At 36.1% G+C, this 144,179-nt stretch overlaps 1 non-coding gene across 1 annotated transcript; it reads right to left on the minus strand.

The window, feature by feature from the left end:
• Positions 1-118,199: 118,199 nt before the first annotated feature.
• Positions 118,200-118,414, minus strand: LOC136377721 (small nucleolar RNA U3). Its single transcript, XR_010746379.1, has one exon. It is a non-coding gene; the product is annotated as a small nucleolar RNA U3 (small nucleolar RNA).
• Positions 118,415-144,179: the final 25,765 nt, after the last annotated feature.

Below are 144,179 nucleotides of genomic sequence, written 5' to 3' on the forward strand. Positions count from 1 at the left end.
CTCCAGGTCCATCCATGCTGTCACAAATGGTAAGATTTCCTTCTTTTTATTTATTTATTTATTGATTGTTGTTTTTTGTTGTTGTTTGTTTGATTTTTTAGTGAGAGAGGAAGGGAGAGAAAAGCAGGAACATCAATCTGTTCCTTTGTGTGCTCTGACCAGTGTGCTTTGAAACAACACTCTAATCAACAGAGCAATCTGGCCAGGGCTCAATTTCCTTATTTTTTTATGGTTTTGTTGTATTTCACTGTGGAAATATACTACAGGGTTTTTTGTTTGTTTGTTTGTTTTTGTTTTTATATTCATCTACTGATGGATGTTTCTAGATCTTAGCTATTGTAGATAATACTGCAGTGAACATAAGGTGCCTATATTCTTTTGCATCATTTTTTAGGATTCCTCAGATATATTCCCAGAAGTCGAATCACTGGGTCATAAGGCAGCTTCATTTTAATTATTTTTTTTTTTTTCACAAAGACAGAGAGAGGGAGTCAGAGAGAGGGATAGATAGTAACAGACAGACAGGAATGGAGAGAGATGAGAAGCATCAATCATCAGTTTTTCGTTGTGACACCTTAGTTGTTCATTGATTGCTTTCTCATATGTGCCTTGACCACAGGCCTTCAGTAGACTGAGTAACCCCTTGCTCAAGCCAGCGAGCTTGGATCCAAGATGGTGAGCTTTGCTCAAACCAGATGAGCACGTGCTCAAGCTGTAGACCTCGGGGTCTCGAATTTGGGTCCTCAGCATCCCAGTTCACGCTCTATCCACTGTGCCACTGCCTGGTCAGGCCATTTTAAATTTTTTGAAGTAAATCCATATTGCTTTCCACAGTGTCTGTACCAATCTTCATTCCCACCAACAGTGCAGTAGGATTCCCTTTTCTTCACATCCTCACCAACACTTGTTTGTTGATTTACTGATGCTAGCCATTTTGACACATGTGAGGTGATATCTCATTGTGGTTTTTTTTTTTTTTTTTTTTTTTTAATATTTTATTTATTGATTTTTTAGAGAGAGAGGAGTGAGAGAGAGAGACAGAGAGAGAGAGAAGGGGGAGGAGCAGGAAGCATCAACTCCCATATGTGCCTTGACCAGGCAAGCCCAAGGTTTCGAACCGGCGACCTCAGTGTTCCAGGTCGACGCTTTATCTCACTGCGCCACCACAGGTCAGGCTCTCATTGTGGTTTTAATTTGCATTTCTCTGATGATTAATGACATTGAGCACCTTTTCATATGTCGATTGGCCATCTGTATGTCCTCTTTGAAGAAGTATTCATTCAGTTCCTTTGCCTACTTTTAATTGGATTTTTGATGTTGAATTTTGTAAGTTCTTCATAATTTCTGGAATTAATCTCTTATCAGGTGTATTATTGGAGAAAATGTTCTTCCATTCAGTGGGTTCCTTTTCATTTTATTGATGGTTTCTTTTGCTGCACAAAGATTTTTGTTTGATGTAGTCCCATTTGTTTATTTTTTCATTTTTACGCTTGCCTTGGGACCATGATGGTGAACCTTTTTATGAAAACCGCCTACTTTTGCAGTGTTGGTCAACCTGGTTTCTCCCGCCCACTAGTGGGTGCTCTAGCTTTTATGGTGGACCAATCATGCACCATCTGGTTGCCATCACAGCCTTAGGAGATACATAAGAAAAAATATTGCTACGAGAAGTGGTTGAGATTTTACTGCCTATGTTTTTTTCTAAATTATTATAGTTTCAAGTCTAACATTTAAGCTTTTGATCCATTTCAGTTTATTCTTGTGTAGGTGTAAGAAGGTGTTCTAGTTTATTTTCTTCTTTTGCATGTATCTGTCCAATTTTCGAATGCCATTTATTGAATAGAGTATCTTTATCCTATTATATGTTCTTGCCTCTTTTGTGAAATATTAATTGACCATAAAAGCATAGATTTATTTCTTGAACCTATATTCTGTTCCATTGATCTATATGTCTGTTTTAGTGGCTTGTAGTATAGTTTGATAGTAGGTAGCATGATTATTCCTACTTTGTTCTTCTTTCTCAAGATTGCTGTGGCTATTTGGGGCGGGCCTTTTGTGGTTCCATATAATTTTTTTAAATATTTATTCTAGCTCTATGAATTACACCATTGGTATCTTGATAGGAATGGTGTTGGTGTAGAATTTATAGAATGCTTTGGAAAGTATGGATATTTTTAAAATGTTGATTCTTTTAACAATGAACATGGTATATGCTTCCATTTGTTTGTATCTTCTTCAATTTCTTTCTTCAGCATCATAATATTCTGAATAAAGGCCTTTTACATCCTTGGTTAAATTTATTTGAGGTGTTTTTTTTTTTGATGCCCTTGTAAATGAGATTGTTATCTTAGTTTCTCTTTCTGATAGTTTATTATTGGTGTATAAAAATGCAACTGATTTTTGAATTTTTATTTTGTATATGGCTACTTTACTTAATTCATTTATCAGTTCTAGTAGTTTTTGTTGGAATCTTTAGGATTCTATATATATAGTATCATCATCTGCAAATAAAGACAGTTTTACTGCTTCAATTTTATTAGTTTTAATCTGTCTATTCTGATTTTCTGATTCTTCCTTATTCAGTTTTGGAGGACTGCATGTTTCTAGGAATTTATTCATTTCATCCAGATTGTCCAATTTTTTGACATATAGTTATTCATAATATTTTCTTACAATCCTTTTTATTTCTTTGGTGTTGTTACTTATCACATTTCATTTCTGATTTTATTTGTTTGTATTTTCTCTCTCTTTTTGATGAATCTGGTTAAAGGTTTGTATTTAAATCTTAGAATATTGTCAACTATATTTAAAAATTATTTTATTGTTTTATTCTGGAATTTTTGAATAACTGATTACTCATATTTCATGGTAAAAAGTCAAAAGACCAAGCTGGCTTTTAGTAATTTAGGAAGTCTCCATTATTGCTTCAGTAAGCTGTTGAACATTTCTTAGTGCTCTGTTTAAAGGTAAAATAATTTTATTCATTGTATTAACTTATCTGAAATTCCATGTAAAAAAAGCTAACATGAAAAGGATAAAGTTGGTTCTGGCCGGTTGGCTCAGTGGTAGAGCATCGGCCTGGCATGCGGGGGTCCTGGGTTCGATTCCTGGCCAGGGCACACAGGAGAAGCGCCCATCTGCTTCTCCACCCCCACCCCCTCTCCTTCCTCTCTGTCTCTCTCTTCCCTTCCTGCAGCCGAGGCTCCATTGGAGCAAAGATGGCCCGGGCGCTGGGGATGGCTCCTTGGCCTCTGCCCCAGGTGCTAGAGTGGCTCTGGTCGTGGCAGACCATAGCCCCCTGGTGGGCAGAGCGTCGCCCCTGGTGGGCGTGCTGGGTGGATCCCGGTCGGGCGCATGCGGGAGTCTGTCTGACTGTCTCTCCCTGTTTCCAGCTTCAGAAAAATACAAAAAAAAAAAAAAAAAGAAGAAAGAAAGAAAAGGATAAAGTTATGAGTAGTTTTCAATGTCCTGCTTACCACTGTGCCATTATTTTCTTACCATCCTTCAGACACAACCTTGTGCTATTGTTTTAGGTTGTGGCTTGGCAGTACATTGATTATGCATGTTGCAAACATAATAAAACCGAGCACTTAGAGAACAATATAGCATAACTGCCTAATGCATCTCTGTCAGAGTAGTCCCTCTATCTGCTATTTGGAGTTGGGTTAATTTAACCCTATACATGAAAACATAAGAATAGTTGTCTGTTAAGTTAAAAAATGTTTTTAATTTGTAATAACCAGAAACAGTTACCAATAGCATTATCATTCAGCAAAAAAATTTTGGTCTTATTTTAAGGAGGAAATTGGACTTATTGGGAATAATTTATCTCAACCACCCTTTGATTCTCTGAACAGTTGCTTGTCTTCTTTTATGCTCTTAGCCTCTTTCTCACTCATGGTTCCTTTCCCTAAGTCTAAAATCTTTCCCAATCCTCTTGCACTAAAACTATTTTATTTCATTATATTGCTTCTGGAAGAGTCTATTTTTTCTTTCTCTTGCATGCACATTACTGAACAATTGGTTTCATCTCAGATATCCTATATTCCAACCCCCTACAAACTAGCTTCTGTCCCTATCACTCTGCAGAGACTATTCTTGCTGAGGTCACTAGTGATCAAACCCAATGAACAGTTCAGTCTTTATCTTACCAGATGGTTGTATTTTTGTATTTTTTTCAGTGAATATTAATGATCATTTTATTTCTTAAGCTTTTCTATTTCCTTATTTTCCATGAAGGTATACTCATTTGGTGCTTCTTACTCCTCTTCTCCTTTTACTCTTTTCTCTCACTTGGCTCTTATATAACTGTCATTAAGCATTATATCTTACCTTGTAAGATTTCATCCGTGATTATTATTTTAAATATACCCAGCCTATATGTGAATGATTTTCAAATCTCCCCAGCTCAGACTTTAATCTGCACTTCAGACTATAAATTTCCAGTGACAAATATCTAAATGATGTCCAAAATGAAACATTACTTCTTATGCTAAATGATCTCATATTCAATATTTTCTGCTTAATTTGCCTGGATTAACTTCTATTCTACCATATAAGCTAGAAGCATAATTCTTAACCCCTTTCATTTTCTTTTTCTCTCCACACTTGAATCCTCTAAGATCTGCATTTCATCAAACATAGATGTAGCTTTTATATCTTATCATTTCTGAAATCAAGATACATTACAGCAAGCAGTAATCAATGTATTGTTATAGTTTCACTAGCAGAGATTTTATTCCCTCTTAGTGGTACAGAAAAAAATTTTATGTCCTATGGTCCAGTACATGGTACCTTTTATTAGTCAGTACTTCAGAAATCTATCTCAATATTTCCACTTCACCCCTGCTCTTGTAATTCAAGAGTCTTCCAGCCTTGAACTGATTCTCTCCCCAAGATCTTTTCTTTTATGCTCCCTCCCTCTGAAAGCTTACATACCCACCCACACACACACACTCATATCTCATGCTTTAAGAGTCAGCATTTAGGAAAAGAGATACCTTATCTCTGTAAGTAGGATTAGATGCCCCATAATAACGCTGTGTATATCAGTATTGTGCTTACCACATGTGCCATAAATTTATTAATCTGGCTGTTTTTCTCAGTAGTATTTTTTTTTAGAGCAGAGCATATATTAAGTTGTACCCTGGCACCAAATATGGGGCCTGGGGTGTGCAAAAATTTTTGTAACTCTTTAATAAATAATCATTGGATGAGATATATCACTGGACAACTGATAGTTAAAACATTGTGGAAAGGAGTGATTACTCATGAATAGCATCTAGAGGGAAAGGAAAAGAAAGTTGAAGACAGAATTCTGGAAAACACCAAAATTAAGGTTGTACAGATGAAAACGTTTCTATAAAGATATTGAAAAAGAGAGATCAGATATTTCCAACTTCTATTGAACAGTGGTGACAATGAAGCTCATGTCCTTTCCTAGATCATGGCTGGCCTTCCATTCCAAACTTCCATTTACCTTCCCTGATGAGGTGATATTTGAATTGGGATATTAAGGATGTTAATTAGACTCAGAACAAAGGAAAGAATATTTCACGAGAACAATCAGGCATGTGCAAAATTCCTGTAGTAGGATGGATCGTAAAAAATGACCAGCATGTGGCTGAAGTGGAAAGGTGTAGATAGAGAGTAAGTTTAGAGCCAGACATGGACTTGTGAAGATTGTAATGGAGTTTTCCTTTTAACCCTGGGACAATGAAAAGCCAGAGAAAGGTTTTAAAACTTGAGCACAGAAGGTGATATTATGTGATATGTATGTTCTAAAGGTCATTCTGTCTTGATTGGAGGGGAACTACAATGGACACAGGAGAACAGTAATGTTTCTTGTACAAGTTAGGGAAATCAATAAGGTACAAATAGATAAAAGAATATGGATTCATAGCTGAGCTGGCTGGAGATAGATCCAGGTTCCAGCATTTCAGTGACATTGTGAGGATTAAATGAGAGAACTTATAAAAAGTTTGACAAAACTTAATTCTTTTTACCTTTCCAAAACTAGGTTCTCATTTAAACATTTGTCAAAGAATTCTATTATGCACAAAGCAAGCATATTCACTTTCAAATTCTAAAGTGTACTTGAAGCTTATATTTAAGATTTATGTTCTTATTATATTATTCTAAATAGCTATATTTTTTAGCTCCTAGTTTTACTTTTTACTCTTGACTTCTTGTTATTTATTTAATCTGAAAAGTAAATTCTGGTTTTACAAAAAAAAAAAAACCCCAAAAACCCAAAATGCAAAACTCATTATATAGACTTAATAAGTAGGTTGAGGTAAGTAGAGAAGATTACACTTTGGGCCAACCACCATCAACTCTAACCCCTTAAACAATGCCTTCTTTTATGCACTGCACTTCATAGGGTATCAGAGTAGAACTGTGTAATGACAGCCCTAATAGCTACCAGTCATAAAGAAACAACAGAAGAACAAATGTTGAGACTTGAAAGTTGGAAGGATCAATAACTAGATAGCATTTGTTATATGAGAGCGGAAATTAGATCTTCAAAGAAATACTGCCGAAAGCAAAATAAATTAGGTAATTTAGTATGTTCAAAAAAACAACCTATTTTAAGTTTTGAATCCCAACACACTATATATTTCTGTCACTGCTCATCTAGTTTAAAGGATTTATCCAGTCCAACTTTTGTTTATCCTCTGGCTATTTTCCAGTTCAGTCTACCCGATCTGGATTAATTTTTAAAAAAATACCCTCTTTGGGGGTGTGTGTGTGCGAGTTTCATCTTCTGTGGGTAAGTTTCTTAAAGTCAGATGTTATCTTTTTGTTTCTAGCATCTGGAAAATCATGTTAATCATGGTGAATACTTAAAAATATTGTTGGTCAGGTAAACATGTGAATTAATGTAGAGACTCTATGCTAAAAAAGACTACCTCCTCAAAGAGCTCCTTATTGTCTATGGTCATCTTTCCCTATTAAATGTTTCTTTTATGACACTTATCACTGTCTACCTTTTTATTTTTCATACATTCATTTGTTGTCTGTCTCCTTCATTAGAACATATGCTGCATAAAAGTGGGGCATTTGTTTTCCTTCCTTCTATATCCTCAGAGCCTGGCACAGAATAGGGGCTCGGATATATTTGATAAGTGAATATCAATATTTTTTAGTATTTCTTCTGTGTTCCCTTTTTATACATATCAGTACTTAATAAGATGAAAGTTTTATGCTGGGAAATTGTTATTCTCTAATTGTTGGGATATGTTAGTCAGGGCTTTCCCAGAAAAACAGAACCAAGAGTTAAATATACATATATATGAGAGAAGGAGAGAGATTTATTTTCAAGAATTGACTTATGCAGTTGTGGGGGTTGGAAAGTCTGAAATTGGCGGGGCAGACCAGCAAGCTAAAAATCCCAATGAGGGTTGATGTTGGAAGGTGGTCTGAAGGCATAATCCCTTCCTTTTCAAGAGACTTTAGCTTTTTACAGCAACATGTAGATTGATATTTGACCAAAAACTGGTTATCATGACCTAGCCAAGTTGACATGTAAAATTAACATGAGGGAAGAATATATATATTCATATTCTTTTTTTTACTCAAACATTAAATCTTGCTCTCTCATGGATTGTCAACATCAGTGAATTTTATCTGCCTATATGTTGCTTGCTCAGTTGTTGCCAGCAGAGGGCACCATTAGGCACTGGTTTTGAGGGTCTTAGATCTATGCTTGATCTAGTCTCAATATAGTCTGCAGCCTCCCAGCCTCCATACTACCTGGGAGCTTTGTAGAAGTGCAGAATCTCAGCCACCATCTTAGATCTATTGAATTAGAATCTTCATGTTAGCAGATAGCCAGGAGATTCCCACGAACATTAAGCAGCATCAATGTTCTTCCCAGGGAGTTTAGGGCAAAGACTCTTCCTGTTCCATACTCTCCAGTTTTTAGATCTCCTTTTCTATACTTTTGATTTGCATATGAGCGGTCATATAACTTTCTGAGGGTAGAAAAGAGGCCAATGTGGGCTTTTTCAGCTTTTTGCTATTTAGAAAGGCCACTGACACCTAATTAAAGTCTGTTAGAAGCTCTATAAAATATGAACCTAGCCTTTGCATTAATATAAGCCTATGAAGAAAAACACACATGGTAGAAGGTGGACTGTACATCTATTAGGAGACAAGAGTTCTCGACGTGAGTACAATATTTTCTATCCATGTGACTGTGAAAAATATTTTATACTTGGCTGTAGTTTCTTATCTATTTATTGAGAAGTTTGAATTAGTTCACCATCTTTGAGCTGATTTCAATCTCTAATATCAAGTGAGATAGATACATATATGAAAGTACTCAAATCTGTGAAAGAATATGATGAGAAGTAAGGTGATACTGAAGAGTACTATTTAATATAGCATTAGAGTGTTTTCATGAAATAGGTAGATCACCAAATTCTGAAATTTCATTTTTGAAGATTATGAAAAATTCAGCCTTTTAATCTATATGAATGAATTAATGAGGCTTTTTGGGGAGGTTACAGAAGGGAGAAAGAATGTCCACATTCTGAATCAGATGGGAGAAGAACAGGGATTTTTGGAGGGAATAGGGTGGCCCAGACAGTAGATGTATGGACCATTCTATTGGAATTGGCCCTAAAATTGGCCCAGGGTTGACTGGTTTGGAATAAGTCAAGACAGATGATTCTGCTGTAAGATGAGTCTTTAGGGTCTCAGATTTAACGAGATCCAAATTCTTGTACAGTCATATGCTTTATTGAGATCTAAAACACTAGGATCTTGGGTGCCATTATTCTACTTAAATTTAAGAAAGAAAGTTTCTAGAAGAAATGGACTAAAGATTTTGTCAGGCATTGAAGCTGCATTATTCATACATACACCCAGGCACCTTGACTCTAGAGAGGGACTTTTTACTTTCTCTCATCAATCACACACTCAATTAGTAAGTCCTCTACTCTAAAACTTACCTGGACACTCATGTTTTTCCATCTGTAGGGAAACCATTGATGACTGGCCAGGTGGCCATCATCTCTTACCTGAAAGACAGCAATAACCTCCAAATAGCCTCCATGTTCACTCCTGTGCTCTGCAGTCCACTTCCACATAGCAGTCAGCCAGGTCTCACTACAGTTCAATCTTACCACGTTCCTCCATTTTTTCAAATTTTCCATTACACCTGGAATTATACCTAACTTCTAAGTGTAATGGAAATTATAACTAAACTTCTTTTTACGGCAAATCCTCTCTCAACCAACAATTCCTTTAATTTCTTAACCATTCAACATCTTTTAGACATATTGATCTCTTTTATTTCCCATATACCAGGTCTTCTCTGCCCAAGAGTCTTCCTAAATGTGAGCATCTGCCCCAGATTTTCTCTGCCATTCTCTACATGGCAGGCTGCTTTTCATCCTTCAGTTTCAGAGAAGCTACCCGATAGCGTCTAGGCCTCATCATGATAGAATACACACACAGTAGACACATAGGAGATGTTTTATATAAAGAATCATTAACTGTGATTTAAAAAAATGACTATAATATATGAATAAGAAAACTCTACATGACCTCCAAGGGCTGAAGAAAAGTACTTAAAGAAGAAAACACTAGGAAGTGGTTCAGAACTCACCAGAGGATGTATGGCTTGGCTACCAGATGGCAGAGTCATTTGCTAAGGTAACTAGGCCAGAGATGTTGTGGATTTGCTAGGTGAACAAAAGGCGAGCCTTTGGAATGTAGGAGGGGAGAAGATGATCAGCAATGGGGGCTGAACATGCAAGAGAAGTTTGGCAGCTAGCAATGACTGAAAGCCATGAGGAGTTGGGGAACACATGATTGCAAAGTGTTGCACTCAGATGTGTGTAAAGTACTTAATAGGTAAAGAGACCTTTATGACATTCAGCTTCCTGTAGATATGCTCCAGAGAGCTGAGAAAGGCTATTGCTCACCAACACTGAAAAGTCACAGGGAGACAACTTTCTGGGCCCTTAACTGGGTCAACCTCCGGGGAATTCTCCCAGCATGGCTGGCCGTACTTTCAACATCAACCATCTCTCTGCTGACCCCTCTTCCTTAATTAGAGGAAACCACTTCTTTCTGCTCTCTCCCTAGCACACTCTACTGAGAAGGCTTAAACATCATGCTCACTATTAAGGACTAATCTTAAAGAAATTCTGTTGTCTAGCACAGAATATCTTTTGAAGGGTTTATTCAGAGCCAAGAGACAGTACATTGATAACCACACACCACCTTTGTGCCCCAAACTCAAGTGGCTCTGCAAGTCCAGCACACTATTCTCTAATTCCTCTGTTTCTTCAGTAGCACTTATTAATTTTCTCTGTGATTTTATCTGGTTACTTTAATTTTTCTGATTCTCTAATCAGAGGGTGAGCAAAATAAACAGGTACAATATGTGTCCTGTTCATTGTATTTCTAAAATCAAGGAAAGTGCTTAAAACAATGTTTAAAAAAATGGTGAATGAGTTTTCATAATAAACCTTGAAGAGGAGACCTCCTTAGACTAGAACTAAGTTGCATCCAACTCCAAGTATGATAGGAAGATAGGAATGGCAGAAGAGATGAGGAGACTGAGTTGGATCTTACAGGCCTGTTTCATTTTACTGTTTCTTGCATTTTTTTAAGAATAGAGAAAAGGAAGGTATAATTATAGTACTCATACATTTGGACACATTTAGTGCCTCAATGCAGTGCTGATATTTCCATTCAGATATTACACAGATCTTCATTCAGTTTTGGATCTAACCCGTTGGTTTTGAGTTATGGAAACCACATATTGCTACCTGAAGGTGGAATTTGCGCTAAAGATCTGCACTATACTCTGCAATTCATCTCCATTTACCAAGAGTTATTATACCACAGGAAACAATGTGCACCAAAGCCTGAAAATAACCTATTACTAAAGAACATTTAAGCCTATCATCCATCATATCTCATAAACAGTGAAATAATCATTCGATTCCAAATTTTCTCAATGTCCTCCCCTCTATTTATTTGGTTATCTCTGAAGTATAATTCCTGAAATCTTCCTTTGATACAGTCATTTTAGTCATGAACCCTGAAAATCACCAATGTTTTTACATCATGTATTTTCATATACTGAGGTAGCTATCTCCTCAAGGAAGCTGTTTACAAAATCCAGGAATGCATGGAAACTAACAGAGAAAGACTGTTAGAGTATTCACTCAACTAGTTGGATTCTTTGTGTTAAACATCTGTAATGACTTTTGTAAAGTTGTTTTTCCTCCCCAATTAGAATAAGCATTATGGTCGAGGAGAATGGGCATGGTAGGAGGAACTTGATATATTGGGTAAGGGAAAGCCTTTCTCAGTGACCTCTAAGTTTAGACCTAAAATTTGAAGAGTCATCTAAAAACAACAGAAGAGGGATGAGTGTTTCAGGCAGAAGGAAGAGCATACCTGAAGACACTGAGGGAAGAAGGAGTCAGCGTTTTCTGAGAGCTGAAGGGAGATGGGAACAGCAGTGGACATAGTGGAGGGAGGGGCGAGGACTAGCAGAAGTGACGCCAGGCAGCAGCAGACCGGGTACCACTTAAGAAGCCGTGTTAAGAACTTCGGATTTTATTTCAGCTACTCTGTAAGGCACTAGATGAGGGAGGCAGGGTGTGGCACAATCCTATTTACTTTTTAAGAACCTCACTAGATTTATTCATTGTTGTATGCAGATATAAATATATAAACTTGTTCTGATATTTTATAATTTAATTAAATAATAATTTACTAGATATAAAATTCTCATAATTAAAATATCTTTTTTCACTTTTAGTGAAGATTATCTTTTAGATAAAAAAGCAATACATGTAAAAATTTGGAAAAAGAAAATATTCACACCCTCAATACATGAGATAAAATCATCTTTGCTATCATTATAGCATCTATACTTCTAGTCTGTTTCTATGTATTTCTTGTTTTTTTGTTTGTTTGTTTGTTTGTTTTGTTTTGTTTTTGTATTTTTCTGAAGTGAGAAGTAAGAAGGCAGAGAGACAGGCTCCCACATGCGTCTGACTGGGATCCACCTGGCATTCCCTCTAGGGGGCAATACTCTGCCCATCTAGGCTGTTGCTCTGTTGCAACCAGAGCCATTCTAGCGCCTGAGGTGGAGGCCATGGAGTCATCCTAGGTGCCCGGGTCAACTTTGCTCCAGTGGAACCTTGGCTGTAGAAGAGGAAGAGAAAGAGAGAGAGAGAGAGAGAGAGAGAGAGAGGAAGGAGAGGGGGAAGGGTGGAGAAGCAGATGGGCACTTTTTCTGTGTGCCCTGGAGGGGAATCAAACCCAGGACTTCCACACGCCGGGCCAATGCTCTACCACTGAGCCAACCGGCCAAGGCCTCTTATTTTTTTTATAAAAAAGAACATTTTAACATAGCAAATTTCCTGTATTTAGAAAAAAATCTTTTCATCTGTAACAGTGTTATATTTGTTATTTATTATATGGGTGATTATGCTTTACTGTAAATATTACCTTATTATTGGACATTGTTTCTTTTATAATTATTTTTATTTCAAACATGTAATAAGTATATTATTTGTACATATGTATATTTCACTATATTTTTAATAATTTTATTAGCTTATTTCCTAGAAGTGAAGTTACTGGATCAAAGATGACAGATTTTTTTTTATTCTTGTGTTTGAGCATGCCTATCATACTATCTCACTGCAAGAGTAGAACATTAGATCTATTTTAATTATTTATAGTTAAATATTTTGTGTTTCTTTATTACTTGAGGATTGAACATTTTATGTTTCTCAGGTATTTCTACTCCCTCTTTTCTAAATTACTTACTCATGTCCTTTAACCATTTCAGTATAGATGCTTAATGTTTCATTTGCCAACTTGCAAGATTATTATAAATATTTTAAAGTTTTTTGGCTTGTTTATTTTGTTATAAAATTTTGTAATCTTCAGATACCTATTTTATACTTGATTGAAATCAAATCTGAAGAGTTTTCTTTATGATAATATCTATTGCTTTTAAGTTTATTAAGTTTTCTTTCATCTAAAGATTTAATAAATATTCATTTCTATTTTCTTAGAGTTTTTCCTAACTAGACAATTTATTTAAACTTAATCCAAGAGTACTGTGTAATGAAAAGATCAGAATGAAATTTTCCAAATAATATTTCATTCAGCAGATACATGACTATCTACCCTGTGAAGACAATCTTCTCGGCACTAAATGGAACAGTGGTGAGCTACATGAAATACTTGTCTTTGTGGTTCTTACACTCTGTGGGGATGAAATTTGTTCATTAAATAATCTAACTCTCCTTAGTGATTTTTATATTACTTTCATCATAAATGTTTTTCATATATTAGGATTTGTTTCTAGAACATTTGTTTATATTCCTGTTGCATCTATATTTTTTGCTAATAGTCCATTTTTGTGAATTGCTGTTTCATACATATTAATATGAAGTAAACCAAGTTTCCATCATTATTATTCTTTTACAAAAATATTTTATTTAGCCAGTATATTTTCTAAAAAAAATTTATGCATTTTTTCAGTTTTAAAACATTCCATTGGAGTTTTTTTATTCTTTCTTTTTTTTTTTTAATTTTATTTATTTATTTATTCATTTTAGAAAGGACAGAGAGAGGGAGAGAGAGAGAGGAGAGAGAGACAGAGAGAGAAGGGGGGGAGGAGCAGGAAGCATCAACTCCCATATGTGCCTTGACCAGGCAAGCCCAGGGTTTCAAACCGGCGACCTCAGCATTTCCAGGTCGACGCTTTATCCACTGCGCCACCACAGGTCAGACTCCATTGGAGTTTTGATTAACATTTAATGTACTTAATAAATTTATTTGGAAACATGATTATAAGTATAATATTTATGTTGAATAATATGCCATGAATATGCCATTCTTTTTCATGTTTAAAATCTGTATTTCTCACTCAAACTGTGCTGATTTTTTAGCTAGATTTGAGACTCTATTGTTAAAATTTAAAAATATTCTGCTATAATTTTAAGATTTCTTATTTTTTTTCTTGTTGTAAGTAGATTTTCCCCCACTATATCTTTTAACTTACTAAACTTGCTTCCCCAGAAATATTCTTATTGTTGTATATTTACTATATGACTATTAATTTTACTACTTCCATAATTCTACTGTCTTATTATTTCTCAAAGCTTCACAGATATACATTAAAACTATGTAAATTACCTTCTTTTACAGTTAAAACTTTGCTTGATGCATTTTTTGAGATTTGGAATATTTTAAACATTATTAAACCATAAAGCTTATAATAAGAAAATATTTTATTTATTTAGAAAAAGACATTTTCTTCCAAATCTGATATAAATGAACAGGAAAAAATATTTCTTTGAAATCTCTAAACTACAAACAGCACATAGTCAATAGCATACAGATCATCAAATAATGAGTGAAATCTGAAGTAATACTTAGAGTTAATTAAGATAATGTTTTAAACAACTTGTAGCAATTTCATGTACAATTATGCTCATTTAAAACACAAGTTCAAACTCCTCAAATAGCATACATTAAATATATATAGTTTTTGTATATCAATTATACCACAACAAGGCTATTAAAAAGGAAATAAAAATAACCAAAAGAAACTAGACTTTTTTCTCCATTATATCATCTAAAAAAACCCTTAACTGTGATGAAATAATCTTTGTATTTCCACAGGGTATAATAGTTACTAGATTCTTATCACTTCATCAGTTTATGGAATCATAAAACTAGAAATCTTTCAATAATAATAATAATAGTACCAACACAACAATGGATGAGTACACATGTTTGAAGGAACATAATCTGAAGTTTTTTTCTCAGTTCTGAGGACTAAAATTGCCTACATATAAAAATATGAAAAACATTCTGTTCTTATAATACCTGACTGTGTGATGTATGGAAAACAGAAGTATTCACTCTTTTCAGCCACAAAACTTTTTTGCTTCACTCACCAGCCATATCTGATGAAACCATCCATCTTTTGATTATTCCATTTTTCCTGGAATTATGGCTCTTTGCTGAGCCAGAAGAGTTAATGATTACTATTGGTTAGCATAAGTCCTCTGCAAGGACATCCATGTGAAGGCGGAGGAGCAAGATCTCCAAAAGCCAAAGAGGTAATGGAAGAACAAGACCTGAAGGACAGAGCCTCAGATAATACATAATAGTGATGGATTAAGGTCAGGGGTCAATGAAAAAGATAAACGAGTAGCAAGAAGAATAAAAATCAAGAAAATATATTCTCATAACTTGAGAGAGATTGTCAAGAATAAGAGTGTAATCAACAGAGTCAAGTTGATGGTCTTGGATGATATGCTTACCATATCCCTGGTGGGATATGCTAAGAAAAATGATGACTTTTGTGTTAAATTTTATGTTATATTTCAGGTTATATTTATATATTCAGGTTATATTTCATGTTCCCTTACATAAAATATTTAAGTTGGCTTGCAATATTGGAAGAAATTAATGTGGGAGGAAGGAAGTTGAGTGCTGTTTCAAAGGAAAGAGATTTTTTATCCAAATGTGTATATATATCCAGAGTAAAAAATAGGTTGGAAACAGAACTAAACAAGTTCTACTAGTGGGCTATAATTTTAATTTCAAACTTCCCAAAATGTTCCACAAAGAAAGGGAAGTGTTTTGCAGACTTCAAATAAACGACATATGAACATTTACATCTCTATTTCTTCACTTATTAGAATAAGAAAGCACTTTTAAAAGAAAAAGAAAGGCAGTCATTACTTTTTTTCTCAGATAGAGTAACTCACTGTTGTATAGTATTCGAGTTCTGAGATTTCTCTATTGTTCCTGTAGTTTAATACCTCTACATTTTCCCAGGACAGGAAGTGTATTTTCCTCAATGTTTTGTGTCTTACCAAGACCTACTGCTGTTTTTCAGTGAATATATAATAATAGTCATAACAACCATTATTCTGGCATCCTAAATGAGGCTGATATATGATGATGGAAAAAGACAAAGAAAAAAATACAGTCAAAGCACTTATAGTAACTTTGTTTATGATGTCAGAAACCTGTGCTGCCTTATTTTTTTTCACAATGTCTTTTAAAGGTTTAATTATTTTCATCTACAATCTGGAAAAAGTGCCTGAAGCACTGAGGAGCAAAATAATTTTCTCGTAGTTGAATGAAAAATTAGGTAAAAATAAATATTCAGTTATTAGATCCTGAAAACATATTAATTTCATGCTTTATTAGCTTACTTACACATACATATGAGAGAACTTTCTGTCACATAAAAAGAAAATAAAATCAAGACTAAACAAAATAAATATTTTTGTCTTTAAAGATCTATCAATTTTAATTTAGGATACTTAAATAAATTGTTTTACTATATCTGTTAACCAGTATAAAAATGGTAAGTAAAGAAAAATTTAGTAGCTGAAGAATTGAAACAAGGATACAATAATCCTGGGATGATTCCAATACCTTTTGTTTATCCATGGATTGATGATCTGCTTTGTGATTCATGATTAATTTTGAATCTTAGAGCAGTATTGCTCCACAGCTTGGTTAGCTCTGAGGCCCTTTCCTCCTACCACCCAGCTGGTGTGTGCTTAGGGAAGGAAAACTTTTTTAAAATATAAATCCAAGCAAAACACAATTAGGAAAGCAAATGTGCTGAAAAATAATAATATCATGATTTACAAAGCCAAATATGAAAGATTTGAATGTCACTTACTAATGTGAAGTATCCACCTATTATTCCTATGTAATGCTTAGATAACTGATTTGGGCCAGTCATATCACAAGAGACTTTTAATCTATAAGAGAGTTCCCCTTCTTTGGGTTTGGTCCGAATAATTGAACTACAATGTTTTACTACATTAGAGCAGTAATAGCAAGCCTGATTCCTTTCCAATGGCTTGCAGTTTCTCTCAGAAGAAAAAGAACTATCTACCATGAAGAACCATGGTCACACCTTAAAAACACATTTCTCTTCCAACCTGAAAATATCCAAAGCTAAAAAGCACCCATGCCTACGTCTGAAAAGCAGCAGAGCTCTTAACCAAATCACAGTCTCTCTCCCCCACATATGCACATACACCCCTTCCTCCTCTACCCCCCCCCCGACTCCTCAGAACTTCTGGCACCTGAAAGATTTCACTATAGACTTTGCAGCTTGAGTAGGTTAGCTAGCACAGACAAATACTATCATTTATTTAAATAAATTAAATTTCATCATATTTATGGACATTGTACCCATTTACAAATGACAGAAAGCTTTTAGCAGAGTTGTATCCAAATGATTTACTTCCTTAAAAATTAATGACTTGTTCATACAGGTATATGAATAAAGTATAAGTTTCCATAATGTTTTCATTATGTAAGATGACCAATATTTAAAATGCTTTTTAAAAATTAAGAAAACAAAACAAGGTCATTGCTAAAAATTAAATCTGAATGTTATTGTAATTTGATCACTAAATTCACTACATTATTTTTCTAAATAAATTGACTCGGATGAAAATACTTAAAACATCCATTGATAATTGTAGAATATACTTTAGTAACCACTTTTTATGTTACAGTCTTTCTTTTACAAACAAGGTTTGCAGTACCACTTAGTGATCATATTTAAGTTAATGTTTATTAGCATATTAGCATTAGCTGTTACAAATAGAGCTTCATTAAATGACTTTCATAATGTAAGGAATTTGAATTAAATCTTGTATTGTACTTCTTTATATATTTTCTTTTTTCTTTTGTAATAATATGTCTAAGATGAGCATAATTTATTTTCAATAAATAAATGTTCTTCTTCAGAATAATTATTCTCATATTGATCTGTTGAACTAGCTTCATTTTTACCAAAAATAAGTTGTTAAATGTTGGTCAGAATGTAGCATTTTCTGAGGTTTTGTAATTACCACCTCTACCAATATAGTGTAGCTCTTTGCTGACCTAACATAAATATACTTAACTATAAGTTATGAACTTTTAAGGGACTTTTTCAGCACTAAACATTCCTCAAATTATTTCAAATATCTTTTCTTGATTTTATAGATGCACTTTTTTCTTGTTTTATCTCAATCTTCAATTTTGCTGGTTGCTCAAGGGAACTACTGGTAATATTTTTAAAAATTCAAAATAAAAAATATATAATACAACTTTATCAATGTTATGGAGGTATCCCATTCTGTTCCAGTTGTAATTATCTAACAGAAAGTATATCTTAATAGTGCTTTGCTAAATTTCATGCCATCTTTAACAGTGTTGAAGCACAGAATGTGTGAAAGAGAAACAACCCAAGAAATCATTAATTTTAACCACATCTTATTTATAGCTGTGTTGATCAAGGCCCAGAGAAGTGAAGAGATATGCATAACGTCACACAGCTAGTTAGTATCAGATGGAATACTATTTTTATGTAAATTAAAAAATATTTCCTATATTTGTTAATCACTTTAAAGTTATTTGTATATATACACATAATATCAATGTATTTTAACTCTGTCAATTAAAAATGACTCTTATCTCCATGCAGTGCTGTAGTGCTGTAGTATCTTGGCTTTGGCACTAGAGCCTTAAGAGGAAATTAATGGAGAAACAAGTGGTCGGAATAAAGCCTCAAGTTTAGTTAATAGTTATAAATATATACCAATGTTCATTTCTTGTTTTTGGCAGCTGTACCATGTGTAATGTAAGATGATAAAACTAAAGGTGTTAAAAACAAGATACAATCCCCAAGTCAACTTGATTTAAGAACAATTTAAGCTTTCCCAAAATGGAATGTTAAATCAGTCAACCAGGAATCACCTGATCAGCACTAGCTAGTTCATTTGCCTGATAAATCCTTGTCATTCCATAAAGAAAGGAAACTGTTCAATAAACAACCTACTTTACCACTGTTGGGCAGCTGTATCAGGCTTGCCCGCTGGTTTACTGGCGTAAAGCCCTTTGCCTGATTGGTCCATGAGTGTGTGGCTGTGTCACATGTGTGTGGCCTGTGTAAGGCTATGGGTGCTTGTGCTCAGGGGGATTGCGGATGCACAGATTGGCTGCCCACCACTGTGAGGGGCCATTTTTGCTGGGGGTTTTTTTGTTGTTTTTTTTTTGCCTGAGAGGCGGTTTCCCCTGCCTGTGTGCTTGTCCACCATTGTAAGACTTTGTTAAACAGTGATGGCCCAACGCTTTCTGGCTCTACAGTTTCTCTACTATCTGCCAAATCCAATGTGGACTTGCCTGACCTTGACCACCAGCATTACAACTGGCGTAGTGGGCAGGATTTGGAGCAGGTTGGTATGGAGCTGCCAACACCCTTGAAAGGTGGAGTAGAGGAGTGACTTTTTCCTGTGGTTCTCCTGTTGGGGACTGTTGGCTTGGTTATTTTTTACAATCCTGAGAGAAGAAACCAAGAGCTCTGTGTGTGAGGATGCACAAGGTTGAAAGCTCCAGGATAAACTGCAGACCTAACAGCAACAACAGTGTGAACTGGAGCAAGCATTGGAGAAGGAGGTTGACCAGGTTCAAGAGTTGCATTGTGAGATGCAGGCTAAGCACCAACGGTGCCTGGAACTGGAGTGTTTTTTGGATGAGGAGTTACAGGTTTGTGAGTAGCCATTTTCCCTGGAAGCTGAACAGTGACAGTGATGGCTGTTGAAGAAGCAACTGTGGGTTCAGGAGCTCAAGTCTCAGCTTCAGGCCAAAAGCTGGCAGCCACAGGAGCTGAAGCAGGTGTGGAAGATGGAGCTGCATTCCTGCCGGTGGAGTGGCTCTGAATCAGTGGGAGCAGGCATTTCCAACTCTTCTGAGGGGGAAATTCGAGTTGCAACTGCCATCCTCAGACTCAGAGACCAACTAGTGGTCACCGAGAAGGTAAAGGCCCAGCAGCCAAGAGTCCCTCAGGGGCAGGCACAGCCTCCTCCACGGGTAGTGAGAATTCTGTGGTCCAGCCCTACACATGGCAGAGTTGATGGAGTTGGGGATGCAATTCAGGCAGAAACCCACCAAGCTTCTGGCAGCCTAGTTGCTGCAGTTGCAGGATATAGGGGTGGATGGCATTATGCTCTCTGAAACAGAGATGGACCATAAGGCTGTGAAGGCTGCTTCCCATGCTGCCCCCCTGACTAACAGGAGAAATGGGCCTATAAAGTTTACCAGAGCACAGATGCAGGTAGATTGTATTACAGCCAGGGAAGATAGGGAGAAATTAGATGGCAAGCCTAATAAAGACTTGTTAGAGCTTTGGTAGCAGCTTGAATTAGAACAGAGCTTCCAGTTACTGAAAAAGTGAGGGAATCAGGTGGCCCTGGCATCTGCCAGAAAAATGGCTGGTGTTCAGGTTGCAGGATCCCCAAGACCTGTTGTCTCAGTTTAACTAGGGGGAAGGGCAAGACATTCATCCAACAGAGATGGGTGGAGGCCAGAGACTTTATATGAAATTGGCAATTCACTGGTCCCTTTCTAATGTGCAGTAGGTATTGGCATTGCTTATAATGGAGTTCTTACCTTAGTGATTTGCACAGACAGCTGGGATATCTATCATGGACTGCTTCTCAACCAGATGCAGAGATGCACCAAGGACACTTTTTTTTCTTTCAGTGGACATGGCGCTGGACTGTACAGGCACCTCTCCTAGGATAGGTGGCCATTTTGGCACCTTGAGGTGGAAAGTTGGAGGTGGGCCTTCAGATAACTCCCTGGGCAGAGTGCTCAGCGAGACATTGTGAAGGGCTCCTTTGTAATTTTCATTTTTTGTATATATGTTATGCACCTATTGTGGAGCAAGCAACCCTAAAGGTGTGGAATGTGGGGCAGCTGTGTTAGGCTTGCTTGCTGGTTTACTGGCTGCAGCACTTTGCCTGATTGGTATGTGAGTTCGTGGCTGTGCCGTGTGTGTGTGTGGCCTGTGTAAGGCTATGGGTGCTTGCGCTCAGGAGGGTGATTATGGATTGCAGGTTGTCTGCCCACCACCGTGAGGGGCCATTTTGCTGTTTCTTTGCCTGAGATGTGGTTTTCCCCTGCCTATGTGCTTGTCTGCCGTTGTAAGACTTTGTTCAACAGGGATGGCCCAACTCTTTTTTGCTCTGCAATTTCTCTACCATCTGCCCAAATCCAATGTGGACCTGCCTGGCCTCGGCCACCGGCATGACAACCACCTAGTATAACTTCCTTATTTTTACTCCCTGATGCCTGTAAAAGTCTTTCAATTGGATGCTGCTCAACTCAAATTGATTTTTTTCTCAAAAAGACTTTTAAAAATTTTAATATACATCAGTTTATCTTTTAATAGAGAAAAACTACTTGGAACAACAACAACAAAAATGATCAAAACTCACCTAGCTTTAACTACCTGTGCCCAGTGAAATTTTCTCCTTGCCTAATTTCACATTCATCCTATGGCTGTTTACTCAACACCTGGACAGACCCCTTTGAGGGATTTTAGAACAAGGTGTTCATTCCCTCTAGCTACCAGGATGTGTGCATGTGGTGGGTGCAAAGGCCTTTGTACTTGATCGTGTTCACAAATCATCGGAAGAGGACTATTTTAGGGAGGAGGCATATTTTGGGCAGGCAGTGGTCTTTACTCAGGTGTAATTCCTAGGGAGGGACTCACCTATGAGCTCTCAACAGAGAACACCTCATGTCTAGAGAAGTGAACATGTTGGTCCTAAAAGAGGATCTGAGTATTATGCCACAGCAGCGACTGAATTGGAGTTAACACAATAATTGGTTACAGAGTGAAAGTGAAATTAGGCAAGAAAGAAGCTTTTCAGGGTACAGGGAGTTAAAACCAGATGAATTTGGCTCATATTTGTCTAGTTCCAGGTATTTTTTTTTCTTAAGTGAGAAGCAGAGAGGCAAAGAGACAGACTCCCGCATGCACCCAACTGGGATCCACCCAGCAAGCCCACTAGGGGGCAATGCTCTGCCCATCTGGAGCCCTTGCTCTGTTGCAACCACAGCCATTTTAGCACTTGAGGCAAGGCCATGGTGCCATCCTCAGGGCCTGGGCCAACTTGCTCCAGTGGAGCCATGGCTGTGGGAGAGGAGGAGAAAAGAGCGAGAGAGAAAAGGCGTGGGAGGTAGAGAAGCAGATAAGCGCTTCTCCTGTGTGCCCTGACCGGAAATCAAACCCAGGACATCCACACGCTGGGAAGATGTTCTACCACTGAGCCAACTGGCCAGGGCCTCCAGGTGTTTTTTTCTCTTTAATTTTTCTTGTTTGTGCCTGTAATTACCTATAATTTCATAAAATCTATTCTAAGATGTCAGCTATTTGAATTGAAGAGAAAATTTAGAATAATTAGAAAAATATACTCCTTTGGAACTTTAAGACATGTAATCTTATTTTGTTTTGTTTTGATTTTTTACTTTTTAAATTTATATCATCTGTATATTGCATTTTGAATTTAATACCCAGTCAAGGGATGTGATTTTAGATAAGTATCTACAGAATGTCCTCTGAGTTTGCTCATCCAAGGGTAGAGTAGATCCTCATCCCTCCCTTATCTTCCACATTTGTCCAAGTGAAGTCATCATTTTCATTAGACACAGTTAATTTATATAGTGGTTAGAAAAAGCAATCCCCCAATCTCAGTGGCTTAACATATTAAATTTTACATGTTCAATATGGGATAGCAAGGGTACATAGAAGGCCTTGTCATCTTGTAATGTCCCGATCTGGAACAAACAAAATCCTAGGTCACTGTAAGAAGAAGTAGAGAATAGAGGAGGCATATCTATTCTTAAAACTGTAGACCCAGACGTGCCATTTCTGTCAACAGCCACAGTCTAAAACTTATCTCATGGTTCCAACTTAACTGTAAAGGAGTCTGGGAAATGTAGAGGAATAAATGGAGTACTAAAATATTTTGCTCAAACTGACTAATGAACTTTCTGGAATATTATTATACATATTTTTAATGCAGTAAAGAAAGAAAATTCATATGTCAATATCACATATTTTATTACTGACTACAGTCCAATCCATCAGTATAGCTTTTCTGAGAAAAGAATAAGGTCAATATTTGTGCCAAATCTATTTTTATATCAGCTATATTGATTAATAAAACAATGACATGAACATTCAAGAATTTTGAACATTTTTAAGGGCACATAAAAATGCTTTGGTGAGTTGCAAAATCATGGGAAAGACAGAAATTTTGTTTAAAATGTTTTTTAAATTTGTTGTAGAAATTAACCTTATAATTAGTACACAGCATGAGAGAGAAGGCTTTAGTACAAAGGTATGTTTTTCCTTAACATGTCATCCTAGTTTATCTGTTAAAATGTTTTCCTTTCTGAAAATTTACCTCCTTTCCCTTAATGTTAAGCACGTGTGTTTTAGAAATTAGAATTACCATTCATATGTCATAAATACTGGTCAATGGAAGATATATTTATATTGTAGATGTATAAACCTGGACATATTTTGGCTCTGCTGCTTTCCAATACCTGTGTCACCAATTGATCTCTCTGTGGTTCAAGCTCTTCATCTATAAAATGGACACAGAATTATGATTGATCATACCAGGTTTGATGCGAGAACAAAGGGCTATTATCTGTAAAATGTTTAATACAGTGCCTAACTCATAGTAAATGCTGTGTGTTTGCTGTTGTTGTTCGCACTATTGTTCAGCCACTTATAATAAATTAGTTTTATAATCAAGAAAACCATTTTAAAGAAGTCCAATGTAAAACTTGTAATGGTGTCAATATAAAATGTTAAATGTCAAAGCAAGCTTTGCAAAGATTATTTTTTTCTTTTGAAGCCCTACTACCTTACAAATTAGTTGTATTTGAAGAGGGGGTCTTTAAAGATATGATTAAGTTAAAATTAAACCATAATGAGCCCCAATCCAATCTGACTGGTGTTCTTACAAGAAAACAATTTGGACACACGAAGAAAAACAAGGGATGCATGTACACAGAGGACAAATCATAAGAGGGCACAGTGAGGAGACTGCCACCTGCAATCCAGAGAGAGGCCTCGGGAGGTATCAAACCTTGATCGTGGACTTCTAGCATCCAGAACTGAGGAAGTTCTATCCTCTTGTACAATCCACTTAGCCTGTGGTGTTTTGTTAAGGCAGTTCAGTCCTAGTGCACTAATACAACATAGTTTCGGATTCAATAAGGCCAGCTTATTTCCTACATGTCCATTGTTTGGCAGGCAATCCTATATTATGCACTGTGCTTTGTCTCATTTAACATTAGTCCTTGAGTTGGAGAAAATAAAGTGAAAAATTATATAACTTAATGGTTCACTTTAGAAAAAAAGTATTCTCACTCTGAAACTTTGGGATGGTGATAAACAATTACATTTTTTATTTAGACACTAGCACACACTTATTCATAATAATTTTTAATGTTGGAAGAACTGATGTTGAAATTATATTCAAATTATCATTCTTTACCCCATCTATTGTACTCCCCCGAGCTAAGTTTATTAATATCAAAGATTTCTATTCAGTCTATGTAAATTTACTAAAGTCTGTTAAATCTCCTGATTGCTGACATTTTAGAGTTTAATACACTTTTTGTCTCTCTTTTGACAAATCACACACATATCCTCAGGGACTCTTATTACAGAGCTAAGTACATTGTCTGACAAAAGCTGAAGAATTTTAATAGATAAATGACAAATTTTAACAAAGAACTCTACTGAGTTAATTTCTGAAATCGTTTACTGTATGTATAGAAAACTGGCAGAAGTAATTTGATGAAGTGCACGTTTTCTATACATAATAAAAGAGAATTATTACTAGATATATTTGGTAAGATCTATCTATTTGATAGATAACCACAAAATAACCTACCAATACAAATACATCTTCTTACTTTTTTAAAAGGTTATTTTTCTCCTCAACTAAAAAATAATGTTATCAGTTATCAGCATTTAACATTTCCATCATTTAGATCCCTGCCTCAGTGGGGTTAAGAATGACTCCAGAAAGGTCAACTTCAAAGGAGAAAAGGAAGCAATTCTACTGCAAAATCTGTGTCATCTTAGACTTCAAAAACAAAAGCTTTATAATTTCAATAATATAACTTTGGTTAGTTACACTTGTTTGAATACCCAGTTTACATCACGTGAACAGTCTGTGTGGTGTGTGAAATGTAGGTGTGGTGTGTGTGTGTGTGTGTGTGTGTGTGTGTGTGTGTGTGTGTGTGTGTGTAGGAATGTGCTTGATGAAATCATTAGATGATCTGTTCTCTGCAGGTGCTAGGAAAGGTCACACAGAATAATCATCAAAAAGTGAAGTGATTTCCATCTTTACAAACTCCTGATATAAATAGACTAATGAACACAACACAATCCTTATTCCCATGACATCATACACAATCACAGCTAAATGTTTCTATCTGTCACAGCCTGGAGAGTCACTATCAGATTTTGCTGATAAGCATATAACCCAAAATGATATTTCTGTAGTATTAATCAGTGATTATTTTTTTATTTTTAAATTTATTGTGTTGACATGATTTCAAGTGTCCCAGTCACTATAACACCATCTACATACTGTATTATGCCCCCCCACCCCATGCAAAGTCTTTTTCCACCCCATTTCTCCCCCTTTGCACCCTTCCCCAAACCATCCCTCTTTCCTCTGACTATTGCTACATTGTGGTTTGTATATATGTGCTGTTTTGCATGATTTCTGGGCTCTACAGTGGCAGGTCAAAGAGAGTGAGCACAGGTTTAAGTTGAGAGTTTAGTCTGTTCAGAAAATGAGCAGGATGTGTTGGTAACTGAGCAGCAACATTATTGAACATTTGTCGATTGAATAGCACTACATAAATAAGTAAATAAATAACATTTCTTATTGTTCAATAGGAAATTACATGTCATTTTTAAAAGACGTTTGTAAGCATATGGCATTTAATCTTTGTTGATAATTTATGCTCGTGTTCATTTTAAAAATCCATTTTCTTACAGGCTCTAATTTTCTTGCTACATTTACTGCCAGTTAAGCAGCAGCTTTTAGTGTATGAAGACCCCTCTGAAAATTCACCTTCTGAGTTTTCTTACCCAAGACATTTAAGTCAGAATCTGGACCCAATCTGCCACATCATAGCTAGCAGCAAGTGAGGAGGACTCAGAGATCCTGCTGCTATAAACATACTCCTTGAGGAGCAGCCAAAGAGTTTCAAAGTTTGGATTTTTTTTTAAGAAAAAAGAAACACTCCATGGGTAAAGAATGTTTCAGAGTATCTTTGGAAAACTGTATATACGTTTTGGAATGATAAATAATTATTTTAATTAAAAAGGAAAGTATGAAATGGTACAATGTGTAAATTTAGAAAATGTCAGAACAGACAAGATTAGGAGGTAAAGTGTCCTATCTCTTATGATGTATAAGAGCTATGAGCAATAGGGCAGATGCCTGTTTTTAAGAGGTTGTGGAAAAATAAGATGAAAAATTTCAGCAGCTGAGTTACAGTCCACTACACACATGGGCCAAATCTTTGTTTTTGTGTCAATCTCGCTATCCAATAAAATACTAACTTATAGGCAAACAAAAGAAAAAGTGTAATGAAGTATATCATATGTGCCTCTAAATGAATTAAAGCACCAATCATATTTATTACTATTAAAACCAAAATAGACTGGCAATAGTTTTTCTCCTGTATTCTCACTGCCACAGCAGAATTGATCCAACATTTTTGAAGAAACAGCACACTATCCTAACATAATCTATGGTTACATCAGATATGATGGCAATCTTTTAAAAAAAAATTAATGGTAGCTTTCTCAGTTCATGGATTTTCACCTAATATCAAGCTGCATCAGTTTCCCAGGATCAAAGAGCAGTTTTTGGTAGTTTAAACTTTTGATTGATCTGAGCCATGTTTAGCTTTAATCTATCCTTGCACATGACTAGGGAAAGAGATGCTCTATTGGATTTTGTCCTTGCAGCTTTGAGTCTTTCTCTGTGTGCATCCAGAGTGGGAAAAGTTTTCAAATCCAAGCAGGGTTAGGATTTAACCCTTATTTAGATTTTATTGTGACTGACTGAAGGAAGACTTGCAACCTCCACAAAAGAAAAGGTCAAGACGGGAAAATACAGAGGATTTAGGTGGGGTTGTGACTCTTGGCTTGAGCAAACAGAGTTAATGGCTTGGAAAAGGATTTCAGCTTACTCTGGTATGGTACTCAGTGCTGAGTCACAGACCAACCAGAGTTGACAGCTCCTCCAAGGACGGGTTGGGAGTGGGGCAGAAAGGAAGTCGATGCTAAGTAGAGAACAGCAGGAGCTTAATGCAGGGCTGGAAAGGATAGACAGTGTGTTATGAGTTGAGGGAACAGCAGATGGGGTGTGACTGCCAATCTACTGGCTAATTAGGAAAACCTGGTTTGTAAACCTGAGCTCTAAGAGAAAAATCTTTAATGTGTACAATCTGACAGAAAAAACAATTGATTCTTTTTTTATGAACACATTCTGAAATATCCTATGATACCACTTTTATTTATGAACTGTGCTTCCATGACTTAAAATGACAAGAAATGTTATTTTCACTGTGAGAAAAAGCCTTCCAGAAATTTTTCAAAACAAATTAGAATTTTTACTGAAGCATAATACCTCAAATATTATATGGGTAATATTGTTTAATATTATATTATACAAATGTAATTCCCAATCGTATTTTACTTGTGATTGACCTGAAAATAAACCTTGGTTCATTTAAAAAGAGTTTATAAACTAGAATAAATCTAAACAGGAGGTTGTCATTCTGTTACTTCTATTGGGAAGTAATTCACTGAATTGAGTGTTCATATTACCATGATAGGAGTATCTTGTAGATAATTATATTTGAAATATCTAATTATGCCTGACTAGACAGTAGTATAGTGGAAAGAGTATTGACCTGGGGTGCTGAGGACCTAGGTTTGAAACCCTGAGGTTGTTGACTTGAGCATGAGCTCATCATCTTGAACACAGGGTTACCAGCTTGAACAGGGGATCACAGACATGACCCCATGGTCTCTGGATTGAGCTCAAATGTAGCTGGCTTGAATCCAAGGTTGCTGACTTGAGCAAGGGGTCACTGTCTTGGCTGGAGGCCCCTCCCCATCAAGGCACATATGAGAAAGCAATCAATGAGCAACTAAGGTGCCACAATGAAGAATTTATGCTTCTCATCTCTCTCACTTCCTTTCTCTCTCTCTCTCATTAAAAAAAATGTCTAATTGTTGCAACTATTGCCCATTTTGGATCAGAAAAAAATAGCATCATATTAACACCTCTTAAACTAAGTTACATATATATTTTAAAGTTTCCTGCAATGCTGCCAGTTTTGACATCCTCTGCAGAGGTGGCTTGAGGCAGTAAATTTCTAAAAATAATTTATTAAGAAAATTAGGGAATGAAAATATTTTTCTGTTAATGGCAACAAAACCAAAATAACAGCCAAAAAATCAGCATATTTAATAGACAATGATGTTACTTGACCTGTGAAATGGAAAAATTAGTTCTGGGAAGAGATTGCTAATGTCCAGTAACCTTTTCTTTCCTGTAAGGCCAGGGGCCACCGCCGTCATGGCCATGCAGATGCAGGTTCATGTTGGATTCAGGCAGATGGTAAAGAAACAGTGGAGCCGAAGAATGGTGGGCCATTCCTTTATTAAAGTCTCACACTGGCCGGTGGGAAACACACAGGAAAAACACTTCCCTCTTCATTCATTCAGAGCTCACAAAGCTACTGAAACATTATCCAATTACACAATCAGGAGAATCTTCTCTGGTTCCTCCTAGAATCAAAGGCCTCACCAGTCCCACAGCCCCTCACCTCTGGTTCCCCATCTGCCAACAAGGCTTCTTACTCTGCAAAACTGGCTTCTCTCTTTCCCTGCAATCTTGGCTTCTTTCTCCTTCTCCTCCTCTCTCTCCTTTTTTTTATAAAACTTTCCTGGCAAAAAAATCTCTCCTCCAGCACACATTAGCATAACAATGGCCTTTCCTACCTGACCAGGTGGTGGCGCAGTGAATAGAGCATTGGACTGGGATGTGGAGGACCCAGGTTTGAAACTCCAAGGTCACTAGCTATAGCACAGGCTCATCTGGTTTGAGCAAGGCTCATCACCTTGAAACCAAGGTCGCTGGCTTGAGCAAGAGGTCACTTGGTCTGCTGTAGATCCCCAGTCAACGCATATGTAAGAAAGCAATCAATGAACAACTATGAACAACTAAGGTGTCACAACAAAAAATTGATGCTTCTCATCTCTCTCTCTCTTTGTCTGTCTGTCCCTATATGTCCCTCTCTTTGTCTTTCTCTGTCCCACACACAAAAACAACAACAACAAAAAACCCAGTGGCCCTTCCCAAGCAGGAAGGTAATTAACAATTTTATAGATCACATACTTATATTTTTTAACATTAAAAGTGAGCAAACTCAAAAAATACAAACTTTACAAACTCATTTGCCCAACATCTCTCATTTTTAATTGCAATGGAAGGAAATTAAATGAATCAGGAATTTAGAATTTGACAAAATGGCAGACATAACAAGAGCTCAAATTCATAATATAAATATAAAAAATGTTTACATAGAAGGAATCTTAGGTTATTTAAATCAAGCTCTGCATTTTATTAATGAGGAAACTGAGGCTCCAATTAAATGTCTTGCTTTCTTCTTCACTTCCCATTCTCTCCTCAACCTCTGTGGTCTGGCTTTTATTCATACCACTCCACTGAAACAGTCAAGGATATTTTGGATACCTATGATTTGCCAAAGCCAATGATATATTCTAAGTCATTCTTGTACTTGCTGTCTTTGCAGAATGTGACAGAGTTGCCCACTGCCTCATTGACATACTCTCTTCACTTAGCTTGTTACACCACACTGGTTTTTCTCTTTCTTCCTTTCCTGACCACTCTAGATTTTTTGGCAGGCTGTCCGTCTTTTTTTTATGTTAGAGAACCCTGACTTAGCTCTTGGCATTCTCTCTTCTTTCTACAACCAGTCTCTGTACTATCTCTTCTAGCCCCATGACCTTCAATTATATCATCTAAATGTTGATGATTTCTAAATCTTTTCTACCAATACAGACTTCTCTCCTGGGCTCTACTTTTTTATATTTAATTATCTACTCAACATTCTCTTTTTGTTAATACACATCACCAACTTAATCTAAATTAGAACTTTTTCACATTCCCTCCGTCCCACTCCTCCTTCACAACCTGTTGTTCCTTTCTAGTTTCTCCCACTTGAGCACCTCAGTACTATTCATTTATTTGCTCAGACCAGAATCCTTGGAGTCATTTAAAATTGAAACCAGTGACACAGTTCTTATCTATAGAGAAATCTCTAATGTTTCTCTTCACATTCAGGATCAGAGTTAAACCCATTGCTGTGGCTTATGAAACCCTGTAGGATATGGTCCCTGCCTAATTTTCTAGCAAGATTTCTGTTTATTTCCTGCTTAGTTCTCTCTCTAGTAACTGTGACTCTCTTGCTTTAATGCTAGAAACCAGACTTATTTAGACTTAAGGGCCTTTGTATTTGCTATTCTCTTTCCTAAAGATTCTTTTTAAGACCTTTACACGGCTCACTACCTAACTTCTCTACTTGACATTTCTGTTCATATTGTACCTCTTTAGACTGACCTTCACAGATCACCCAGTAGGAAATAGTGTCCACCTTTCACATCACATGTTATCAGTACATATCCCTTTGTTATTCTCCTTTATGCAATTTAATAACATTTATCACTGCTTAAAATATATTGTATATTTACTTTTTTTAGTATTTGTCTTCTAAGTTTCATGAGGGCAAGATCTTCATCTCTTTCTTTAAGTGAGAGGAGGAGAGATAGTGAGATAAACTCCTGTGTGCACCCGACTGGGATCCACCCGGCAACCCCCCCCCCCCCGTCTGAGGCCGGTGCTCAAATCAACAGAGCTATTTTTAGCACCCAGGGTCAATGCCAGCCGAGCCACTGGCTGTGAGAAGGGAAGAGAGAGAGGGAAGCGGGAGAGGGAGAAGGGGAAGAGAAGCAGATGGTTGCCTCTCAGGTACGCCCTGACCAGGAATCGAACTCAGGATGTCTGGCCATCTGGCCAACATTTTATCCACTGAGCAAACTGGCCAGGGTCAAGAGCTCAAGAGCTTCATCTTGCTCAACAGTATATTCACAGCATTACAAGTATTTTGAAAACTATTATTTTCAATAGGTAGGTATAGAATGAATAAATGAATGAATGCAATATAAATATATTGCTTAAATGTTCTACTTGACTCAATTTGGCAAATAGGTTTGGAAGCATAGGTGTTTCCCAAACAGTATGGGGAATTTTTGGTCATTGTATTTATAATCATTGCTCTTTAGGAGATGGCTCATCACTTATGTCAGTATTTTCTTCTCTCTTTTCTTTACATACTTCTCAAACATACATGGTCAGTATAATCCCTGCCTCTCTGCACCAAGCCTCTAATACTATATCTTTAACTATATAGTATATAGGAGACTAGAAAAAAGCTGTTCTTATTTAGCTGTGACTAGTGGTGGCATTATAGGCAAATGGAAGGACTTTAGCTCAGAACTACATGAAAAATATTGTTGGCCTACCTTTAGCATTTTTCTCAAATTCTCTGTGTCAGGCCAAAACAAATATTGCATCTCAGTTTCTGTGAGTTCACCCTCCTTCCTTTCTTTCCAGAATTTCTGATATTTTTGTTGCCACTGCTGCACATTTCTTTTAAAAAGAAACAACTGAAAACAAAATTGAGTTCCCAAACAAAATTCCCTACCATATGTAAAAGAGCATGTCCCTCTTTCAACTGGAGGTGTATTTTGAAATAAGACAGTAACAGCTCAGCAGTCATTTGCCATAGCTTGCTGAGTAAGCTGGGCTCAGGTTAAAAGGGGGTTACAGGCTGCCAGCCAAAACACTGACGGCATTGCTGAATTCAGAGATTCAGAAACTCTATATGTCCCAAGGATTCTGTGTAGATGCCATTAATTACACTCTTTCTGCTCTATCATTGAGAGTATCTCAATTCGGTTCCCTCGGGTGAATCAAAACAGATAGGAATTTTAACCAAGAGTTTGTTAACTTCTGTTTTTTTTTTAAAAAAAATAGCATTATAAAAAGATCATGGAAGAATATTGCCATCAGAAAGAAACAAAATCAGAAATGAACATAATCATGTGTTTTGCATAAAATGTCTCATACATTTGGATGGAAGATGATATACACAGATTGTGTGGTTCATAATTGACCCAATAGTAACTCTTGATGATGTTAGAGCCATAGTTAGCAGGAATAATGACAACAGAATTAAAAGAAATCAAAAGGAAATAACTTCAAAATTATATATTGTATATGTGACCAAGTTACATTTACAATGGTTAATAGTAGGGGCTTAAATTGGTATTTCTTACTTCATTCATTTTTATACAAGATCTTGCAACTGATAAGGAGTACTTAAGGTCTCCATGATTCTAAAGGTATATTTAAATAAGCCTATGTTATTTATAATAATGATACCATTCATGACATGTGTGATTCTGTGAGTAGCAAAGGTCCTTGCTTTTGAAAGCATCACACTTATTTCTTGTTAAACTTTTGATGGCAAGAATTCTTCAGTTTTTTTTCTCCAACAATATACCAATGCAGTAAACTTTGACAGGTTTGAAAGTGAAGTTTCATTTTGTAGGAGCTTTTAAGCTGTCTCCAATATGTAACTTGTAGACATTGCAATCAGCATTTACATTGAAAAAATTCTAATATCCTAAGAAAACATTTTGCCTTTATATTTAAGGAGTATAATTTCTATTTGAAGCAATATTTAGAAGGATAATTGAGAATAAAGTTTGCCTTGTGAATCAACATTAACTTTTGTGATCTTTAAGATATTTTAAAAATATATAAATTTTGAATTTGTTATTATTATAATGGCATCGACAATTTTTTCCCAGAAGGTTAATATCTGTTTATGCTACTTTATTATCTGTTGAATGCTATGATATGAAGTCTCTTTATTGCAGTTTAGCTAAAGAGGTACCATGCCTGTGATGGAGCTGTCAATCAGCATTTAGTCATACAGTATCTATTTCTATCCCTGTTCTTCTTAGCACAGAAGGGCTATTATAGTCTACATTACGGCATAGCTACTTTGGATACAGATATCCTTGAGGGGCAGGATTTATTTTGAAAGAAGATACTCAACATAACGTGACATATCATTTAGACATCCTTAAAAGTACACATGCAGGTATTTCAAAGCAAATATACCAAAGACTAATTTTAAACATTTAATTTAATATTTTATAAATGCATCTCCCTCTTTTCTTACTTCAATAGCATTGCAAAAGATCAAAGGAGGCCAGGTGATTCTTTGTAATAAAAGTGTCTTTAAATCAATCCTTGTGTAAACTTTGTTGCATTATCACCTATAAAGAGTTACTTTTGTAAGATATTATGCATGAAAATATTAGCGAGAGAGAACCATTTAAAGCTAAGGAAATAGATAAATAGTGCTGAAATGCATTTATAAACACCTGAAAAGTGAAACTTTTCCAGATGTCCAATAATATATATTTCTAAGTACACCAGTATATATGGTATATGACTAAAAATTAACAAGACTGATTACAAACCACAAACATAAAAATCAGTCATGCAGCTGTATGCCACACTGGATGCACTTCCAGATGTGATGTTAAAAATGGATTCAACCTTTTAAAGCATGGGCTTTGGATATGCTGTGCATGTGGCACTCATTAGTTAAGCAAATGGATGTTAATCTTTATGACAGCAGATCGCTGTGCTGCATTTCTATGAAGAGCTTATCAGCTGGTCTGACCAGATCATCAAGAGCATCATGGCTCAATTTACAGGAGGATTATTTCCCTTCTCCTGCAATGCCATGGATTTAAAGTGCACAGAAGATTTTTTTAAGACATGGCTGAAGCATTTAAGCTTCCTTATTTCCTATAGCTTTGCAGGAACTAGGTGGTGGCAAAAAGATTTAGATTCAAAAATTTGATTAGGAATGCAGCAAGATTAGGGATCTAATTTCTCATGTTCAGGACTGAGAAATTAACCTTATTTTCCTAAATGATTTGATTTTCATTGAAGCTAAAGATGCTCATGTACGAAAACTTTTAGTCTTTAAAAAGAATAGGCACCTTCAATCCATAGCATATAAATGATATCTTCATTAGACAAATAGTTACAAGGTAAATGTCATGTCATCCATACTTCAGGAAGAACTAGCAGCATCTCCAATGCCCTAACAAACATCACTTCTCTGAGAAAAGTGATCATATCACCATGTTTACCCACATACTCATGTTATTTCCATCAGAGAACTTGTTGCTTTGCTACCTTGAGTTAATTATGAAACATGTGATAGAATACTAGATCTACCCCCATGAAACAGGGAGTCTGACATATTAGACAAAATGTAGGAAGAGGCAATTCAAACTTCTCACATCAGCCTATTATACAGTAACTTGTTTCTTAGGCAATTTTAGGTGGAGACAGCCATTGTGCCAATATTTTCTCTTTGTGATGCGCTTTACTGTCCCCTAGCGGTGGCACGCACCAATAAACTGCATTCATATTCTAATAATAGCAGTTAGAAACTAAAGGTAGTCTCTTCAGACTGAATCATCTCTATTTTTTAGTAAAAGCCTAGAGTATCATGAGCACTTAATTAATGAGTTCATAAAAGCAAGTAAATCACTTATTTCCAGAGTTTAACATGCTTTGGGAATAAGTTTAACTCATTCAATTCAGTACAAAATTATTGAATGTTCTTAAATTTTGTACTATGCTTTTTTTGGTGACCTAGATTAAGAACTTTTCCAAAATGTCTCACACTTTCATGCATAAAGTCACAAGCAATATCTATATCATTAAATATTAATGCAAAATCCTTAATTTCAAAAGTTACAAGGTATTTCTCCTTTAATTAATCACTGAAGACAATTAAATCCAAAATTATAAAAAAAATCATTGAATATTTATGGGTGGGTCATCGATATACATCATAAAAAACAAAAGATTAATATGGTACATTGTTCTCTCTTACAAAATAATAGTAGTATATTGAATGGACTGTGATGCACGTAGAGTGACAGCCAAGGAAGACAGAGGCAGGATTGTGGATCCTGTTGAATAGAAGTAAGGAAAAGTGATTGTAGCAACTCTAGCATAGCTTTTGCTAAAGTACGTTCTACAGAATACATAATTTAATATACATTCTTAAAGGCATTACTATTTAGGGGCTTTCATGTGATTCTTCTCATATATTCTTCACAAACAGACTCTAAGATGTAGAAATATTCAAATATTTTTGACTCACTGTTTTCTTTAATAAGTATCTCTTTTTAAAATTTTATTTAGAAAATTAAATTTAAAAGTTGACATTGATCAATAACAATACATAAGTTTCAGTTAAACATTTCTATGGCATTTGAACTGTTGATTTTGTTGTGTACCCATCACCTGAAGTCAAATTATTTTCTGTCACCATATATTTGTCCCTCTTTACCCCCTTTTTTCTATCCTCTTCCCCATTTGATATGAGTCTTCTATAAAAAAAATCACCTTGAGTGAAGGGATTGAGAAGTACAGATTGGTAGTTACAAAATAGTCATGGGATATAAAATATAGCATAGAAAATATAAACAATAATATTGTAATAACTATGCTAGGTTTCATGTGGGTACTGGAAATATCAGGGGGAACACTTTGTAAAGTATATGATCATCTAACCACTATGTAGTCTACCTGAAAGTAATCCAAAATAATATCAAATGTAAACTGTAATTAAAAATAAAATAAAAAAATACTCACCTTGGGAAGTAAAGTTCTACTGATCTTAATTTAGAGATTCAAGTTTGAAGGCCTAAAAAGGACATTTATATTGGATTACCTTAGAAATATTTGAGATCAAAGTTAGAGTAGTGACGTTGGTGAAAAATAATAAAGATTTCATAGATATTTAAAGTGGTGGAATGAATAGACTTGGGTGAATAATTAGTCAGATATTCATATGGCAGTGTTTAGTAGGCAGAGAGAAATGGAGGGAGGACTCTAAGTAAAACTTGAGAGTCATTCACATAGAAATAAATACATGATGTTGCCAAGCTTGATGAGTTTTGCAGTGAGAATCTGTGTAGGGTGAGAAGAGAAGGAATTCGACCATTAACTTTGGAAGTCTGTCTACCTAAAGAACCAACCAAAGGGAAAAGAGCTTCCCTAGTAAATATAAAAAATAAATAGAGTAAAATGAGCATCCAATGCAGACTTTGGGCAATGAGAATTAATGTTAGGGGAGAGTTTCAAATTTCAGTTTGGTTAGTATAGAATAGGGAAAGACTAAAAAGATATCAGGAATTTAGATGAGTGGGCATTAACATCGTTGGAAGTAGTATCTGGTTGGCAAAGATTCAAGAGGTGAAAGAGAAATAATAAATGCAAGCTATTTTTTTTTCAGAGTAGATAAAAAAATTTCTGAGAAGAATATAGGGTTGAAAAATAAATTTTTATTGTTTTTGTCTCTTTTTGTTTTTATTTCTGTTTTCATTTTGGTGGTAAGACTTTACTGGGTTTATATGTTAAGAAGAAGCCTTTTGAGAGGAAGACATTGGGGTTACAGGAAATGTAGACTAGCTCATGGCAGGAAAAAGCAAGCAGACCACATAGAAGATACCATAAACTTCCATATACTTAGTTAATCAGCTATCATTTTTGAGCATTTACTGGTGTGTGTAAGTACTCTGCTCATGATGTAAAGATACTATTATAAAACAGGACCCACAAAGATCTTATAATAATTAATATGGTGAAACCATACAGACCTAATATATATTTATATAATACTATCAATATTATGTGTCTGGCACTTAGCAGAATGCCAAACTCTATTTTTTGAAACATAGCTTTAAATTAACAGATAAATATAAAATGAAACAGATAAAATAAAAAGTAGTTCTGTAATAGAAAAATATCTGTGAAAGTCCAAGTGCTTTACTTCATAAGAAAGAATCTTGGATTTTGTTAACTTTATAATGTATTATTATTTTGCCAAGAAGTCTGTGTAATTAGACATTTTTATTAGTGTGATCGCATAAAAATTAGAATTTTTAAATCTTCTTAATGGATTGACACTTATAAATTTTTTCTCTTTATAAATACCAATACTATTATCTTAAAGCCTACTTAGTAATAAATATAGTAATATCAGCTGTACTTGTTTTTACAGGATATTTCTTCTCACATCTTTTCTCTTTCAATATTTCTGCAACCTTATATTTAACATGTCTTCTGTAAGAAGCATATATATATATATTTAATTCAGTGTGATAATTGTATTTTAGTTAGAGTATATAGTTCTCTTAAATTTAATATAGCATACTTACTAATATATAGGGTTTGGCAAAAGGGGTACAGTTGTAAGAAGGTGAAACACAGAGTTATTCTTGTATTATAATTTGTTATTGTATTACTTTTCATACAAACAAGTGTAAGCCTACTTTGCCTTACCCCGTATTTGGGTTTAATCTACTATCTGACTGTTTTCCATTTATCCCAGCTGTTCTGGTTTCCATTTTATTTCCTTTTGCTGCCTTCTTCAGAATAATTTTAGTACTTTTTATTATTCAATTTCTCTCATGCTATTACTTGTATTTATTTTCTTCTATTTTTTTAATGTTTATTCTAGAGGTTATAACATTCATTTTGACTCACTAAAGACCAATATAAATTTATCCTTTTACTTTCCAAATAATGCAAGGTCCTTAGAACATTTTAATACCATTTATCCTTTTTCTGCTTTTTGCTCATGCTGTCATGAAACTCTACATATATTTTTATATTTAAAATAATTTTTATTGTAATTTGTATTATAGCATAAAAGCGCTTATGTAGATAATTCCATCACCACAGAACTAAACAGTGAAAGTGATTCCCTGAGAGGAAATTACTATAAATAATTTGGTTTCAGGCCCTGGCCGGTTGGCTCAGTGGTAGAGCGTCGGCCTGGCGTGCAGAAGTTCCGGGTTCGATTCTCGGCCAGGGCACACAGGAGAAGCGCCCATCGGCTTCTCCACCCCTCCCCCTCTCCTTCCTTTCTGTCTCTCTCTTCCCCTCCTGCAGCGAGGCTCCATTGGAGCAAAGATGGCCGGGCGCTGGGGATGGCGCTAGAGTGGCTCTGGTGCAACAGAGCGACGTCCCCTGGTGGGCAGAGTGTCGCCCCCTGGTGGGCGTGCCGGGTGGATCCCTGTCGGGCGCATGTGGGAGTCTGTCTGTCTCTCCCCGCTTCCAGCTTCAGAAAAATACAAAAAAAATTGGTTTCAGTAGATTTTTTTCTCATATTTTAAATGCAGTTTAAAATATAATTTTACAGGGCTTCTCTCACCCACCAAACAATGCATTTGTTCCATTTACCCTGCTTTTAATTGCCTTGTGGAGGGGTCTTAGGAAAATGACTACTATTATCTGTCCACCTTTACATGGAGTTTTTCATTCTGACTACATCTTGTCTGCCCCATTTTCTTCTACAAGTTTTAATTTTGGATTTTAGAAATAAAAAGACATTGCTCTATGCATTTAATGATACTTGCTTGAGCTCTGCTCCGGAGCCACTCCAAGGCCAATGGAAAGCACAACCAGTTTTATTTATATATTCATGTCATTCACAGTTTGGGAGAACTTGCCTCTGTCCTTGATCTCCAGACTTCCAGAATTCAGGATCTACCTTCTTCTTTCTCAGTGCCTGTAAAATATAGGAAGTGGTCATAATGTCTCTTCCATCTTTATTGCCTGGAAAGCCCTTCCAGTTCCATAATTTTTGTATATAAGAATGTATGCATGTTCATATGTATGTTCATGTATGTCCATGTATATATACATATGTCTTTCGGTAGACATCAGCACTCACTTTCTGTTGGGTGTACCTACAAAGTGGAAATGTTAGATAATAGTCTAAGAGCATGTTTAGCTGTAACAGATACTGCCAAATAGATTTAAAAAGTGTTTGAACTTATACTCCCATCAACAATGTGTTAATTAACAATTGATCTACTCTTCCCATTATTTTATATTGCTCATCCTTCCTACTTTAGCTATTCTTATGGGTATATCAGAGCATAACATTGTAGTTTTATTTTTCATTTCTCTGTTTAATAGTGATGTGAAGTATGTTTTTATATGCTTATGGTCTATTTAAATATTTTCATTGTGAGTGCCTGTTCAGGTCTTTTGCCTGTTTTAAAATTGAATTGCTTGATTTTTTTTGTTGGAATCACAAGTATTTTATGAATATGAATCCTATGTTGCACAGTGATTGTACATATATTTTACTAGTTTATGACTTACCTTTTGCTTATTGGTTTATTTTGATGAATTTATGTTATAAATTTTAATTAAATCTAATTTGTCTAAATTTTATTTAATAGTTTTTTATATAATGTATAAGAAATAGTTGCTATGTCAAAGTCATAAATATATTTCCTTTGTTTCCTTCTAGAAGATTTAGACATTTAATTTTCACATTTCTGTGTGATCTATCCACTTTCTTTGTAAATGGTGTACAACAGGGAATAATTCATGCTTTCAATGCAGATTTTTAATTAATTAATCACCATTTATTTGGCAAGACTATATCTCTCTTCAGAATTGTACCAGTGTCTTTGTGCCAATCCCTGCACCAATACTACACTAATTACTGTAAATTTATAACAAGTTGATATCTGGTAGTATGTACCCTCTAGCTTTAACTTTCTTCTTCAAGATTTGTTTTTTTTAGATCATATTAATTTCCACAGAAACACTAGAATCAGTTTTTAGATTTCCACACAAAAACTCTTGTGGCATTTTAATCAATATTTTATGTCACTTTTAGTAATAACTGCCATAATAATAGTGTTTCTTCTAATTGGTAAAAATGACATATTCTTCCATTTAATTGTCTTCTTTAATTTATTTCAATAGTTTTTATACTTTTTTAGTGTTGAGGCCTTATACCTTGTTTTAAATAAATATATTTTAAACCCCGTAAGACATTAGTATTGTTGATTTAGATAGTCATAATTTATTTGGATTTATGCATATTTTTCACCCGTTTTGTTTTATATTTATTCCTGCATACCCTTGCTTCTGTTTCTGAAGTACTTCTTGAGATATTTCTCCTATATGAGCTTGCTCAGTTTAAAAATCTGTGTCTATTTAGCTTTTATTTAGGAGGAATATTTTCTGTCTTTAAGAATCTAAATTATTAGCCCTCTGGGGAAAAAAGTCATTTCACTGTTCTCTGACTTCTATTATGACTACTGAGAATAAGTTATTATTAATTTTTTTAGAGAGAAAGAGAAAGAGAGGGGGACAAACAGGGACAGATAGACAGGAAGGGAGAGAGATGAGAAGCATTAACTTGTAGTTGCAGCATTTTAGTTGTTCATTGATTGCTTTCTCATACATGCTTTGACCTGGGGGCTCCAGCCAAGCCAGGGACCCATTGCTTAAGCGAGCAACCATGGGCTCATGCCAGCTACATTTTGGCTCCAGCCAGTGACCATGGAGTCATGTCTGTGATCCCACACACAAACTGATAATCTCGTGCTCAAGCTGGTGAGATTGTGTTCAAGCTGGTGAACCTGTGCTCAAGCCAGAGACCTTAGGGTTTCAAAACTGTGTCCTCAGTGTTCCAGGTTGATTCTCTATCCACTGTACCACCATCTAGTCAGGCAAGAAAATAAGTTATTAATCTTATCATTACTGCTTTGACTATAATGTCAGAATCTTTGGATGCATTTAAGACATTCTCTTTGATTTTCAGCAGTTAATACTCTAATATATCACAGTGTGCATTTTCTTGTATTTATTTTTCTTTAGGTTCATATATACTCTATTGTGTCATAAGGTCATTAGGAAATTTTGGAAAATTCTCCTCTGTTGACTCTTTTAATATTCCTTTTCCCTATTCTCATTCTTTTTGTGATATTTCACGTACACATGCTGTAGACATTTCATCACATGGCATGTGGTAATTATATTGCTTTCTGTATTTTATATTTTTCACTATTTCTAGGCTTTTTCTGGATATTTCCTCCTAACCTACATTTCTCTTTATTAAAGTTTTTTTTTCCAGAGACAGAGAGAGAGTCAGAGAGAGGGATAGACAGGAACGGAGAGATGAAAAGCATCAATCATTAGTTTTTTGTTGCGCATTGCGACACCTTAGTTGTTCATTGATTGCTTTCTCATAATGTGCCTTAACTGCGGGCCTTCAGCAGACCGAGTAACCCCTTGCTCGAGCCAGTGACCTTGGGTCCAAGCTAGTGAGCTTTTGCTCAAACCAGATGAGCCTGCGCTCAAGCTGGCAACCTCGGGGTCTGGAACCTGGGTTTTCAGCATCCCAGTCCGATGCTCCAAACACTGCGCAACTGCCTGGTCAGGCCATTTCTCTTTATTAATCCACTATTATGTATAGAGGTATTGCTCTGCTTAAGAAATCTTTGCCTAAAACAGGACCCATACATATGCTGTCTACAAGAGACCCACCTCAGAACAAAAGACACACATCGACTAAAAGTGAAGGGATGGAAAAAATATTTTGTGTAAATGGAAATTTAAAAAAAGCTGGGATAGAAATACTTATATCTGACAAAATAGCCTTTAAAACAAAAGATATAGTAAGGGATAAAGAATATCACTACATAATGACAAAGGGAACAATCCAACAGGATATAACCATTATAAATACTTATGTGCTTAATATAGAAGCACCTAAATATATAAAGTAGATTTTGATGGACAGAAAGGGTGAGATCAACAGCAATTCTATGATAGTAGGAGATTTTAATACCCCACTAACATCAATGCATAGATCCTCCAGACAGAAAATAGACAAAGAATCAGCAGCCTTAAAGGACACACTAGATCAACTGGGTTTAACTGATATCTTCAGAACCTTTCACCCAAATCAGCAGAATATACATTCTTTTCAAGTGCTTATGGTACATTCCCTAGGATATACCACATGTTAAGATCCAAAACAAGTCTCAATAAATTTAAGAAGATTGTAATCATATCAAGCATTTTTTCTGATCCCAATGGCATGAAACTAGAAATCAACTACAATAGAAAAACTGGAAAACATTTAAACACTTGAAGGCTAAATAGCATCTTACTAAATAATGAATGGGTTAACAATGAGATCAAGGAAGAAATAAAAAAATTTCCTCAAAACAAATGAAAATAAACATACAGCACTCAAAATTTATGGGAAACACCAGAAACCATCCTGAGAGAGGGAAGTTCATAACATTACAGGTGTACCTTAAGAAGCAAGAAAAGCCCAAATAAACAACCCTGCATTGAAAAGAACTAGAGACAAAAACAACAAATAAAGCCCAGAGGAAGTAGAAAAAAGGAAATAATAAAGGTCAGAGTGGAAATAAATGATATAGAGGCTAAAAAAAATACAAAAGATCAATGAAACCATGACCTGGTTCTTTAAAAAGGTAAACAAGATTGAAGAACCTTTAACCAGAATCATGAAGAAAAAAAAAAGAGAGAGGACTCAAATAAAATTAGAAATGAGAGTGGAGAAGTAATAACTGACACCACAGAAATCTGAAAGATTTTAAGAAAATACTATGAAGATCTATACACCAAAAAACTGGACAACATAGGTGAGTTGGGTAAATTCCTAGAAACATACAATCTTCCAAAACTCAATCTGGAAGAATCAGAAAACCTAAACAGACCAAATACAACAAATAAAATTGAAACAGTTATCAAAAACTCCCAGTAAACAAAAGTCCTGGATTGGATAACTTCACAGGCATATTTTACCATACATTCAAAGAACTAACACTTATCCTTCTCAATCTATTTCAAAAAATTCAAAAGGAGGAAAGACTTCCAAGCTCCCTTTATGAGGCAAGCATTATCCTCATTCCAAAGCCAAGTAAAGACAACACAAAGAAAGAAAACTATAGTCCAATATCCCTGATGAACATAGATACTAAAATCCTCAACAAAATATTAGCAAACTGGATCTTGCAATACATTTAAAAAATTATACATTATGAGCAAGTGGGATTTATTCTAGAAAGACAAGGCTGTTACAATCTATGCAAATCAATCAATGTGATTAATCACATAAGCAAAAGGAAGGATAAAAATCACATCATTAATCAATAGATGCCGAAAAAGCATTTGAAAAAATCCAGCACCCATTTATGATCAAAATCTCAGCAAAGTGGGAATACAGGGAACATATCTCAACATAACAAACTGACAGCCAACATTATACTCAATGGACAAAAATTAAAAGCAATACCCTTAAGATCAGGAACAAGGCAGGGGTGTGCCCTTTCACTACTCTTATTCAACATAGTTCTGGAAATCTTAGCCACAGCAATCAAACAAAAAGAAGAAATAAAAGGAATCCAAATTGGGAAAGAAGAAGTAAAACTATCATTGTTTGCTGATGACATGATACTGTACATAAAAAACACTAAAGTCTCAGTCATGAAACTGCAAGACCTGATGAATTCAGCAAGATGGCAGGACATAAAATTAATATTTAGAAATTAGTGACATTTTTATACACCAAAAATAAACTGTGTGAAAGAGAAATTAAGGAAAAAATCCCCTTTAGTATTGCAACAACAACAAAAAATAAAGTACCTAGGAGTAAATTTAACCAAAGAGACATAAGACTTGTACTCAGAAAATTATAATAAGACATTGAAAAAGGAAATCAAGAATAATACAAACAAGTGGAAGCATATACCATGTTCAAGGATAGGAAGAACAAACATTTTTAAAATGTCTATATTACCCAAAGCAATCTATAAACTCAATGCAATTCCTATTAAAATACCAATGGCATATTTCAAAGATATAGAACAAATATTTTATAAATTTATATAGAACCAAAAAATAACATGAATAGCCTCAGCAATCTTGAAAATGAACAATAAAGTGAGAGGTATCACACTTCTTGATATCAAGTTATACACTAGACTAGACCATAGTAATCAAAACAGCTTTGTGCTGGCATAAGAACAGGCATACTGGTCAATGGAACAGAAGAGAGAACCCAAAAATAAACCCACACCTTTATGGTCAATTGATATTAGACAAAGGAGGTAGGAGCATACAATGGAGTCAAGACAGTCTCTTTAATAAATTGTGTTGGAAAAATTGGACAGTTACATGTAAAAAAATGAAACTAGATCACCAACTTACATCATTCACAAAAATAAGCTCAAAATGGATTAAAAAAACCTAAATGTAAGTCACAAAACCATACATATCTTTCAAGAAAACATAGGCAGTAAACCTCCAATACCTCTCGTAGCTATATTTGTGCCAATTTATCTCTATGGGCAAATGAAATAAAGGACAAAATATACAAATGGGACTATATCAAACTGAAAAATTTTGCACAGTAAAAGACAACATTAACAAAATAAAAAGACAATCCGCACAATGGGAGAACATATTCACCAATATGTCTGATAAGGAGTTAATAACCAAAATTTATAAAGAACTTCTAAAACTCAACACCAGGAAGGTGTTGGGCAAAAGAATCGAATAGACACTTCTCCAAAGAGGACATACAAATAGCCAATAGGCATATCAAAAAATGTTCAATGTCACTAATCATCAGAGAAATACAAATTAAAACCACAATGAGATACCACTTCACACTTATCAGAATGGTGCTCATTAAGAAATCAACAGAATAAGTGCTGGCGAGGTTATGGAGAGAAGAGAAACCTCCTGCATTGCTGGTGGGAATGCAGACTTGTGCAGCCACTGTGGAAGACAGTATGGTGTGTCCTCAAAAATTTAAAAATGGAACTGCCTTTTATATATAATTTCACTAGTCTCTTCACGTTCTCTGATCCCATCCTTTCATTCCCCTTGCCTTTGACAGCTGTCCCTCTGCTCCCTGTGACCCTGCCTCTGCCTCTATTTCGTTCCTCAGTTTATTGTATTCATTAGAATTCACATATAAGGGAGATCATATGTTATTTGTCTTTCTCTGTCTGGCTTATTTCACTTAGCATAATAATCTTCAGGTCCATCTATGCCAACACAAAAGGTAAGATTTCCTTCATTTTTATATAACACATAGATACAGATAACAGGACAGCATATCCCAGAGGGAAGGGGAGAGGGAGTTAGGAGGTGGTAGGTAAAGGGGGTATAATGAAGGACACGGGGGTGGAGGGTGAGGGTATTATATTGAGTGGGACACTTGAATCCATATTAACACCATAAATTTAAATTAATAAAAATTAAAAAAAGAACACCAGGGGATTTCCATAAACTCTACAATAAAGCATTTTTCATCATTGAAAAAAAATGGAACTACATTTTGATCCAGCTATCCTACTTTTAAGAATATATCCTAAGAATATCAAATCACTGATTCAATAAAAGATATGCACTTCCATGTTTATTACAGCATTGTTTGCTATAGCCAAGATCTGGGAAAAACCCATGTGTCTGCCAGTGGGCGAGTGTATTAAAAAGGTGTGGTACACATACACAATGGAATATACTATGTGGCCATGAAAAAAAAGGAAATCTTACCTTTTGCATTGGCATGGAATTAATAAATTAAAATTAATAAAAATTAAAAAAATTAAAAGAAAGAAATCTTTGCCTAACTCTAGCTAATCGTTCACTCTGACATAGGTCGACCCGTTAAAAAAAGGTTTATCTGTTCTAAAGCTCAACTACTGATTTTTGAATTGCATAATGTTCTCAGCTCTGGGATATCCATTTGCTTATTTTACACAGATCAAATGAGTTTTCTGCTGAAAATTTCAAGAATTTTCTGGAATACTATTTATATTTGTTTAAAAACCTGTCTGATAACTCTAATATCTGGATCAGCAGTGGGCCTAATTTTATTGCCTATTTGATTCTCTCAGTTTGGGGAGTTTTGGTTTTTGTCTCCTGCCTGGTATGGGTGACAACTGTCTGTGAAATGTTAGACATTGTGTTTGGAAAACTGTAGAGATAATCGGTGGTTCAGGTTCTGACTGATGTTCTCTTCTCCCAGAGAGTACTCATTTCTAATTTTGGGAGGCAGTTAAGCCAGGGAAGGTTGTCCTAATCCAATTCAATTATTGCCCCCGAAACCTTGTGAGACTGTTTCTTGGTCTAAGACCAGAGGAAGAACCTCAAGTTCCAATTAAAATTCAGCTCATTTGTGGCTTGGTCTCAGTTTTGTGAGAGTTAGTTTATTTTTTATGTTTCTCAACTCTTTATTATAAACCTGCAAAATCCTAACTGGAAAGCTAGAGGTAAGCATCCTTTCTCCTTGGTGGGCTTTAAATTCCAGGGTTTGATTATATCAACCTGCAACAACACCAAAAAGCCCCAAATTAAAAGGATAGAAAGATAAATGTATCTAAGTAGATTAGTTTGTTTTCTGTAAACAGCATATGAAAGAGTTATTTTAAGAAAGTTTTCATCTAAAAGCATGTGATTATGTAGTTGGGATAGGATAAAGAATCATAATTATACAAGAAAAGAGGAAAAATATTCTAATAGAGTAATCAAAAAGAGTTCTGAAGGAGAGTTGATCACTTATATAAACTACAGTAGAAGTTGGACAAGAAAAAAAATGCAATTTATACACTCTTGAAAGCTCTTATTTTTGAAAAATAAAAGAATAATTTTAATATTTGAAAACATTATGTTTTAGGTGTAAATTACTATACAGCATTTAAAATCTTAGGCTTTATCTTTTTCAGTGATTAGTCAAATTTGGCACATTTTCTAATTTTCATTTCTGTTCTGACCTGAACATGAGACTGACATACTAAAGTTAATTGCACTCAGCTTAATTGCTTCTTAATTTTTGACTCATTATTTGAGTTGAATAAGTCAAAATGTTATAAGTGGGCAGAGAGTTCTGATAAGTGAAATTTGAAAGCATGCCTCCTAGCTAGTGTGCTGAAATGCAGAGTCAGAATTGACTGAGGTCAGATTTACTCTACAAATTTTCATATATTTGGAAAGGCACATGATAATTTAGCATCTATTTTTTTGAATCTCGTCTTCACTATTTATCACAGGGAGACAAATGTCATATGTCAGACTGAGTGACATTTGACTAGAGATCAATATGTGTCCACAAACATATAAATGCATATTTGTTTCTAAAGTATATAAATGAGAATTACAAACCATGTACCATGAACGTTTTCAAATATTAAAATTATTCTTTTATTTTTCAAAAATACGAGCTTTCAAGAAAGAGATTACTTTTTCTCATATCTATGTTCATAAGTTAGAAGAAAGCAATGAAACATATTTAAGATTATGTGACTAATAAGTTAATAAGTGAATTTTTATTACAACTGCAAAACAACTAAGGGTAAGTGCATAAGGCAATTCATAATTGTAACTGGTTGGTTGCTGAAGGCATAAGAAGAATCTATTAATTTTCACATCCAGTGGGACTGTATTATCTGATTGAAATCAAATGTTGTTTAGAAACTAGAATAATTATTAAAATCACTTCTGATGAAGAAATCTGTGATACATGGGAAATTATCTATAAATATATACAGAATGATTTAAGATAGTTGACTAGGATCTGGTGGAATGAATTAAAGTATTGGCTCTAATAATTGATGAGACTATATTGTTGCTATTGCTATTTGGTATTCTTATAATTAATACTAATGATACAAACTTACCCAAGTTCTAAGATCTTCCTGCTTTTGTTATGCTTTACCTCATAGGACAGTATTACCTTTCTTTTATGAAATACCAATTTTTAGATTGGTCATGCCTATCACAGGAAGCATTGCTCATATGAGAATATGGTATCCATTCTCTTCAAAGTCTCACCTTTTATTCTACTGGCAATGGACAACACAGTATAGATTCTGTGCAAATGAAAACTAGAAAGTAAATTCTTCCTGATGCTAACAATGCTTCCCTGGGATATAGTAAAAAGGGTCTCAATTCATCTGCTCTCCATGTTCTAACTAGACACAGGAGTCCTTTTTGCCACCTGCAATGGAATTTTATAAAAGCCACTTCACTTTAGGTGTAAGAAGGCTCCTTCCAGGAAGCAAACCAATAACTCTAGTTGGATTGTAGAATTGCCCAAACATCAGGCTCCCTGCTTTTACACAGTACAGAATTGTGTAATGGCACCAGAGGCTCCCTAACGAGCTTACAACTGTATGGAGCAACACAGATGAGGCTAAAAATCACAGAGTTTCTGATTGAAGATGAAGTTGAATAGCCATTTCAATTCTTTTCTCAAGAAAATTATCTATTTAATCTGCATGGATCTTTATGGAAAAAAATCTGTTATTCAAATAATTACTAAGGAGGATAAATGGAATATTTTTAAAAAATTACAAACAGCTGATGCATAGAGAAACTTTTACTTCTCAAGCCCTTCAGGGCTGGAACTCCTTAAAGGAGTATTTCTCAGGCTTTTTCTCAACACTTAACTGGTATTCAAGCAAAGCCATACAGATCCCTTAGAGTCAGCAATCTCAAAAAAAAATCCAGTTTAATAATGGTACTCAAGTGCCCTGGCCAGATAGCTCAGTTGGTTAGAGCAGCGTCCTGAAGCACAGAGGTTGCCAGTTCGATCCCTAGTCAGGGCACATACAGGAACAGATTGATGTTCTTGTCTCTCTCTCTCTCTCTCTCTCTACCTTCTTCTCTCTCTAAAATTAATTTTAAAAACTTTTTAAAAATAGTACTCAAGTAAAGACATATGTATCCCTTATAGTCAGCAATCCCAAAACTCAACACCACTACCAACAAAAAAGTCCAATTTAAAAATGGGCAAAGGACCTGATAGAAATTTCTCCAAAGACACACAGATATCCAATAGACATATAAAAAGATGCCCAACATCACTAATCATCAGTCTGATGCAAATTAAAACCACAATGTGATATCACTTCACACCTGTCAGAATGGCACTCATCAATAAAGCAACAAAAACAAGTGCTGGTGAGGGTGTAGAGCAAAGGAAACCCTTGTGTACTCTTGGGGGGAATGCAGACTGGTACAGCCCTGTGGAAAACAGTATGGAGCGTCCTCAAAAAGTTAAAGATGAAACTGTATTATGACCTAATAATTGCACTTCTAGGAATATATCTAAAGAAACCCAAAATACTAAATCAAAAGAATATATGTGCCCCTATGTTTGTTGCAACATTACTTACAATAGCCAAATTTGGAAGCAGCCCAACTGCCCATCTGTAGATGAGTGCATAACAAAGCCTTACAATACTACTCTATTGTAAAAAGGAAAGAAATCTTACTTTTGTGACAGCATGGATGAACCTGGAGAAAAATGTGCTAAGTGAAATGACCCAGTTAGAGAAATAAAAATACCATATAATTTCTCTCAAATGTGGAATCTAATAAATGAAATAAACTGACAAAATAGAAATGGAATCCTAGATCGAGAATAGACACACAGCTGTCCGAGAAGAGGGTGTTTGCTGGGTTGGTTGAAAAAGGTAAAGAGATTAAGCAAAAACAAACAAACAATTCATAGATACAGACAACAGTATGGCAATTACCAGAGGGAGAGGGAGTGGGGTGGGAGGTTGTTGAAGAAGGTAAAGGGGAGATAAATGGTGATGGAAGGAGACTAGACTTTGTGTGGTGAACACATACAATATACAGATGATGTATTACAGAATTGTATACCGGAAACCTATATAATTTTATGAACCCATATCACCCCAAGAAATTCAATAAAAGAGTGACAATAGAACACCTGAGAAGTCAAAGATTTTTCTCAAATAGGCTTTTCTTCATTTAATTGGATTTAAAGTCAGTTGCATTGTGGAGAATGTCAACACAAATTTTATTTATCTAAAACTCCCTATTTCTTGTCAAGCCCTCTCCACGAAGGACAAGAGCTAAATGATAACCAACATGACTTAAGTCAGCAGCACTGATACCGTCTGAAGATTAAGAATTCAGAATAGTCATATAAGCAAGAAAGCCAGTCACTACTGCATCTTTATTAATAAATAAATAAAGAAAAATGGATAGATCAGATTACAGCAGCACTTTACTACGAGAGCTTTTACAACATATTGCAAAATATCTAATATCCTCACACCTCCCCTTCAATTCTTTCATCTGTAAAGAGACCATTTACCTACCCTTTCTGGGGAATCAAGTGCTTAGTTGCTATCAATTCCTCACTCCTCCTCCCTGCTTGGGTCAGATAGATTACAACACACACACACACACACACACACACACACACACACACGCGCGCGCGCGCACATTTTCACCTTTTGGGTAAAGCAAAAAGTGTAAAAATATTATTGTACACCAGATATACTGGTATATATGAATCACAGTTTGCTTTGGCACATAGGAATGAAATGAATCATAAACTGAAATTTTATATGCAGCTAACATAATCCATACTCCATGCTACTATCTAGCTTTTCATCCTCATTCAGTTTATATCCAATATTTGAAAATTGATACTAACATTTTGGAGAAAAAGGCTGCCTATTATTGACTTCTAGGGACTGTTCCACTTGTAAGACTCTTTTATGTTCTACTGTGAGATAGTTACTTATTTACAATATTGTAGTAATAAAAGGACATGCTGTTTAAGAGTGTATTAAGATATTTGCTTTTATTTGTAGTGTTAGAAAAATAAAATTCTAGTGGAATATCCAGTTGTGAAATTATAAACATAAGCATAACACTACATTTCAATTAGGGTATTGATGATTCTACACATTCACATAACAAACAAAGAGGAAAAGACATTTCTAAAATATTTTAGTAGAAGATACTTCTGTTTCTGAGAACAAAAGATATTTACTAGAAGATACTTCTGTACCTGAGAACAAAAGATAATAAGGTTTCATTAATGGCAATTTGAAAAATAAGATAAAAAAGAAAATGTATAATTTATTACATATTATGTCTCATACTGTAGAAAGAAAGTAATCAATAATCACACCATTGTACTTGAGAAAGAAAAAGAGATTTTGTGGGGGAACTAAGGTGATAAGATGAGATAGATTTTCTTAAGGTGGCATACTTCAACCAGAGTAGCAAACCTGCCTTTTGCCTTGCTGCTCCAATAAACAAAATGACTCTGCTTCTTATGTTTGACATACCTATATCTGTCAGTGTCTTTCTCATTGACATCTGCCATATAAATCAAAAGATCTGATCAACTAAAATTGCTTTATTGACACCTTGTGACTTTAGAGCAATCAGGAGGTAAATATTACAGTTTATGATATTCTTTCCTAATGATTTCAAAATGAAAAGATATTAGAGGTGGCTTTTCATAAGAAAAGTCTTTTTTTTCCCTTGGATCAGATACAGTAAACAAGAATCAAACACATGCAGAAATATGTAATTTAAAATTTTATGTTGCATTTCGTTGAAATGTTAACTGAATAATATTGCTTTGGCACATATGTTATATTCATGTCAATATGCTTCATATGCTAAAAAGGTCTGTGCAAGAGTGCCTAGCCTTCCCTGTTTACAAAAGAACTAAACAGCTGTGTAAGTTGATAGAAGCAGAGAGAAATTTAATTTAAAAAGTTCTAGGACCAGTTCAGATTATTCAGTAACACTTATCTAATAAATCTTGTGGTTTAATATAGAAAATAAAATATGATGCTAATATTCACTATATATTCCATTTGAGAAAGAAGAGCCATTTAGTTGATCCAAATGTCAGAAGACTCTTCCCTTTTTTAAAAAAAAAAAACTTTGTTAAATTTTCTTACCCAGGTTTTTTTTTTACATTCTCCAATAGGTTAAATTAATAATAATAAAAATAATAAAAAATAACAACAATCACTAACTTATAGTGAAAGTTATAAAATGAGTATTAATGTATAGCATTTGACAATAGGAAGACTCTCAAGGCTTTTTATACTGCTATATTCTAGTTCAGATTCTTAAATCAACAAATAGATTCAAGACTGTATGAATAGTCGCATCGGTGAAGAAAACGTCAGCTAGGGATATTATAAGATAACACCCTGGTAACTTTTAATAGAAGTTTAAATAGTTCCAGATCCAATGTTAGCAGTGTAATATCCTAAATTTTTCATTGCCATATTTGCCTAATTTTGACAATAGACTTCTCCTTTCCCTTTCTCTCTCATCTTAAAAAATTAATTCTTTGTCAATTTCTTAGCAAAACAATTCACAGCAGAGAGGACATCTTAGCCCCAACTCATCCAGAAAAGTCTGCAATTTTTCTTCATTAAATAGTCTCCACATGTCTACTGCAGTTCTTGTAACTTATAATAACATCAAATATTTTACTATAAAGCTTTTTTAAAAGTCTTCTGTACTATCAGAAAGAAGACATTTAACAACATTTATTTGTGCTTAGTATTACTGCAAAGATAAAATTGCTTTGTAATCATACTGAATTTTTAGCAATTTATCTCAAATATGTGAATGAAATAAAGTTTATGTAGTATTCTCATTACAAGCAGTTTGTTCTTTTATCCTGAATAGTCAAAAAATATTCAGTAATTACCTTTTTTATAAGTACTCTTGAATATGTAAAATGCATACTGCTATGTGAGGAGTGTCTTTATAAATAAATAAATAAAAAAAACCTATTCAGACATATTGGAGGCAAAAAACAGCAACCCATATCTTTTCATATGAACAGCCTTTTTTTTTATTTTTTATGATCCCATAGGATAGAAATTCCTAGCTGATAAGTCCCTTTTATTTCTTTTTGGTGATCTCAGAAATGGAGTGTTTTAGATTTTTAGTTTTACTTAATACAGGGCCAACCCACTTCAGTCTTTATATCTGTGAGCTTAATAAATAAATCCTTGAGTATAAGTTGTATTACCAAGTTCTAAAATATAATGGCAAGATAATTCTAAATGGGATTTCATTTTATCTTATTAACCATATAGCCCAGAAATTATCCACTTTACTATTAAGTTTGGATTGAGAGAAATAAAAATTGAAAAATTTTATGTGATAGTAATGGGATATAGCCAATCTTCAATTTTGTCATCATCAACAATTGATTAATGAATATATTCGTAACATTATGATATACATGTATGGATAATGATTCTTGTTCTGTTTATGTTTATGAATATTATTCTGAATATGAATCATGTAGTTTCTGTTTCTAAGTTTTAAAATATGAATTGGTAATAATACAGATACATTTTGTTTTTATTTGCAGTTAGGAAAACTGATACAAAATAATTTATCATGTTTAAACACATGAATGAAAATATTGCCTCATATTGTGATTGGGGATTATTCTGAAAATAAAATATGTCAGTGATAGGGGAGAAAGTTTCTTTTTTTTTTAAATAATTTTATTTTTAATGGGGCGACATTAATAAATCAGGATACATATATTCAAAGATAACAACTCCAGGTTATCTTGTCGTTCACTTATGTTGCATACCCATCACCTAAAGTCAGATTGTCCTCTCTCACCTTCTATCTAGTTTTCTTTGTGCCCCTCCCCCTCCCCCTTTCCCTCTCCCTCTCCCCCCTCCCCCCGTAACCACCACACTCTTATCAATGTCTCTTAGTTCACTTTTATGTCCCACCTACATATGAAATAATGCAGTTCCTGGTTTTTTCTGATTTACTTATTTTACTTCGTATAATGTTATCAAGATCCCACCATTTTGCTGTAAATGATCCGATGTCATCATTTCTTATGGCTGAGTAGTATTCCATAGTGTATATGTGCCACATCTTCTTTATCAAGTCATCTATTGACGGGCTTTTTGGTTGTTTCCATGTCCTGGCCACTATGAACAATGCTGCAATGATCATGGGGCTGCATGTGTCTTCACATATCAATGTTTCTGAGTTTTGGGGGTATATACCCAGTAGAGGGATTGCTGGGTCATAAGGTAATTCTATTTTCAGTTTTTTGAGGAACCACCATACTTTCTTCCATAATGGTTGTACTACTTTACATTCCCAGCAACAGTGTATGAGAGTTCCTTTTTCTCCACAGCCTCTCCAACATTTGCTATTACCTGTATTGTTAATAATAGCTAATCTAACAGGTGTGAGGTGGTATCTCATTGCAGTTTGATTTGCAGTTCTCTAATAACTAAAGAAGATGAGCATCTTTTCATATATCTGTTGGCCATTTGTACTTCCTCCTGGGAGAAGTGTCTATTCATGTCCTCTTCCCATTTTTTTATTGGATTGTTTGTTTGTTTGCTGTTGAGTTTTATGAGTTCTTTGTATATTTTGGATATTAGGCCCTTATCTGAGCTGCTGTTTGAAAATATCATTTCCCATTTAGTTGGCTGTCTGTTTATTTTGTTATCAGTTTCTTTTGCTGAGCAAAAACTTCTTAGTCTGATGTAGTCCCATTCATTAACTTTGCCTTCGCTTCTCTTGCCATTGGAGTCAAATTCATAAAATGCTCTTTAGAACCCAGGTCCATGAGTTTAGTACCTATGTCTTCTACTATGCACTTAATTGTTTCAGGTCTTATGTTTAGATCTTTGATCCATTTTGAGTTAATTTTAGTACAGGGGGACAGACTATACTCCAGTTTCATTCTTTTGCATGTGGCTTTCCAGTTTTCCCAGCACCATTTATTGAAGAGGCTTTCTTTTCTCCATTGTGTGTTGTTGGCCCCTTTATCAAAAATTATTTGACTATATATATGTGGTTTTATTTCTGGGTTTTCTATTCTGTTCCATTGGTCTGAGTGTCTATTTTTCTGCCAATACCATGCTGTTTTGATTGTCGTGGTCCTATAATATAGTTTGAAGTCAGGTATTGTAATGCCCCAGCTTCATTCTTTTTCTTTAGGATTGCTTTGGCTATTCAGGGTTTTTTATAGTTCCATATAAATCTGATGATTTTTTGTTCCATTTCTTTAAAAAATGTCATTGGAATTTTGATGGGAATTGCATTAAATTTGTATATTGCTTTGGGTGATATAGCCATCTTGATTATATTTATTCCTAACCAATAACAAGGTATATTCTTCCATCTCATTATATCTTTTTTGATTTTCCTTAACAATGGTTTATAGTTTTCATTATATAAGTCCTTTACATTCTTTGTTATGTTTATTCCTAAGTATTTTATTTTTTTTGTTGCAATCATGAAGGGGATTGTTCTTTTGAGTTCATTCTCAAATGTTTCATTGTTGGCATATAGAAAGGCTATTGACTTCTGTATGTTAATTTTGTATCCTGCGACCTTCCTGTATTGGCTTATTGTTTCTAGTAGTCTTTTTGTGGATTCTTTGGGATTTTCGATGTATAGGATCATATCATTTGCAAAAAGTGATACCTTTACTTCTTCTTTTCTGATATGGATGCCTTTTATTTCTTTGTCTTGTCTGATTGCTCTGGCTAGAACCTCTAGTACCACATTAAATAAGAGTGGAGAGAGTGGACAACCCTGTCTTGTTCCTGATTTACGAGGGAAAGCTTTCAGTTTAGTGCCATTTAATATGATGTTAGCTGATGGTTTATCATATATGGCTTTTATCATGTTGAGATATTTTCCTTCTATACCCATTTTGTTGAGAGTCTTAAACATAAAATTGTGTTGTATTTTATCAAAAGCCTTTTCTGCGTCTATTGATAAGATCATGTGGTTTTTGTTCTTTGTTTTGTTGATATGGTGTATTACGTTAACCGTTTTACGTATGTTGAACCATCCTTGAGATTCTGGGATGAATCCCACTTGATCATGATGTATTATCTTTTTAATATGTTCTTGTATTCGATTTGCTAGTATTTTGTTTAGTATTTTAGCATCTGTGTTCATTAGAGATATTGGTCTGTAGTTTTCTTTTTTTGTGCAGTCCTTGCCTGGTTTTGGTATGAGGGTTATGTTGGCCTCATAAAATGTGTTTGGAAGTATTGCTTCTTCTTCAATTTTTTGGAAGACTTTCAGTAGAGTAGGAACCAAGTCTTCTTTGAATGTTTGATAAAATTCACTGGTATAGCCATCAAGGCCGGGACTTTTATTTTGGGGGAGGTTTTTAATGGTTTTTTCTATTTCTTCTCTACTAATAGGCCTGATTAGGCTTTCTGCTTCTTCTTGACTCAGTTTAGGAAGGTTGTATTGTTCTAGGAATTTATCCATTTCTTCTAGGTTGTTGAATTTAGTGGCATAAAGTTTTTCATAGTATTCTACAATAATTCTTTGTATATCTATGGTGTCCGTGGTGATTTCTCCTCTTTCATTTTGGATTTTGTTTATATGAGTTCTTTCTCTTTTTTCCTTGGTAAGTCTTGCCAAGGGTTTGTCAATTTTGTTGATCTTTTCAAAGAACCAGCTCCTTGTTTTATTAATTTTTTCTATAATTTTTCTGTTCTCTATTTCATTTATTTCTGCTCTGATTTTTTTTCTAATATTTTATTTATTGATTTTTTAAAGAGAGAGGAGTGAGAGAGTGAGACAGAGAGAGAGAGAAGGAAGAGGAGCAGGAGGCATCAACTCCCATATGTGCCTTGATCAGGCAAGCCCAAGGTTTCGAACCGGCGACCTCAGTGTTCCAGGTGGACGCTTTATCCCACTGCGCCACCACAGGTCAGGCTGCTCTGATTTTTATTATCTCCTTTCTTTGGCTGGTTTTGGGTAGTCTTTTTTCTTCTTTTTCTAGTTCATTAAGGTGTGAAGTTAAGTGGTTCCCTTGGGCTCTCTCTTGTTTGTTCATATATGCCTGAAGTGATATGAACTTTCCTCTTATCACTGCTTTTGCTGCATCCCATAGATTCTGATATGCCGTATTGTCATTTTCATTTTGTCTGTATATATCTTTTGATCTCTGCACTTATTTCTTCTTTGACCCATTTATTTTTTAAAAGTATGTTGTTTAGTTTCCACATATTTGTGGGATTTTTTTCCTCTTTTTTGCAGTTGAATTCTAGTTTCAAGGCTTTATGATCAGAAAATATGCTTGGTACAACTTCGATTTTTCTGAATTTGCTGATATTGTGTTTGTGGCCCAACATATGGTCAATTCTTGAGAATGATCCATGTACACTGGAGAAAAATGTATACTCAGTCACTTTGGGATGAAATGTCCTGTAGATGTCTAGCATATCAAGGTGCTCTAGTGTTTTGTTTAAGGCCACTATGTCTTTGTTGATTCTCTGTTTGGATGACTGATCTAGAGCTGTCAGTGGTGTATTGAGGTCTCCAAGTATGATTGTATTTTTTGTCAGTTTTTTTTTTTAAGATCAATAAGTAGCTGTCTTATATATTTTGGTGCTCTTTGGTTTTGTGCATATATATTAAGAATCGTTATGTCTTCTTGATTCAGTGTCCCCTTAGCCATTATGAAATGGCCATTTTTGTCTCTGAGTACTTTTGCTGTCTTGTAGTCAGCATTATCAGATATGAGTATTGCTACACCTGCTTTTCTTGGATGTTATTTGCTTGGAGTATTGTTTTCCAGCCTTTCACTTTGAATTTGTTTTTAGCCTTGTTACTTAGATGAGTTTCCTTTAGGCAGCATACAGTTGGATTTTCTTTTTTAATCCATTCTGCTACTCTGTGCCTTTTTATTGGTGAGTTTAATCCATTTACATTTATTGTAATTATTGACACTTGTGAGTTCCCTATTGCCATTTTATAGATTGCTTTCTGTTAGTTTTGTGTCTTGTTTGATCCTTCTCTTTCGTTTTTCTATCTTTTGTTTTTATTTGGTTGTATTCCATACATCTTTCCTCTGTTGCTATCTTTTTTATCTCATGTGCTTCTGTGGTGGTTTTTTCAATGGTGGTTACCTTTAAGTAATGAAAAGGGTTCCTACCCTGTTCATTGTAGCGCTCTATTTTGTGAGTACTTTTGCACTGCATCATCCTTTGCTACTGTTAATCTCCATCCTCTCCCCACCTTTCTTTTTGTTGCTGTCACAGTTTAAATTTGGTTTTATTGTGTTCTTCTTGGAGCTTTTACTTGTGGCTTTGTTTTTTTTTTTTTGTTCTTTGTATCTGGTTGGAGAACGCCCTTTAGTAATTCCTGGAGTGGGGTTTTTTTGATAATAAATTTCCTCATCTTTTCTGTATCTGAATGTTTTATTTCTCCTTTATATTTGAAGGATAGCTTTGATGGGTATAGTATTCGTGGCTGAAAGTTCCTCTCTTTCAGGACTTTAAATATTGGGGTCCACTCTCTTCTAGCTTGTAGAGTTTCTGCTGAGAAATCTGATGATAATCTAATCGGCCTTCCTTTATATGTTGTATTCTTTTTTTCCCTGGCTGCCTTGAGAATTTTTTCTTTGCCGTCGGTTTGTGCCAATTTCATTATGATATGCCTTGGAGTAGGTTTGTTGTGGTTAAGAAAACTCGAAGTTCTGTTTGCTTCTTGAATTTGAGTCCTTAGTTCTTTCCACAGGCTTGGGAAGTTCTCATCTATTATTTATTTGAGTATGTTCTCCATTCCATTTTCTCTCTCTTCTCCCTCTGATATACCTATTATTCTTATGTTATTCTTTTTGATGGAGTCCGATAATTCTTATAGGGCTATCTCATTTTTTTAAATTTTTGAGTCTCTTTCTTCTTCTCTCTGTTGTGCCTCAAGTTGCTTGTCTTCTATTTCACTAATCCTCTCTTCTATCTGGCCTGTTCTATTAGCTAAGCTTGTTACCTTGTTTTTCAGCTCGTGAATTGAGTTTTTCTTCTCTGTTTGATTTGTTTTTATAGTTTCAATTTCCTTGAAAATATATTCTTTGTGTTCGTTGAGTTCTTTTCTGAGCTCCCTAAATTGCCTTTCTGTGTTTTCTTGTATATCTCGGAGGATTTTTAGGATTTCTATCTTAAATTCTCTGTCATTTAGCTCCAAGGTTTCCAATATATTAAATTTTTTCTCCATAGATTTTTCCTTATCTAGCTGTGTTACCTCCCTTTCTTTTGTATCTATGATATTCGATTTTCTTTTCCTTAATGGCATCTGAGGGTGGTTTTGTTGATAGTATTAATGAGATGTAATAAAGAATAAAAAGTTAAAAGAATAAAAAATCGAAAGGAGTTGTTGTTTTTTTTAAAAAAATTAATAATGAAATAAAGAAAAATAAAATACAAATTAAAAAAAGGAAATGATCCCCCCCCCTCTTTTTTTTTCTCTCCTCTCCTCTCTTTCTTGAGAAAATCTTGTGGTGAACTGTGAATTATATTGTACTAAATAGTACAAACAATGCCTGTAATGGAGGGCCTGAATTGGGGAGAAGTAATAAAGGGGCAAAAAAAAAAAAAAGAAATAAAAGAAAAAAAAAGGACATATGGACCCACAAAATGCAAATAAGAAAAAAAATTGAATCAAGAATAAAATGATTTGCTTTTAGGTGTTGGTTGACTAAGAGTTATGATAGAGGAATAAGAGGGAAACAGGGAAAATGGGGGGACAAATTAAAAAATTACTATTGTATTTAGTGGAACAAGAACTAGATAAAATGGAGAGCCAGGGATGAGAGCACTGCTAATGTGTTAAAAAGGTAAAGTAAAAACCTCCCAAAATGCCACAAACATAAGTTTGAGTCCCAGATAAGATATTGTTTGTTATTGAGGTTTGAATGAGAGGAGACGTAAAGGAGAAAGGAAGAAACTAATATAGAGGGAGAAAAGAAAGAGAGAGAGAGAAAAAAGAGGAAACCGCTAAAAGAAGAAAAAAGAAAAAATAGGAGAGAGAGAGAGAGAGAGAGAGAGAGAGAGAGTTAAGGGTTTTGGAGTACAACCCTCATAGAGAGAAAGGAAGAGGAAAGAAAAGATAATAAGAGATGTAACACTTATGGGTAGTGTAGTTCAAGGAGAGGATAGAGTAAGGCTGGCAGAGAGTTAAATGACCAAATTGGAGGAGGAATAAAAAATATCAAGAATGATGATAAGAGAAACAAATGAACAAATATAATAAAATGGGATAGGTTATAATGTCTGCGGATTATTCTTGATTTTGAGAGGTTATCTTCTTGCTTTTACTTTTCTCTCCCTCTTCCTGGTCGCTGACTCTGTACCCCGGGTTCTGCCCCTTTGGCATGCTCAGGTAGAGGTTTGCAGTTGATAAGTCTCTATGGCGATGTCGTGTATTGTGCTTCAGTCTCGTTGGCAGTCGAGGCTCATTAGCATTTATAGTCTCCGACAGTGAGAGAGTCCGTGTTCCTGGAGCCTTTCTCCTAGTTTTTCCTTCCTCAATTAGTAGTCTGATAATCCAGCTATGGGGTTGCTGCTGCCTCTGCCTGGATAGTAAGAGGCTCAAAGAGCTGGCAACTCCCCACTCTATTCCCACTCAGCGCAGGACTCTGGGTAAGGCTCAGTCAGTCAGAGCTGCTAACATAATCAGGCGGGGCTTCAGCCCACACAAAGACCTCTGGGTCTGCCACTCTGTGGGATAACATGGGCGCACACTGCCGAGGCACTTGGAGGAATCTCTCGCCCACTATCTGCACACACAGACCAGGATATCAGGCCAGCAGTCTCACACTCTGAGTGAAACCCCCACCCGCATGGAAAAGTTCCAGCGTTGGAATTGGCTCTCGCTCCATCCCCGGGCGCGGCTTTTTCAAGGCGCTGGGGGACCCCGAGATTCTGCTTTTTTGCCCACACAAATTCCCCTGACTCTGCCCCTCTGTGGGATAACATGGGCGGGCACTGCCGAGGCACTCGGAGGAATATCTCGCTCACTATCTGCGCATGCAGACCAGGATATCAGGCCAGCCACCTCACCTTCTGAGTGAAACCCCCACCCGCATGGAAAAGTTCCGGCGTTGGAATTGGCTCTCGCTCCGTCCCCGTGAGCAGCTTTCCCAGGGCGCTGGGGCGGCCCAGAGATTCTGCTTTTGGTCCACACAAAGGCCTCTGACTCTGCCCCTCTGTGGGGTAACACGGGCGTCCACTCCTGAGGTGCTGGGAGGAATCTTTCGCTCATTCTCCATGCACACCGACCAGGATATCAGGCCAGCTGCCTCACCCTCTGAGTGAATCCCCCTCCCGCAAGGAAGTGTTCCAGCCTTGGAATTAGTTCTCGCTCCCTCTCCATGCGCTGCTTTCCCAGGGCGCTGAGGCAGCCCGGAGATTCTTCTTTTGGCCCACACAAAGGCCTCTGACTCTGCCTCTCTGTGGGATAACATGGGAGCACACTCTCGGAGCTTTGGAAGGAATCTCTCGCCCACTATCTGCACGTGCTGACCAGGAGATCAGGGAAAATGGCTGCCCCACTTGTCTTTCTTTGTCTGGGTTTGGCGCGAGTGTTAGCTTGTATTGCCCAGGTTGCCACAGGAACAGTTTTTCCTCGGCTTGGATCTCTGTGCCACAGCCTGGTTCGGCCGTTTGTGCCGTGGCCTGGATCTATTCACCCCCTTTGCCCGCCTCAGTTTCTATATTCTCAGTTCCCAGTGAAAGCCGCCCTGTTTAGGTTAGTGAGGAAGTGAGGAAGGCGGAGCATTTCTTACTCCCTATTTCCTTCGGGGTTTGATTATATATTTAGCCAATTTTTCACTTGACCATACCTTCGGGTGTATTGCAAAATATCTGGAGGGTCCAAGGATAGGTTTTTCTGTTTCTGGTTGAAGATCTTGTTGAGTTTTGGGGGAAATTTATCGGTTTCACTTCCTACCGTGCCATTACTCTGACATCATCTCCGGGAGAAAGTTTTAATGGGAAATCATGAGGTGAAAACAGACAACACTCCAATACAACAATGAAAAACCCATTAAGTATGAAGAAATTGTAATATATATGGCACTTGTAGGTATATTAAGATAAAACATCAAGGAGCCAGTAAATTTTTTCATGCTGTCAAAGTATGCAATGGTATATATGAGCTGTTGTACTTCAGTCACTGCATCCTACAAAGCTTAGCATTTTACAAAGTATTTTCCAGTAGAAACAATTCACCTTCATACTAACAGACATACGGATATTAACAGATTAAGTAAAATACCAGTTTCCAGTCTCTGTTACTTTACTATCCTTCTTCTACCTCTTTTTTGACCAGGGCCCTATGATCTGTAGCACCAATAGCCTCCTTTTCTTGTGCTAAGTCAGAGAGAAAGAGAAGAAGTGGGAGAATGAATCAGAACATTCAAGAAGTACTAAAAGGTAACAGGAGTATGTAGTTCTCAGCATTCTTATTTATCAGATTGTCCTCTACTAGCTTTGGGATTTACTATGAGTCTATCTGGGAAAAGAGAACAGGAAAGAAAACTATTAAGAAAGTTTGTACAAGGCCCTGGCCGGTTGGCTCAGTGGTAGAGCGTTGGCCTGGCGTGCAAGATTCCTGGGTTTGATTCCCAGCCAGGGCACACAGGAGAAGCGCCCATCTGCTTCTCCACCCCTCCCCCTCTCCTACCTGTCTCTCTCTTCCCCTCCCACAACCAAGGCTCCATTGGAGCAGGGTTGGCCCGGGCGCTGAGGATGGCTCTGTGGCCTCTGCCTCAGGCACTAGAATGGCTCTGGTTGCAGCAGAGCAACGGCCCAGATGGGCGGAGCATCGCCCCCTGGTGGGCATGCCAGGTGGATCCCAGTCAGGCGCATGCATCAGTCTGTCTGCTTCTCCGTTTCCAACTTCAGAAAAATACAAAAAAAAAAAGAAAGTGTGTACACTTATAATGGTATGCATTAATTTATAGGACAGTCTGGAGCCAATTTTAACATAAAACATTAATACCGATGTCATTTTCTACACTTGAAGTCAAAAGAATCCAGTAATTGATTTAGCAAAAGAAAGCTCTATCAATTTATCTTTTAACCCCATCAAAAAATGTTTTGATATACATTTTGGTTTTCCTAATGCTTAAAGTAGAGTTAACTCTGTTTTGCAATTCTAAATTTAAAAGTAGTAAAGATATTAGATTGGTCAAGCTACATTTATTAATTCTATAATCCTTTATATTTTATAGTAATCCATTCTATATAATTCAAATATAATGGTATATACAACTAAAAATTATTAATGCTTCAGATTTTACCAATTGTATTTTCCTTCTCTCTAAGACAAAACTTTTTATACTTAACTTTCATTTCCTTGTACTTTTATACTACTAGTATTTAGGGATAAAGCATTCAGATATAATTCCCCCATAGGAATTCTAATACCATTTTTAAACATCTGATATGTTTGAGATATGTTTCTTATGTTTTTTTCAACTTATTACATAAAATTTAATCTGTATGCTTATGTTTTTTTTCATTAAATTTATTAGGGTGACACTAATCAACATAATTATACAGGTTTCAGGTGCCCAATTTTTCAATTTCTGTACACATGTTATCTTACATTTTGTTTTTGGAATCCTCATTCTGTGTTTATAAAAGATTAATACTGTATTTTCCCAAAGGACAGAGGATGATAAGAATGATTTACATATTTATGTAAAAATATGTCACTGAAATATATTTACTGTGTGTTACTGTGACCCAGATATAAGAAATATACAGTTCTTATCTTCAAGATGCATATACTTTATAAGGAAAAGAAGAGATATGTAATTCCTTACTATTGAAAATATGGTGTAAAGACTGCACATGGTCATTATCTGGGAATTTGTTAAAAGTATATAGTTGCAAGTCATACCCCAGACCTACTGAAGCAGAACATGAATTTTCAGAAAATTCTCGTGTGATAAGTATGCACATTCAGGTGGGAGAACACCACTTTGATCGAAACCTGAGTAGGTTTACTGTCATAAACCTAGAAGAAACAAAGACATGAAGAATTCTGAAGGTGAGAAGGGGGCATGATAGGATGAAAACATCCTGGTGCCTGCACTTTATTCTCCAAACAGAGGAGAGACCACCAGCCAGGCAACTTTTACTAGCATTAAAATAAATATTTAAGATAAATATTTGATTTTGAATGTTTTTGGTTTATATATCATTTGGAAAAATTCATATTATTGTTGACAGTGTGTCTGTTTGACAGAAATGTGATTATATAAATCCACGTGAAAAAGAAGTTTTACTTTTTCTTTTATCCATCTTATGGTTTGTACAGTAATGAGCACCCATAGTTGCTTCTAAGAACAGCATTGTCAGGTACTGCCATTCTTTAGTGCAATGACAATATAGGAAACTTTTCTGTGTCAATATCTCAACCTGGACTACATCAGTAGGGCCAGGTTACATAAAGATGATCATTTGGAAACTGAGGCAATTAAAATAATCTTCATGTTCTATTCAAAGTTTTAAATAAATATGGAAACTACAATGTTTACAAGCCGTATGTTATGATCAGGTCTAATTTGTGCAAATCGATACCTCAGTCATTCTCCCTCTGCCCCTTCTTGTTGACTCTCCATTCAGGACACTGTGAGCATGTTGACTATGATCAGGAGAGAGTCATACAATCAATTGACTATTCTTTACTTTGCCTTTACATGTTATATTGCTGTTTAAATGTTATCTCTTCCACAGTAGAAATCAAATAAGGAATACTTACTGAAATATTTTTTTCTGAATGTGACTGTATATACATATAAATGACATGCAAGAATCACCTAATAGGGCTGACAAAAACATATGGCATATCAATCTATGACTCCATGGGTAAAACACACACACAAAAGTGAAAACAAGGTCTTTACTTTATATGGTATATGGAGATACTAAATTATTTTAGAATAATTCTTGTTAACACATCAAATTTAATTGTGGTATACCTCAAAAAGGCAAAGGTACTTTGGAATGTAATAGTTATTATCTGGAGCCAAATTAGGAAAATAAAAAATTGTTAAAAGGAAAAGCCCTATTTTTGGAACTTTATTTAGTTATTTTATTAGCAATTATTTGACTTAATAAGGCATAGGCATTTTCAGCATTTGAATTTCTTTTTTATCATATATATATATATATATATATATATATATATATCCATTTTCAGTTCTACCTATAGTTAGAATGTGATTCATTGTCATTGTTTATGTTTTATACACATTCAATTAATGGTTTTTTTCCTAGGTTAAAACAATTCAGGAGGAAATGTTTGGACATAAAAACTGACTTATAAGTTAAAAATGGTAAGTATGATTTTATATATCATATATGACCATCTTACAAAGGACTTGACTTCTCTTCCTAATAAGTTTTAAATGTTTTAAGTATTTGTAAATATCCAGTCTAATTAATTTCTTTCTGAATTGCAACCCTATGATTAGGAATTTTCTGTAGGATTATTTCAAACAGTAACATTTATGATAAATACATAATTAGATTTATTTAGATTATACTATAGCATTCAAAAATTCTCTTCTGCATGTGTCCATTATACATTTGCTAACCTTAACATCTACCTCTTTATATTTAACTAAGAATTGATGGTTAGACTCTCTCCAGAAAAAAATAATCCACTACAATAATTTATAAGGGAGGAAATTTAAATATTTAAATTAATTGCACCAGTGATGGAATAGCTGAGAAAAATCACTGGTAACAGTAGGGATAAAGTAATTTAGAGAGTAACACCATCAAGGTTCCCTAACATCCTTAGGCTGGAGAATCAAGGGAAGAAATCTGGGAAACTGAAGCACAGAACCTGTAAGCCTCTCAGGTTGGAGGATAAACCATGGTGGCCTGGATGGTAGCAGCTAAGTCATAGCAGAGACAAGCTGCCACCAGTGAAGCTGCTTAAGGAGAGAATATTCTAGCTGCCTTCCTCACCCTGCCCTCCACTTCTCATCTTCACCCCCCACTGACTGACCCAAGCCCAAAGATACCTAGCATGGGAGCCAAAAAAGAAAAATCAGCCTTCAGGGATCAGAATGATGAGGAATCAGTCTGCTAGCCAACAGGCCCAGGACCTGAAAAATTATCTTCCAGGGTTTTATAAACAAATGTAAAAAGTGAAGTTTTAAAACAGTAAAGATAGGAATGTGTACATTGCCCTCAAACTTAGCCTAGAGAGGAATCTAGCACCTGCATTTTTCACTCATTAAAGAGAGCAGGGAATTGCAAAAGAAATCATAGCCAGAAGAGAATTATATTAATCAACACAATTTCTGGTGAAAAGAGGAATGGAAATCTCTAAGAAAGCTACTGAAAGAAAGCTACAATCTTCAAACCACTGATTTAAAAACAAAGCCTCAGAGGAAAACTATATGATACTCCAAATTGCTCAGGAAAATCTTTCTTTATGGGAACGTTTTAGGCTATTTAAAACAGAATCTCAGCTGAGTAACTAAACAAAGATGCTAGGATTGGACACAGAAGACAGAAAAATTTGGCTGTTATCCACGTAAGAATGGAAGCCAAAATTATGCTGACTAAAAATGGAGCCAAACAATGTCACAGAGATTTGAAAACCATGTTTTGCCAAGGAAGATGTTAATGTTTTTCAATTTTCAGGTTCAGTAAGGATCATAAATTGTTTGATTCTTAATATACTTTATATATTCTAAATATCTATAAAATTTTGCAATGTTCTACTTTTTAAAAATTTTTTTTATTCTAGAGTTGACAGTTTGGTCTAGACTCCAAGCTTGATTAAATGAGTGGTATGACCCAGTGTTTTGGTTCATTTAGGTATCTTATTGATTTGTAGTGTATGATTTATCAGATAGTAGATATTAACTCATTGGACTAAAGATACTTTAAAATTATTTATAGCTCTTGCTTAAACTAGCACTCGAGTCAGTCATCCCTAGAAGGAGATACACTGGGACTTTACTAGAGGTGAAGGATTCAAGGTATGTTTCCTGCTTTCTTTTCCTTGTGCCCATTAACTGAGATAATGAACAAGAATCATCTTTGTTTAGTGTAATACTGTAGAGCAACTAAACTAAAAAAATATGTGGTGAAATCATTTGCAAGGGTGGTAATTTTTACCCTATTTTCAAAATGTTCAAAAACTCTTGTGCACATGTATATTTAGGCATTTGAGGCTGTTAACGTGTCCTAATATTTTAAATCTCTGCAGTGATTATTATAACATTTGGTAGCCTCAGATAAGAAATGAAGTTTAACTGGAAAAGGACTCTTTCATAAACCTTTTAAAGGTTGCTATTATTTTCTTTGTAAATCTATGGATGATAACTAAAGTAGTCAAGAGTCTTCCAGAAGATAAACCTCATGATTTTAAATGGCACTTGTGTATTTGTAACATTAATTTGTTCTAGGAATAGCTTCTAGAGAGTTTTAAAGGTATATGAAATGGAATAAAATGGCACAAGCCAAAAAGTTGCATGACAACAATCAAGTGAATGGAATTAGAAAAATACTTGTGTGGGTGTGTGTCTGTGGATACTGTGGTTTGTTTTTATTGTTAACAGGATAAAAACAACCCAAGAAGCACCATTAAATGTTCAGGTTATATAAGGAGATGACAGTGATAATAACATATGCCAAAATATTATGTAACTATTATAGAATAATACACACAACTGCAATTATCTAAAAACACCCAGAAAATGAACATTTGCTCCTACTATTTGTTTTTAATGGTTTTAAAATTAGAAAACCTGTAACATTTTTCTAAAATAGACTTTTAAAACTTATTTACCTCTTGCCCAACTCCATATTATTAATGTGACTTTCTTATTATAGTACTTGTCTATAATTAAAGACACTGTGTAGTGATTGGGTCTCCTAAGTTAGGATCTTGGTATCCACTTCAGCCTTAAGTCACCATCTGAACCGTATCTCCTAATCTTTGCTCCTTATCTAACTCTCAAGGGTCTAAACCAGTGGTAGTCAACCTGGTCCCTACTGCCCACTAGTAGGCGTTCCAGCTTGCATGGTGGGCAGTAGCGGAGCAACCAAAGTATAAATAAAAAGATAGATTTATCTATAGTAAGTTGTTTTATAAAGATTTATTCTGCCAAACTTAGCGAAAATCCAACATAAACTACTTGGTAAGTAATTATTATTATATGCTTTAACTTGCTGTAACTCTGCTTTATAAATTTTATAAAATAGAGTTACTTCCCTACTTTATAAATTACCATTACTGTGGAACCAGTGGGCGGTTAGAAAATTTTACTACTAACCAATACAAAAGTGGCGGTAGGTAAAAAAGGTTGACTACCCCTGCTATAAACCATTGATCCAGTCTGATTGTACTGCTTCTGCTTCCAGACCTCAGAATATTGCTGGCAAGGACTGTGGTTCTAGCTTCTTGTGTTACTCTTCTCGTTTCTCATCCTGTTCTTATTTCTTTCAGTTCTCACTTTCTGTCTCTTACAGATTCCTACTAAATTCTGCTTTGGGTCTATTTTGTGAACATACCACCGGCAAGCTTCTGTGCATTTATTTGGTTATTCATTGCTGCCCAACCTGGATGAGCTGCTCTAATTAGTCTCTCATTTTTGCCCTCATCCCCTCAGGCTTCTCAGGGTTTTAATATTTGCCTCATCTCTCTTGTCATCACTTTCTAGTTAGGACATTTTATTCCCATTTTTCTTTTGTCTTTTCTTATCATAGTCCTGAAACAATAAGTTTAAAGTTATGAAAATAACTAAAAAGTCTTCAAAAATAAGCATATTCATTCATTTTCTCTGCCTTGTAAATACAAACACAATTTATCAGGTTGGTAAATAATTAGTTATTAAATGATGCATGGTAATATGTTTACAATGAAAGAATTCTTAAATACTATAGGAGCCCAGAGGAATCTGAAAAGGGGGCAGGAATATGTGATATTCAGCTAGCTGTTGAGGGATTAACAGGAATATGTGGCAAAGATCTTTAGAAGAAAGGGAATGACAAAGGCAGAAGCTTGCAAGGCATAAAAAACTTGATATAGAGAGGAGTATCAAATACCTAGTTGAGAACAGAGTGACAAGCTTAGAAGACAAGTAGAAGACAATACCCTCATCCTGTAGGTTGGGACTTCTTATGGAACCCAGGTGCATGTGAGTCAAAAACCTATCCTTTTAACTGCTCTGCATTATTCTCCCAGAAAGACCTATAAAACTTTATCTATAATAAATCCATAATCTAGATCAGAAGCTTGTTTACTCAAAGACACAGAAGTCTGTACCATCAGATGTTATAATGCAGGCTTTGCAAGCTCAACTATCTACAAAGACCATATAATAACATAAATCAGTAGCTCGTTGAGACTCTGTGATACAGTGGCTTTATGATAACTATGGAACTCTGTGAAGTCTGGACAATGAATGTACCATTTAAATGTGACTACCTCTTCTTAAGTCTACAGCAGGGGTCGGGAACCTATGGCTCGTGAGCCAGATGTGGCTCTTTTGATGGTTGCATCTGGCTCACAGACAAAACTTTAATAAAAATAATAACATTAAAAATATAAAATATTATCATGTATTACAATCCATTCATTTCCTACCGCTCATGTTCATGGTTGCGGGTGGCTGGAGCCAATCACAGCTGTCCTCTGGGACAACACCAAATTTTTATTGTATAATGTATAACATTCATGGGTCGTTGTATGGTTCTCATGGAATTGCATTTTAAAATATGTGGCATTCATTGCTCTCTCAGCCAAAAAGTTTCCCGACCCCTGGTCTACAGAATGATCTCATGAGAAATGCCAACCTCGCATAGCCTGAGAATCCTGGAAATTCAGACGTTAGCTAACAACTAATTTAAACTTTTAAAAGTGGCTTAGTACATTGGGAACCAAAGAAACAGGTAGTCCATATTTGGCTCTCCAGCAATCAGTTTATAACCTCTGTTGGAAGACCAGAAGTCTTTTTTTCTTTCCTTTTTTTTGAGGCCAAAGAGCTTAGTTCATAACTGAAATGTATTAAAAACAGCAGGAAAAAAATGGAATGCTGCTTATAATCTTTCAAATGCCCCAAATTCTGATTGCTGTGAAATTTAGTACTCCCTGTAACTGGCAAGCACCCCTCATGCTCTGATACCTCCTCAAGTCTTCAGCTTCTTGTCAAATCACCTTCTTCTTTGCCTGCTGTAGTCCACCCACAACAATCTTCTAGTTTCTTGGAAATGCTAAGCTCCTCCTCCTCAGATATGTGCGTGTGTTTTTGTCTCCACTTAGAATGTGTCTCTTCCTCTTTTCAGGGATGAATTCTTATCCAACACTTGAATCTCAGATTAAATACCACTTTGTCAAGAATATAACCTCCCCATAAGATGGCATTAGGCCCCTCTTAAACTTCTGCCTCAGCTTACTCTGCCCTTTTATATTTTTAGGACTTCTCAATATTGATATTAAATAACTATTTGAATTTTTAGTTCCACTATTTTATAGCTTCATAAGGGAAAGGCTTGCCATCATCAAGTGCGGCACCTTTCCCACAGTAAGCACTCTTTATTAGTTGAATACACAAATTAGGGATTTGTTGTTTATAGATGCTATTTCATATATACCATTTCTTGTGAGATTTAAATAAGTTGATCCACACAATATGTTTATCACAGTGCTAGGAAAAATAGTAGTTGCTCAATTAAGTGTTAAATATCCTTAAATATATGTTTTCACTTTCATGTTTAGAAACAGAAAAGCAAAAGATACGACAAACCACAAGTTATATTTTCTATTATGGCTCCCCAGATGGATTCCCTCAGATGACTTATATTGAGTTTCCCAAAAAACAGACCCTGATATAGGATTTAAGTGCAAGGTCATAACTTTGGATGTAAACTCAGGAAGCAAGGTAGTAGAGTAGGGAGGTGAGGCAGAGAAGGAAAGAAAGCCAATAAGAGCTTATTACTTACCAAATCACACCTGGGCTCCATCCTGCTGGAGACACTCTTAAAAAAATGCTGTGTGAAACATAATAACTTCAGGGTTGTCCCACCAGTGAGTAAAACAGCTGGTTTATTGCTATATAAACTTCTATCCCTCATTAGTTGGGAGTTGCCATTAAGAAGCACTAAAAGATAATCCTGAGACTGTTTTCTACAAATTGATTTTATACTTTATTTTTTGCCATGGTATCTGAAGGTCTTCTTTTTAAGAATCATATGTGCCTTCTTCATAATAAATGTTTGTTTTTTCTAGCATTATTCTAAATTGTTACAATATTTTTGTAAAAAAGCTTGGTGATCTGTAGCAAACAAATGCATGCCCTCTGACCCATGTCATCTACATCAGGATGCTTTTCCTAAGGCAAAAATGATAAGATGTGCTATTATTTGTCTTATTTTACAGATTAATTTTTGTTGAAATTTAGAAATCACTTAAAATATATAGAAAATAAAATTTAATAGCACTGCCACAATACAAAGATAAATCAGTAAATATATATCTTTTTTGAAATAAAATTATATTACCCTTGGTTAAATTTTTAATATGTTTTTATGATAAAATTCTGCTTATTTTCATAAGGTTCCTTTGTAATAAAAGTGCTATCCTAAAAACATTCTGAAGCATATTTAAACACAGCATATCAATTTTAAAACTATTTTTAACAATCAGTCCCATAATATTATCTAGTGTTAGATACACAATAAATAAATTCTAAAATGGCAATTAACAAAGAAAGGAGTTAATGCCAAACCAAAATATTTATTTTCCAAATAAGTAGCTCAGGTTAACTGTAGATATTTCTGCTACAATGGTGTTAGCACCAAACAGGTGCCATAATATTTCAGTGGCTTTTATTATAATGTATCTGCATGTCCTCCTCCTCTTCTTTCACTATACCCCGTTTTTGTGTCCTCTGCATGTCAAGGTGGTGCCAAGCTAATGTGGCAACTCTTAACATATAGGGTCCATAAACATCCATGCACATCTTACTTCCTATTTTCTACTCTTTACATTTCCAACCTCCACTCCTTTCAACTTTCTGTCTAAAGCTAATTCTTCCATCTTTGCTCTGGTTCCCTTTTCTTTCTGCTTTCTGAGGAACCATAATGTTCTCTGATAAGCATGTGAACTTGCTAATAATTCTCTTCCATCATTAAATAAATAGATAGATAAAGAGGCAAGATTCTCTCTTTGTATCCAAATTTTCTAAATACTGACCCACCGTGTTTCTGTATACAATAAATGTAATGAGGGGCTCCTATTACTGTACTAAAACCACATCTCTCCTTCACTCCTCAGCCTTTTGCAATCTATCTGCTCCAAGGACCTACTCTCAGCAAGGCCACTAGCCACTTATTTCAAAGTTGAGTCACAGTTAACAGCAGTTTTCATCATTTGGCTGCCAGGATAACACAGTTATTTTTGTTTGTTAGCTTGTCTTATTTTGTTTGGTTTTATTTGCTTTATTTAGTTTTGCTTTCTGCATAACCCAACTTCTAAGCTCTCTGTGTTCCCTCTCCATTTCTATAAATATTTTATGGTTTTTTTCTTTAGCCTATCTATTATATCTTGCTAGTCTTTAAAGGTCTAGGCAAGTCCTCTTTAAATATTTTTTAATTAAATGTATTGTAGTTATACTAGTTAATAACATTATAAAAGTTTCAGATGTAAAATTTCATAATACATTTTCTGTATATTTCATTGTGTACTTACCACAAAGTCTAGTAACCTTCTGTCACTTAACTCTTTTTTTTAAACCATTAAGTCTTATAATACACATCTTGCTATGGTTCACAAATTTCAACTCTCTTTTTTTATTTTTTAAATTTTATTTTAATTTATTGGGTTTACATAGATTCTAGTGTCCCCTCAAATACTCCCCCCCCTCGTGTTCCCCACCCCTTACTCTTCTCCCTGCAATGCCCTCCACCCGGTTTTGCTTTTCTGCTCTCATCCCATCCTCTCATCTACTTTCCCTCTGTCCGCTTTCCTTCTGGACCCTTTGATCCTGCCTCTGTCTCTATTCGGTTCCCCAGTTCATATCTTTCTTTTTGCATTTTTCCGAAGCTGGAAACGAGGAGGCAGTCAGACAGACTCCCACATGCGCCCGACCAGGATTCACCTGGCATGCCCACCAGGGGGCGATGCTCTGCCCCTCTGAGGCATCGCTCTGTTGCATCCAGAGTCATCCTAGCGCCTGAGGCAGAGGCCACAGAGCCATCCTCAGCGCGGCTATCTTTGCTCCAATGGAGCCTCAGCTGCGAGAGGGGAAGAGAGAGACAGAGAGGAAGGAGAGGGGGAGGAGTGGAGAAGGAGATGGGTGCTTCTCCTGTGTGCCCTGGCCAGGAATCGAACCTGGGACTCCTGCACGCCAGGCTGATGCTCTACCACTGAGCCAATCGACCAGGGCCCAGTTCAAATTTTTCATTCGATTCCTCAACTGAGTGAAGCCATATGATATTTCTCTATCTCTGCCTGGCTTATTTCACTTAACATAATAGTTTCCAGGTCCATCAATGTTGTCACAAAAAGTAAGATTTCCTTCCTTTTCATGGGCCCATAGTATTCCATTGTGTATATGTACCACTGCTTTTTAATCACTCATCCACTGATGGACACTTAGGCTGTTTCCACATCTTTGCTATTGTAAACAATGCTGCCATAAACATAGGGGTGCATTTCTTCTTTTGAATCATTGATGTGGTGTTCTTAGGATATATTCCTAAAAGTGGGATGGCTGAGTCAAAAGGGAGTTCCAGTTTTAATTTTTTGAGGAATCTCCAAACTGTTTTCCACAGTGGCTGCACAAGTCTGCATTCCCACCAGCAGGGCAGGAAGGTTCCTTTTCTCCACATCCAAGCCAGCACTTATTATGTATTGTTTTGTTAATGAGCACCATTCTCACTGGTATGAGGTGGTATCTCATTGTGGTTTCAATTTGCATTTCTCTAATGATTAGTGATGTTGAACATTTTTTTCATCAGCCTATTGGCTATCTGTATGTTCTCTTTGGAGAACTATTTATTTATTTTGCACTTTTTTGATTGAATTAATTATCTTCCTAGTGTTGTTTTACAAGTTCTTTTTTTTATTATTAATTTTAATGCAGTGACATTAATAAATCAGGGTACATATGTTCAGAGAAAACATCTCCAGGTTATTTTGACATTTAATTATGTTGCATACCCATCACCCAAAGTCAAATTGTCTTCTGTCACCTTCTATTTGGTTTTCTTTGTGCCCCTCCTCTCCCCCACCTACTCCCTCTCCTCCTTTCCCTCCCACCCAACCCCAGTAACCACCACACTCTTGTCCATGTTGCTGAGTCTCATTTTTATGTCCCATCTATGTATGGACTCATATCGCTCTTAGTTTTTTCTGATTTACTTATTTCACTCAAAATAATGTTATCAAGGTCCATCCATGTTGTTGTAAATGATCCGATGTCATCAATTCTTATGGCTGAGTAGTATTCCATAGTATATATATATACCACCTCTTCATTATCTATTCATCTATTGAAGGGCTTCTCGGTTGTTTCCATGTCTTGGCCATTGTGAACAATGCTACAGTGAACATGAGGCTGCATGTGTCTTTATGTACCAGTGTTTTTGAGTTTTGGGGTATATACTCAGTAAAGATATTGCTGGGTCATATGGTAGTTCTATTTTTAATTTTTTGAGGTTCCACCATGCTTTCTTCCATAATGGTTGTACTACTTTACCTTCCCATCAACAGTGGATGAGGGTTCCTTTTTCTCCACAGCCTCTCCAACACTTGTTATTACCTGTCTTGTTGATAATAGCTAATCTAACAGGTGTAAGGTGGTATCTCATTGTAGTTTTGATTTGCATTTCTTTAATAGCTAATGAACATGAGCATCTTTTCATTTATCTGTTGGCAATTTGTATTTCTTCCTGGGAGAAGTGTCTGTTCATGTCCTCTTCCCATTTTTTTTATTGGATTGTTTGTTTGTTTGTTGTTGAGTTTTATGAGTTCTTTGTATATTTTGGATATTAGGCCCTTATCTGAGCTGTTGTTTGAAAATATCATCTCCCGTTTAGTTGATTGTTTGTTTTGTTATCAGTTTCTCTTGCTGTGCAAAAATGCCGTAGTCTGATGTAGTCCCATTCATTTATCTTTGTCTTCACTTCCCTTGCCTTTGGAGTCAAATTCATAAAGTGCTCTTTATGACCAAGGTCCATAAGTTAAGTACCTATGTTTTCTTCTACATACTTTATTTTTTCAGGTCTTATATTTAGGTCTTTGATTCATTTTGCATTAATTTTAGTAAAAGGGGACAAAATGTAGTCAAGTTTCATTCTTTTGCATGTGGCTTTCCAGTTTTCCCAACACCATTTGTTGAAGAGGCTTTCTTTTCTCCATTGTGTGTTGTTGGTCGCCTTATCAAAAATTATTTGACCATATACATGGTTTTATTTCTGGGTTTTCTATTCCATTAGTCTAAGTGTCTACTTTTCTGCCAATACCATGTTGTTTTGATTGTCGTGGCTCTAAAATATAATTTAAAGTCAGGTATTGTAATGTCTCCAGCTTCATTCTTTTTTTTTTTTTTTGGCTCTTTTTTTTTTTTATTAAATTTAATGCAGTGACATTGATAAATCAGGGTACATATGTTGAGAGAAAATATCTCTAGATTATTTTGACATTTGATTGTGCTGTATACCCCTCCCGCAAAGTTAAATTGTCTTCTGTCACCTTCTGTCTGGTTTTCTTTGTGCCCCTCCCCTCCCCTAACCCCTCTCTCCTTCTTCACCCCATCCCCCCTCCCCCAACCCCCCACCCCTGTTGCCATCACATTCTTGTTCATGTCTCTGAGTCTCATTTTTATGTCCCTTCTATGTATGGATTCATCTTAGTTTTTTTTCTGATTTACTTATTTCACTCCGTATAATGTTGTCAAGGTCCATGCATGTTATTGTAAATGATCCGATGTCATCATTTCTTATGGCTGAGTAGTATTCCATAGTATATATGTACCAAAGCTTTTTAATCCACTCGTCCTCTGACGGACACTTGGGCTGTTTCCAGATCTTCACTATTGTGAACAATGCTGCCACAAACATGCGGGTGCATTTCTCCTTTTCGAGCCGTTCTATGGTGTCCTTGGGGTATATTCCAAAAAGTGGTCAAAAGGCAGTTTGATTTTCAGTTTTTTGAGGAATCTCCATACTGTTTTCCAAGGTGGCTGCACCAGTCTGCATTCCCACCAGCAGTGCAGGAGGGTTCCCTTTTCTCCACATCCTCGCCAGCACTTATTCTGTGTTGTTTTGTTGATAAGCGCCATTCTGACTGGTGTAAGGTGATATCTCATTGTGGATTTAATTTGCATTTCTCTAATAATTAGTGATGTTGAGCATTTTTTCGTATGCCTATTGGCCATCTGTATGTCCTCTTTGGAGAAGTGTCTATTCATCTCTTTTGCCCAATTTTGTATTGGGTTGTTTGTCTTCCTGGTGAGTTTTACAAGTTCTTTATAAATTTTGGTTATTAACCCCTTATCAGACGTATTGTCAAATATGTTCTCCCATTGTGTAGTTTGTCTTTTTATTCTGTTCTTGTTGTCTTTAGCTGTGCAAAAGCTTTTTAGTTTGATATAGTCCCATTTGTTTATCCTGTCTTTTATTTCACTTCCCCGTGGAGATAAATCAGCAAATATATTGCTCCGAGAAATGTCCGAGAGCTTACTGCCTATGTTTTCTTCTAAGATGCTTATGGTTTCACGGCCTACATTCAAGTCTTTTATCCATTTTGAGTTTATTTTTGTGAGTGGTGTAAGCTGGTGATCTAGTTTCATTTTTTTGCAGGTAGCTGTCCAATTTTCCCAACACCATTTGTTAAAGAGGCTGTCTTTACTCCATTGTATTTCCTTGCCTCCTTTGTCAAATATCAGTTGTCCATAGAACTGTGGGTTAATTTCTGGGTTCTCTGTTCTGTTCCATTGATCTATATGCCTGTTCTTATGCCAGTACCAGGCTGTTTTGAGTACAACGGCCTTGTAGTATAACTTGATATCAGGAAGTGTGATACCTCCCACTTTATTCTTCTTTTTTAAGATTGCTGAGGCTATTCGTGTTCTCTTTTGGTTCCATATAAATTTTTGGAATATGTGTTCTATATCTTTGAAGTATGTCATTGGTATTTTAATTGGTATTGCATTGAATTTATAGATTGCTTTGGGTAATATAGACATTTTAATGATGTTTATTCTTCCTAACCATGAGCACGGTATATGCTTCCACTTGTTTGTATTTTCCTTGATTTCTTTTATCACTGTTTTGTAATATTCCGAGTACAAGTCTTTAGTCTCCTTGATTAAGTTTACTCCTAGGTACTTCATTTTTTTGGTTGTAATTGTGAAGGGGATTGTTTCCTTAATTTCTCTTTCTGACTGTTCATTGTTGGTGTATAAAAATGCTTCTGATTTCTGAGTATTGATTTTATATCCTGCCACTTTGCTGAATTTATTTATCATGTCCAGTAGTTTTTTGACTGAGACTTTAGGGTTTTCTATATACAATATCATATCATCTGCAAATAATGATAGTTTTACTTCTTCTTTTCCAACTTGAATGCCTTTTATTTCTTCTTCTTGTCTGATTGCTGTGGCTAGGACTTCCAGGACTATGTTAAATAAGAGTGGTGAAAGGGGGCACCCCTGCCTTGTTCCTTATCTTAAGGGTATTGCTTTTAATTTTTTCCCATTGAGTATGATGTTGGCTGTGGGTTTCTCATAGATGGCTTTTATCATGTTGAGGTATGTTCCCTGTATTTCCACTTTGCTGAGAGTTTTGATCATGAATGGGTGCTGGATTTTATCAAATGCTTTTTCTGCATCTATTGAAATTATCATATGGTTTTTCTTCTTCTTTTTGTTTATGTGATGAATCACATTGATTGATTTACGAATATTGTACCATCCTTGCCTCCCCAGAATAAATCCCACTTGATCATGGTGTATGATTTTTTCCATATATTGTTGGATCCGGTTTGCTAATATTTTGTTGAGAATTTTAGCATCTATATTCATCAGAGATATTGGCCTATAATTTTCTTTCTTTGTGTTGTCTTTGCCTGGTATTGGAATCAGAATTATGCTTGCCTCATAAAAGGAGCTTGGAAGTCTTCCTTCTTCTTGAATTTTTTGAAATAGTTTGAGAAGGATAGGAGTTAGTTCTTCTTTGAATATTTGGTAGAATTCCGTTGTGAAGCCATCGGGCGCCGGACTTTTCTTTCTTGGGAGTTTTTTGATAACTGTTTCGATCTCATTTGTTGTCATCGGTCTGTTTAGGTTTTCTGATTCTTCCAGATTGATTTTTGGAAGATTGTATGTTTCAAGGAATTTTTCCATTTCATCTAGGTTGTCTAGTTTTTTGGCATACAGTTCTTCATAGTATTTTCTTACAATATTTTGTATTTCTGTTGTGTCAGTTGTTATTCCTCCTCTCTCATTTCCAATTTTATTTATTTGAGTCCTTTCTCTCTTTTTCTTGGTGAGTCTACTTAAAGGTTCATCAATCTTGTTTACCTTTTCAAAGAACCAGCTCCTAGTTTCATTGATCCTCTGTATTGTTTCTTTAGCCTCTATGTCATTTATTTCGGCTCTGATCTTTATTATTTCTTTCCTTCTACTACATTTGGGCTTTACTTGCTGTTCTTTTTCTAATTCTTTTAGATGCAGGGTTAAGTTGTTTATTTGAGCTTTTTCTAGCTTCTGAAAGTGTGCCTGTAGTGCTATGAACTTCCCTCTCAGCACTGCTTTCGCTGTGTCCCATAAATTTTGAGTTGTTGTATGCTCATTGTCATTTGTTTCCAGGAATTTTTTTTATTTCTTCTTTGATCTCATTCTTAATCCATTCATTATTTAACACCCTTCTATTTAGTATCCATGTGTTTGAGAATTTTTGAGCTTTTCTGTTGTGATTCATTTCTAGTTTCATGCCGTTGTGATCGGAGAAAGTGCTTGATATGATTTCAGTCTTCTTAAATTTGTTGAGAGCACTTTTGTGCCCTCACATGTGGTCTATCCTAGAGAATGTACCATGACACTTGAAAAGAATGTATATTCTGCTGCTTTAGGGTGAAAGGTTCTGAAGATATCTATTAAATCGAGTTGATTTAGTGTTTCCAATAAGTCTGCTGTTTCTTTGTTAATTTTCTTTTTTGAGGACCTATCTAGTGATGTTAGTGGGGTATTGAAATCCCCTACTATTATAGTATTGCTGTTGATCTCGCCCTTAACATCCATCAAAGTCTGCTTTATATATTTGGGTGCTCCTATATTAGGTGCATAGATATTTATAATAGTTATATCTTCCTGTTGGATTACTCCCTTTATCATTATGTAGTGGCCTTCTTTATCTCTTACTATATCCTTTGTTTTAAAGTCCAATTTGTCTAATATAAGTATTGCTACCCCAGCTTTTTTTTCATTTCCGTTTGCATGAAACGTTTTTTTCCATCCTTTTACCTTCAATCTATGTGTGTCTTTTGTTCTAAGGTGTGTCTCTTGTAGACAACATATGTATGGGTCCTGTTTTCTTATCCATGCAGCTACCCTATGTCTTTTGATTGGATCATTTAATCCATTTACATTTAAGGTTATTATTGATATGTAGTTGTTTATTGCCATTTTATTCTTTAAAGGTGTATTCCTTTTTTTTTTTTTTTCTGTATTCTTTTCCCACTTTGATCTGTTTACACCAGGCCCCTTAATATTTCCTGCAGCATTGGTTTGGTTGTAATGAATTCCTTGAGTTGTTTTTTGTCTGGGAAGCTTTTTATTTCTCCTTCGATTTTAAACGATAGCCTTGCTGGATAAAGTAGTCTTGGTTGTAGGTTCTTGTTCTGCATTATTTTGAATATTTCTTGCCATTCCCTTCTGGCCTCAAGTGTTTCTGTTGAGAAGTCAGATGTCATCCTTATGGGGGCTTCTTTGTAGGTGATAATTTTTTTTTCTCTTGCAGCTTTTAATATTTTCTCTTTATCGCTTAGCTTTGGTATTTTAATTATGATGTGTCTTGGTGTAGGTTTCTTTGGGTTTCTCTTTAATGGAGTCCTCTGTGCTTCTTGGATTTGTGAGAGTTTCTCTTGCATTAATTTAGGGAAGTTTTCAGCTATGATATGATTGAACAAAGTCTCTATCCCTTGTTCTTTTTCTTCTTTTTCAGGAACCTCTATGATGCGGATGTTATTTCTCTTCATGTTGTCACAGAGCTCTCTAAGAGTTTCCTCTGACTTTTTGAGTCTTTTTTCTCTTTTCTTCTCTGCTTTCATGCCTTCATTCCAGTTGTCCTCTAACTCGCTGATTCGATCCTCTGCTCTATCTATCCTGTTTTTAATTCCTTCCATTGTAGTCTTTATTTCTGATATTGTATTTGTCGTCTCCAACTGATTCTTTTTTATACTTGCTATTTCTTTATTTAGGTTTTCAAACTGCCCCTCCATTGTTGTTCTAAGATCCCTAAGCATCCTTACAATTATTATTTTGAACTCTGCATCTGGAAGTTTGATTATTTCCATATCACTCAGTTCATCTCTCGAAGGTGTCTCTTGTGGTTTCATTTGGATTGCACTCCTTTGTCTTCTCATCTTCTTTTTTTGTTTGTTTTATTTGTAGAGTTGGTTGAGTCTAGGCTTGGTGTTGTCTGCCTCCAGTTTTCAGTTGTGTTATTTCTAGGTCTTCTTGGGTTGGTATCAGTTATTATTTGTAATCCACTTTCAGATTTGGGCAGCTTTGAAGTCTTGATTTGTTTGTTTTCTTAACAGGTGATAGTCTTGTTAACTGATCTCAGCAGGGGGCTTCCTTGAAACTGTAACCAGGAATGCTGTGGGTGTAACCTGAGACGCTGAAGGTCTCTTCCACCAACTAATCTCACTGGGGGCAGGGTTTTTTCTCAGCTTCAGTAGGGGGAGGTGTATCTCAGATCTCCATGGAGACCTGAGTTACTGCCCCTCCTCCCCACTTCTTGTTTTCAGCTGTGTCTTGTTGTGCTGATTGGAGCTGGATAGATGTCCGGAGATCTCTGATCCGGAAGCACTTCAGCTCTGTTTTGTGAAAGGTTCAGTCCCTCCCCCAGCTATGGCCGCCTCCAGCACGAATGAGTCAGCTTTTTTATTTCGTTTCTTGCATACCTTAGCCTCGCACAGTCTGTCCCTCTCCCTGTCCTTTCCACTTGGGAGATAAGCTGGTCTTTTCAACCCACCTTGCTCCCTGGTCGCCAGGTAAGTGGCTGTGAGCAGTAGTTTCTGCTCTTTTTCCTCTGTGAAATCCTCTCTGGGCTCTCAGCCTCACCCCCCCTTCCGTTCCTGTAAGCAGAGGAGATTTAGGCACTCCTTACCAGGATTATTGTGGCTTCCTCTTTGCTCCTTGGTTTTTGAGAGCTGTTCTTACAGTTGTGTTGGTTTTTCATGCTGATTTTTCCTAAATTGATTTGTATTCCAGTTTGGTGTTGAGAGCTGGGCGTCTGTGCGTCTGCCTACTCCGCTGCCATCTTGGAGCTCGGGGGTCTCCAGCTTCATTCTTATTCCTTAGGATTGCTTTTGCTATTTGGGGTTTTTTATAGTTCCATATAAATCTGATGAATTTTTGTTCCATTTCTTTAAAAAATGCTATTGGGGGCCCTGGCCGGTTGGCTCAGCGGTAGAGCATTGGCCTAGCGTGTGGAGGACCTGGGTTCGATTCCCGGCCAGGGCACATAGGAGAAGTGCCCATTTGCTTCTCCACCCCTCCGCCGCGCTTTCCTCTCTGTCTCTCTCTTCCCCTCCTGCAGCCAAGGCTCCATTGGAGCAAAGATGGCCCGGGCGCTGGGGATGGCTCTGTGGCCTCTGCCTCAGGCGCTAGAGTGGCTCTGGTGCAACATGGCGACGCCCAGGATGGGTAGAGCATCGCCCCCTGGTGGGCAGAGCATCGCCCCATGGTGGGCGTGCTGGGTGGATCCCGGTCAGGCGCATGCGGGAGTCTGTCTGTCTCTCCCTGTTTCCAGCTTCAGAAAAATGAAAAAAAAAATGCTATTGGAATTTTGATTGGAATTGCATTGAATTTGTATCTCGCTTTTGGTAATATATGTAGTCATTTTGACTATTTTTTATTCCTCCTATCCAAGAACAAGAAATATTTTTTTATTTCATTGTATCTTTTTTGATTTCCCTTTACAATGTTTTGTACTTTTCATTATATAGGTCCTTTACATTCTTTGTTATGTTTATTCCTAGGTATTTTATTTTTTTTTTGTTGCAACCATGAAGGGTATTATTTTTTAAGTTCGTTTTCTGATGTTTCATTGTTGGCATATAGGGAGGCAATGGATTTTTGTATATTAATTTTGTACCCTGCAACGTTACTGTATTGGTTTATTGTTTCTAGTAATCTTTTTGTGGAATCTTTGGGGTTATTGATGTATAGGATCATATCATCTGCAAACAGTGAAACCTTTACTTCTTCTTTTCCAGTATGAATGCCTTTTATTTCTTTTTCTGGTATGATTGTTCTGGCTAGAACTTCCAGCACTACGTTAAATAAGAGTGGAGAGAGTGGACAACCCTGTCTTGTTCCTGATTTAAGGGGGAAAGTCCTTAGTTTTTTTGTCATTTAATATGATGTGAGTTGATTGTTTATCATAAATGGCCATTATTATGTTGAGATATTTTTCTTCTATACCCATTGTGTTGAATGTTTTAAACATAAAATAGTGTTTTATTTTATCAAATGCCTTTTCTGCATCTATTGATAAGATCATATGGTTTTTTGTTCTTTGTATTGTTGATATGGTGTATTACATTAACCATTTTACGTATCTTGAACCATCCTTGTGATTCTTGGATGAATCCGTATTGATCATGATATATACTTTTTTAATGTGGTGTTGTATTCGATTTACTAGTATTTTGTTTAGTATTTTAGCATCTGTATTTATTAGAGATATTGGTCTGTACCTTTCTTTTTTGTGTTGTCCTTGCCAGGTTTTGGAATGAGGGTTATGTTGGCCTCATAAAATGTGTTTGGAAGTATTGCTTCTTCTTTAATTTTTTGGAAGACTTCGAGTAGAATAGGAACTAACTTCTTTGAATGTTTGATAGAATTCATAGCATATGTCTGGCCCTGGACTTTTATTTTTGGGGAGGTTTTTAATAGTTGTTTCTATTTCCTCCCTGCTTATGGGTCTGTTTAGGCTCTGCTTCTTCATGACTCAGTCTAGGAAGATTGTATTATTTTAGGAATTTATCCTTTTCTGTTAGATTGTTAAATTTGGTGGCATGTAGTTTTTCATAGTATTTTATAATAATTATTTGTATATCTATGATATCTGTGGTGATTTCTCCTCTTTTATTTTGGATTTTGTTTATATGAGTCCTTTCTTTTTTTTTCCTTAGTGAGTCTTGCTGAGGTTTTGTCAATTTTGTTGATCTTTTCAAAGAACCAGCTCCTTGTTTTATTAATTTTTCTATAGTTTCTGTTCTTTATGTTGTTTAGTTCTGCTCTGATTTTTATTATTTTCTGTCTTTGGTTGGTTTTGGATTGTCTTTGTTCTTCTTTTTCTAGTTTTTAAGATGTGAAGGTAAGTGGTTTTCATGGGCTCTCTCTTGTTTGTTCATATAGGCCTGTAGTGATGTGAACTTCCCTCTTATTATTGTTTTTGCTGCATTCCAGAGATTCTAATATGTCATACTGTTATTTTCATTTGTCTGTGTGTAACTTTTGATCTCTGTGCTTATTTCATCTTTGACCCAGTAATTTTTTAAAAGTATGTTGTTTAGTTTCTACATTTTTGTGGGTTTGTTTACCTTCTTTTTGCAGTTGAATTCTAGTTTCAAGGCTTTATGATCAGCGAATATGCTTGGTATAATTTCAATCTTTCTGAATTTGTTGATGTTATTTTTGTGGCCCAACATATGGTCAATTCTTGAGAATGTTTCATGTAGACTAGAGAAAAATGGATACTCTGGCACTTGGGATGAAATGTCCTGTATATGTCTATCATATCCAATTTTTCTAGTGTTGCATTTAAGGCCAGTATTTCTTTATAGATTTTCTGTTTGGATGAATGATCTAGAGCCGTCAGCGGTGCATTGAGGTCTCCAAGTATGATTGTATTTTTGTTCATTTTTGTTTTTAGGTCACTCAGTTGCTGTCTTATATACCTTTGGTACTCTTTGGTTTGGTGCATATATATTAAGAAGCGTTATGTCTTCTTGATTCAATGTCTCCTTTATCATTATGAAATGACTTTTTTGTCTCTGATTACTTTGCTGTCTGTAGTCAGCATTGTTAGATACAAGTATTGCTACACCTGGTTTTTTGGGATGTTATTTGCTTGGAGTATTGTTTTCCAGCCATTCACTTTGAATTTGTTTTTATCCTCGTAGCTTAGACGTGTTTCTTGTAGGCAGTATACATTTGAATTTTCTTTTTTAATCCAGTCTGCTACTGTGTCTTTTTATTGGTGAGTTCAATCACGTTTAGTGTAATTATTGACATTTTAGGATTTCCCATTGGCATTTTATATATTGCTTTCTAATAGTTTTGTATCTTATTTGGTTCTTCTCTTTTGTTTTTCTATCATTTGTTTTTGTTTAGTTGTAATTCATACTTCTTTTCTCTGTTACTTCTTTTTTCAAGCCATGTACTTCTGTGTTGGCTTTTTTTTTTTTTTTTTGTATTTTTCCAAAGCTGGAAACAAGGAGGCAGTCAGACAGACTCCTGCATGTGCCCAACCAGGATCCACCCGTCATGCCCACCAGGTAGAGATGCTTTACCCATTAGAGCGTTGCTCTGCTGCAACCAGTGCCATTCTAGCGCCTGAGGCAGAGGCCACAGAGCCATCCTTAGCGCCCGGGCCAACTTTGCTCCTATGGAGCCTCGGCTTTGGGAGGGGAAGAGAGAGACAGAGATGAAGGAGACGGGGAGGGGTGGAGAAGCAGACGGGCACTTCTCCTGTGTGCCCTGGCCGGGAATCAAACCCGGGACTCCTGCACGCCAGGCCAATGCTCTACCCCTGAGCCAACCGGCCAGGGCTCTGTGTTGGTTTTTTCAGGGGTGGTTACCGTTAAGTAATGAAAAGCATACATATCATGTTCATTGTAGTACATTATCTCATGAGTGCTTCTGCACTCTATCCTCCTTTCCTACTGTTTATCTTTGTCCTCTCCACTTTTTTGTTTCTTTGTCACAGATTAATCTTGATTTTATTGCAATCGTGATGGAGTTTTTACTTGTAGTTTTGTTTTGTTTTGTTCTGTGTGTCTGGTTGGAAACCCTTTTTAGTATTTCCTGAAGTGGGGGTTTTCTGGTGATAAATTTCCTCATCTTTTCTTTATTTATGAATGTTCTTATTTCTCCTTCGTATTTGAAGGATAGCTTCGATGGGTATAGTATTCTTGGCTGGAAGTTCCTCTCTTTCAGAACTTTAAATATTGGGGTCCTCTCTCTTCTAGCTTATAGAATTTCTGCTGAGAAATCTGTTGATAATCTAATGGGCCTTCCTTTATATGTTCTATTCTTCTTTTCCCTGGCTGCCTTGAGAATTTTTTTTTTGTCATTGGTTCATGCTAATTTCATTATGATGTGCCTTGGGGTAGGTTTTTAGGGTTAAGATAACTCAGTGTTCTGTTTGCTTCTTGAATTCAAGGCTTTAGTTTTTTCCAAAGGCTTGGGAAATTCTCATCTATTATTTGTTTGAATATGTTCTCCATTCCATTTTCTCTCTCTTTTCCTTCTGATATATACATTATTCTTATGATGCTCTTTCTGATGTAGTCAGACAATTCCTGTAGGGCTATCTCATTTTTTTTTAATTCATGAGTCTCTCTCCTCTTCTCTCTGTAGTACCTCTTATTGCCTGTCTTCTATATCACTAATTCTCTCCTCTATCTGGCGTGTTCTATTGGCTAAGCTTGTTACCTCGTTTTGCAGTTCCTGAATTGAGTTTTTCATCTCTGTTTGATTCATTTTCATAGTTTCAGTTTTCTTGGTGAAGTATTCTTCCTGTGCATTGAATTGTTTTTTGAGCTCCCTAAATTGCCTTTCTGTACTTTTTTATATATCCCTGAGTATTTTTATGACTTCAATTTTAAATTCTCTAATATTTAACTCCAAGGTTTCTAAGCTATTGAAAAATTTTTTACTATAGATTTTCCCTCATTTATCTGAGCTACATCACATTCTTTTGTATCCATAATATTTGTTTTATTTTCTTTAATGTCATTTGAGAGTGGTATTGTTAATAACACAAATATGAGTTGATAAAAATTTTTTTTGAGAAAATGCAGTAAAAAACTAAAAATTCTGTTGTGGTAAGTGGAACAAAAATACTTTGAATGGAGGGCCTGGTTTGGCGGGGAGTGACAAAGAGGCAAAATACAAGGCAAGAACCCACAAAATGCCACAAGGAAAAAATTTGGATCAAAAATAAAATAATTTGCTTGTCAATGATGGTCGAATGAGAGAAATAGTGTAAGATAAAAGAAAAAAAAGAAAAAGAGGAAAACAAAAAAAATACAGTGAAAAATGGAAATTCTATTATATTAAGTGGCACAAAAACTATAGAATGGAGAGCCAGAGTTGGAGGGAAATGCTAAAGAGATAAAAAGCAAAGTAAAAAGCACAAAATTCCACAAAGAAAAAAATCTGAATCCAGAATAAAACAATTTGTTTGTGGGTGAGATTTGAATGAGAGAAAAAATAAAAGAGAAAGAAGAAACAAAAAGAGAGAGAGAAAAAAAACGGAGTTAAACTTTTTGGAATGTAACACTCACAGAAAAAAAAGAGATAATGGAAAATGTAACACCTATGGGTAATAACGTTCAAAATGAAAAGAAAAGAATAAAAGGGAAAGAGTTTGGCCCTGGCCGGTTGGCTCAGTGGTAGTGCGTCGGCCTGGCCTGCAGGAGTCTTGGGTTCAATTCCCGGCCAGGGCACACAGGAGAAGTGCCCATCTGCTTCTCCACCCCTCCCCCTCTCCTCTCTGTCTCTCTCTTCCCCTTCTGCAGCCAAGGCTCCATTGGAGCAAAGTTGGCCCAGGTGCTGAGGATGGCTCTGTGGCCTCTGTCTCAGGTGCTAGAATGGCTCTGGTTGCAACAGAGCGATGCCCCAGATGGGCAGAGTATTGCCCCCTGGTGGACATGCTGGGTGGATCTCGGTTGGGCGCATGCGGAATTCTGTCTGACTGCCTCCGTTTCCAACTTCAGAAAAATACAAAAAAATAAATAAAAATTAAAAAAAGAAAAGATGATAAAATGACCAAGGTGGAAGGAAAAAATGAATTAAAAAATACAATAAAAAATAGCAAAAGTTATAAAGACTGTGCATTTTTCCTGGTTTTGAGAAGTTATCTTCTTCCTTTTTCTTTCTTCTCTCTCTTTTTGGCCAGTGGTGTTGTATCCCAGGTTCTGCCCCTGTGGCACTCTTAGGCAGAGATTTGCTGTTGTGTCACTATGGTGATTACATAAACTAGGCCTCAGTCCCATTGGTAGGTGTGGCTTGTTAACATTTGCAGACTCTGACAATGAAACAGTGTTTTCCCAGAGCCTCTCCCAAATCTCTCCTTCCTGAAACAGCAGCCTGGGACCCAGCTCTGAAGTTGCCCCAGCCACTGCCTGGAGAATGAGAGGCTCTAAGAGCTGCTAAATTCCCCCTTCCCCACTCAATGCAGTGTTCTGGGTAAGGCTTTGCCAGCCAGAGCCGCCAGCATAATCAGGCAAGGCCGGGAGCCGATTGCCTTTCGGGTGTCTTTCTATGAGCCTCCAGGCATGTCTAGTATGCCTCAGCACTCTGCAGGTCTGCTCTCCAGAGGCTGTCTGCAAGCTGCCTGTGCGCCCTTCCCCCCACCACTTCTGCAGTTCTCTTCCCCAGGAGTGTGCTTTGTTAGCCTGTATGGCTGGCGGAAGTGCTACACCCAGACAGGTCTGGGTGTAGGGAAGCTGGCTTTCGTGCACTTTCTGCATGCTGTTGTTTGGGAAGCTGGGATTATTCAGAAACTCTGGTCACAGCCCACACAGAGAGTCACTACTGACAGTCTCCAACCCAGCCCCTCTGTCTGGGAATGCGGGCACCCATGGCAGAAACGCCAGGTGGATCCACTTGCACACTGCCCGCACTCACCAACTGGGATACCAGGAGTAAACAAGGCAACTGCTCGCCTACCTCTGCCAGGGTCTGCTGCTGGTGTTAGCTCCATGTGGGCTGAGCTGCGGGCACATTCTCCCCTAGACTTGAACGTCTCTGCCCTAGCCCAGCTTTTTCTGCACCCCCAGCCCTCACTTTTTTTTCAGTTCCAAGTGAAAGCAGCCCTTGCTCAGGTCAGTGAGGAAAGCGGAATACTCCATTCTCTGTCTTATTTCCTTCAGAGTGGATTATATATTCAGCTACCTTTTCACCCAATCGTACCTTTGTTTAATGTATGTGTATTTCAGATGCTCCTGAGATTGTTTTTCTGTCTCTAGTTGTTGAAGTATCAGGGAAAGGTATAGGGAGCACTCCTCACAGAGCCATTTCTCTGATGTCACTATTTCTAAATACTTTATGAATAATTTTCTAAAATTAAAAATTTTGTTTTACATACAGAACAATTATTCATTTTAGTCAAGTTAACATTAATACATATTTTTTCTTAATCTATTATTAGTATTCTAGCTTTGAAAGTTTACCTAATAATGTTCTTTTCAGAATTTTTGTACCAATGCATATTCATATAATGCACTAGTTTTCATTTCTTCAGTTTTCATTAATCTAAATTTTTCAGCTATTTTAGTCCTTTATGACATTGACATTCTTGAGGGACACATTCCTACTTTTTAGTAAAATATCCCTCACTTTTTAGATGTCTGGTAATTATTCATGATTAGTTTCTATTCATGTATTCTGAGCTGGAATACTACATAAAATGTGTTGTGTTCTCAGATTATCACACCTAGAGACACAATCTCTGTATATCCTAGTCCAGGTTGTCTGAGTTCTCCATCATTATAGTTACTAGTTTCTCTGTTGCTACTAAAACTGTGTGCAAGTAAAATACATTTTAATAACTGTGAAAATATCTAGCTTCTCATCAAAACCCACCCCCCCCCCCTTTAGACCCTGGCCAGTTTGCTCTGTGGTAGAGCATTGGCTCAGCATGTGAAAATCCCAGGTTCTATTCCTAGTCAGGGCACACAGGAGAAGTGCCCATCTGCTTCTCCACTCTTCCCCCTCTCTTTCCTCTCTATCTTTCTCTTCCCCTCCTTTAGCCAAGGCTCTATTGAAGCAAAGTTGGCCTGGGCGCTGAGGATAACTCCATGGCCTCCACCTTAGGTGCCAGAATGGCTCCAGTTGCAACAGAGCAACACCCCAGATGGGCAGAGCATCACCTCCTGGTGGGCATTCCAGGTGGAACCCGTCAGGTGCATGTGGGAATCTGTCTGATTGCCTCCCTGCTTCTACCTTTGGAAAAATTCACACACACACACACACACACACACACACACACACACACACACAAAGGCAGTAACCAAGTGGGTAAAAATACTGAGTTCTGCTTAGAGTAGTTGCAAGAGTCACTTGAGTACATATATAGGCCACATGGAAATCCCACAAGAATTTTCAAAAAGCCTGAGTGATCCTTGAGTCCTCTATACCAGTGGTCCCCAACCTTGTTTGGGCCACGGACCGGTTTAATGTCAGAAAACATTTTCACGGACTGGCCTTTAGGGTGGGACAGATAAATGCACAAAATAAAATTATGCAACAGGCGTAAAAACTGTGATATTTTTAAATATAATTGTCAAACTCACGAGACAAGTGTCAAGAGTGAGTCTTAGACGGATGTAACAGAGGGAATCTGGTCTTTTTTAAAAAATAAAACATCATTCAAACTTAAATATAAATAAAATGGAAATAATGTAAGTTATTTATTCTTTCTCTGCAGACCGGTACCAAATGTCCTATGGACCGGTACTGGTCCATGGCCCGGGGGTTGGGGACCACTGCTCTTTACCCCCATGTAATCTATCAAGGAATTCTTTTGACTCTGCTTATATATACTGAATTCAACCACTTCTCACCACTTCCACTGCTACTCTTCTCATCTAAGTACCCACTTTCACCAACTAATTGCAATAGTCTCCATATAGACAGTCTTTATATTTACACCACTTCTTTGGTTTATGCTCAACATAGTATGACCCAGTAAAAAGACAATTCAGCTCATGTTACTCATCAGCTCTCATTTAGAATAAAATCCACACAACTTCACTGACTTCATTTCCTACTACTTTATCCTTTGTTGTCCCTTCTCTAGTCACACTGCCTGCCCTAGTACATGTAAGGCAACACCTCATCTCAAAACTTAAAAAATATATATATTTTATATAGATGGCAAATAAGCACCTGAAAATCACTAGCCATTAGAAAATTATAAATTGAACTACAGTGAGACATTACTACATTCCTATAGAATAGATAAATAAATGATAGTGGAAATGCCAGAAGCAAGACAAGATGTAAGGGAACTGTGTCACTCCTACATTGCCGGTGGGAACATAAACTATACATTCTGGGAATAGTTTGAATATTTATTTTATAAAACTGTACATATAACCCATCAATTTCTTTCTTGAACATTAATCCTAGAGAAATAAAAAGTTATGTTCACACAACAACTGGTGCACGGATGTTCATAGTAGCTTTATTCAGGTGGTGAATGGTTACATAAACTATGGTACATTCATACCACAAAATATACTGCTCACAAAAATTAGGGGATATTTTAAAATGAATATGAATCTATAAAATATCCTCTAATTTTTGTGAGCAATACATTACTCAAAAATATAAAGGGACAAATTATTGATGAATGTAACCGCATGGATGAATCTCAAACGAATTATGCTGAGTGGTTTCTTACTATATAATTCCACTTATATAATATTGTTAAATGATAAAATTATGACAATAAGAAATAGATTAGTAATTAGCAGAGGTTAGAGATAGAGAGATGACAGGAAGGGAGGTGGATATAGTTATAAAAACAGAAGCATAAGGAATCCTTGTGGTAACAGAACTGTTCTGCATCTGTACTGTAGAGGTGTTTATGTCTACACATATGATAAAATTGCATAGAAGTAACCACAAACACATACACAACTACATGTAAAATTGGGGAATCTAAATAAGATCAGTGCATTGTAATAATGTCAATGTCCCAGTTACAATATTATACTATACTTTTATAAGATGTTACCAGGCGTGAAGATGGAGAGAAATTGGTAAATGGTGCACAAATTTTTCTGTATTATTTCTTTTTCTTTTCTTTCTTATTTTTTTTTACTGGGACAGAGAGAGAGTCAGACAGAGGGATAGACAGGGACAGACAGTCAGGAATGGAGAGAGATGAGAAGCATCAATCATTAGTTTTTCATTGCGACACCTTAGTTGTTCATTGATTGCTTCCTCATATGTGCCTTGACCATGGGCCTTCAGCAGACCGAGTAACCCCTTGCTCAAGCCAGCGACCTTGGGTCCAAGCTGGTGAGCTTTTTGCTCAAGCCAGATGAGCCCGCGCTTAAGCTGGCGACCTCGGGGTCTTGAAACTGGGTCCTCTGCATCCCGGTCCGATGCTCTATCCACTGCGCCACTGCCTGATCAGGCTCTATATTATTTCTTATGACTTTATGTAAATATACAACTTTCTCAAAAATTTCAAAAGTTATTTAAAAGCCTTGTAATTTTGAAATATATAGAGTACATGAATTGTAAATGTACAGTTTGTCATGGAGTAAATACTTATATTACCACCACCTAATTTAAGAAACAAAACATTTTCAACACCCAAGAAAGTCCCCATATAATATTTCAACCTCTGCCTTCCCTTCTGAATAAGAATTATCTGGATTTTTAGACTAATCAGTCCATTCAAACATAAATTTCTAAACAATACTGTGTAGCTTTTCCTGTTTTTTAATTTGTTCAATATTATATTTTTAAAATTTACAAATAGCTATTATATGAGCTATTGTTTGTTTTCATTGTTGCTGTATAGTATTCTAATTTATGAGTATATCATAATGAATCTATTCTTATAATGAGTGTTTTTTCTTTTATTTTTAATATTAATAAATTATTTATTTTCTTTTTTTTTAGGTGAGAGGAGAGGAGATAGTGAGGCAGACTCTATCATGCACCTCAACTGGGATCCACCTGGCAACACTGTCTTGAGCTGATGCTCTAGTAGCTATTTTTTGCACCTGAAGCTGATATGCTCAGACTAACCTAGCTATCCTCAGTGCCTGGGGCCATACTCGAACAAATTGAGGCACTGGCTGCAGGAAGTGAAGAGGAAGAAAAGGAGGAGAGGGCAGGGGAAAAAAGCAGATGGCTGCTTCTCCTGTGTGCCCTGACCAAAAATCAAACCCAGGATGTCCATAGCTAGGCTGACACTCTATGCACTGAGTCACTGGCTAGGACCTGTAAACTTTTCAATAAATAATCTTAAACCTATATTTTAATGTACATCAGAATATCTCAACTTTGGCACTATTAACATTTGGGGCTGAATTATTATTTTCTGTTGAGAGGATGTCTTATACATTGTAGGGTATTTAGCAGTATCACTGGGACCTACTTATTAAATATCAGTAGCACTTTCCATCCAAATTGTGAAAACAAATATGTCTCCAGATATTGCTAAATGTCCTCTGGGGGCAAAACTTACCCCTGGGTAAAAACTACTGATATACATATATGCACACTTCTTCAAGGATGTTTAACTGGAGTAAAAATTGTTGTTAATTATCACCATTAAATCTACAGAAAATATATTAAAATATTTCTTAAAATGATTTCCCCATTTACACATCTACCTTCATATATAAAAGTTCTCATTTTTCATATCCTTGTTGGCATTAGATATTACCAAGATATTAAATATTAGTCTTTTTGGTATATTCACAGTGGAGTTTCATTTTAATTTCAATTTGCATCTCATTAATAATGAGATTATCTCTTTTTAAAGACATTTATGCCTGACCAGGCGGTGGCGCTGTGGATAGAGCATGGGACTGAAATGCGAAGAACCCAGGTTCTTCAGAAACTCCAAGGTCGCAGGCTTGAGCACAGGTTCATCTGGTTTGAGCAAGGCTCACCAGCTTGAGCCCAAGGTCTCTGGCTTGAGCAAGGGGTCACTCGGTCTGCTGTAGCCCCCCAGTCAAGGCACATATGAGAAAGCAATCAATAAACAACTAAGGTGCTGCAAGGAAGGATTGATGCTTCTCATTTATCTCGCTTCCTGTCTGTCCCTATCTGTTCCTCTCTGTTTCTCTCTGTCTCTGTCACAAAAATAAAATAAAATAAACAAATAAAAATATTTATTAGTCATTAGCATTTACTTTCATGAAGTGACTACAAATCTTTTGACCATATTTGTAATGAATTGTGTATATTAAAAAATTGATTTGGGCCCTGGCCAGTTGGCTCAGTGGTAGAGCGTCGGCCTGGCGTGCAGAAGTCCCGAGTTCGATTCCCGGCCAGGGCACATAGGAGAAGGGCTCATTTGCTCTTCTTCCTCCCCCTCTCCTTCCTCTCTGTCTCTCTCTTCCCTTCCTGCAGCGAGGCTCCATTGGAGCAAAGATGGCCCGGGCGCTGGGGATGTCTCCTTGGCCTATGCCCCAGGTGCTGGAGTGGCTCTGGTCGCAACAGAGCAACGCCCTGGAGGGGCAGAGCATCACCTCCTAGTGGGCAGAGCTTAGCCCCCTGGTGGGCGTGCCGGGTGGATCCCGGTCGGGCGCATGCGGGAGTCTGTCTGTCTCTCCCCGTTTCCAGCTTCAGAAAAAAAAATTGATTTGTAGGAGTTTCCTTATTATTATAACACATACCAGATATAAGTTCCCTTTCTACTGTGTATGTATGTGCACACACACGCACACGCACATGCACATACCATATCTTCTTCAGTCAGTGGTCTACCCTGCAGCATGAGGCAAAGGTGGTAATCACTACACTACAGAAACAAAGCAAGAACACTATGGAAAAAAATTCTCTACTTTATTTCCTACCTACGAAAATCACATTATAACAGTCTAATATTGGTTCAACTATAAATGAATAGACCAACAAAATAGAATAAAAAGTCCCAGAACAAACCCATACTCATTCATATGTTTGAGTTAAGAGAAAGACAACATTACAAAGCAGTGAGGAAAGGCTTATATTTAAATAAAGAAAGCTGGAAAATTAGTTAACATTTAGGAAAATAAAAAGAAATTCCTACTTTATACCATACATAAAAATGAAATTCCAGGTAACTGACAGACCTTATGTTTAAGACAAAACTATATAAAACATTTAGAAAAAAATATTTTAATAACTAAATGTTTTTAAATGGGACACGAATTTTAAGATAAACATATATATATATATATTTATGATATTTATATGCTCAGCAAATACATGTTGGATGAATAGTGCCCTCTCTACTCCATGGAAAACCTGAATTTGATTTACAATGGAAAGAAGCAACTGTTAATAGAGTATTAAATTAAAAACAAAATAGGCCACTGTGGTCAGAATATGTGTCTTTGTGCAGACAACAGCATAAATATATATGATCTGCATGGTCACAGGGACTGTTTTCTGGATATCCTTTACAGATTTTAAAGAGTAAACACTTTTTCATAATTAATATTATAAAAGAAAACATTGCAGCAAATTGATAGGGGAGTATTTTTCTTTTATTTTTTCTTCTGTATTACTAGCACTTTCAACACCTGAGAATAGATTAGGATAGAGACATAAAATATTAATGACCATAAAATTTCCATTTCAAAATATTAAGATTTTGTTTATTCCTAAAAAAATTATTTTGAATTTATGAGCAGTTTAAAATATTTGAAATTGATTTAACATTAATACATTCAATATATCTAAATATCAAGTAGTATGTCTATTTCTGATTTTTTATAAATTTTGGTTATTAACCCCTTATCAGACGTATTGTCAAATATGTTATCCCATTGTGTAGTTTGTCTTTTTATTCTGTTCTTGTTGTCTTTAGCTGTGCAAAAGCTTTTTAGTTTGATATAGTCCCATTTGTTTATCCTGTCTTTTATTTCACTTCCCCGTGGAGATAAATCAGCAAATATATTGCTCCGAGAAATGTCTGAGAGCTTACTGCCTATGTTTTCTTCTAAGATGCTTATGGTTTCACGGCCTACATTCAAGTCTTTTATCCATTTTGAGTTTATTTTTGTGAGTGGTGTAAGCTGGTGATCTAGTTTCATTTTTTTGCAGGTAGCTGTCCAATTTTCCCAACACCATTTGTTAAAGAGGCTGTCTTTACTCCATTGTATTTCCTTGCCTCCTTTGTCAAATATCAGTTGTCCATAGAACTGTGGGTTAATTTCTGGGTTCTCTGTTCTGTTCCATTGATCTATATGCCTGTTCTTATGCCAGTACCAGGCTGTTTTGAGTACAACGGCCTTGTAGTATAACTTGATATCAGGAAGTGTGATACCTCCCACTTTATTCTTCTTTTTTAAGATTGCTGAGGCTATTCGTGTTCTCTTTTGATTCCATATAAATTTTTGGAATATGTGTTCTATATCTTTGAAGTATGTCATTGGTATTTTAATTGGTATTGCATTGAATTTATAGATTGCTTTGGGTAATATAGACATTTTAATGATGTTTATTCTTCCTAACCATGAGCATGGTATATGCTTCCACTTGTTTGTATCTTTCTTGATTTCTTTTATCAATGCTTTGTAATTTTCCGAGTACAAGTCTTTAGTCTCCTTGGTTAAGTTTATTCCTAGGTACTTTATTTTTTTGGTTGTAATTGTGAAGGGGATTGTTTCCTTAATTTCTCTTTCTGACTGTTCATTGTTGGTGTATAAAAATGCCTCTGATTTCTGAGTATTGATTTTATATCCTGCCACTTTGCTGAATTCATTTATCAGGTCCAGTAGCTTTTTGACTGAGACTTTAGGGTTTTCTATATACAATATCATATCATCTGCAAATAGTGATAGTTTTACTTCTTCTTTTCCCACTTGAATTCCTCTTATTTCTTCTTCTTGTCTGATAGCTGTGGCTAGGACTTCCAGGACCATGTTAAATAAGAGTGGTGAAAGGGGGCATCCCTGCCTTGATCCTGTTCTTAAGGGTATTGCTTTTAATTTTTGCCCATTGAGTATGACGTTGTCTATGGGTTTCTCATAGATGGCTATTATCATGTTGAGATATGTTCCCTGTATTCTCACTTTGCTGAGAGTTTTGATCATGAATGGGTGCTGGATTTTATCAAATGCTTTTTCTGCATCTATTGAAATTATCATATGGTTTTTCTTCTTCTTTTTGTTTATGTGATGAATCACATTAATTGTTTATGAATATTGTACCATCCTTGCCTCCCCAGAATAAATCTCACTTGATCATGGTGTATGATTTTTTCCATATATTGTTGGATCCGGTTTGCTAATATTTTGTTGAAGATTTTAGCATCTATATTCATCAGAGATATTGGCATATAATTTTCTTTCTTTGTGTTGTCTTTGCCTGGTTTTGGAATCAGAATTATGCTCGCCTCATAAAAGGAGCTTGGAAGTCTTCCTTCCTCTTGAATTTTTTGAAATAGTTTGAGAAGGATAGGAGTTAGTTCTTCTTTGAATATTTGGTAGAATTCTGTTGTGAAGCCATCGGGCCCTGGACTTTTCTTTCTTGGGAGTTTTTTGATAACTGTTTCGATCTCCTTTGTTGTCATCGGTCTGTTTAGGTTTTCTGATTCTTCCAGATTGATTTTTGGAAGATTGTATGTTTCAAGGAATTTTTCCATTTCATCTAGGTTGTCTAGTTTTTTGGCATACAGTTCTTCATAGTATTTTCTTACAATATTTTGTATTTCTGTTGTGTCAGTTGTTATTTCTCCTCTCTCATTTCTAATTTTATTTATTTGAGTCCTCTCTTTCTTTTTCTTGGTGAATCTAGTTAAAGGTTCATCAATTTTGTTTACCTTTTCAAAGAACCAGCTCCTAGTTTCATTGATCTTCTGTATTGTTTCTTTGGCCTCTATGTCATTTATTTCTGCTCTGATCTTTATTATTTCCTTCCTTCTACTACATTTGGGCTTTACTTGCTGTTCTTTTTCTAATTCTTTTAGATGCAGGGTTAAGTTGTTTATTTGAGCTTTTTCTAGCTTCTGAAAGTGTGCCTGTAGTGCTATGAACTTTCCTCTCAGCACTGCTTTCGCTGTGTCCCATAAATTTTGAGTTGTTGTATGCTCATTGTCATTCGTTTCTAGGAATTTTTTTATTTCTTCTTTGATCTCATTCTTAATCCATTCATTATTTAACAACCTGCTATTTAGTGTCCATGTGTTTGAGAATTTTTGAGCTTTTCTGTTGTGATTCATTTCTAGTTTCATGCCGTTGTGATCGGAGAAAGTGCTTGATATGATTTCAGTCTTCTTAAATTTGTTGAGAGCACTTTTGTGCCCTAACATGTGGTCTATCCTAGAGAATGTACTATGAGCACTTGAAAAGAATGTATATTCTGCTGCTTTAGTGTGAAAGGTTCTGAAGATATCTATTAAATCGAGTTGATCTAGTGTTTCCAATAAGTCTGCTGTTTCTTTGTTAATTTTCTTTCTTGATGATCTATCTAGTGATGTTAGTGGGGTATTGAAATCCCCTACTATTATAGTATTGCTGTTAATCTCGCCCTTTAAATCCATCAATGTCTGCTTTATATATTTGGGTGCTCCTATATTAGGTGCATAGATATTTATAATAGTTATATCTTCCTGTTGGATTACTCCCTTTATCATTATATAGTGGCCTTCTTTATCTCTTACTATATCCTTTGTTTTAAAGTCCAATTTGTCTAATATAAGTATTGCTACCCCAGCTTTTTTTTCATTTCCGTTTGCATGAAACGTTTTTTTCCATCCTTTTACCTTCAATCTATGTGTGTCTTTTGTTCTAAGGTGTGTCTCTTGTAGACAACATATGTATGGGTCCTGTTTTCTTTTTCTTTTTATTTTTTTTTTCTTTTTTTTTTTTCATTTTTCTGAAGCTGGAAACAGGGAGAGACAGTCAGACAGACTCCCGCATGCGCCCGACCGGGATCCACCCGGCACGCCCACCAGGGGCGATGCTCTGCCCTCCAGGGGGCGATGCTCTGCCCATCCTGGGCGTCGCCATGTTGCGACCAGAGCCACTCTAGCGCCTGGGGCAGAGGCCACAGAGCCATCCCCAGTGCCCGGGCCATCTTTGCTCCAATGGAGCCTTGGCTGCAGGAGGGGAAGAGAGAGACAGAGAGGGAAAGCGTGGCGGAGGGTGGTCCGGGTGCTAAGGATGGCTCCATGGCCTCTGCCCTTATTTATCAATGTGACCGCATTAAAATTAATTAAAAAAATAAAAAGGTATATTTATTCTAAACTGAATATAGCAGCAAAATTAAAGACAAAGGTTATGTGTATTTGAAAATATGGAAAAAAACTGTTCTTAGGTCCAGAGCTTACCCTACAGAGTCAGTAGTTCCTAACATCTAGTCACATTGGGGAATTATTTGATAACAGTCCTGACAAGCACTGAGGAGGACACAGTGGAAAGGGCACACTTAGGCACATATAGTGGGAACTGCCTTCTATTCAAGACTTCTAGAAATTGATATGTTCCCAGATTGACAAAATTGCAGGGTGTGCCCTCCCTCTGGAGGGGTGGAGAAGCAAATGGGCGCTTCTCCTGTGTGCCCTGGCCGGGAATCGAACCCGGGTCCTCCGCACGCTAGGCCGACGCTCTACCGCTGAGCCAACCGGCCAGGGCGGGTCCTGTTTTCTTATCCACGCAGCTACCCTATGTCTTTTGATTGGATCATTTAATCCATTTACATTTAAGGTTATTATTGATATGTAGTTGTTTATTGCCATTTTATTCTTTAAAGGTGTATTCCTTTTTTTTGCTGTATTCTTTTCCCACTTTGATCTGTTTACACCAGGCCCCTTAATATTTCCTGCAGCATTGGTTTGGTTGTAATGAATTCCTTGAGTTGTTTTTTGTCTGGGAAGCTTTTTATTTCTCCTTTGATTTTAAACGATAGCCTTGCTGGATAAAGTAGTCTTGGTTGTAGGTTCTTGTTCTGCATTACTTTGAATATTTCTTGCCATTCCCTTCTGGCCTCAAGTGTTTCTGTTGAGGAGTCGGATGTCATCCTTATGGGGGCTCCTTTGTAGGTGATAACTTTTTTTTCTCTTGCAGCTTTTAATATTTTCTCTTTATCACTTAGCTTTGGTGTTTTAATTATGATGTGTCTTGGTGTAGGTTTCTCTGTAATAAACCAAATGTACAATGATTTAATAAGAGATGACCACCCTAAAATGTCAAGCTAAGTTGCTTTAAATATTTATCCTTTTTCCTTCCAATTCATTATTTCAGAAAATACCTGAATAAATTAATTCAATGCAATTCAGAACCAGTGCTTAAAAAATGTATTAAATCAAGGCCCTTCCCAAAATTATATCTCTCCTTTAAAAAAGGTATATTTATTGCTGAGTATTATTCCATAGTTATATGTACCAAAGCTTTTTTTTTTTTGTATTTTTCTGAAGCTGGAAATAGGGAGGCAGTCAGACAGACTCCCGCATGCGCCCGACCGCGATCCACCCAGCACGCCCACCAGGGGGCGATGCTCTGCCCATTTGGGGCTCTTTTGCGACCAGAGCCACTCTAGCACCTGAGGCAGAAGCCATGGAGCCATCCTTAGCACCCGGGCCAACTTTGCTCCAATGGAGCCTTGGCTGCAGGAGGGGAAGAGAGAGAAAGAGAGGAAGGAGAGGGGGAGGGGTGGAGAAGCAGATGGTTGCTTCTTCTGTGTGCCCTGGCCGGGAATCGAACCCGGGACTTCTGCACGCCAAGCCGACACTCTACCACTGAGCCAACCGGACAGGGCTGTACCAGAGCTTTTTAATCCACTCATCCTCTGATGGAAACTGGGCTGTTTCCAGATCTTTGCTTTTATGAACAATGCTGCCGTCAACATGGGGGTGCATTTCTCCTTTTGGAACAGTTCTATGGTTTTCTAATAACTGTCATTATTCCTAAAAGTGGGATGGCTAGGTCAAAAGGCAGTTTGATTTTTAATTTTTTGAGGAATAAGAAACGATGACATCGGATCATTACAGCAACATGGATGGACCTTGATAACATTATACTGAGCGAACTAAGTAAATCAGAAAAAACTAAGAACTATTTGAATCCATACATAGATGGGACATAAAAATAAGACTCAGAGACATGGACAAGAATGTGATGGTAACGGGGGGGGCAAGGAAGGAGAGAAAGGGGGTGGGAGGAGGGGCACAAAGAAAACCAGATAGAAGGTGACAGAAGACAATTTACTTTGGGTGAGGGGTATGCAACATAATCAAATGTCAAAATAATCTGGAGATGTTTTTCTCTGAACATATGTATGTACCCTTATTTATCAATGTGACCGCATTAAAATTAATTAAAAAAATAAAAAGGTATATTTATTCTAAACTGAATATAGCAGCAAAATTAAAGACAAAGGTTATGTGTATTTGAAAATATGGAAAAAAACTGTTCTTAGGTCGAGAGTTTACCCTACAGAGTCAGTAGTTCCTAACATCTAGTCACATTGGGGAATTATTTGATAACAGTCCTGACAAGCACTGAGGAGGACACAGTGGAAAGGGCACACTTAGGCACATACAGTGGGAACTGCCTTCTATTCAAGACTTCTAGAAATTGATATGTTCCCAGATTGACAAAATTGCAGGGTGTGCCCTCCCTCTGGAGTCCAGGGGCCTTCCTCTGAGAGAGCATGACACTGAGACATTGTGTCAGGATGTTTGCAAAGGAAAGACTCAATGGCTGAGAGAGATACAAGTTATCTGATGGTCACAGAAGGTGAGACATTCTTCATCTTTCAGTGGGTGGAGCTCATTTTGCATGAAGACACATTAGCAAATTACATCAGTGTAATGGTCACCCAAGAGCACTGGCATCTCCAGAACAGTTGAGTCTTAGTCACTCAAACTGTTAGAAACTGTCATTACTCCTACCAATGACTCTGAGTTGTACACTGACATGCTAAAAGATAATTTTTAGAGTAGTAGGGAAAGTGAATTTAAATATATGAAAGCATATTTATAAGGACTATGTTTTTCAATGTTCACTATTATTCTCAAAAGGAAATTTTGAGGGTAAAAATAGTGTTGTTCAAGGTTCTCCAGAGATACATTCAACTGTTTTGCCAAAAAAATGGCAGTTGTTATTTTGGCAAAAAAGCAATGTTAAATTTAAAAGTTATGTGTATTTTTTGTCTGTATGTATATATGATTCATATATTACACATCGAACAAGGACTGCTACAGAAATTTAACAGAAATGCAAATGTTTTTATTGTTGTGATATTTTGTGGGAATGACAGTGCTTACACAGACATCTCATTCCCAGGACAAAGAGGTTATGGATCAACTAAGAAAGCCAAAAAAAGAAAATGCCAAACACACACACACACACACACACACACACACACGTAACTAAAAAGAAATACTGTCCAAACCCTAGGCATATAGAAAACACTCTCAAAGAAATACAATGTCTGACAACACAATAAAACACTGTGTTTCCCGTTTTTGCTCTGTTTCTCAATACCTCAATCACAATAGAGACTTACAGATAGGTAAATATAGAGATACACACATAAATATATATGAATATATAATATATTTAAATATAGAATCTCACTGTTTTGAATTTATATAATATTAAATTTTATTTTCCTCAGAATAGTTGAAACATAAGCTACTCTGATTAAGTAAATACTATATTTGGCATAACTGAGATTTATTATATATAATGTGTATGTAACATATCCAAATTCAAAGATTGTAAATATGGTAAATAAACAAAATACACTCACATCCTAAACATCTTTAATATTTTTCATTTGGGATTATTTATAATATGCTTGAATATCTTTTAGAAAATATAAGTAATTAGAATGATTCTTATTTTAAATTTTATTTTAAAATATTATTAATAAACATTAAATCAGAATGCTAGAGTCTAAACTGGTAATTACTAAATTAGAATATTTTCTTATTTGAAGATTAGTTGTATTATTTATCTTTATATTTGAAACTAGCTTATACAAATTTTGGTTGTTCAGGAGGTGATCATCTAACCTCATAATATTTAAATTCCAGATATTAATACTTTTTTTTTTTTTTTTCTGAAGCTGGAAACGGGGAGAGATAGTCAGACTCCCGCATGCCCACCAGGGGCGACGCTCTGCCCACCAGGGGGCGATGCTCTGCCCCTCCAGGGCGTCGCTCTGCCGCGACCAGAGCCACTCTAGCGCCTGGGACAGAGGCCAAGGAGCCATCCCCAGCGCCCGGGCCATCTTTGCTCCAATGGAGCCTTGGCTGCGGGAGGGGAAGAGAGAGACAGAGAGGAAGGAGGGGGTGGAGGTGGAGAAGCAAATGGGTGCTTCTCCTATGTGCCCTGGCCGGGAATTGAACCCGGGTCCCCCGCACGCCAGGCCGACGCTCTACAGCTGAGCCAACCAGCCAGGGCCAATACTTTATTTTTCTTTCTGCCTCTGAATATTTATTGCCTGTCACAACTCCATTATAGAGTAGTCATGGCACTTTTAAAATGAAAACATAACATATATTGGATCTAGTGCATTCCTCATTTCAGACAAGAAAACTAGTTCTTGAATTTTAAGTGACTTGTTCTGATGATACACAAAGCTAGTAAGTGGTAGAATCTGAAACTATCTGGACTGACTATTAAAAACAATTAACTTGTTCTGTGAAATGGGAAATAATTTTAAACTAATTTGGAAGTTTAAAAGTCAGGAAAATTACTCTTAACTTTAATAAAATGGTATTCCCTAAGTAGTAACACAATGTTTCTGGAAGACATTTCCAGAGACTTTGCAGTCCAGCAGGAATGGGCTAGGACCCAACCAGCAGAGTGAAGATCCAGTGATCACAGAGGTGACAGCCTGAGGCAGGACTTGAATTCAGGCTCTCTGGCTTCAGAGTTCAAATTTATAAGCACTGTTCCATAATGCTTATACTATTAGTCAGTTTTGCCAATTGCTAGAAATGCTATTAAAATGGCTGTTAAAAGTTCTTTACACTGTTGATTTAACTTATATTTGTGATTTCTTTCTGCACTAACAAAAATCCCATTCTTTTTATACCACAAAATATTGCCAGTCATCTATAATTTAATCCAAACTGCTCAAGGAAAGTAGTTTTATCACATTAGTAACAATTTGCTAATCCAGTCAAATGAAGTTTTGATACAATATGGAGTTTGTGAAGATATAAATTTTTCTATAGAACTTGTTCAAAATTAAAGATATAAAAAAACCATACAGTTTTGAAATAGTAATTCCAACTGGCTTAATATTAACTAATAGATAAGACTGAATTCTAATTATTATATTAATTACCTGAGTATATCTGATAATCATCAAGGTCTTTAAAGTGATTCATTTTCTTACTTAGATAACCATTTCTCTAAAATTATTAATTATATTATGTATTTTATCTATGGGCTTGTTGAAAGCATTCATATACAGGGTGACCAAGCTTACTCTGTTATGAATTACTTTAAGTTCCATCTAATACAAATTCAAATTAACTTAAATATGCATAGACAGTAGTACAAATTGAGAAAGCTTTACAATTCTTTAGCTCTCAGAAGAAACTCAATCAAACATAGTATAATGATGCCCTTGGATAATTATAATGAAGTAATAACTGACCTTAACTATATACTAAACTGTGACATCTTGAATTCAGTTGCCAGTATAAACTACAATTACCAAATCACTAAGTGGTTTAGAAAATCAAACCATATTCTTTCCAGCTATTTTTTTGGATTGGCATTACCTTCTAAATTTTCGGCTTACCCAGGTCTGCTGTGGTGTAGCAACTGTCTACATTTATTGACAAGCAAATATTTTCCGATCTGTTGCCACAAGGGAAGGATCACCCAAACTGGTAGGCCAGATTAAAAATTAAATTCCTGTCAAATGTCCAATTCTCAGCATGACTTATTATTCCGTATTGTCATTTTCTGTACCCACAGAGTTAAGTCTTGTTAATTCCAATACATTTAAAAGAATCCTAAATCATGGGTTTAAAGCTAGTGAGATTGAACAGACATTTACTTATCAAGTAAAGCAGGACAATAAACAGTTTTATGTTTCCAAATGTTAATTTGGAAGTTTGAAAGTCAAAGAATCTATTACTAATTTTAAGTAAAATAGATTACCTCAAGTAGGCAGAAAGACAAACATACACAGGCTGCAAAAATACCTTTGCATGACCATCTGATGCCTACTTTTACTGACAAGGCAGAAAATGGAGAGCTTTATTGTTCAGTCATCACTTAAGGCCAGGGTCTTGAGAATGGTAAGAAAAAGTCATGAAACTGTTTGCATGGCCTCAGATATTTAAAATTGAAACAAAACCTACACCTAAAAACATTAATTGGAGTTAATGGTTTAAAAGTTTGTCATGTTTGACCTGGCACAGTGAATTGTCCGCTGTTTATATTGAAATCTTTTTGTTCTTATCCTCTTTTTTTCTAGTATTTATTTTGGTTATTAACATAATAAGGCTAAAAGAAAAGAGGCAGTGAACAGGCAGTGAACACTGCTTCCCCTAAATAGAGTTCTCAGAAAGTCGAAAATTTACCAAGTCAAGAAAGCTTTAATTTACAATACCGTGAAAGCCCATGGTACACGTTAAATAGTACATTGTCAAAAGTACCAAATTATTGAGAAAAAGTTGTTAATACGATATTTCTAATTTTAGTCTATCCCTATATTATAAGGAAAGGTCCTAAAGCACCTTTCCTCCAAGGAGATCAAGATGCTTTATATTTAGAAAAGGATGGAAATGCAAATCAAAGGAAATTTCCCCCCAAATTATGGTGCAAAGATTAGAGTCAGAGAAAAAATATAAACAGCATAAGGAAAAAATAGAAGTATGAGCACTAAGAATTCATGCAGGTCCTGGCAAGTGGTCTGACTTACATGTTATGTATTTCTTACTACATACGCTAAGTTAAACAGAAAGGATCAACAACAGATGCTGTCCAAGGTAGACCTCACGTTTGGTCCAGTCTAATGTGTCTTCATCAAGTTCATATAGCACCATAATTTAACTGTTTCCATCATTCCCTGCCATTCTTAAGGCTTAGTTCACAATTTCCCTTAGAAAATTATAAAATATCCATGCTTGTCTTATAAGTTTTATTTAGTACATGTGATTTTGTGCCTTATGATAGTGGCAGGGAAGGTCACTCAGAGAGTACCTTTCAGGTATTACTGACATCTTTTGGAATTCAGGTATGTCACAGAAGAAGTTAAGGGAGTCATTTTATTTGTGATGTCAAAATATGCCAATAGAAAACTTTCAATAATTCAGAAACATGCAAACAAATTTTATTTTCACTTATCTAATGTTATCTATATGGAGACATGAACTGAAAGTTCTGTGGGCAACAATGATTCTTAAGCAGTTCTTTCTAAAAATATACCTTCTGTTTGACAATGTAAATAATTCATTGTTGTCTTTACTATCTGGCCAGATGCTGTAATTTAAAACCTGAACTATTCTTTCTCCCACTTCAAATTTTTCTTATTCTGTTCACTTATATCCTCACCTCAAAGACTTTCCCAAGATTAAATGAACATTCTAAACCCTCTAACGGGTACTGTCAGTCTGGCAGCCCTCCCATGTGCAGAGTCAGCACTTGATAAGTGACACCACTTTGCCTGGGTCAGAGGCATATAGGAACAGACAGTTTGTCTACACTATGGAATTTTACACACACACACACACAATTGAAATTTTTGTTCTTTTTGAAGCAGAAAGACAATCTAATAAAATATATAAAAGCTGTATAATATTTTCTGTACATAACATTTCCATATATTCAGGAACAATTGAGTTTTTCTACCCTTAATTCTAGCAGCTTATACCCAATCTTTCATTTATTGATCCATTCAGTCAACAAACTTGAGTGCTTCTCACATATTAAGTTCTATAGATACTCTAGGAGCCCCAGGTAAATTGAACAACATTTTAAAAGGGCATGCTTTGTACTAAACAAAGCAGTTAGGGTACAGAGGTTTGAACAATGAACTCCTTCCAAAAAAGCTACTGAAAACTTCCTAAAAGAAATTATTTTTGTGTTAAATCTTAAGAGATTGGCATGAGTTAACTAGGCGAGTGTGTAACATGCATAGAGGCACTGAGTATGTAAGTGCTTGCTGTGTCTAGATTCTCTGAGCTGGTCACTGGCAGGAAAGAGTGATGAATAACCTAAGTGGTTGGAGATAAGACCAGAAAGGTAGATGGAAGCTGATTTTGCACGTCTTATATACAAAACTACAGAATTTACATAATATCCTATTGATATTTTAGAACCATTGGAGATTTTAAAATTTGGGAATGGTAAGTTTACCTTTAACGTTTTAAAGGCAATAATTCTGTGGAGAATGAATTGAAGTGGATAGTGAGGGTCTAGAGACAGGGTCCAATAATCTTAAAGAAGATGCAGATAGAAAAGCTTAGAGCCCCAAATGAAACAGTGGCAGATAAGTGACAGAAAAAAAAATATTGCATGCTGTTTTTGTTTTGTTTTGTTTCTGTTTGTTTTTGTTTTTGTTTTTGTTTTAGTGAGAGGAAGGTAGATAGTGAGACAGACTTCCACATGGACCCCAACTAGGATCCACTCAGCAATCTCCATCTAGGACTGATGCTTGGATCAGCTGAGCTATCCTTAGTGCCCAGGCCAACACCCAAATCAATTGAGCCACTGGCTGCGGGAGGGGAAGAAGGAGAGAAGGAGGAGAGAGAGGAAAAGAAAAGCAGATGGTTGCTTCTCATGTGTGACCTGGCCTGGGATCAGGGATCAAACCCAAGATGTCCCCACGCTGAGCCGACACTGTATCCACTGAGCCAGCCGGCCAGGGCCCCACAGTGAATGTTTTTAAAGATTAGAATTAATATAACTACTGATTACCAGTATAAAGAAATTTACCACTTACTAGAAATTAAAGACATATGCAAAAATAATTCATTGAGTTTATCTATGTTTTATTTTAATTTTACTGCTTCATATGAAATAGGCCATTTATTCTTGCTTTCTCTATAACCCTAACTTTCATTATTTCTAAACATACAACAATTAGATTTCTGTGTACGCCATTATAATTTATCTCTTCCAAGAACTGTTTAATCTCATAGATTCTTCATAGGCTTTTTCTATACCTTGCTGTGGCATTTGATATGGTTGACCATTTCCTCTTCTGGAACTGTTTTCCTTTGGCTTCCATTCATTATTCTTACTTCCCCAGCAACTTGTTCTGAAGGTTTCCACCAATATGATTCTCTGTTTCCTGCACAGCCCCTTTGCAGTCTGCCAAGCTCTCTCATTCACTTCTAAATAAATCATTGTGTATCTGCCGATGACTCCAATTATACATTTGTTTAACAAATATTTCTAAGCACCTATCTTGTGCCAGGCTCTACATTACATGCTGGGATTTTGTCATAAATAACTCTACTTCTTTTCTTTGAGGAGAAAATTACCATTCACTTCAAAGAGAAGTGGGAAAAGCCCTATTGCAGGATGTTGTAAGATAACAGGAAAATTATAAACATGTTTGTAAGGGGTACAGGATACATAGAAGTTAGGCTTAGGGATACATTCTGGCAGAGGAGATGTGGAAAAAGAGAAACCACGCTATTCCTTGAATTTCATCCTCTATCAAGATTCAGGGAAAGAAAGGCAAGTGATGAAGTTGTAATGAAAGCAGAGTTAAGATGAAAGAGGGCTTTGTATGATTTGTTAAGGAACTTAGGTTATATTTTATGTTGTGGGAAGCCTCTGAAGTGCCAATCACCCCAGTTAGGCATGTGAAGAAATGATTAGAAAGTACAATAGTGTAGTATGGGATTAGTTTAGATGTTGCTGTGTGGTAGTTAATGGGCAAGATAATAAAAGGTTGACTTATTATTTCAGTGGTAGTAAGATAGAGTGAAAAGGGCATCTTCAAGAAGTATACAGAAAATAAAATTAACAAAATGTAATGGTTGATTTGATAAGGCATGAGGGAGAGAGGATACTCACCTGGGGAGTCTGGTATGTATTTCATGGAGTCATGGTACTCAGATGCCTCCTGCTCACCCATCAGTATCTAGGCTGAGTATCATTCTACTTGGGAAACTTTCCTTTGTGTTGCCATAATATGTTATATGTGTTGCTTGTATTTCATGAATGGCATTCTATTACAAATATTGATCGACTGATGACCTATGCAACTTATGACCATTTGACTTTACAACCACAATTGCTAGCCACGACTGCTCCGCGTCTGGCAGCACAAACGTTGCCCAGCTGGACGTACAACAGTGTGGACCAGCTTCTGGTAGCACTACCATCTCCGCGTGCACCATTTCAACTGTTATCCCAGACTCAGTACAGCAATTTGTGTTTTGTGTCTTGGATATTTTTCATCAAACCCCTCCCAAGATGTCTACCAAGAGGAAATTGTCTTTGCAAATATTAAACCAGTTGTACTGGTAATGCGGTGTTTTACTTAAACCTGATGAATATAAAAATAAGAAACAAAATGGTGTAGAGATGATACAAATGGCATATAATGAACATAGAAAATTATGATATATAATAATAATGAAAGAAAATTATGATAAAATATGACTTAAAGATTTTTATAACATCATTTCACAATACTGTACATATAGCCTACTCAACTTACAACCATATCGTGTTACAACTGGTCTGTTGGAACCAATCATGGTCGTAAGTTGAGCACTAGCTGTATAGTTATATCTGTGAATTTGTTTTCCACAAATGGACTCTTGCAAGCTTCCTCAAGACTGGCACATAGAAGTATTTCAGTAATATTAGCTTAAACAAAGAAAAAAATTTTAAATGAACTTTTTAAACAAATAAACTATTAACATTTTATATTAAAGTTTTGTTTCTAAAAGTTATCTTTTGGCCCTGGCCAGTTGGCTCAGTGGATTGAGTTTGGCCCTGTGTGCAGATATCCCGGGTTTGGTCCCTGGTCAGAGCACACATGAAAAGTGACCATCTGCTTCTCTTCTCCTCTCTCTTCTCCTTCTCTTTCTCTTCCTCTCTCACAGCCAGTGGTTCAATTGGTCTGAGCATTGGACCCAGGAGCTGAGATACTTGGTTAATTCAAGCACCAACTTCACACGAGGGTTGCTGGGTAGACCCCAGTCAGGCAGCATGTATGAGTCTGTCTTTCTATCTCCCCTCCTCTCACTTAAAAAAATAAAAATAAAAACAAAAGTTATGTTTTGGAAGCCAAGATGGTAATTCTGGCTAATACATTTTGTGTAATTTATTTAATCTGTGCTTTACTGTTGTGTCAATATACCTATTTCTGACTGAGTGATATCATAACTCTCTTGATTATTTTAATATCTTATTAGTCATTAATAACAATTACTACTTTAAAATCATTATTGTTATAATAATCTAAATTTTGTTAAATTTAACAAAGTAAATGTTATTTTAATCACTGAAAATTGTTAACAGGATATTTTTAACTCATTTATTATTTCAGAGAACATATATAGAAAATAAGTACAGATTTTCATGCAATTGTTTCAGTGTTCTTAACAATATAATAATTTTTTTCATCTACACATCATTTGTTGTCAGGGGACCCCACAAACATCTTAGTGACGAGAGTAAATATGGTGATTTCCTTTTGAAAAAATACAATGCAACATTTTTGAAGAAATGCAATACAATATTTTTTTCCTAGAAAATCTTGACAGTCCTGAGATTAGCATGGGGAGCACCTGTCACCAGACTTGTTCTCATGATGTAAAGCTGTTGGAAATATAGTTGCTATAACTAACCTCAGTGGACTGGATTTCAACTCTGTGGGAACACACTGAGAGGAACTGTATGTGGAATGGGTTGTCAGAGAAATTCATTAGGTCTCAAATTCAAACTGAGCTAATATAAGACTTCCTCCCCTTAGTGATCTCAATACTTTATGCCCATGGTCATCATAAGATTCCATTAGGATTTGTGGTGAAATTTAGAAAATACCAAATGCTCTCAAGAGAGAGTTACTAGTGTGAGTGCTTTTTAAAAAAACAAAAGAGTTTCTTATTAAGATATGTGATTTCTTCAAAATCCCTTTTGCAGTCTTAAGTCTAGGAGCATCAATTCACCACTGTGGAATTACTATAGTAGTATTAAGTATAAGTAAGTTCTAAATCACAAAATTATCCACAAATAATAAATTGAGACTATTGTCAATTATAAGAATGCAGCAACAAATAGCTTTATGATGTGTAGACTGAGGAAAAATCCTTAGTTCAACTTTACTGGGGAATGAAGGTGTTTATCAAACGAGCAAAAATTATAAAGACAGAAAACACTCAGGTTGTAGAGGTTATAAACAATTAGAATCCCTTTTAAGACAGTGACTTGCTATTGTGACATTAAAAATATAAATATACTTTAACCTAGTTTACTAGGTTCCCAGACCCAATTCTAATCGGTGTACAGCAGCAAGTGACAATTCAACTCATTTCTGACACTCTCTACCTGAAAATAGCATCATATTTGACAGGCTGAGGGCTCAGCCCCACAAGACTGTGACCCCACCCCACTTCAGATACCAGGCACAAGCTTAGACTGTTTGTTACCTGTGTTTCTGATTGACCAGTTACAAACTTGAAGTACCAATGACTCCTTCCAACTCAACATAAAAATCACAAATACAAGTTACCTGTATATACCTATATATAGGTGTAAAAATATATGCATATAGTATAAATATTTACATACATTTGTATGAGCATAAAGAAGAGGGTGGAAGGAATCAGAACTATTTTCAGTTCTATTGAGAGGAAAAGAGGTAGCCTTAAAGAGTAGAGATCAAGGTAACCTTAAAGAGTAGATATATATAAAACAACATATATATGATAAATTATTAAAAACAACAGGGTATCCCAGGTTTAAAAAAATGTGATCAGTGACCACAACAACAGGATATGAAAGGAGGCTAGAATAAGTCAGGTGACGTTTTTTGAAATAAAGAGAAGACTGATACCAAGCAGTAAAAAAAAAAAAAAAAAAAAGGTTGGAAAAAGAGAAACAGTGGACTAGAAGATTATATGGGCCTGGAATACCAGGTATATGACTTTTAGGTTTCATAAGATAGAAACCTGGATATCTTGGAAGATTTTTTTGAGAAGAGGAATGTGCTTTGAAAGGAGGAATTGTCTGGCTATGTACATAATAGAAAACAGGATGAAGGAGGCAGCTGTCAAAGCATTTGTAGAAGAGAACATCAAGCTTTAGCTTAGGCATATATCATCACATAGTGAGATATATAACAAAACAACAATATTTAAGCCCCTCCCCCCAGTATTCCCCATTCCTTGGTATTCCTACAGCCTAGAATTGTACTATACATAAAGAAGGATACTATAAATAAATGTTAATGAGGTAAATATAAGGAAACATAGAAAATGAGAAGCATTTTTAAGGAATAATTTAATGGAACATGATTAATGGATATAAGGAATGACCAAAAATCTCTAATCAAGTATAATTCTAAGGTTTCAAGTATTGATGAAGAAATAATAATAGTGATCACCTTAAATAAGACAAGAAGATATTAAAAATCATTTTGAAGAAAATCTACTGATTATTATTTTATAAGTCCATTTTTCTAAGCAGCAATTTAATCAGTATCACTGTGGAAATGCCATTAGCACTTCATCTTGACTTTAAAAATAAAGAAGGACTTCTGGTCAAGACAGTGCAGTAAGTAAACATTGTGTTCACCTTCTCCTACAACCATGTCAAAATTACAACTAAATTACAGAACAATCACCCATGAAAACCACCTGAAGACCAAATGACCAGAACTCTAAATAAGGATATAAAGAAGAAGCCATGTTGTGGTTGGTAGGAGGAGCAGAGATGTGAAACAAGCTGGTCTCACACCTATGTGGGGTGGATAAGAATTGAGAGGAATATCTTGACTGGAGATATACCCTCCAAAAAACGAGAGGTTTCCATCCCTACACTAGGCACCTCAACCTAGAGCACCAAAGACTGGAAGAGGATTCCCCACAAATTCTGGCTGTGAAAATCAGGGGGAATCTCTCCAATAGAGATGGAGGGCTATTGTAGACCTTGGCTCCTCTAAAAGGGCCCAAGCACAGTCATACTCAATCACAAACATTCGTCCTAAACTCCAGTGAATGGACAGCAGCTCAAAAAGCACCAGGTACATATAAAGAGAAATTGATTGTCTGGCTTTAAGTAAGAAGTGAAGAGGCAGATCTCTCCAGAACAAAAGTACTGGCAAACACAACTGTTGTGTTGTTGAGTCTTCCCCACCTCCTGCATGTGTAAACAGACAACAAATCTGAGTCTCTATCAACCTGGCTAACACTGCTCACATCACCCTGATGATTCCTTGAGACCCCACCCCAACACAATTCACAGCTTGAACCTCTTTCAGTAGCTGATTCTTAGAAGTGATCAGCCTCATTACCTACAGCAAACTTTCTTAAGATCTCTCAAAGATCCACAAACCTTTAACAAGCAGTGGCAGGCTTTGGCATGTTGTGTAACTCTTGCTAAGCAACCTCGAACCTGGCATGAGTGGCAGAGGACTTCAGGTGACAATATAGCCTCTTCCAGGTGCCTAGAAAACCAGCATAAACAGCTACCAAATGCAGACCACTTTTTAAACTACTACAAGATGTCCTGGGCCAGGTATAGGAAGCAGATGACTTTAGTCGGCACTGGAATTCTCCCAAGAGCTTTTTGAATCAGCGCACCTTGTGGCTGGCTTACAACTACAACAGAGCACCACCACTCAATTAGTTCCACAAATGACACATATAAAGGTGGACTTGGCAGCCACCAAACGCCACTAAGATAAATCTGTTCTAGGGCGTCAGTCTCTGCACAACAGCTTGTCATCTGTTGTCAAGGCCAGTTCTCACAGCCTGGCAGAAGGAGGGTCAATCTCACCACTGACATGCCCATACCAATCAAGGCTCAACCACAACAGGAAGACACACATAAAACACACAAGGGACACCATGGAGAACATGGTTCAGGTGACCAGAGAGACTCTGGTACTGACCCTACAGCATACCTACTACATAAAGCCACCTTGCCAAACCTAGGAGACATTCTTTTCAAGTGTACCTAAAACATTTTCCAGGATAGACCACATTTAAGCTATAAAACCAGTCTCAATGAATTTAAGAAGATTTAAAATCGTATCAAGCATTGTCTTCAATTACAATGTTATTAAACTAGAAGTCAATTATAAGAAAAAACTGAAAAACACAAAAATACATGAAAGCTAAATAACATGCTACTAAAGAATGACTGGGTTAACAATGAGATCAACATAATATCTTTAAGCCTGACTGGGCAGTGGCGCAGTGAATAGAGGGTCAGACTGTGATGTGGAAGACCCAGATTTGAGACCCCGAGGTTGCCAGCTTGAGTGCGAGCTCATCTGGCTTGAGCAAAACTCACCAGCTTGGACCCAAGGTTGCTGGCTTGAGCAAGGCATTACTCGGTCTGCTGTAGCCCCGTGGTGAAGGCACATATGAGAAAGCAATCAATGAACAACTAAGGTGTCACAAGGAAAAATTGATGATTGATGCTTCTCATCTCTCTCCATTCCTGTCTGTCTATCCCTATCTATCCCTCTCTCTGACTCTCGCTCAGTCTCTATAAAAAACAAACAAACAAAATAAAATCTTTGAGACACAGCCAAAGAAGTTTTAAAAAAAGAAATTTATAGCAATACAGGCCTATTTCAAAGAAAAGTACATCTCAAGTACAATCTAATCTTACACCTAAAATATTTAGAAAAGGAAAAAACATATAAAGCCCAAGCGAGTAGAAGGAAAGAAATAATAAAGAGGAGAGTGGAAATAAACAAAATAGAATCTAAAGAATAAAAATAAAAAGAAGATTAATGAAACTGAGAGCTAGTTTTTTTGTTTGTCTTTTGTTTTTATGTTTTGTTTTTTGTTTTTTTACAGAGGCAGAGAGAGAGACAGACAGGGATAGAGAAAGATTAGAAGCATCAGTCATTAGTTTTTCATCGCGACACCTTAGTTGTTCATTGATTGCTTTCTCATATGTGCCTTGACCATGGGGCTACAGCAGACCGAGTAACTCCTTGCTCAAGCCAACAACCTTGGGTCCAAGCTGGTGAGCTTTGCTCAAACCAGATGAGCCTGCGCTCAAGCTGGAGTACTCAGAGTCTCAAACCTGTGTCCACATCCCAGTCCAATGCTCTATCCACTGCATCACTGCCTGGTCAGGCAACAGAGCTAGTTTTTTAAAAGACAAAACAATGATAAACCTTAAACAGACTCATCAGTTAAAAAAGAAAAATACCTCATGTAAATAAAATCTGAAAAGAAAAAAGAGATGTGACAAATGCCACTGTAGAAATATAAGAATTAAATGAAATATAAACCATTATATGCCAATGAATTGGACAGCATAGAAGAAATAGACAAATTCCTAGAAACATGCAATCTTCTGAGGCTGAATCAAGAAACAGAGAAACTGAACACAATACTAAGTATTAAAATTAAATAAGTAATTAAAAAACTGCCAACAGACAGAAGTCCTGGAACAAATGTTTTCACAGGTGACTTTTATTAAACATTAAAAGAAGAATTAACACCTATCCTTCTAAACTATTTTAAAAATTTGAAAAAGAAGGAAGGCTCCTAAACTCATTTTATATGACCAGCATTACCCTGAGTCCAAAACCAAAACCTCTAAAAAAGGAAAGTTTTAGGTCAATATCTTTGATGAATATAGATGTACAAATCCTCAACAAAATATAGCAAACCAAATTCAGCAATACTTTAAAAAGATCATACACCATAACTAGTGGGATTTATTTGTGGGATATAACTTTGAGTCAAACTCTGCTAATCAATTAATGTGACATTAACATCACATTGACAAAATGAAAGATAAAAATTATATGGTCTTATCAACAGATGCAGAAAAAAGGCATTTATCAAAATTCACCACCCATTTATGATAAAAGCTCTCAACAAAGTGGGAATAGAGGAAACATACCTCAAATAATAAAGGTCATCTATGACAAACCCACAGCCAACATTATACTCAATGTGTAAAAGCTGAAAGTCAGGAACAAAACAAGGATGTTCACTTTCAACACTCCTATTCAACATAGCATTGAAAGTCCTAGCCACAATAATCAAACAAAATAAATAAAATAAAATAAAATACATTCAAATTGAGATAAAAGAAGTAAAATTGTCATTATTTGCAGATGGCATGATACTATATAGAGAGAACCCTAAAGACTCCACCAAAAAAAAAAAATTAGAATTGATAAGTAAATTTAGTAAAGTAGCAGGATACACAATTAAAATCCAGAAGTTAGGTGTGTTTTTATAAACTAATAACTAACTACCAGAAAAGAGAAATTAAGAAAACAGCCCAATTTTTAATTGCTTTTAAAAATGTATCTAAGAATATGTTAATACAAGGAGGTAAAAGACCTAAATATGAGATATAAAGAAAAAAATTAAAGAAGATACATATAAAGAGAAGCATACACCATACTCATGAATAAAAATAATTAACATTTTAAAAATGTGTGCACTACTCAAAGCAATCTATAGATTTAAGGTAATTCCTCTCACATTAACAATGGCATTTTTCACAGAACAAGAACAAATAATCCTAAAATTTATATGCAACCACAAAAGATCATGATAACCACAGCAGTCTTGAGAAAGAATAAAGTTGGAGGTATCATGCTACCTGACATTAAACTATACTACAAATCTATAATAATCAAAACAGCATGGTACAGTTGTGAATACAGACACACAGATTAATAAACAAAATGAAGAACCCAGAAATAAACTAGCACCCACAAGTTCAATTAATATATGATAAATTAGGCAAGAATATACAATGGCGTAAAAATAACCTGTTCAATAAATGGTGTTGGAAAAACTAGACAGATACATGCAAATCAAGGAAACAAGATTCTTTTGTTACACAATAAAAGGGATAAAATAGATTAAATACAAATGTAAAACCTGAAACCACAAAACTCCTTAGAAGAAAACATAGGTAGTAAAGTCTTTGACATAGCTGTTAGTAAGATAGATAGATGATAAATGATAGATAGATAGATGATAGATAGATGATAGATGATACATAAATAGATAGATAGATGATAGATAGATAGATAGATAGATAGATAGATAGATAGATAGATAGATATTCATAGATAGGTAGATAGATTTTTTTGGATATGTCTTCTCAGGCAAGAGAAAAAAAATTGAAGTACATCAAACTAAAAGGCTTTTGCATAACAAAATAAACAAACAAAAATCCATCAACAAAATAAAAAGACAACATACTGAATGAAAGTATCAACCATGATACATTCCATAAAGGGTTAATAACCAAAATATATAAAGATCTCATAAAACTTAACACCAAAAAACCCTCAAATCTGATAAAAAAAAAAAACTGGCAGAAGATGTGAATAGGCATTTCTTCAAAGAGGACATACAGATGACCAGTAGACATGAAAAAATGTTTCACATCACTAATTATCAGGAAATGCAAATTAAAACCACAAAATACCACTCACACCTGTCAGAATGACTTTCATGATTAAATTATCAAATAACAAATGTTGCTGATGATGTTGAGAAAAGGAAACTTTTGTGCAATGTTGGTTGGATATGAAATGGGTGCAGCTACTGTGGAAAACAGTTTGGAGGTGCCTCAAAAAATTAAAAAATAGAGCTATAACACTATCCAGCAATCCTACTTCTGGTTATTTATCTGAAGAAATCTAAAAACACTAATTTGAAAAGGTATATGCATCCCTATGTTCACTGCAATATTATTTACAATAGCCATTATATAGAACCAGCCTGTACTCATAGATAGATGTCAATAAAGAAGATATGGTGCACACATACAATAGAATATTATTCTGCCATAAAAAGAAGGAAATTTTACAATTTTCAATAATATGGATGAAACTTAGAGACTTTTACATTAAATGAAATAAGTCCGATAGACAAATAACATATGATATCACTTAGTATATGTGGAATCTAAAAAACAAAATAAACAGACAAAAGAAACTCATAGATACAGAAAACATTTTGGTAGTTGCCAGTAGGGAAAGGAGTTGGAGGCTGGGTGAAACAGGTAAAGGGATTAAGAAGCATAAATTAGTAGTTATGAGGGTATGAAAGGTGTCCTACTTACAAGCAGTAATATTGTAATAACCATGTGTGGTGCCAGGTGGGTACTGGACTTTTTGGGGTGATCACTTAGTGTGTTATATAAATGTCTATCCACTACGCTGTACACCTGAACTAATATAATATTGAATGTAAACTATAATTAAAAAGTAAAAAAAAAAACTTTAACAAAAAACAATGTGAAGATGTAGTTCTCTGAAAAAAGACAAAATAACTACCATTGCACAGTTACAAAATACTGATGCAGCAATCCACCAAATGTGAATTGAGAACGACTGCAAACAAGAGACTATCTGGCTGCTTGGGAAAGAAAGATAAACAGGATGGCATATTTGCCCTCAGGTGCTTACTTTTCCAAGCGTGACACTGAGTCATGAGTCATTTTGTAGAGTGACTTTATATAAGTGGTCCAAAAGGTGATGTAAGGTTCAATGGTGATGAAGGGAATCTGTTGGGCATTGGAGGGAACTAGACAAAACATTTCTAAGAAGACATTATTTGAGCTTGACATTAAGGACTCAGAATAAAATAAACAATTAGGGGGCAAATAAGGAGAAAGAGAATATTTACAGATGTGCAATGCTCTCATGGTACTACCTGCCAGCAATGTTTTCTAAAAGAGACTTTTCACCATACTTACTACTTCAGGACAGCAGATACTACTCTTTTTAGTACCACCTGATCCAAGATGGAGAAGAACAGTTCTCTAGGATTTGAACTCAGGATTTCATTTTTTATTATTTTTTATTTTTATTTTTTAGTGAGAGAGAGACAGAGACAGTGACAGACAGGAAGGAATAGAGATGGAAACATCAACTCATAGACATGGCATTTAAGTTGTTCATTGATTGATTCTCATACGTGCCTTGACTAGGGATCTCCAACCAAGCCAGCAACTCCTTGCTCAAGCCAAAGACCATGGGGTCGTGTTTATGATCAATCAGCAACCCTGTGCTCAAGCTGGTGGGTGCATGCTCAAGCAGGGAGCCTCAGAGTTTGAAACCTGGGACCTCAATATCCCAGGTCAATGCTTTATCCACTGTGCCAACACCACATCAGGCTGAGCTCAAGATTTTTTCTTTCTTTCTTTCTTTCTTTCTTTCTTTCTTTCTTTCTTTCTTTCTTTCTTTCTTTCTTTCTTTCTTCTTTCTTTCTTTCTTTCTTTCTTTTTTTTACCACTCAGACTGCATCCTCTCCCTCTTACTCTCCCTAAAGGAAGAGAAGAACGATCATCAATGGCAAAAGGCAGTTGTGCAAGCAACACCAAGAGCCAGCTTCACACCCAGGAGAGAACACTGCAACTCTTCCTTGTGGTTTCAGGTGCTCTACACGATCAGAGAAACTTCTCTAGTAACAAACTGTAGAAATGATCCCTGAAAGTATAGTCTTTCAGGATTTTCTTAATTGTCTGGAATAAAGCACAAAAAATTTGAGAGTTACAGTAAGCTGTGTCCTGCCATTTAAGCTGAACCAAAGAAGTAACCATCACACACCAAGAGAAAACACTAAATAGATGTGCTCAGAAAACAGAAATGTGAAATTAAAAAAAAAAAAAGATCTTCACAGTGTTAAGGGCCCAACTCCATGTATTCTATAGGCCAAACTTCATTTTCGTTTCAAAAGATTTTATTTATTGATTTTACAGAGAGAGGAGAGAGAGAGTTGGGAGAATGCGAAGTATCAACTCTCATTGCTTGTCATGTGTGCCTTGACCGAGCAAGCCCAGGGTTTCAAACTAGCGACCTCGGAATTCTAGGTCAGCACTCTATCCACTGTGCCAGCACAAGGCAGGCCCAAACTTCATTTTTATCTTTGGTTCCTGTTAGTCAATGTGTTTTTCTAATGATTATAATTTCCTTTTCTTTCCTCCTCTTCCTCCTCCTCTTCCTCATTCTCCCTCTCTTTCTCCTTCTTCTTTATCTTCTTCTTCTAATTCTTCTTCTCCTTCTTCTTATTCTTGTTCTTCTTGTTCTTCTTCTTTTCTCTCTCTCTCTCTTTCTCTTTGTTGCATTTAATTCAAATTTTGTAATATGTAAAGGAAGTCAAACTATATAAATGCCTTATACATTTAGGCAATTCTATTAGGTGAGTTCACATAAATTATGTCACTAAATTCCTCTCAATATTCCTAGTAAGTGGATGTTATTATTCCCATTTTATAATAAAAAAATTAAGGCTCAGGTTCATGCAGGCTATTAGCAACTAATGAATGATAGACTTGAAATTCTGGTCCAGATCTTGTTCCAAGGCTAAATTTTTCTTCATTGCATCACATTGCATTCCAGGAAGAAATCTACATGCATAAAATCTCACAGAGGTGTAAAAGGCAGTGGAGGGTCCTTACCCTTTTAGTTAGGGAAAAGATATCACAGTAGAAAGTTTGTTTTTTTTAAAGAGGCTTAATAGTAGGTTAGTGTGAGCTCATGAGGATGCATTTAGCTAGGGAATGTGAATGATTTAGTTACAATAGAGACTTATACCTCTTTTTGTTGTTGTTAAGCTTTTCATAAGCCGAGAGAGAAATATTATCAGATTTAGTTTTCAAAAGACAATAATGGCAGCATAAAAGATAGATTGGAGAAGAAAAAAATTGTTAAAATAAAAATCCCAATGTCATTTTTTAAAGAAATAGAACAAAAAATCACCAGATTTGTATGAAAACATAACAACCCCAAATAGCCAAAGCAATGCTGAGGAAAAAGAATGAAGCCAGAGGTATCACACTGCCTGACTTCAAATTATACTACAGAGCCACAATAATCAAAACAGCATGGTATTGACAGAAAAACAGATATACAGACCAATGGAACAGAATTGAGAGTTCAGAAATAAAACCACATATAGATGGGCAAATAATCTTCAATAAAGGAGCCAAAACACACAATGAAGAAAAGAAAGCTTCTTTAACAAATGGTGATGAGAAAATTGGAAAGCCACATGCAAAAGAATGAAACTTGGCTAAAGTTTGTCCCCCTGAACAACAAGTAATTCAAAAACGGATAAAAGATCTAAATATAAGACCTGAAACAATAAATTACAAAGAAGAAAAAACATAAGTACTCAACTCATGGACCTTGCCCATAGAGAACAATTTATAAATTTTACTTCAAAGGCAAAAATAAATGAAAGGAACTATGTCAAACTAAATAGCTTTTGCACAAAAAAGAAACTGACAACAAAATAAATAGGTAGCCAACAAAATGGAAGATGATATTTGCAAGCCACAGCTCCAATAAAGGGTTAATAGTCAAAACATATAAAGAACTCACAGAGCTCAGCAACAAAAAAGCAAACAATCCAATTAAAAAATAAGGAGAGGACGTGGATAGACACTTCTCCTAAGAGGATATCAAATGGACAACAGATATATGACACTAGTTATTAGAGAAAAGTAAATCAAAACTATAATAAGATAACCACCTTACACCTGTTAGATTGGCTATTATCAACAAGACAGGTAATAACAAGTATTGGAGAAAATGTGGAGAAAGAGGAACTCTCATTCACTGCTGGTGGGAATGTAAATTAGTACAACCATTATGGAAAAAAATACAGTATGGTGATCCTTCAAAAAAATTAGGAATAGAACTATCATATGACCTAGCAATCCCTTTACTGGGTATCTACTCTAAAACTCAAAAACATTGGTATAATAAGACACATGCACTCCCATGTCCATCACAGCATTATTATTATTTTTTTATGTGCCTTTGACCGCGGGCCTTCAGCAGACCGAGTAACCCCTTGCTTGAGCCAGCGACGTTAGGCTCAAGCTGGTGAGCTTCTGCTCAAACCAGATGAGCCCTAGCTCAAGCTGGCGACCTCGGGGTCTTGAACCTGGGTCTTCCGCATCCCAGTCCGATGCTCTATCCACTGCACCACTGCCTGGTCAGGCATCACAGCATTATTTACAGTTGCCAAGACATGGATACAACCAAAGTATCCCTCAATAGAGGATTGGATAAAGAAGATGTGGTGCATATATGCAATGGAATACATAATGTATTCCATAAGAAATGATGACATATTGACACAACAGCATGGACATTATACTGACTGAAATAAGTAAATCAGAAAAAGTTCAGAACTGTATGATTTTACACGTAAGTGAGGTATAAAACTGAGACTCATGGCCCTGGCCGGTTGGCTCAGCAGTAGAGTGTCGGCCTGGCGTGCGGGGGACCTGGGTTCTATTCCCGGCCAGGGCACATAGGAGAAGCACCCATTTGCTTCTCCACCCCCCCTGCTTCCTCTCTGTCTCTCTCTTCCCCTCCCGCAGCCAAGGCTCTATTGGAGCAAAGATGGCCCAGGCGCTGGGGATGGCTCCTTGGCCTCTGCCCCAGGTGCTAGAGTGGCTCTGGTGGCGGCAGAGCGACGCCCCGGAAGGGCAGAGCATCACCCCCTGGTGGGCGTACCGGGTGGATCCCGGTCAGGTGCATGCGGGAGTCTGTCTGACTGTCTCTCCCCATTTCCAGCTTCAGAAAAATACAAAAAAAAAAAAACAAAGGAAAAAAAAGAAAAAAAAAAACCCTGAGACTCATGTACATGGATAAAAGTGAAGTGGTTACCAGGGAAGGGGGGGAGATGTGGGGGAAAGGGTGGAGGAAGTGTGTATAGAGGGACAAACATGGTGACAAAGAATTATTTGAGTTTGGGTGATGGGTATACAACATAATCAACAGTTCAAATGCTATACAAATGTTTACCTGAAACTTATGTACTCTTATTGATTGATGTCACCCTGTTAATTTTTTAAATAAAATTTTTTAAAAAAGAAAAATTCTTGTGAAAATCTATGGCAAATATGGAAAAGGCCTGATCTAAAGTGGTGATGGTAGAAGAGAGATGAGGTTTGATCTCATAGATATTTCAAATAGAATGTCCAGAACCGAGAACCACTTGACAGAAGAGATAAGAGAGTTGAGACTATTTCCGTGGTGTTCAGCTTGGAAACCTGACTTAATGGAGATTCCCATGGCAGGGTAACTTCGAGGTGAAGAAAATGGCAAAATTAGGGGTAAATCCTAGAGCTCTTGATCATGTTTAAAATGAACCTCTTGTGCTTGTATCTGAATCATGCTGATATTAGATTCTATCTCACTGGATTTAAACTCTCTCCTTAAGGCTCAATAAAATGCCAGTATGGGACATGTTATTTTGAATATTTCTCAGTTGCCAAATTTATTGAACTCTGAGCATACACTATTTTAAGTCTAAATCTAGTATAGTCACTGACTTTTAAATTTATTCCTTGGCTGATTGCTTTGGATCTGGGTATTTAAAAAAAATGCAAGAATTCTGTTTAGGAAACAAAAGCTGTTTAGCTGAAATTGGGGTGGTGGTAGCCTCTCCTTTTTGAATTCTGATGTATTGTTCCCCAAAGCAGTCTCCTGAATGAATCTTGTTTCTTTGTTGTATAAGAGCCTTCAAAAGCAGTGAAGAACACTCATTTTTCTACTTGACTTTGTTACTTTGCCAGGAATTGCACAGGGGTCCTTTTGGTGAGTGAGACTAAGGGCACTGAAATGGTTGGAAATCACTGAAAACAGTAGCAGGTTTATTTGAACAAAATCGGCAGGGTGGTGTAATATACTTTTTAAAAACGCATTTTTATTAAATTAAAAAAAGAGCTTCCAAACAAACTCTGGAAAGGGCTCCAAATACAGCCTCACAAACCCAAAATGAAATCAATAATAAGAAACCAGCCAAGCAGCAAGTTGAGAAAACACCAGTTAGAGATTTTAACAAACAGAGAAGCTCACTGTGGGGTACAGGTTTTAAATCAGACAAGAGAAATTTGGGCTTTTTCCCCCCTCCTCAGCACTGCTCTCCCTGGAACTAAAATTGATGGGATTCAGAATGCTCCCCAGGAGGAAACCACAAATAAGCGGGTGCTTTCGACATTATATCTGAGCAGGTGAAAGCAAATATTATTCTGATAGCTTTTCATTTCTCCTTCTAAGGAGCTTTGCATTATTATCTATGACTAGGAATTTTAACAAAGTACCACAAATTTGTGAAACACTCGATTTCTGCCTGGTTTGAGAGTGCAACTTCCACCCATGGATGTTAAGTCAGGTCTCTCTAGCAAAATAAGTTTTTGAAACAAGTCACACTTATAGTCTCTCCTAGCTAATGTGCCCCCCACCCCCAGAGAGCCTTACTCTAAACTAGCAGGAACGAGTGAAGTGTGTCTCCAGTCCCATCTCCCACCTAGCTGTCAAGCCTGGTCAGACACTCCTGCATGTAGTCCTGTGCCTGACAATACCCACTCTTCTGCTTCTCCCTGGTTGGCTCTCCTAGAAGTTTATTTGCCCGTTTCCTATTACAACTGCCCTGTTTTGTTCTTAGACTCTCAGGAATAAGCTTTGTGCTTCTTCCCAGGAAAGGCAATATCAATTGTCTTGAAAAATCACCCTGACTGTGCTCAGGAGTCCAGTGCTTTTGTTTCATCAATTGCACTCAACAAAAAAGCACTCACAAAATATGAGGAATTATAAAGCAATTTTCATATGTGGATTATTTTATTTGATTATTGCTACTTGTTGATATGTATGTCTATGTATGTATGTGCATATATATGCACATGAATGTCTGTATGTGTATACACAAAAATATACAAGCATATGCATATATTCATGTACCACACACATATATATTTTTTCCCAAACCCCAAGGCTATTTTGTCTTAAGATGTGGTTTTAACTCCCCATACAATACCCATTTATTAAGAAAAACACCTTACATGTTAACTATGTTTCCTTTTAGCATGAGTTTTAATTCAATGGTCATACTCTTTGATGATATATAGGTTATAGAGATGTTTATATTGTAAAAGGTTCACCAATCTAAGAATGAAATTTCTGAAATATATTTAGAATCCTTTCACTTTCATCCCCTCCACTGGCACCAACCTCTCCACCATATTAGAGTCTTTTCTACCCTAACCATTTTCCTTACTTCTACCCTTGTCTTTATCTGTCTGTTCTCAGCACAGCACATCTTTAACCCACATCGAGTCACTCAGACTTTCCATTTGCTCCTTACTTCACTCAGGTGAAAAACCGGTCTTCGAATTACTTACCAGGCTTCAGGCATCCCCAAACTACGGCCCGCGGCCCTGAGGCCATTTATCCAGCCCCCACTGCACTTCTGGAAGGGGCACCTCTTTCATTAGTGGTCAGTGAGAGGACCACTGTATTTGGCAGCCCTCCAATGGTCTGAGGGACAGTGAACTGGCCCCCTGTGTAAAAAGTTTGGAGACCCCTGCATGATCTTGTTTCCTTCACCTCTCAGTCCTAACATCCAGCTGTCTCCCATAGCACACTCAGAACCATCAGCACCCTTATTGACACTCTTCCACTTAAAGCCTTCCTTTTACCTGGAATGTTTTTTCCTTAGATATCTTTTTGGCTAATTCACCCCTACCTCTCCTTCATTTCTTTGTTTGTAGACTTACTTTGACCATCCTACATAATAATACTGAAAAACTCCCTTCCCTCTCAAACATCAATCCCCTCTTCTGACAATTGTCTATTCTATTATTTTTAATTTTTTTATTTATTGATTTCAGAGAGAGAGACAGACAGAAACATCAATTTTTTCCTATATGTGCCCTGACCAGAGATCAAACCCACAACCTTTGCAAACCAAGACAGTGCTCTAATCCAGTGGTCCCCAACCTTTTTTGGGCACGGACTGGTTTAATGTCAGAAAATATTTTTTATGGAGCAGCCTTTAGGGTGGGACGGATAAATGTGTCACGTGACCGAGACAAGCGTCAAGAGTGAGTCTTAGATGGATGTAACAGAGGGAATCTGGTCATTTTTTAAAAATAAACATCATTCAGACTTAAATATAAATAAAACAGAAATAAAGTAAGTTATTTATTCTTTCTCTGCAGACCTGTACCAAATGGCCCACGGACCAGGGTTTGGGGACCACTGCTCTAACCAATCAAGCTACTGGCCTGGGCATAACTGCCCATTCTTACTTTTTTTTTTTTTTTTTTTTTTTTTTAAATAAATTTTTATTAATGGTAATGGGATGACATTAATAAATCAGGGTACATATATTCAAAGAAAACATGTCCAGGTTATCTTGTCATTAAACTATGTTGCATACCCCTCGCCCAAAGTCAGATTGTCCTTCGCCACCCTCCATCTAGTTCTCTGTGCCCCTCCCCCTCCCCCCAACCCTCCCCCTGTCCCCCCTCCCCCCACCCCTGGTAACCACCACACTCTTGTCCATGTCTCTTAGTCTCATTTTTATGTTCCACCAATGTATGGAATCATGTAGTTCTTGTTTTTTTCTGATTTACTTATTTCACTCCTTATAATGTTATCAAGATCCCACCATTTTGCTGTAAATGATCTGATGTCATCGTTTCTTATGGCTGAGTAGTATTCCATAGTGTATATGTGCCACATCTTCTTTATCCAGTCTTCTATTGAAGGGCTTTTTGGTTGTTTCCATGTCTTGGCCACTGTGAACAGTGCTGCAATGAACATGGGGCTACATGTGTCTTCACGTATCAATGTTTCTGAGGTTTTGGGGTATATACCCAGTAGAGGGATTGCTGGGTCATAAGGTAGTTCTATTTGCAGTTTTTTGAGGAACCACCATACTTTCCTCCATAATGGTTGTACTACTTTACAGTCCCACCAACAGTGAATGAGGGTTCCTTTTTCTCCACAGCCTCTCCAACATTTGCTATTACCCGTCTTGTTGATCATAGCTAATCTAACAGGGGTGAGGTGGTATCTCATTGTAGTTTTGATTTGCATTTCCCTAATAACTAATGAAGCTGAGCATTTTTTCATATATCTGTTGGCCATTTGTATCTCTTCCTGGGAGAAGTGTCTATTCATGTCTTCTTCCCATTTTTTTATTGGATTGTTTGTTTGTTTGTTGTTGAGTTTTATGAGTTCTTTGTAAATTTTGGAAATTAGGCCCTTATCTGAGCTGTTGTTTGAAAATATCATTTCCCATTTAGTTGGCTGTCTGTTTATTTTGATATCAGTTTCTCTTGCTGAGCAAAAACTTTTTATTCTGATGTAGTCCCATTCATTTATCTTTGCCTTCACTTCTCTTGCCATTGGAGTCAAGTTCATAAAATGTTCTTTAAAACCCAGGTCCATCAGTTTAGTACCTATGTCTTCTTCTATGTACTTTATTGTTTCAGGTCTTATATTTAGGTCTTTGATCCATTTTGAATTAATTTTAGTACACGGGGACAGGCTGTAGTCGAGTTTCATTCTTTTGCATGTGGCTTTCCAGTTTTCCCAACACCATTTGTTGAAGAGGCTTTCTTTTCTCCATTGTGTGTTGTTGGCCCCTTTATCAAAGATTATTTGACCATATATATGTGGTTTTATTTCTGGGCTTTCTATTCTGTTCCATTGGTCTGAGTGTCTATTTTTCTGCCAATACCATGCTGTTTTGATTATCGTAGCCCTATAATATAGTTTAAAGTCAGGTATTGTAATGCCCCCAGCTTCATTCTTTTTCCTTAGGATTGTTTTGGCTATTCGGGGTTTTTTATAGTTCCATATAAATCTGATGATTTTTTGTTCCATTTCTTTAAAAAATCTCATAGGGATTTTGATGGGAATTGCATTAAATTTGTATATTGCTTTGGGTAATATGGCCATTTTGATTATATTTATTCTTCCTATCCAAGAACAAGGAATATTTTTCCATCTCATTGTATCTTTTTCGATTTCCCTTAACAACGCTTTGTAATTTTCATTATATAGGTCCTTTACATTTTTTGTTATGTTTATTCCTAGGTATTTTATTTTTTTTGTTGCAATCGTGAAGGGGATTATTTTTTTGAGTTCGTTTTCTAATATTTCATTGTTGGCATAGAGAAAGGCTATGGACTTCTGTATGTTAATTTTGTATCCTGCGACCTTACTGTATTGGTTTATTGTTTCTAATAATCTTTTTGTGGAGTCCTTCGGGTTTTCGATGTATAGGATCATATCATCAGCAAAAAGTGATACCTTTACTTCTTCTTTTCCAATATGGATGCCTTTTATTTCTTTGTCTTGTCTGATTGCTCTGGCCAGAACTTCTAGCACCACGTTAAATAAGAGTGGAGAGAGTGGACAACCCTGTCTTGTTCCTGATTTAAGGTAGAAAGTCCTCAGTTTTTTGCCGTTTAAAATGATGTTGGCTGATGGTTTATCATATATGGCCTTTATCATGTTGAGATATTTTCCTTCTATACCCATTTTGTTGAGAGTCTTAAACATAAAATTGTGTTGTATTTTATCAAAAGCCTTTTCTGCATCTATTGATAAGATCATGTGGTTTTTGTTCTTTGTTTTGTTGATATGGTGTATTACGTTAACCGTTTTGCGTATGTTGAACCATCCTTGAGATTCTGGGATGAATCCCACTTGATCATGATGTATTATTTTTTTAATATGTTGTTGTATTCGGTTTGCCAGTATTTTGTTTAGAATTTTAGCATCTGTATTCATTAGAGATATTGGTCTGTAGTTTTCTTTCTTTGTGCCATCCTTGCCAGGTTTTGGTATGAGGGTTATGTTGGCCTCATAAAATGTGTTCGGAAGTATTGCTTCTTCTTCAATTTTTTGGAAGACTTTGAGTAGAATAGGAACCAAGTCTTCTTTGAATGTTTGATAGAATTCACTAGTATAACCGTCTGGGCCTGGACTTTTATTTTTGGGGAGGTTTTTAATAGTTTTTTCTATTTCCTCCCTGCTGATTGGTCTGTTTAGGCTTTCTGCTTCTTCATGACTCAGTCTAGGAAGGTTGTATTGTTCTAGGAATTTATCCATTTCTTCTAGATTGTTGTATTTGGTGGCATATAATTTTTCATAGTATTCTACAATAATTCTTTGTATATCTATGATGTCTGTGGTGATCTCTCCTCTATCATTTTGGATTTTATTTATTTGAGTCCTGTGCCTTTTTTCTTTGGTGAGTCTTGCTAAGGGTTTGTCAATTTTGTTGATCTTTTCAAAGAACCAGCTCCTTGTTTTATTGATTTTTTCTATAGTTTTTCTGTTCTCTATTTCATTTATTTCTGCTCTGATTTTTATTATCTCCTTTCTTCGGCTGGTTTTGGGTTGTCTTTGTTCTTCTTTTTCTAGTTCCTTAAGGTGTGAAGTTAAGTGGTTTATTTCGGCTCTCTCTTGTTTGTTCATATAGGCCTGAAGTGATATGAACTTTCCTCTTATTACTGCTTTTGCTGCATCCCAGAGATTCTGATATGTCGTATTTTCATTTTCATTTGTCTGTATGTATCTTTTGATCTCTGCGCTTATTTCTTCTTTGACCCATTCATTTTTTAGAAGTATGTTGTTTAGTTTCCACATTTTTGTGGGTTTTTCCCCCTCTTTTTTACAGTTGAATTCTAGTTTCAAGGCTTTATGATCAGAAAATATGCTTGGTACAATTTCAATTTTTCTAAATTTGCTGATATTGTCTTTGTGGCCCAACATATGGTCAATTCTTGAGAATGTTCCATGTACACTAGAGAAAAATGTATACTCTGTCGCTTTGGGATGAAGTGTCCTGTAGATGTCTATCATATCCAGGTGTTCTAGTATTTCGTTCAAGGCCACTATATCTTTATTGATTCTCTGTTTGGATGACCGATCTAGAGCCGTCAGCGGAGTATTGAGGTCTCCAAGTATGATTGTATTTTTGTTAGTTTTTGTTTTAAGGTCAATAAGTAGCTGTCTTATATATTTTGGTGCTCCTTGGTTTGGTGCATATATATTAAGGATTGTTATGTCTTCTTGATTCAGTGTCCCCTTAATCATTATGAAGTGACCATTTTTGTCTTTGAGTACTTTTTCTGTCTTGTAGTCAGCATTATCAGATATGAGTATTGCTACACCTGCTTTTTTTTGGGTGTTGTTTGCTTGGAGTATTGTTTTCCAGCCTTTCACTTTGAATTTGTATTTATCCTTGTTGCTTAGATGTGTTTCTTGTAGGCAGCATATAGTTGGATTTTCTTTTTTAATCCATTCTGCTACTCTGTGTCTTTTTATTGGTAAGTTTAATCCATTTACATTTAGTGTAATTATTGACACTTGTGGGTTCCCTACTGCCATTTTATAAATTGCTTTCTGTTAGTTTTGTATCTAGTTTGATTCTTCTCTTTTGTTTTTCTATCATTTGTTTCTGTTTGTTTGTGTTCCATACTTCTTTCCTCTGTTGCTACCTTTTTTAAGTCATGTGTTTTTGTGGTGGTTTTTTCTAGGGTGGTTACCATTAAGTAATGAAAAGGGTACCTACCATATTCATTGTAGTACCCTATCTTATAAGTATTTCTGCACATCATCGTCCTTTGCTACTGTTAATCTCCATTCTCTCCCCCCTTTTTTTTCCTTTGTTGTCACAGTTTAAGTTTGGTTTTATTGTGTTCTTGGTGGAGCTGTTACTTGTGGTGTTGTTTTCTTTTGTTCTTTGAATCTGGTTGGAAAACCCCCTTTAGTATTTCCTGGAGTGGGGGCTTTCTCGTGATAAATTCTCTCATCTTTTCTGTATTTGTGAATGTTTTTATATCTCCTTCATACTTGAAGGATAGCTTTGATGGGTATAGTATTCTTGGCTGAAAGTTCCTCTCTTTCAGGGCTTTAAATATTGGGGTCCACTCTCTTCTAGCTTGTAGAGTTTCTGCTGAGAAATCTGATGATAATCTAATAGGCCTTCCTTTATATGTTGTACTCTTCTTTTCCCTGGCTGCCTTGAGAATTTTTTCTTTGTCATTGGTTTGTGTCATCTTTATTATGATGTGCCTTGGAGTGGGTTTGTTGGGGTTAAGAAAACTCGGTGTTCTGTTTGCTTCTTGAATTTGAGGCTTTAGTTCTTTCCACAGGCTTGGGAAGTTCTCGTCTATTATTTGTTTGAGTATATTCTCCATTCCATTTTCTTTCTCTTCTCCCTCTGATATACCTATTATTCTTATGTTATTCTTTCTGATGGAGTCAGATAATTCCTGTAGGGCTTTCTCGTTTTTTATTATTTTTGAGTCTCTTTCTTCTTCTCTCTGTTGTGCCTCAAGTTGTTTGTCTTCTATTTCACTAATCCTATCTTCAATCTGGGTTGTTCTGCTAGCTAAGCTTGTTACCTCGTTTTTCAGCTCGTGAATTGAGTTTTTCATTTCTGTTTGATTTGTTTTTATAGTTTCAATTTCCTTGGTAATATATTCTTTGTGTTCATTGAGTTGTTTTCTGATCTCCCTATATTGCCTTTCCGTGTTTTCTTGTATATCTCTGAGTATTTTTAAGATTTCTATTTTAAATTCTCTGTCATTTAGCTCCAAGGCTTCCAATATGTTAAGTCTTTTCTCCATAGATTTTTCCACATCTATTTGTGTTACCTCTCTTTCTTTTGTATCCATAATATTCGATTTCCTCTTTCTTATTGGCATCTGAGGGTGGTCTTGTTGATAGCACTAATTAGAATTAATAAAGAGTAAAAAGTAAAAAACAAAAAAACAAAAAAACAAAAAAACAAAAAAAACAAAAACAAAAACAAAAAAACCCCCAAAAAACAAAGGGTAAAACACCCCACAAAAAAAAGCAGTAATAATTTATTATTTCCCCCTTTTTTTTTCTTTGTTCTCCTTCCCTCCTCTCCCCTCCTCAGGGAAATATCGTGCCTATAATGGAGGGCCTGGTTTGCGGTGTAGAGTTCAAGGGGGCAACAAATAAAAAAAATAAAAAAATAAAAAAAAAGAAGAAAATCTTAGACAAGCATAAGTTGATCTGCCTGCGGGTGACGGTCAACCAAGAGATATAATGAGAGGGACAAGAGGGAACCAGAAAAAAGGACAAAAAAAGGAATAATCAAGAAGAAAAAATAAAAATAATAAGTAAAAATACGTTGTATTAAGTGGAGCAAAGACCAAATACAATGGAGACCTTGGGTTGGGAGGACCCAAAATGCCACAAAAACAAACCAACCAGAAAAAAACAAAAACAAAACCGAAAAAGAAAAACAAAGCCAAAAAAAACCTTGAGTCCCAAATTAACTAATTTGTTCGTGATTGAGGATTAAATGGGAGGAAAGTAAAACGAGAAAAGAAAAAACGAATAGAAAGGAAAAAATAAGAAAAAGAGAAAAACGAAGGAAGAAATAAAAAAGGAAGAGAAAAAAACAAAATAAGGCAAAAAAAAACAAAAGAGGAGAGAGTGAGAATTAAGTGTCCTGGAGTATAACCCCAAAGGAGGGTGAGGATGAAGAAGAGAAATAAAATGTAACACTTATGGGTAGTGTAGTTCAAGAAAAGGGAAGCATAAGATGGGCAGAGAATAGAAGGACTGAGGTGGAGGAAATAAAGGCAATAAGATAGAAGGAGCAAACAACAACAACAAAAAAAAAAAAACAAAAAAACAAACAAACAAAAAAAAAACAAAAAAAAACAAACAGTGGAACAAGCTGCAAAGTCTGTGGATTTTTCCTGATTTTGAGATGTCAACCTCTTCCTCCTTCTCCTCTCTCCCTCTTCCCGGTCGGCGACTCTGCACCCCAGGCCCTGCCCCTGCGCCACACCCAGGCAGGGACTTGCAATTGATGGGGTTCTACGGCAATGTCACACAATTGGCTTTAGTCTTGCTGGTAGTCAAGGCCTGCCGGCGTCTGCAGGGTCTACCGACGAGAGAGTTCGCCTTCGTGGATTCTCTCTCCCAGTCCCCCCTTCCTGAACCAGCAGCCTGGCGATCCAGCCACAAGGCTGCCACTGCTTCTGTCTGGGGAGTAAGAGGCTCAAAGAGCTGGGAAATCCCCACTCTATCCCCACTCAGTGCAAGGCTCTGGGAAGAGCTCTGACAGTCAGGGCCTCCAGTGTAATCAGGCGGGGGTGGGAGTCAATTGTTGTCAAGGTGATTGTTCAGCGCCTAGCATTCCGTTGGACCTCTCAACCCAGGCTTTCCACACTTTGTAGCCTGTTTTGGCCGGTAAGAAGAGGCACTAGCCTCTGCTTGCGACTAGTGTGCTATAGATCTTATTATCTGCCAAGTCCTTCTTGTTAGCGTTTATCCCTGAATATGGAGGCTCTATCAATCAGAAGTTGCCCCCGCCCCTTTAGCGAGAGGCACCAAAAAATATCAAGCCTCTTGTCTTGGGTCGGTGAACTGAGAGAGATCTTATCAATTAGAACCGAGGGTGCGCAGATTTCACGGGTTAAGTTAATTTTAGTAATTGGGTCGCAGCTGTGCTCCCGAAGGTATTTCAGGCTGCCTGCGCGCGCCCCTCCCCCAACGCTTGATTGTTAGCTTGAATGGCTGGGTGAGGTGCCCCGCCCGCGGAGAGAATCTCCCAAGTAGGGAATACCGCCCTGGGGCCTCTCCCGCTCCCCGTGCGCGGGCCGCTGGGAACGTTAGCGGTGCTCGGTCTGCAATGCTCCCGGGAGCGCGCCAGCAGCTGCTCGCCGCTCGTTCTGCAACCGACCCGGGCTGGCGGCGGCAGCGGCGGCGGGGGCGGCGGCGGCGGCTTCCGAGTGCGGGATGACTTACCCCAGGCGCACTTTCTCGCGGCTTGAGTGAACGTCCCTGGGGTAGCTTCCTCCACACCCTCGTCTTTCAGATTCGAGTGATAACAGTCCTATTGCTTTCAGTTTGCTCCGAAGATAAATTTTCCTGTTTCTAGTTGATAAATTTGTTGTGATTTTGGGGAGATCTGTCGGACGCGCTGCTCACGGCGCCATTTCCCTGACGTCACCCCATTCTTACTTTTTTACTGTAAGATTTTTCACCTTGCATACAATCTAATTTAGTTGTTTTTTTTTTTTTTTATTCTTTATCTCCCTTGCCAAATTATAAGTCCTCGGAGGGTGGGGACTTTTGTCTAACTTTGCTCACCTAAACATTGTAGCTTATACATTATAGATGTTTACTGAAATAATGAACACTGCTCAATTCAAGAACATGAATTGTATTTTTTCATTTTTAATAAATCATGTGCACATACTATCTATCTCATTCTAATTGTGAGTTTCTTATTTGAACATGTTGGAGAAATGGATTAGTTCATTTTTTGGTGAAATGTGGTTAGGAAAATGTTAGGATGTTTGAAAAGAGAAGGTTTTGATTGACTGCATTCCTGATTTGGTGAACAAGATTTAATGAGCACCTGCTTTCTGTTGTGTATTTGAAGTATGAAGTTGAACAAGTCATGTATCAGAAATATCAGTGTTGGGTGGAGGAAACCGACTTGGAAACAAAAGAACACAATATAGGTTGATAAGTGAATAGCAGAATCATGCACAAGGAGCAGCAGTAACAAGCAAGAGTAATTTGCAAAAAGATACACAGTGCTGAGGTTAGAAAATGACTCAGATACTTTTAATATAACTCTTCAGAGCAGGAAACATATGTGAGGGCCTGAGATTTTATTTGACTATTTTATCCCATAAAGAAGACCTGAACACAGGCTCCTCCATCACTCTGTTCTTTGTGTTCCAGCTTAATTTGGTCCAGGCTGTGGACAAAATTAAGTCAACTGCTGGGGACTAACACACAGGTGAGGACAAGTTAGCACAAGAGGAGAGGTAGGGAATCAACTCTCCTGCCTTTGAAGAGAGCTCATATGATGCCATATTTAGACTTCACAGTGTACACACTAGACACCAGAACTGACTAGAACACAGTGATCATTCTGTCATCTAAGAGTAAAACACAGAATAAGAGACCATCAATTGTTAAAGAGCAAATGCTCATTCTTGCTCTAAGATTAGAGAGCTCTAGCCTACTGCTCACAAGATGGAGGAAACCAAAACAATCAAGAATATCATCTAAATGCCAATGTGGAAGAAGAGATAAGTATAAATTTGTGTTTATTTATCTTGTTCTAGGTCAACTTTTGTGCTTGAGTTAAGTTTCTATGGAAATTCTTACTCTATTGCTGTAATGAAGAGACAACTGTTTCAACAGGCTTTGGATTCTGGTCCAGGCTCCAGCCTGTCTCAAAATCCAAACAGAATCCTAAAATCTGTTCCCGCCTCTACCAGAACTTGCTGTATTTTCTTTGCCTCCTGCTACAGCAGTTGGATGAACACCAAGTTTAGAAAATTTCAGCTCAAAGGAACATTTTAAGAAAGTTACAAGCCAGATTCAATTACTTGTATAATAAACATTATCTCTGAAATAATATCATTGTAATATAGCTTTGAGCACAACTTAAAATAACTAAAATTTAAGTTCTAGATATAGATGAACTTGGGTTAGGATGACAGTTTTCCAACTTATTAGCTATTTTATTTTGTACCTTAGTTTTCGTATTTGTAAAATGGGGTTAATTAAAATGACATTCTAGAGGTACTGAAAGAGTCTAGTGAGACAATGTATAGACCGTGCTAAGCATGGTGTCTGATTCCTAACTAAGCCTAAACAGATCAGTTGGAATTGCTGTCATAGTCATTCTAATTTTAAATCACCAACTGTTATTCTATACATTTTGTGAGCTTTCCATAAACCGGTATCTAAATATTATTTTAATTTTCAGTGTGTAAAATGAGCCCAGTGGTTACCATCATCTTGGCTGCATGATTACACTTTACTCTTTCTCTCTAAAGCGAAGAACAGTAGACAAAACTGACAATTATTTTAGCAAGAGTTTCCTTAAAAAAATACAAAAGTGAAATGTTTGTTAGTCAATTTCAACCATACAGTGAGAATGTTATCAGCAGAAGCTGATTTAAAAAGTAATATTTTGATAAGTTTAAAAGGTAAATTGTTTAAGATTCCTTATAACATAAGATACAATATAGCCCATACATAGATTTAGGAATAACAGTGTTATTTGCTAAATACAGAACCGATTCATTCAGTACATAGTTCACGCTGTTTCTTCCCCTTCTCCTTCCCTCCCTCATTAATAGACTGAGAACTGACAGAGTTATCACGTCTAAGTATAAAGAATAATTTTCTTCTGAACATAGAGACAACTATGAAATCAAAGTTTAAAATACAGACCTCTTCTAACAGCAATTCAGATTTCCATTAAACCTCCTCCCACCCTCTCAAATTAAAGTTTGAAAAGCAGAGCTCAGAAATAATCTGACAGGCACTAGTGCTTCGTTCATTTCCAGTAAGGAAGCACCAATTTGATTCCTACCATAACAATTTTTGCTGTTGCCAGTGCATCAAAATTTTTTAACACAGTTTCTCAAGTGATAGAAATCATCCCGTCATATTGTTTCATAAAACTGACACCCTGGGGAAATGCAAAATAGAGTAAGAACTTGAGCAAAGCTGCTCCTGCAACCCCTGAGAGGTATTCTTGAAATTCTCTTTGCTTCTTCAGCTAATGTCATCAAGTCCCAACTGCTTGTTGTTCTTTTCTCCTTGTTCTGCTCCTCAGCTACCATACCCCTTGACTTCTTTCAGCATGGGAACTGGTGTTTTTTAAAAGTGTTACTCATAGCCTGACCAGGCGGTGGCACAGTGGATAGAGCATCGAACTGGGATGCAGAAGACCCAGGTTTGAGACCCCCTAGGTCACCAGCTTGAGCGCAGGCTCATCTGGTTTGAGCAAAGCTCACCAGCTTGGACCCAAGGTCTCTGGCTTGAGCAAGGGGTTACTCAGTCTGCTGTAGCCCCGCCATCAAGGCACATATGAGAAAGCAATCAATGAACAACTAAGGTGTTCCAACAAAAAACTAATGATTGATGCTTCTCATCTCTCTCCGTTCCTGTCTGTCTGTCCCTATCTATCCTTCTCTCTGACTCTCTCTGTCTCTGTAAAAAAAATAAAAAAATAAAATAAAAAGTGTTATTCATAGATAGGGACTCTACTACTGGCTAATTTGATTGTAGTGACAAAAAGAAAAAAAGGAACTTAATGAAATTATTTCACACACAGAGCAATAAACATATGTAATCAATTACTATAGATGATGATTCAAAGAGGTTAAGAAACACCTGGATTTGTTTCTGGAGGCAGTGAATTCGAGAGCAGAGTAGGAAGAAGGAAGAGGGTGAAATGAAAGCACAAGTTTGAACTTCTGACAGAGATGGTGCCTCTTGTATTTATCAGGAGCACCAGTTAGTGTGCAAGTCTATTTTCAGGGAAAGGTTTCTCACACACCCTGACTAAACCACAGGAGCTGCCTTCCTAATGGGGTTGGCCTCTGAATGATGGAAAGTTCTCAATCCAGAACGAGGGGAAGACTATCTGAATATGTAGGAACTAAACTTCAGCACTTGATTTAAGATCAGGTCCAGGCCTCCCATATTAGCCTCATATCTGACCTCCCCTCTCTCCAGGAACATTCTGACCTTTCAGAAACAGCCATACTCCTCCCAGTCCATAACTATGTTGCTGTTTCCCCTCCCAGTTCTTCCCCTTATTCTTCAGTCCACAGACCACCTTTTCTGTGCTGTCTCAGTCAACTGTCACTCCTCCTCTGTGATCCCATACCATATGCAAATGTCTTTATATGTTCACTTTTTTATCTTTATCTCCTCCACACTTCACAAAATGCCTGTCTTGTTGATGTTTAATATTTTCAAATTCTATTTGCCTCACATTGTTACAAAAATTTAAAGTGCTTGATAAAAATAATAGCTAATATCATTGAGCTTTTAATATGTGTTAGGTACTGAGGTACTGTTCCAAGTGCTTCACATGTTTTAACTCATGTTATCTTTGTAACAGTGCAGTGGATGAGTGAATTTGTGACACAGGCACTAATATTATCCCTATTTTGCTAGTGAGGAAATGGAAGAGCAGATATGTTAACTAACTGGCTCAAGGTCATATGATGAAGAGCAAATATGAGGTTGGGCTTAGTTAGCTGGTTCAGAGGTATTACTCAGCCTTCATTCTGGTTACTGGAATGCCTAATACAGCAAAGAAACAAAAATGGGAAAAGGTGCTGTGAAATAAACAGTTTAAATCATAAAATGGAATTTTTAATTAGGCTAGTTAAAAATGCATATATTAAAGCCCAACACATATCCTGTTTTTAGCAGCCAATTAAAAACCTGAAGTAAATTTCTTTAATGGGGTTCATAAAAGATGAGGGTGTGTTAAATCATTCCTTCACTCACCATCTACATTTTCACTTACCCAGTAGCAGATCTAGGTGTTTAAACAAAAAGACTGGTCACAGGAAATACATTTTGTAAACTTATATATAACCATCCAAACTGTTGTGCACTAAATTTACATATCCAAATAGACAACATGCAACCACTCATTCAACAAATATATAGAGGTTGAGCTTCTCCTTTGTGTCACATGCTGTTCTGGGCCCTAATGACTTGATGATGTACCATAAGGAGCAAAGTGTTTGCCCTCTTGGAGATTAAATTCTAAATGAAAAGGCAAACAATGAACAAACAACAAGAGCAGATAATGTTAAGACCTAAAATGTAAAATAAAGCAGATTAAGAGAATACTGAATAATTACTGGAGAGAGGGAGAGAACCCTTTTTGAAAATAGGGTCAGAAAACTCTTCCATGAATTGATATCTGAACCAACACCTGAATCAAGAAACATAGAAACAGTTTTCTACTTTTCTCATAATTATTCTAATTGGAAATCATATGAAATATTATCACTCAGGCTAATAAAATCAGACATTCTTTATGTATTTTTTCTGCATATCCCCCTTTCTCCCTGAGGCATCCTCTATTTGTATTAAATACAATTTCCTTTGGAGGTTTGAATATGAGCAAATGAAGTAAAGCAATAGGACAAATTTCATATCTTCCAAGTCAGCAATAGTCTAACAGTAATGTGATTAATTTACTCTAATAAAATTATTAGAATCCTACAGTGGAACCATAAAAAGATGACAATTAGAAAAAGAATTAGAAGCTAATTTAGAGTTGAATTATATGACACCTATTTCAAAAAATATTTGTTCATCTTGGTTTTTAAGTAATAAGAGATTTTTTGTGACCCTTTCACTAAAAAGTATTTTAATAAAAGTGCAATTTTGAGAAATTCAATATGTTGATACTATGATACAGATTATTATATTCAACTCATAAAAACATTTAGGCCAATATCACTCCAATAAATATAATTAATAATATAATATAATATAAATGTACACACACATATATATGTATAGATATGTATGTGTGCATATATATATATAATCTATCTGAGTTTACGTGTTTGTAATATCTATTAATTCTACTCATTTCACACTTGAGTATAGAAAAGGAGTTTGACCAATGGACAAAAGCTAAAACAATGCTAAGTTACTAATACATGTGTTTGCAACATGTATTCAATAGTTTACTTAATTCTGTGTTTCAGAATACTCACTCATTCTTCTTAAATTTCCTCTGACCTTGTACTTTGTTGAGTAATCAGCTACCTGTTCAATCTGAACAAGAATTTGTAAACTAAATGCTTTGTAGTAAAAAAAAAAAACCCAAAAGGCATAGTTATTTATTTTCTTCACAATGATAATGCCCTATGGGATTTTATTATTGGAAGAATCAGTAACTTAAGTATTAAAACAATACAAAAGAAAAAGTGAGAGAACCTCTAAGATTGACAACCTGGACTAAAACTAGAGGGATTAAGTGGGTGTCTATTTCTCTGCTAAAATGCATACTAGGACATTGATAGCTTCTTTGCAAAGTTAGCACATGTGCTTAATTTAGACTCACTGTTTAGCATTCAAGCGGCTACCATATATGGGTGGGATAGTGAGGCAAATTAGGTGTTGGAATCACATGATGTCACATAGACTCCACCAGCATAGCAGAGACAGAGCTTTGTGAGTGCAGTTGCTTATGTACTATACAGTCCCTTTTTTATTTATAAAACTGGAGCATACATTCTATTACTCTTGTTCTTAGATTTTCCGACAGCCATAATTTCCGGCCTTTTGTTTGAAATGAAGGCTTGCCTGGAAAAATTGAGGGTGCTGCCAAGCTTACTAAAAGACATTTTTTGTAGCACACTATATTCTTTATTCTACTACCCCTTCCCATACCCCCAAGCCTTGGGCATAGGGGAGGGGGCACAAGATTTGAGAAAGATATAAATTATAAAACTGAAAGCACATTAAAGCAATTATGGACAGAATCTTGTCAAATGTTCTCTTTGCCAGAAAAACGCTGATGTGTACTAGTGTGTAGTAATGTGCAAATAAGGATACCTCAAAGACTATATTCTCAGAGTGAAATTATTTGTGAAATGCAAATTATACTGGGTTCCTTTTGGAGAAAGAAACAAAAGCTAAAATCCAGGTTACATATCTGGAAGACTGAAGTAGGCAATCAGATTTAAACTTCCACATCAGATTTATTTGACATAATTCAAAATAAACTAAGTTCAGTAAACCTGTTGGCAAAGAAGTATAATTTGTCAAGAGATTAACAGAGACACAATCTGTAATTACGAATTGCTGAAAGCAGGCTACTAATGAGAGAATGACTCACGTTTTGGGGTGATGGGAGGAGGGATCTCTCAGAAACTGTAATTTGATTTACAAAACTCTAAATAGCTAATGGCAGGTAACTCTTGCCAACTAACCAGCCAACTTTTACAAGCTCATTAACAGAACTCCATAGTCTCACTGAAGGATAAACCATATGGAGGTGTCACTAAAAACTGGAGATGAGAGACTGTAATTCATGTTCAGTCCTTCTGTGAGTCGGTCATATGGGCATTGATTTGAGCCTTTGTTTATCTGACATGATCTGTTCTTATGAAAGAGGAGAAAATAAATTTTTAGGAGTTGTTAGGTTCAATTCTATCATGACCTTATACTGCAGTATTCAACTAATAATTGAACTTCTTTATTCTACTCTTGTTCTTCCAGCTTCTCATATCTCTCACATTTTAGGTCTTGCAAAACAATTGAATAATAATAGAATTACACAAGTGCCTAATTCACTATTTGCTTGAACGTTGATCTTAGAGGATTGTTAAATTGATCTTCTATGATTTCCCTAGTGATTACAAACCTATGGCTATAACATCATTTTTAATTCTTTATGTACATGGACTTTATGGATGCTTAAGGAAACATAATGTGTGGCAACACACCTACATAAGGCATCATTTTGTAAGGGGTTCTGTTTACCTAGTCCCTCTAACTGGAGTGTCAGACTACTGCTCACAAAAATTAGGGGATATTTCAAAATAAATATGAAGCTATAAAATATCCCCTAATCTTTGTGAGCAGTATATATAGGCACTGCAGTTTTCACTTGATATCCTTCTGATCCAGGAATCTCTAAAAAATTTGTCAGAATAACACATGAACATAGTTTAGAAAACAGTACTAAAGGCTCTTTAATGATAAGCATATCTTTGACTCTATTTTCCTACACACTCATTCCTATTTCCAGAGACAGTTTTAATGACTTAGGTGTAAAATCTTTATTGCTCTAAATAATAAGCTTTTATGACCAGTTCTTGATTTATTAAATTGACAGGATAGCTAGCTAATGCTTCTAGATATGATAGATAAAAATTTAGCTCACTTAGGTCTCCTTTTCCCCTCTCACTCTTTGAATTTATATTTTAAATTTCTGAGATATATATCACATATATATATGATATATATATCTGTCTCCCCTCCACTCAATAAAATATATATACATTCCAATTGGAAATCAGATAAAATATTATCACTCAGGCTAATAAAATCAGATGTTCTTTATGGTTTTTTCTGTATATCTCCCTTTCTCCCTGAGGCATTCCTTTATTTGTATTAAATACAATTTTCTTTGGAGGTTTGAATATGAGCAAATGAAGAAAAGGGATGGGACAAATTTCATATCTGCCAAGTCAGCAATAGTCTAACAGTAATGTGATTAATTTACTTTAATAAAAATATATAATTTTTTTTATTGAGTGGTGGAGAGACAGAGACAGACTCTTGCATGTGCCCTGACCAGAACCCATCTGGCAAGCCTCTTATAGGGCAACATTCTGCCCATATGGGGCATTTGTTTGTGGCTCAGCAACCAAGCTATTCTTAGCACCTGAGGCAAGGCCATTGAGCCATCCTCAGCACCCAGAGGCAACTTGCTCCAATTGAGCCATGGCTGTAGGAGAGGGGGAGAGAAAGAGAAGCAAGAAGGGAGGGGTAGAGAAGCAGATTGTCATTTTTCCTGTGTGCCCTGACTGTGAATCAAACCCAAGACATCCACATGCCTGGCTGACACTCTACTATTGAACCAACCAGCCAAGACTTAAGTTTCTGTAATATTTTTAATTTGTTATATAATACGATCAATATTTCTTTATTATGTACAATATGTATAAAATAATAAATACATAATAAATCTGATATTTACATAATATAAACTATCTCAATTTTAAACTTTAATCTCTACCAATTGTGGAAAAAGGAATATTAGTGTACTGTTCTCTCATTTTTATTTCCTCTAACATCTCTCATATTTTATTAGCTTTACTTTTCCTTTTTTTACCACCAAGACTGATGACATTTGCATTCCATTTTAATAGAATTGATTATTTTGCCAGTAAGAAAAGTTATTAATCATATCCTTTTGTGAATATTGTTTACATGTGTGCCTTTGTTGCATTTCCTTTCTTATCAGTTTGATGATAAGGCTTTAGTACTAAAAGTAGAAACTTGCTAACGTCACACTTGCTCGTCTTTCCTTACATTACTTCAATTGTCTAAATAAATCTTCTTTAGTCTGCTCCATATTTGGACTGAGTGTTTTATTCCATTTACAATATTATCCCTGAGTTTCTAATTGAATATGTCTAATGCCATCAAGCTTCATTATCAATCTATCCATTTATCACTCATTTCAACATTACTCTTGACTCCATCTGATAGCCTTATGATGCATGAATTAGTTGTTTTCTAATGGTACAACAGTTAATTCCATTCTTTTTTGTAGCCTGTGTTTTCTGCTTTGTTGGTTTCCTCTCCAAATGAATACATGCAATTGTATTTTGAAGTTACTATGACTCTGAAAAGGTTTAATTTTGCTTTTATATTGGTTGCTAGTTTGGTTGAGTAGAACACCTAAGATTAAACACAATTTTCCCTAAACTTAAAAAGTTTTGATATCAGCAGGTGTTGTCATGAGAAGCTAGATAGCAGCCTAAAATTCTTAATTTTTTTGTAGGTAATGTGTAACTCTTTCCACCTCTTTCTTTGAGTTTAATTATTTCTCTTTATTGCTAATGTACTAAACTTTAATTATAATGTTTTGGTATAAGTGGTTTTTGTTTATTTCTTATTTAGATGTACATATGTGTACATGACTGCCTCTCATTGCTTTATCTAGATCTAGGAAAAAAGTTTTGAATAATGCTGGTGGTTGGCTTATCTTTGTCTTTTTCTCACTTTACGCCATTTGTGGTTTCACTGTTCACCACAATTTCAACTGCTGAATTTAGACAGATGCATTTTCATCATTTTTCTATCAAACTGCTCTTTTAAGAAAATTTTAAGATAAAAGTCAAAATTCCTTTTTAGCATATTTTGAGGCAATTCTATTACATCTTTGTTATGTTGAAAAATACTATTAATATATTTTCTAGTATTGATTGCAGTTGTAAATTAATGCTTTCTCTTAATAATGTAATTTTAAAATAATATTGGGCTTAATTTCATATTATTTTGTTATTTTCATATATTTATGGATGATTTCAAAACATAGATTTCTATGTACTAGTACTGACTTTAATGTAGTAATATGCTAACTTTAGTTTATTTTAAAAAGTTTGCAAATGTTATGTGTTTTGAAACATTGTGTGGGCAAGCATGGCAATCATCTTATTTTTTAAAGTGAAAAGAATGAAGTACTCACTTATAAAATTATTTGTCTTGTACCTTTTAAAAAAATAATACATTTAATACACTTGATGGCTTCTATGGTTAACTATTTTTTTCAGATTAATTCATAAATTTTAGTATGTCATATTTTTCTAATTGATTTTCTATTTCTTCTATATCTTCAAATTTACCAACATAGAGTTTTACTTAGCGTATTAATCCTTTTTAAGGCTAAAATTATATCATCACATTTAATATTTTTATATGCTTTTTACTCTTTAAGTTTCTTGCTTTGCTTAACCAAAGTTGTTTTTTAGTTTATATACTAATTTTTAAGTATATTTATCAATTCTGTTTTTAGTTTATTAATTTGTTTTTAAGGCAGAGGGCAGAAGAATTTGGGGTTAAGTTGTGAGTAAAATAAGTTCAAAGACCCAGGGGTCAGAGTGTGTGGTTCTTTGGAGAATTAAAATAAGTCATAATGAAGGGTAACATTCAAGAGATAGGTGAGTGAGAATTGGAAAGAAGGTGAGTAACTTTTTTTCATATTTACATCTATTGATATTCAAAGGTGTTTTTGCATGTGTGTGCACACACTGTGGCTCAAGTGAGACATCTAGATATTTCTTTGTGGAACAGTTGAAAGCATGTGGCTATTATTTACTCAGAAGAATGTGGGGAACAAGAATCGATTAGATCCTAGGTAAAGACACCAAGATTAAGTAGACAGGCAGCAAGTTAAAAACTATCAAATAAGATTCCTTTGAATGACCATACCAGAAAGGGTGGTCTCATAGATGTCACCATAATAGTGTTTCACAAAAGATAGTGTGATCAGAAGTTTAAAATGTTTCTACATGGAATGTATCTTATTTGATAGACAACTACAATTTAAGATACATATCTAACTTACTATTTGCCTTGAACTCCAATATAAGTTACTAAGTATTGCTGTATCAGTCTTGTTTTTTGAAACTATGCCAACCAAAATATCCTGTGATATCTGACAGAAGTCTTATCACTCTGGAGGTTTTTCCCCAATTCTCCTCTGTGAGAATCCTGAGACCATTCTGAGAGGATGCTTTAAATATTTTGGTCTGTGTTTATGAAAGGTTTATTTTTTAGCACTGCTCAGTCTATCAATGACCTGCCCTTTGTAACTTAAGTGGCATTGTGCTGCTTTCTTAAGAGGTTGAATTCGTAGTTAGTCTCTCATTTCTTACTTTAGAGTTTCTTGCTGTACTAGAAGAAATTTCTCAGAATTCTTTTTTATTAAATTTAACAGGGTGACATTAATAAATCAGGGTACATATGTTCAGAGAAAACATCTCCAGGTTATTTTGACATTTAATTATGGTGCATACCCATCACTCAAAGTCAAATTGTCTTCCATCACCTTCTATCTGGTTTTCTTTGTGCCCCTC

The sequence above is a fragment of the Saccopteryx leptura genome, chromosome 6 (assembly GCF_036850995.1).
Source record: "Saccopteryx leptura isolate mSacLep1 chromosome 6, mSacLep1_pri_phased_curated, whole genome shotgun sequence".
NCBI lineage: Eukaryota > Metazoa > Chordata > Mammalia > Chiroptera > Emballonuridae > Saccopteryx > Saccopteryx leptura.